The sequence below is a fragment of the Heloderma suspectum genome, chromosome 7, assembly GCF_057233095.1.
Source record: "Heloderma suspectum isolate Gila_16-S chromosome 7, 16-S_ref, whole genome shotgun sequence".
NCBI classification, from domain to species: Eukaryota; Metazoa; Chordata; class Lepidosauria; order Squamata; family Helodermatidae; genus Heloderma; species Heloderma suspectum.
In genome coordinates, this window is record NC_139464.1 from 108,647,747 (window position 1) to 108,791,925 (window position 144,179).

The window sequence follows — 144,179 nt, forward strand, 5'->3', positions numbered from 1 at the left end:
GTAAATTACATAAATTGTCGTAAACCCTCTTACAGAATTCTTTACATATTTTTCTGCATAATGGGAAAAATTTGCATCTGTCTGTGAGCAGACAATGGAACAAAAGGTGGCTGACAATCCACGAAACACAAATGGAGCAGATTTGACACAGACCGCACATCCCTAGTCCAAGACATGCCCACGAGAGGAGCATTGGAGAGTTGGGTGTATTCAGCACCAGAAACATAACATCAAAAATATTATGCTTAAAGGGCTGAGTTCTGCAAAGCACAAAAAGTCAAACTCTACAGCTTGCTGTAGACAAATTCTAAAGTCAAATTATGTGGCCTTAAGTACAATAGAATTATATTTATGTTTGGGTTGAGAACAACAACCCTCAGAACACCAAGTTTTGCATTTAGTTCAAAATCCTGTACTGTCCAGCAGTTCTTTGAAGACTAGGGGTGTACAAATTCCCTACTTGGGTCTGTTTCGGGGCATCTGTGGGGTGGGGGGAAGGCAATCCGTTCTGCCGCCTGGAATCCTCCGGGGGGGGGGGGTTGGCTCCCTGGAACTTTCATACATAATTCTGAAAATACCTGCGGGAAATCCTATTTTGGCGCCTGCCGTCTCTCTCTGTAATTCGTAGTCTGATTGCTGCATTTTATGGGAAAGTTTACAGTTCACTAAACATTTCTGTAAAGGCTTCTGGGTTTTCACATGGTGGGAATCCCCCACGTAACTTCCAGTCACCTCACCTCACCTGACCTCTGTGCACTTCGTGACTCAGCCCCCCCCCCAGCAGCAAAAAAAAGCCTCGAGGTCCCAGGGAAATGCCCATTGAAAAGGGGTAAAGCCCAACGCAGGGATTTTCCACATAACCTCACCTCACCTGACGTCCGTACACTTTGCGACTCAGCCGGGGGTTGGGGGTCTTTCCCCAGCAGCAAAAAATAAGCCTCGCGGTTCTGGGGAAATGCCTATTTAAAAAGGGTAAAGCCCATGGCAGCGCTCATGGATTCCCCTCCCCTCACCTGACCTCCGTGCACTTCCGACTCAGCCCCAGCAAAACAAAGCCGCATGGTCCTGGGGGAAAATGCTTATTTATTATTGGGTAAGTGGCTGTTCGCGTCCATCTTCGATTTCCAATCCGCGGATTTCTTTTCATGGTTGTTTTAAAAAAATCGGCCATTTGGGGGACAAAAAAAAAAAAATCCAGTCCGAGCAAGCTCTGGTCATGGTAGACCGGGCCGCCCTGATCTGAAGCGGATTTCATGGGATGGATTTGGCGTAATTCGATCCCGTTCGCGTTCATTGCGAAATTCTCTGACATCCTTATTGAAGACACTGAAGACACACTGGAGAGCCAGAGTGATGTAGTGGTGAGAGTGTTGGACTGGGAGCTAGGAGATCCAGGTTGTAGTCCCCACTCAGTCATGGAAGCTCACTGGGTGACTTTGGGCCAGGCACAGATTCTCAGCACAACCTACCTCACAGGGTTGTTTTTGTGAGGCTAAAATGGAGAGGAGGATTATGTATGCTGCCTTGGGTTCCTTAAGAAGGAAAAAAGGCAGGATATAAACGTAATGAATGAATGAATGAATGAGAGGAAAGCCAAGATATGAATAAAATAAATAAAATAACTACCTACTGCTGCCATGTCTTCTGTGTTTGTTTGTTCATATGCATGTATGTGCTTCATACAGCAGGAATCCAGTGAAGACTCCCTTACTTAAAATTTGGGATGTCAAAGAATTTTGCCACGAATCTTGGGGAGGCCGAATGCCAGCGCATTCGGCCCCCCGAAATCGGTGGAGAAAAGGTCTGCCTCCCCCGCCCCCCCCCCGGGATGGGACTTACCTTCGACGAATCTTCCTGGCGGCGGCGGCTCCGGCGGTGGCTCCACGGTGGCAGCGGCCAGTCTTCTGACCAGCTGCCACCGCCGCCATTTCCAGGTTTAAAAACAAAACAAAACATGATAGGCTACGTAAAGATTTACGTAGCCTATCATGGCTAAATTTTAAAAAACACTGTGATAGGCTACGTAAATGTTTACGTAGCCTATCATGGCTGAGTAAAAAAAAAAAAGCGCGTATGCAAATGGCGGCGCCCATGGGCGCCGCCATTTGCGTTCCTTATTTTGGCACGTCTGAGTCTACGTAAACATTTACGTAGACTAAGACGGCGAAAATAAGGGGAACGCAAATAGCGTAGATGCTACGCTATTTGCGTTCCCCTTATTTTCGCCGTCTTAGTCTACGTAAATGTTTATGTAGACTAAAACATGCCAAAATAAGGAATGCAAATGGCGGCGCCCATAGGTACCGCCATTTGCGTACGCGCTTTTTTCCCCCTTTTAAATCAGCTGAGATAGGCTATGTAAACATTTATGTAGCCTATCACGGCTGACTGCAGGGACGCAAACGGCGGCAGCTATGGCCGCCACCATTTGCGTCCCTGCTAGCCAGCGGCCAGATGTCCGGCTGCTGGAGAAGCCGGCCGGTGGCTCCACAGAATCCCTGCGGAGCGGAGCCGGCCGGCCAGGATTTGGGGGGGAGGGACGGAGCGCCTCCCCCCCCGGCCAGAATTTCAGGGGGAGGGGTGGAGCGCCTCCCCCCCCATGAATGTCACCCTTTGAAAAGGTAAGTGACTTTCGTACATCCCTACTTCCAACCCTACTATTCTATGATTCTATGATACTCCTAGAAACCTGTAGGTAAGATAAAAAGTGTTCTGCTGCCAGAGCAGTCAGGGATAAGGGCCAACTGAGGCTGAACTGGCTTTCCTCCAAATGGGAACATTTTATTACAGAGCCATCTTTACAGAATATTTTCTTTTGGTTGTACAGCCGCAACACAGACCATGGGTGTGATAAGATCAAATCTCAGAGTGGCTTTGGAATTCAGAGGTGGGAGGTGGGAATTAGGATGTCTCAAGAAACTGCCTAGGACTGCTCATAAATGTGAACCTCGCTCGATTTTTCCATGCAGAATCAGGCTGAGAAGCACAGCCTAGCTCGGGCAGGCCGCCTCCAGATTTGGCTCACAAAATCCCAGTGACTGCAGAGAAGGTCAATGGGGATATTGGTAGCACCATCCCTTCTCCGTCAGCACACTCTGGTCAGCGTGGGCACAGAGCTTCTTCCTCCCACACCCATGGGGACTCACGGCACGGCCGTGAGGAAAAAGAAGCTTTAGGTGCAAAATCAGAAGCTGAGGTCTGAAAGACACTTCCCCACCCCCCATGCCAGGAATGCCCTGTGGGGCTGTCTTTGAGCCCTCACCCTCCCATTTTGCCTTGAAGCCTCTTTTACCACCTGCATGGGAATGAATGAAGCCATTAATTCCTATAAGTGTGGGGGAAAGCCCCAGAGGGAGGCAAAACTGGAGAATGGTGGCTGACATGCACCCCCCCCCCATTGGGGGACAGAGCTCTGAGTGCTACACAACTTGCTGTGCATCCCATAACCTACCTCGCCAGCCTCAGGTGTGGTGGAGTATGGTGTCCCATCAGCAGTGTTGCAGTAAGGTTCAACTATCACTCTCAGGTTGTCTTCTCTATGTGGAAACCATTTGTAGATGACACAAAATTGGGTGGGATAGCTAATACCCTGGAAGAGAGAAACAAAATTCAAAGTGATCTTTAGAGGCTGGAGTGCAGGGCAGAAACCAACAGAATGACATTTAATAGGGATAAATGCCAGGTTCTTCACCTACGAAAAAGAAACCAAATGCACAGTTACAAGATGGGGGATATTTGGCTCAACAACACTACAAGCGAGAAGGATCTTGGAATTGCGATCACAAGCTGAATATGAGCCAACAATGTGATGTGGCTGCAAAAAAGGCAAATGCTCTTTTGGGCTGCATTAATAGAAGCATAGCTTCCAAATCCTGGGAAGTACTAGTTCCCCTCTACTCAGCACTGGTGAGACCTCATCTGGAGTACTGTGTCCAGTTCTGGGCACCGCACTTTAAGAAGGATGCAGACAAGCTGGAGAGGGTTCAGAGGAGGGCAACAAAGATGATCAGGGGACTGGAAACAAAGCCCCGTGAGGAGAGACTGAAAGAACTGGGCATGTTTAGCCTTGAGAAGAGAAGACTGAGGGGAGATATGATAGCGCTCTTCAAGTACTTGAAAGGTTGTCACAGAGAGGAAGGCCAGGATCTCTTCTTGATCATCCCAGAGTGCAGGACACGGAATAATGGGCTCAAGTTACAGGAAGCCAGATTCAGGCTGAACATCAGGAAAAACTTCCTGACTGTTAGAGCAATACAACAATGGAACCAATGACCTAGGGAGGTGTGGGCTCTCCCACACTGGAGGCATTCAAGACGAGGCTGGACAGCCATCTGTCAGGGATGCTCTGCCTTGGATTCCTGCATTGAGCAGGGGGTTGGACTCGATGGCCTTGTAGGCCCCTTCCAACCCTACTCTTCTATGATTCTGTGATGGGGGAGGGGCACCCATTTCTCCATCACCTCAAGCAGCAGAATGTCAGTGCCACCCATGTGTATCATCTGCTGGCAGTGAGGTTAAGCCCCCACCCTCAAATTTTGTCCCCAGAAAAGTGCCTTCCTGGTCAGTTAGCATAAAAACAGAACCAACCCCATTCAAACAGCGGACTGAACATTGAAACCTCCCCGTGAAGGGGTTTCAGTGTTGAAAGGTATCCAATCCTTTTCCACATCACGCAGCCTGCTACTTGTGGATCCCTAGTTGGAACAGGAAAGACATGCAAAAGGTTTCCTTGGGAAAGTATGAGAAAAGTAATAATCCAGTGCGGAACACACAAAAACAGGTTCCTAGACAGTCTGAAACTGGAGGCAAATCACAGGTAGGGATGATGGAGAATTCTGCCACGGACTCCAATGAGGATGGCTTCTAAGGAATCCAGCCCGCCGGAGTCCGTGCCAGAACAGACCACTCACCTATGCCTCCCTGCGGAATCTGTCTGGGTCGCATCCCTCTTGACAGCAATCCTGTGGAGCCGGCCGCCTGCTCCACATCACTGGCAAAAGTCTATACGGCCAGCAGCTATTGTCGTGCCTTATCTCTGTATAAGTAAGTCTCTGGATGCAAATGGGGTAGTTTACGGCTGCATGCATTTAGGCTAATCTACCAGCTTTATGACCACAAATGGTGCCCACTATGCCATTTGCGTCTGGAGACTTACTTATACAGAGATATGGCACGGCAATGGCTGCCGGCCGCCCATATCGATGAAATTCGCCAGCGAAGCAGAGCTGATGGCCAGCTCTGCAGGATCGATGTGGAGTGGAGCCGGTCTGGACGGATTCGGGGGGAGGGACAGATCGCCTCCCCCCGCGGGTGGATTCCCCTGTGGAACGTCAGGTAGGGAATCCGCCCATCCCTAATCACAGGTATTGTCATATGCACGTCAGCTAACACAATTTAGGAAGAGTGCTGGATTGTGATGCTAAGTTTAGGTGCATTTTCCATCTCTGCATAGAATCCTTTCCCTCTCACTCCTCTCTCCTCTGTCTCTCTTATTATTTCCCCTCATGAGCTGACTTTGTTTTGGTGTAGATGTGAGGAACTTACAGAGTATTGTCTAGATTATTATTATTTACTTAGGGATTCACCTGTGAACAAGATCCTCAATATGAGCTGGATCCTCTTAGCAGGATTGTAATCGGAAATGTTAGGCCCGCTCAGAGATGACATTTGCTTGTGCAACTCAAGATTTTAAAACAATAATATTTTTAAGTGCAAAATGCTGCACATAAATTATATTGTAAGGCTTACAACAACCCTATAAGGTAGATCAGTGTTATCCCTATATTGCAGATAGGGGGAGCCCAGGCTAAAAGAGACTCAGATAGGGGGAGCTGAGGTTGAGGCCACCTAGTGAATTCATGGCAAAGGCGAGATTCAAACCAGGAGCTTTTTGAGCCATAGTTCAAGGTTCTTACAGCACAATCTTGTGTGTGTCTACTCAAAAACGAGTCCTATTGTATTCAGTGGAGTTTCCTATATGTATTTGTATAGATTGCAACCTTGTAACACAATTCTATACATAAGTAGTGCTGTGCAGAAAATTTATCCCACATTTTTTTTGACCATTCTCATTCAATTTGATAGAAGAGAAATTGCTTCCAAAAAGAAATTCAATGGTGAAGAAATTTCAGGGACATTCTCAGGGGTGGGGTTGGTTTCTTGGGCTTACCTTACTCAGGAGGTGGCTGACGAGTGAGCAGAAGTGTCCTGCTTTTCATTGTTCAATGATCTCTCTGGTGGCCTGTGGCTTCCTCAGCTTCATACATGTCAACTAAAGCCCAGTTTAAGGCACTATGAGGTAAGTCCTCCCTTGGGGCTTTTTCAGATCAGGATGTGCAAGCTGCCTGGGAGGCTGGTTGTGATTAGGTGAGCTCAAAAACACCACACAAATACGTTTTAAAACCTCCTGAATGAGGCAGAAGAATGGAATTCTCTTTAATGGGGGGAGAAAACTTTTAGGAAATTGGAGGACAGATTTTGGCAGAGCACGAACTAGGGATGTACGAAAATCACTTGACTTTCGCGGATTATGCTGATGGTGGGGGGAGGAGGCATTCCGTCCCTCCCCCCGGAATCCTGGATGGGGGGAGGCGCTCCGTTCCTCCCCCCCGGAATCCTCCGCGGCCGGCTGTGCTCCGCAGCAGCTCTGCGGAGCAGCCGGCCAGGCCCAGCCAGGTCAGAGCTGTCCTTAGCTGGATTTCTGGCCGTGGAGGGCTCTGGGTAAAAAACAAACAAACAAAAAAATCCCCCGCGTATGCAAATGGCGGCAGCTATGGATGCTGCCATTTTTGTTCCTTCTTTTTGGCCATCTTAATCTACGTAAATATTTACGTAGACTATGACGGCGAAAATAAGGGGAACACAAATAGCGTAGTGGACGCTATTTGCATTCCCCTTATTTTCGCCGTCTTAGTCTACGCAATTATTTACATAGACTAAGACAGCCCAAAATAAGGACCGCAAATGGTGACGGCCATAGCCACCGCCATTTGCGTATGCCTTTTTTTTTTTTTTTTTACCCAGACGTTTTAGGCTATGTAAAAACGTACGTAGCCTATCACGTCTGTGTAAAAAAAAACCAACCCCCCCCGCAAATGGCGGTGGCAGCAGCGTGTCGGAAGACCAGCTGCCGTAGCTGCCGCCGGAGCTGCCACCACCCGGAAGATCCGCCCCAGGTAAGTCTCGTCCCAGGGGGATCCGCGGGGGGGGGGCGGGGGGCAGGCCATTCTGCCACAGATTTCAGGGGGCCGAATGCACTGGCATTCGGCCTCCCCGAGATCCATGGCGGAATTCTCTGCCATCCCTAGCACAAACTCCACCGCATCCCTGGAGCTGGACACAGCATTGGGGTGGATGCAAACTGGGGGCCAGCCTGCCAAGCCAGTTGATGCTGTTGCAGCACGAGGACCCGCAAAACCTTTAGGAAAAAAAGAAAGAAGCTGTGCTACAAGCCCTGCCACTGGGGAGCCCTACCTGGGAGAAACTGCTGAGAATTTCTCCTCCCCTGGAGATATTCGGCAAAATTGTCTCCCAAATTTCTCTGCCCACAAGTGAGGTGGAGAATTTCAAGAGGCCAGTTGTGCACAGCTCAGAGCCATAACTACTCAGATGCCAGTCCCACAAAGTTCAATGGAGCGTATCCAGAGAAGTGTCTATAGGATTGCAGCCCTACACATGCTTACCTGAGAGTAAGCCCTACTGAATACAGTGGGAGTTACTTCTGAGTAAACATGCATAGGATTGCACTACAGGACCTCAGTGGCTGTCAGCTATCCAATGCCTTGGCCAGAGCATGGAAGCAATTTCACCTCCATGCTCCAGCTGACCTGCATTTTTGGCTTTACCTAATTCTTTTTTCTCCCCTCCCCATTGCCTTTTCCTTGTGTGTCATGTCTTTTTTAGATTGTAAGCCTGTGGGCAAGGACTGTCTTTTGTTTATTGATTGTAAGCCGCTCCAGGAGCCTTTTTTTGGCCGAGGAGCAGGATAAAAATGCAATAAATAAATAAAATAAATAGACAGGCAATTTTGCCTGTCTAACTGGGGAGCTTTGGAGAGGGATGGGAGAGGCCTCATGGCACGTAGGAAGCTGCATAACAGGGTTTCCACCGTCTCCTCCCTGTCCCACCCCCGGGACTGCTCCCCTTTTCCCAGTCTCCGCACTCTGTTTCCAAGCACGGAGACATAGCCAGTGCAGAGAGAAGTGTGGCAGCTATGAGGGGACGGGGAGCGCAGTTTCTGGGAACCACATTTCAGGCCCTGGCTCCCACCTCGGTTCTCAGAAACCAAAAACTCTTATAGCCCTCTAGACAGTGTCTAGTGGACATAGGATTGCTCCCTCCAAGTGTAACTGAAAAAAAAAATCATGCTACTGTTTAAGTGTATGCAGCTTTGGGAGCAAAAGCTAGGAAGGATCCAGAATCCTAGAACTGGAGCCTATTCAACTATTCAAAAAAGGACAATGGGCTAGTCCTCAAGAACAGCCCTGAGGGACCAGACCAAAGGCCTATCTAGTCCAGCATTCTGTTCCTATAGGGGCCAAACAGCAGCCCCAACGGGAAGCCCACAAGCAGGGCACGAAGGCAACAGCAGCCTCCAACATGATTTATGTTCCCAGAAACTGAGAATAAGAGATACTCTAGGTAATATATAGCCATTGATCCTCCATGAATTTGTCAATCCCCTTTTAATGCCGTCCAAGCCGGCACCTATTGCTACACTATGCACTTGTGGATCTGCCTGTTCTTTGTCAGAATGAAAAGGAAAGATCTGCATCTGGTGGAATTCTCCCTTCTATGACACTCCAAGGTCTGGATCCGGCAACCCTATAATCACTGGGTTAGTAACTTCTCTTAAGCTGCAAAACAACCCAGCAAAATACAAAATCTGTGCTGGGCTGAATATTCCCCCTTACCCAAGCCACCTTGGCAGGGCCATTAATCTCCTGTGAGGACATCTGGTCATGTTTAGCAGAGCAAATATCACAATATTTTTAGGAGGAGGGAGGAGCTCACTTACTCTAGTTTGGAGGAAGTGGCCAAGGATTTCCTGGGCCAGAATACCATGGAAACAACTTTGCCTCATCATGCGCCATCATTTCCAGGGGCAGCCTTGGCTACAAGAGATGGCTACCTCCATAGCCTCTGTGACTGGGGGTGGGGGCAGCTGCAAAAGAGGACGGTGCTCCTGCATCTTTAATAGTTGTATAGACGGGAGAATTTCAGCAGGGCAAACTTTCAGGGCGAGTGCACTTGCTGAAATTCCTTTTACTACACAACTGTTAAAGGTGCAGGAGCCCTGTTCTCTTTTTCACCTGGCAACCCTAGCCGAAGCCCATATGGTGGAAAGTTGGCAGCTATTTATTATTTATTTGTTTGTGTATTTATTGTTATGCTGCTTGATTTGCTAAAAAGCCATCAAGGCAGATAACACCCAGGTCAAAACAGTAAAGCCAGCTAAGTTGCTGCAGTTAGATCTTTGTCCATATTCCTAGTGAATGCAGCTGAGCACCTAAGCTAAATGACTGAGCATTTTACCCAGATGGAGAAAGTTAGGTGCTTAGTATGCTAACTCTTAAGAAACTACCCTGGGAGAGCTGTATTATGAGGAAAGGGCAGACATGGTGTCTGAAAGAGTGGTGTGCCTTCTTTGTGCTAGAGACAGACCTGAGCAGAAAGGTAGGTGTAAGCAAAGATACAAGGCAGAAAGGAACATGCTACTATTCATCTAAAGCAGTATTAGTTATAGAATCCTTTGATTACTATCTTATTTAAGTTAGTAATATCTGATGCAGAGTTTTGAAGTTCCTTCACAGGTGATCCAAAGTAATAGCTTGCATTCTCTTTCTTCAGTTAATCTCTGAGAGAAAAAGAGTTTAGCGAATATTACCAATTGGACAGCATTGTGCAGCTCAGCTATTACATATGTGTGTTTTCTTCTAATGGATTTCCTATAGCAAGAAAAAGAAGGAAGAAACAGTGGGAACACTTGGGAGGGGTAAGAGTGGAAGAAGATATTGTTTGAACCCCCTGCAAGACTTGGTGAATGAGGCAGGATGATTGTGTGACGAAGGTCTCATCTGGAAGTATTCCTGGTAGTGTTCTAGGGTAGTAGACTACATTTTTAAAAAAAATGTAGCTGCCATTAGGAAGAAAGACTCTCCGTAATGTAAGGAGCTGATTAATACTCCTATGCAATCTTTCTGGCACAAGGGACTCATTAGACACACTGGTTGCTAGTATGGTTAGAAATGATATTCATATCGCATTCAGCCAATGGTTGGGTGTGTGACTTCTCATCTTGCTTTAACCTAGTGAGCAAATGCAAGATACTGTGTAACTACTAGACGAGGAACAAAAACATGTTTTTAAACAGCAGTGGTAAACAGAAAAGAGGACCTAGGTGGATGCAATTCAAGCTTTCAAGTTCATGAGCTAGAGTCACATGTCTCTTTGACTTCTAGGTTATGGGTGTGCTTCCCTCGGTTACCATTCAATGAACTCCAAAACTCTGGAACTATTCCTAGTAGTGTTCTAGGGCATTGGGGGAAGGGGAGTGCAAGCTACTAGGAAAAGAAATTGTGGGGAGCAACTGCCAAAATGGCCCTCTTTGGGGAGTGAGGGAGAATTCTCAATTGTCTTCTGATAGATGTTTGGCTCTTCTTTAGAAGTGGATGGAGGGCATCTTCATAGTTTGAAGGTGTTCCTCTGCGATGTGTTCCTGCTCCTTCAAGGGGAGTGAGACCAATCAAAAACAGAGAAGCTGCCAAGCTCCCAGAGCAGAGAACCACTCACCCACAGGGCTCTCATCTTACCAGGATTAAGTTTATTCAGAGGGCTGAGTCATAATTATCCAATCCTATTCTCTCAAATTGGCACTCTAGGTGGAAATAGAACCACACTAAAGGAACCATCCTATGCATATTTAGACAGAAAGCCTACAACTCCCAGCATGCCCCATCCAGCATGGCAACCTGGGAAATGCTGGGAATCATATGACTTTTTTCTGTTTAAACATGCATAAGATTGCACCCTAATACAATTTGTGCATAATGTTTGTACCTTAGGCATCCTGTTGAACCTTCCCTGGTAGAAGCTTGTAAGGCAATCATCCACAATGCTTGTGGGCAAAATCCTATGGGGATGACCATATGCCTTTGAACTTGGAGGCTTCCGGCCATCCAATACCAAGCGGGAGGAATGGTGGAGGCAATCTTTGCCTTTCTGCTCCTCCCACTCTGTATTTTAGCTAGACAGGCATTTCCTGCATAATGTAAGGAGCTGATTAACACTACTATGCAATCTTTCTGGCACAATAGATAACACTGGTTACAATATGGTTAGAAATTATATTCATATCTGCAGCTTGAAAATAAAACAGCCAAAAGCATACAGAAAACACTAGCAAAAGTGACTCCCACTATAAGCATGGGCTCACAGCAGCTGATAAAACTTGCTGATTAGATTCAACTGTTTACAACAACTCAATTAGGGGAATTAAAACTATTCAAACAAGCCATTAAAATAATGAAAAACTAAAACAGGCTGCAGAGCTCAAAAGAAAGCAAGCTGTTACATCATCATCTTTGAAGAAGTTTTTCTGTGTCCCTCTTCCATCTATTCATATTGCATTCAACCACATGGGAGGATGTCTCTTCCAAAGAGCTATTTACTGGTCCCACATTGCCTTAAGCTACTGACCAAATGCAAGATATTGCGTAACTAGAAGGCAAGAGGAGCGGAAAATATGATTTTAAAACAGCAGTGTTAAAAAAAAAAAAAAAACAGGACCGAAGCAGATGCGATTCAGGCTTTGAAACCTATGACTTAGAGTCAAACTCATTCTTCACATGATTCTTTGACTTCTAGATTATGTGTATGCTTCTCTTTGTTACCATTCAATGAACTCCGAACCTGGCCCCAAGTCAGGGATTTATTCACAGAGCATAGGCCACCACTGAGACGGCTCTAATTTTAGTGTCTATATAAACCTTACTGATTTTAATGGTGAGCTAGCAAGTAAGGCCTCAGAAGATTATCTTTAAGCACAGACAGGTTTATATGGGTATAGGTGGGCCACTCATACTTACAAGCTGTCTTTTAATGTTTGCGTCATTTATTTATTGCATTTGTATCCTACTCCCCCCCCCCGTAAAGAACCCAAGGCAGCTTACATTCTCCTCCTCTCCATTTTATCCTCACAACAACAACCCTGTGAGGTAGGTTGGGCTGAGGGTCTGTGACTGGCCCAAAGTCACCCAGTGAGCTTCCATGGCCGAGTGGGGGACTAGAACCCGGACCTCCCGGCTCCCAGTCCAACACTCTAGCCTCAGCACACTGGCAGTCATAAACAGATTAATGGGAATGTGTGACCCAAACTTAATGTGGGTGTCTTGTGTATACAAAGCTTTTATGAATGTAGTCAACACTAGCCCTAGTCAATGGCACTTGTGTTGTGCTACTTTTTCCAAACTGGTGAGTTGAACTTACTAGACCAACTCTGGCCTGCTTGCCCTGGCTGCCTATGTGCTTCCAAGCTTGATTCAAGGTGTTGGCTTTAACCTACAAAGCCTTACACAGCTCGGGAACGTAATACCTGGTGGAGCACCTCTCCTGATACAAACCTTCCCATACTCTATGTGTAGCATCCAAGGTCTTCCTCTGGGTGCCTCTCCAAAAGAGGCTCAGAAGGTGGCAACAAGGCCTTCTCAGTGGTGGCCCCCCAACTGTGGAATGATCTCCCCGATGAGGCCCGCCTGGTGCTAACGTCGTTATCTTTTCAGCACCAAGTTAAGATCTATCTCTTAGGCATTTGGCAGCATATGATGAATTTTCAATCAGTCCTGAATTTGTCTTACAGACAGTTATAGCTGATTGTTGATGTTGTTTTTAGATATATGTTGTCTTTTCATATACAGTTTGTGTGTGTTTTATGTAAATGTTTTTTTTAAAAACTTCTTATAATTTATTTTTTTTTACTGTAATTTAATGTTCTTAATCTTTGTAAACTGATCAGAGAGCCTTGGCAGTTGGGTGGTATAGAAATGTAATAAATAATAATGTATTATAATAATATTATAACTGAACTACAGAAGTGGTGATGAATCTGAAAGACAGTCCTATCATGAGTTCTAGTATGTTTCACCAAGGGAGATTCAGAAAGTTGTCCTCCCCCGCCCTGCAAATTTTGAAGAAATGAAACTTCCCCATTCTGAAGCAATAGAGTTATGTCTACTGACAATGAGTGTGTGTATATTGTGTGTGGGGGGCAGGGAGGGAGAGAATATGTTGTGGTGGTGAATGGGATGGACACCATTCATGGAAACAGCTTTGAAGGTAGTTGGTTCTCACCCACCAGTAATTTGAAAAACACATTGCAAGGTGTGGTGGTGGAAAATGCTTGGCTAAGTTATGCAGGTTTTAATGGAGAGAAATGATGTTCCAAGTCCTGCAATGAGCTTCCCTTTTTTCTTTTTTTTCTTTTTTTGAAATGCCTGTGGGCAGAAATGCCAGAGCAAGGCAAGCTTATGTGGGCATTTATACCACATGAGTTGGACTGGATGAAACTGTCAAGTCCGATTCTGCTCAGGTTTTTATTTTTCAAATGTTAAGTTTCTTCCATTCAGTTTCCGCAGCACTATGCAGTTTTGTTCTTAAAAGTCTGCATGAAAAATTCATACATTTTTGTGTGCATTTCTCCTAATGTACACATTTCTGCATGCACTTCTCTGAATAGGCACATTTTTTTCCAAATGATTTCCCATAATATAATGCTTTTCTTGCATTTTGTGTTCTTTTCCCTAACATACGCATTTTGTGTGCATTTTGAAAGTTTGTGAACTGCATCGCAAAATTTGGAGAAGTGCAAATATCACCATATAACTGTGCTCTGACTTATGTTCAGGCTGTGGAAATGTGAACCTAATGAATTTCCCTATGTGTGAGTCAAACAAACTCTCTTATGGCTGACTACAAAACTAGCATATTGGCCCATGTTAAGTGAGTGGGCACCAAATAGAATTCAAAGCCCTTGCTATCTTATGCACAATGTTGTTTCAAGGCTCCTTGCATATGAAATAGGCCTAATTGTCCCAATGCTTAAGAGCACTGCAAAAAACAAAACAGAACAAAAACATTGGTTTTAAGGCCTGTTTTTCCAAAGGCAACTTTGAAAGAAGCCACTTTGTCACAGAAAACTGTCCATTGCCTCCACAGGAGAGCACTCCACCCAGAACAGAAGGTTAAACTTAAATGTGAGATTTTGAAGGATGGCTACTGTTCCTGCTGGATGAAAGGAAGAGATAGATGTATCAGTTTGACTCTGGACCATGGCAGTTTCACATGTATTCATTCACAAGTCTGCCCCATCCTGTTTCCACACTACTGTGCATTTCCCTTTCTTTTACAATCCACATCAAACATATTACTTAAATATGAACTTTCAAGGCATTTTGCACAAAATGTGCATTTCTAAACCTATTTTCTCCAAGTATGGACATTTGAGATTGTACATTATCCCAAAACATGCATTTTGGTACACTTTTCGAGATGAGAACTGCATTGCACAACTTGAACTATGAAATCCAAAGGATAGCTGTATTCTGATCTGCATATCAGCCCAGAAGATATGGATCAGGTTGATTTGCTTTGGAACACAGACTGAAAAAAATCTGAGTGTCCCTAATGAGAGACGACGTAGAAAGAGATGCAGTAGATTAAAAACCACAACCCTAAGCTTTTAAGGGTGCAATCCTGTCGATTGCCCCCTCAGTGCTTGTAAACCTCTGACACCGGAGGCTCACCAGTATCGAATGCAGAGTGCCTCCCACGCTGCATGGTAGCTAGATGGCCTTTTTTTGCCCATCTAGCCAGGGCGTCTTGGAGGGAGAGCAAAAGAGGATGGAAGGCCTGGGGATATTGCACAAGCTGGCCTCTCCAGTCCTCTCTCCTCCCACAGGAATGTCCCCTTTAACCCCTCTCCAAAATTGCTTTTGCAACCTCGGAGAAGCAGCTAGTGCAGCTCTCCCCATGCCAGTCGGGAGGGGAGGCCGGATTCCTTGCTCCGAGGTCGGAGTGATGTTTCAACACTGGATCTGGGAATCCAAAAAATCCTATGCCCCCCTATATGCTGTCCTCGGGCCATAGGATTGCTCCCCAAGGGTACTTTTAAAACCGTGTGTTTAGGGTTGGTGATATCTATTCAGAAATATCCGTCAACTAGGGTTGTACAAGAATTTCATTTGGTTCCACTTGAACATGATATGTGATGTGATTGCTTATAGTACTCTGATTGGGTACTCTTTTGATTCCATCTCTCCATATTTGTTAATATTTGCTGATGTCTTGTTTTCACTTCTACCTACCATTCTGTAGAAATTTTCCAACTTGTTCTCTGTGGTTTAGACCTGTCTGGAGCATGAAACTTATTGAGCAAAAATTTAAAAAATTCTGTAATGTTTTCTTTTCCTCAGGTCAAGCTGCATGCCAGTAATAGGGTGGCTCTCAAACTTCAGTTCAGACTGCCTTTTTAGCTAGGCCTCTTTGATATGCCTGATACAGCCATTGCCTTAAAATTGCCTACAACTAGGGCTGATGGGAGTTGTAGTCCAACAACATCTGGAGGGCCACAAATTGCTCACCCCTGGTGTAGGAGAAGTAACCCTCCCCCCCGTACCATTTCCCTGTTGCAAATTGCCCCTGAAGCTACTTGTCCCAATATTCAAAAAACTACAAGCCACCTATTATGCAAAGGGCTTTTCAAAATGCGCAGTTTCTTCATGGAGATGGAATGGCCTTGCAAAAGAACTGCCCTTCTGAATCAGGTCAAAGTTCCATCTAGCCTACATTCTGTTTTTAATTGTTGCTGGCCAGATATTTAATTTGATTGACTTTGATTTGATTTGTGCCCTGCCTTTCTATCAAGAAAATGGGGCTCAAAGTGGCTTCCAATCATAGGTAAGTGAAACTTGATTAACACAGTAATAAAAAATACATTAAAACACAATTAAAAACATAATAACAGAACAAAAATAGCACTGAACCCAGCAGACCTGCTTATATGCTAAAGGCCTTCTTGATCTGTCTTTGTCTGCTTCAGGAAGCTCTCAAAGCATGAAAGCGTCTTTTACTGGAGAATCTGGTTTTCAGAGATATACTGCCTCTGGGTGTGCAGGCTCCATTTGGTTAGCAATGGCCCACTGCTGTATCTCCTTTCGCCATTCGGCTATTGGGCGGTATAGAAATGAAATAAGTAAGTAAGTAAATAAAAGCCTTCTATGAAAGTTTGTTGTTGTTCAGTCGTTCAGTCGTGTCCGACTCTTCGTGACCCCACGGACCATAGCATGCCGGGCCTTCCTGTCCTGCGCTCTCTCCCGGAGTGTGCTCAAGTTCATATTCGTTGCATCGGTGATGCTATCCAGCCATCTCATCCTCCGCCGTCCCCTTCTCCTTTTGCCTTCAACCTTTCCCAGCATCAGGGTCTTTTCCAGGGAGTTCTCTCTTCGCATTTGGTGGCCAAAATATTTGAGCTTCAGTTTAAGTAGCTGTCACCAAATCTAGTGTTTGTGAATTACATATTTAAACCACACATTGTTGTATAGTACTTCTGTCTGTTTCAAAACCTGTTACAAATCACCTACATTAGATGAGCCTAAATATGAAGGGGGGAGAGAGAGACTTTCTCTGTGTTTCATAGTTTAGTAACTATCTACCCCGTATCCTCTTCCATTTAGCTGTTGCACTTTTTAAAGTCCAAAATGACCTATCCTTTCCTCATGAAGTGCCCGTTCTAACCCTTGATAATTTTACAGGGCAACCCTATATGTGTCTACTCCAAAGTAACCCAATGGAGTTCAGTGGGACTTACTCCCAGGATTGTAGTTGGTGTTACCCTTTTCTCTGTTTTCCAAATAGCAATATCCTCTTGCAATTGGGTTACGCAGAACTGTAAGTACTCCTATGCAGATTTACTTGGAAGCAAGTCTGACTGTGTACAATGGGACGTGTTCCCAAGATTGTGGCCTAACGTTCTTCTTGGTTAAAGGACTGTGTGCACATACTTAGTATTAGAGTTTCCTGATGTACAATTATCCTCCAAATTTGCAGAGAAGAATTTTAGTCTAAATTCAGTTTTGATGCATGATGCTGAATCACGTGCATAATAGCCGAGCTAATCCGGTAGTCAAATTTGCAGTTCTGAAATAATACAGAATAGAAGTTACTGCTATTTAGTTTGGACACCCCTCACAGGAGACCAAACTTCTATAGCTAGTGAAGATTTATTTATTTATTTATTTATTTATTCATTCATTTCATTTCTATACCGCCCAATAACTGAAGCTCTCTGGGCAGTTCACAAAAATGAAAACCACAAAATGCAGCATAAAACAATACGAAACATGAAAGCCTAAAACCACAATATAACCATACAACCAGAATAAAACCTAGCAGGAATGCAGAGATTTTAAATACAGATTTAAAACACCCAAGCTAAAAGACTAGGAAGCTAAAATATTAGGAGAATAAAAAGGTCGTCACATGGCGCTGAAAAGAATACAACGTAGGCGTCAGGCGAACCTCTGTAGGGAGCTCATTCCGCATCTGGGGTGTTAGCTACAGCAGAAAAGGCCCACTTCCTGGTAGCTGTCCGCCTCACTTCCTTTGGCAGGGGCTTCCGGAATAATCCCTTCTTCAGAAGGGGGTGCAGTTTCCCCTCTTCCTGCCCTACCCAAACTTATTTCATCTGTATCACTAAAGTAGGAATCTCCAAATGTGCCGTGGACAAAATGAAGTGACAACTCTACTTACATCCGTTCCACTTTCTGAAGAAACTGTGCAAGATACAGCTTCAAAGATGCCTCTTTCTGCTGATTAAAGTGCTATAAGGGTAGGGATGTATGAGAAATTCATTTCAGTTCATTTTTTCTCAGGATTTTATCCAGTTTGCACCTTTCAGGCTGAACACAGACTCAGATGCAATCTGTGGCCAAAGTCTGTACATTTCTGAGCTTGGAATGTGAATTGGGGACCAAAAAAAATCCATTTGACAATATGCATATATTTGAAAAATACACATGGAAAAATGCGTGCTTTTGAAAATGCCCACAAACTTTATTCAATAGGAGAAGGATGCATACATTTAAAAAATGAAGCTCACAGTCTGATATGGACTTGAGTCGGAATGAGCTTGAGAGGGAATTCGGAGAACTTTGGCAAGTTTGAGTTTTGCTGATTCGCACATCCCTAAGTAGGGGACTTCCTTAAGCAGGGGTGGGGAACCTGTGGCCCTCCAGATTCCACAGCTCCCATCATCTTAGCCATACTGGCTGGGGCTGATGGGAATTGAAGTCCAACAACATCTGGAGGACCACAGGTTCTGCACCCCTGCGCTATGGCATTGTGTATTCTTGCTTGCCTTTACTGTATGGTTTCCCATAATCAAGGAAAATACAGTGTACATTTTGATACCTTGAGGGGTGGTTTGGTTGATTAGTTTATTCTATATGCACTGCCAAAGCAATCAAAACAACATTCCTCACTTCCATTAAGTCTTGTCATGTTATAAACCACTGGTATGCTGTTAAGAGTGCCAAATGAAGAAGCTGAGGCAACTCTTGGTGAGGGAGCTTGTTAAATGGGTTGAATCCGGTTGGCAGGAATCTATTCTATCTATTAGTAAAGACTAATAAGGCATGAAGAATGTAGAATATACCCTCTTGGTGATCTGTTTAGCTTGTGTGCCAGGGCAATTAAACTATCTAGTTAAGGAGCTACTCGGTATTATTCAAGTTAGTTATTATTCACAGATCACACTCTTGAGACTCAGCCTCTTGAACAAAAATGGCATTAGCTGCTAGTTGTTTAGCTTAGGGATGTCAGAGGGATCTGGCTGGGGGGGGGGAGCTCAACATTCAACTTCCCCCAGCTTGCCCATGTTGGTCCACAGTGAGTCAGGCTGGCTGGCAGATGTTTCATCTTTTTTTATATATTTATTTGCATAAATAGAAATTTGCACAAATGTTGGCCGCATGTTGCTCAAATTGTGGCCGCAATTTGCACAAATGTCTATTTGCACAAATAAAAACCCTGAAAAAGTTCCTGGGTTTCCAGAAAAAACGGTGGTTCACCTTAGAAATGCAAGCTGAGTCAGGGATGCTGCAGAAAGCCAGTGAGTTGAAAAATGGTCAGATTTCCTGGCAAGGGACAGCCCTACTCTAGCTCCATTGTTCTTGGTGTGTGAGGCAGCCCAAGAAAGGTGAGGTGTCCTATGTTCTTTGCATGGTACTGGTTTTATGCATACCATCAGTAATACCTGCATGTCTCCTTCATAGGGATGCCATGAGAGTCTGCAGGGAGGGGGGGAGTGAAGTCCAGTGGACTCCCTTTGCCTGCCCTCCTGGACCCCACTCGCCAAGCCAGGGGGTACTCGCAGACTCGCTCAACGATCAACCCCTGGCTTGGTGAGCACCTGGAACCTGCCCCTCCTCCCTAGGGAGCCACCATTATGCACAACAATGGCGGCTCAGGCGCTTCTGGGTTAGTAATGTTGCATGCTTGGTGGCCGTAAAGGCATGAATGGAACACCTTTACAGCCACCAAGTATGCACATTACCCACTTGGAAGTGGCCAAGCCACCATTCTTGGGCACAGTGGTGGCTTGCTAGGCAGGATGGGTGGCTCTGTGGCTTTGTCAAGTGCTCGCCAGGCCATGAAGATGTTCACGTGGCACTGCAGGTGGTGGCAGTGGCTTGGCGAGCACCCAGTGAAGCCAGGTGTGGGTGAGTCCATGCATCCCTATCCGAAGGAAGCCAATTAAGGAATGAGTTTCAGCTTAAGCCTGGCTGAAAGCCATTGTCAATGCCAGCACCCAACAAAGTGATGAGCTTGCCTGGGGCATGTGCATGTTCCAGCTCTCTATGGTAAAGGAATTTAGCCGACAAGCCAGAATGCTTCTGGTTACCTTGAAGGCATAGCATAAGTAAGCGTGGTTGCTAGAGATGGATTCATCTGTCAGCTTGTCTTCATTTCTCATTTTCCCATTAAGTTCAGCTCGTCTTCAGCTTTGAGAACTTCTCCAGTCATACATTTAGTTCATCCCAAACGTTGCGGATATTTGTTTTAACCTTGCATTAAAAGTCATAATCATTGGATATACCCTGGGCCGCATTCCCAATTCACATGGGGCAGTGGTGAAACCAACACGCCTGGCTATTGCCCTGTCTGAACAGAAACCTGGAACGTGGCCCTGAATCTTACACAAATATTCCTTGACTGGCCTGTAAAGGATCTCTTTTCAGAATCATCCATCATCTTGCCACACGACTGCTGTCTCTTCCATGAACGCTGACAGAGTAGGAGAGCAATTCTTGCTAATACGTTGTTTTTCAGTCTGTTTTGAAGGCATGACTGGAATCGTATCTGGTCCAAGTATTGTGAAAAATCTGACTGCTCGTTCTGCCTTAACAGTGCAACCATCTGTTGTTTGTTCTGCCTTACAGTGCAAACATCTGCTGTAAGGCAGAACAACATTTCTACAGGCTACCTATCTCCATTTCTGTCAGGGTTGTAGCTGAGCCCATAGAGTCCCAAAGCAGCTCTGATTCTGAGGAGGAGGTACAATTCATGGGGGAGGAACTCTCTCAGACTTCAGAGGCGCAGCTGGAGAGGGAGCCCCCTCCCTGCTCACATCCCTGGAAGCGACAGTGAACCAGGCGTGGAAAGGGAGGGACAACCTGAGCTTTTAGATGCGAGGCACAGGCACAAGTGGGAGATTGCAGGGGCTGAGCTTTGGCACTCAGCCCAATTGGCTTGACATCAACAGCTGCACCCAGAAGCATCACAGGCGAGCGGGAGATCTTCCCCTCCCACCCCTTAAGTTCAGAAGTTGCCACGTTTTTCCCAAATGGAGATCAACTGACGTCCTAACCCTTAGAAACCCCTAGATGGCTTTTCCTTTGTAGTTTGTCTGAGTCTCAAGGAATTAGCATCTGTATGCCTCATTAGGATAAATGGAATTAAAGCCTTGGAAAGCAGCCCTTTTGTCCGAGTGTTGATTCTGGCTATTGGACAAGTCAGTGGGCAACAGGGGCATCCTGACAATTTCTGTTTGGGCCCGTGCTACCATAAAGCTGGCATTGCAGCAGTCTTCGTCTCTAGACGATGCGCTTTAAGCACTCTTAAGGTGTACGATGCTAGTGGCTAGCTCTGCTTGTCTCCATCTTTCATATAATGTAGAAATAAACACGGTTTTAGTGGTACCCCCCTTTTTTGTTGCCTATATCTAGCCTAGGTTTGCCACCTCTCTGTTAGGGTTCTTTTGCTTTTAACAGCACTGTAGCAGATAAAAGCCTTATTTGAGTGTTACCCAAAAGGCTTGCCTTAACATGCAGGTGGGGCCATGCCATGTCGTCCTGCCCCTGATGTTGCATTACATAGCTCCCCACCCCTGGAACCCATGCAAATGTCTGAAGGGGGAGACATCAGTGCACATTCAGCTGTTCACGCTTAGGCATCCATGCAAGCTAGAATCCTCATAATGTGGGTTCCAGCTCATGCAGAGGCCTATGTGCGTACATCTAGTGGGGAGACCTATGAGTGTCTATTTGTGCTGTATATGGGGATGCCTGAGGGGAGGGGGGCTACGTAACTAAGGATGAGCAGATCTGTTGAGTTGAGCTCAGTCTCGTCACAGTTCTCATTTTCTTCCAACCCCACGCCTGGTCTGACTGTACGGGTATTTTTCCGCACAGAGGTTTGTACCTTTTTGTGCGCGTTTTTCAAATGTACATGTTTTTGTACACCTGCAGCCACTGACAAAAAGCGTGTTTGTGAACCGTTTAGAAAGGTACTCAGTTTTCTCTGTGCATTTTTCTCAAATGTGTTCTTCTCAATGAACGGGTTTTCTGTTTCACAGAATGCAACACAAGCTCTGAAATGTATGGCGTTTGTTTGTTTTACTGCAAACTGAGTTTGGGTCTGCCTTCAGTTCTCAGCAGTATGGATTGGGTGAATCCATAAAACTTTCCAGGGCACATTTCTCACCCATCTATATAACATATATGACTCCGGGGATGGAGCTGCTCTGCCCTACTCCTTGTTATGGTAAGCATTTTGGATCATGCCCAGATAGGGCTGCATACAGTGTTCCTTCTCAGTGTGATGATGCAGTGATAATGTACCTTTAGATACATGTTTATCGAGAAGCAAGTTCCTCTGAATTCAATATGACTTGCTCCTGAGTAAATGTGCATATGCTTATGCCCCGAAACATCTCGAGTGAATTCAAATTCCCCACATTTACTTTGGATAACAACACACTGCTGTTAATTCTCCTTTCCATGCCACTTGCTTCAGGTTCAAGATTAAGATCTATGCACTGTAGACACTAATACACCTATTATTTAAAATTAATAATCTAATTAATCTAATTAAAACACAAGCTGTTCCTCCCCTTGAACACAAGTGCCCTTCTGGTACATCTGGGCTCTCTTCCAAGCACTTCTTTTCATGTCTGCGACATGCCTAAGTGCATACTCTTGTAAGTACATAGGAACACTGCAGACCTGTGAACGTGTGTCCAGTGTGTGTGGGGTGGTGAACAGGAGAGCCCAGAACATACAAAAAGGGCTCAGCGCACCTTGGTAACATAAATTCCAGGTATATGATTTTGTAGCATAAGAGGTGAAGGAGTTTGGGGTTTTTCCTACAAGCCTTATGAGTCTAGATATTTGTAAGCCATCTTGGGGGCCTATTTGAGGGGGGGGAAAGGCAGGGTTAAAATCTTAAAAACTGCAAACCATAAAATCAAAAATACAGTCAAGCAATGCAGAGCTAAAACTGGACCCAACTAAAATAAAACTTGCCACAAGAGAGAACAAACCCTCAAATTTTCTTTCTTGTTCCATCATCTTAAATATGTAGGGACTAGCCAGCTCTGACGTTATAGTGGTGAGAGGGATTGCCAGTTTTTCTTTCTCTTTTTTTTTTTTTTACCGGCACTGTTCTTCTTATACTTTCAAGAGCAGCCTGATGTACAGAAAGCAGACAAAGCATTTTCTGGCGTGGAGGAGATGGATTGTGAAAAAAGCTTCTGTATGCTGTTACGCTAAGGAGCTGCACCAGAAAACTGTCAACCCCGTAAGGCAAAACCTCTGTGTGAGCTGAGCTCAAAGCCAGTTGTTCAGCCGGTTACCAGGAGTGGCACTGTGTGAAGCCCTGGGAGACCTCTGATAGGAGTACTGTAACTGAAAAAGAGCTCCAAGAGTCAGTAAGGCTTACTGAATAAGCCATGGCTCAAAATTGCAGTCCTAGTATTTCAGTGCATTTATGTTTGTTATTCCACTTCAAAAGGAGGATATTTCTACCAAACAAGTTTCTCTCTCTCTCTCTCTCTCTCCCCCTGCCTAGAAATCTCCTCTGGACACAGTCCAAGATGCTGTAGGTTTTTCCTGACAATATTCGGAGGCCTGCTAAAGCATATTCAATTTCTGTATAATTTAAAGATTTATGGAAACAAACCCAAAGCCTTAAAATACTACCCAGCCATTGCCATGAGGGATCTTCCCTTCTCTCTCTCTCTCTCTCTCTCTCTCTCTCTCTCGTCTAAACTGCTTGGCACTTTGCAAGAAGAGAGTGAAAGGGCAGATAATTTTGCTCCAAGGGTGTTGGGTAAGGCTTCTCACTACATGGGTGTGGAGGTATTTTACAAAATCTGTGCACTGACATGCTTTCTGTGTGGGAATGAAATATCAAACTTGTAAGTAGAATGCAGGAGACCGTATCCCGTCCTAGTGGAGGGGAAGGGGCTGTCCACTCTTCAAATTTTCGTAGTCCCAGCAGACTCGCTGGGCCAGACCAGGCTCTGAGGCTGCGCCCACTCTCTTGTGCCAGTATGTGCTGGCACTTGGGGGTGGAATTTTCCTAGACTGGTCTGGAGAGAAGATTTCTTCCATTCCACTCTGGGCCTGCATTGGGTCTTGGTCCTTGATGAATGTTCCTGCTCCATGTGTAATGGTTTCTTGGAGAGCATTTGAGAGGCCAGAAGGAATGTCGTTGGGGACACTGGTGGAATTCTTGCTTGTTTCCCTCAAACTCTGTCCCCTGTTTGGGGACTTTGTTTTGTGTAACTGGAATAGGGTTCTGCTGCAGCCCCCGAGGGAAGTCCAAGGACATCGGGCCACTCCTGTATGAGTCCTCTCTCCACTGCCTTTCTTCCCAAGCTTTCCCAGAATGTGGGCAGGGTGGGTGTTGTGTACAAGATCCTTTTACCAGCTAATTTGGGCAAATTAAGGCCTCTCCCTGCTGTTGCATAGCAAGCCATCTGGAAGTGTGGTTAATAAAATTGTGGCCTGTTCACTCACCCAGCTATATCTCGGCTCTCATTGCTTTCCCACTCCCACTGCGAGCACAACTGTAATCACACATGCTGAGAACAGGAATGGGCACTTTAATTCCTGTTCTGGTTGTCTCCTGTTCAGTTCATCTGGTCCCAATCCTGCATCAGTTTGCAAATTTAGTTTTTCAATGTCGGTGTGAAAACGTGCATATTTTGTACACATTTTTTTCCATACACATTCTTGTACACTCTTTTGAAGTGTATGCTTTCCCCCCATAATATACAGTGATTTTGTGCACACTTTCCCCTAATATATGTATTCTGTGTGCACTTTTTCCAAATGCACACATTCTTTGCGCACATTTTTTAATTGACAACCTGGATTGCAAAGTGTGGAAATGTGCAGATTTTGGAGCTAGGGATGGATGGACTCACCGGGCCTGGGTTCATCGGGTGCTTGCCGAGCTTCTGCTGCCCACCCCTGCTTGCGGCGCAATGCGAGCTTCTAGAAGGCCCAACAAGCACCCCATGGAGCCGCATGGCTGCCCGCCTTCATGGCAAGTTGCCATTGTGTGCAACAGTGGCGGCCAGCAGAGTCCCCGTCACCTTGCATGGAGGGAAGACTGTGCAATTACCAGGAGGCAACTGGCCGCCTGTCAAGCCTGCGTGGCCTCCTTCCTTACATGGAAGGAGACCATGCAGGCTTGATAGGACACAAGGACAGGAGTCTCCTGGCAACCACATGCTCTCCGCTCCTTGCAAGGATGGAAGAATTGTGATTGGCAGTTGCCTGTCAAGCCTACATGACCACCTTCCTTGCACAGAAGATGACCATGCAGGCTTGACAGGCTGTGAGGGCACGAGTCGCCTGGCAACCACATGTTCTCTGGTCCTTGCAAGGATGGAAGAATGTGTGACTGGTGGGATGTGACTGGGCCTCCTGCACCTGCTGCCTTTCAAGTCTGCACAGTTCCTTCTGTGCAACAAAGGAGACAGTGCAGGTTTAACAGGCAGTGGAGGCAGGAGTCACTCGCCAACCCCTCATTCTCTCCTCCTTGCAGGGGCGGAGAAAAAGGCATTGGCTCACTAAGGGACTGGGCGGGTCCGGGTGAGCATGGCGGCTCGGCAAGTGGGGCTGTGGGGCTGCGAACGGGGGGAGTCTACCGGACTCTACCCCTTTCCTGGACTCTTGTGATACCCTATTTGGAGCACAACTGCATTCTGGTTCATGTTTAAGTCTGGGGAATGCAAACGAGGTAAGTTGGCATCAAAATGTGAACGGAATAAAATGCATGGGAGTTCGAACGGGGCTCTTGTGGGAGTTCTTAGTGCTGCTTCTTTCAGCTGCACGCTGCGAGGGAAGGAGAGGGTGGCCGGCTGCTCTGGAAAGCCCCACCACCCTCTCTCTCACTGTGGCAAATGCCATGTTAGGAGAACAGCTGGAGGGGCTCTCCAGAGCTCCAGGTGGGCCGCCCTGGCAGGGGAGCAGCACGGCAGCGGTGTGGCACAATTCCCAGCTCCTCCTACTCTGCCGCCTGGTGTGGGCACCTCACTCTGCTTGGTGGGTGGGCCAGCCCTGGATGCCATGGCAATCCACCAGGCAGGCTCAGTTTCTGATGATGACACTGTAGCTTTGCTTCAATTAAATTTCTCTGTGGGCATATCTAGGAAGGAAGTGGTTCTGCTTTCACATGAGGCACAGTGTCTTTTTGGATGTGAACATTCTCGCTGTGTAGAGCAGAAGTACGAAGCTTGCCTGAGCTCTATATAGCTGCCCCACACCATGTGTGAGAACAGGCGTGTTTTGCCCTGAAACTGTAATACCACTGTCTGCGCTGATACAAGAGAAGGCCAAAGGCCTTAGTGACAGACGTTTCCTGAGGTAGCTGACTGGGTATAAGGAAGCAGGAATGGGGGAACACTGAATCCACGTTTTGATAAGAACTTGGCAAATCCGTACTTCCCAGATCAACATATGAGCCAGAATGCAGTTACTCTCCAGTATTCGCATGCCTCAGAATTTTGCAGTGTCATTCCCTGAGCAAACAATGCCTACAGAAATGCATGTACTAGGAGAAAGTTCACACAAAAATGTGTATTTGGGGGAAAGAGGCACGAAATGCCTTTATATAAAGAAAAACATACTGCAAAAAGCATGTACTAGCAAAAACTGCATGTATTAAAAATTGCATGGGAATGCTTACAAATTCTCATGCAGACTCCTTTTTATTTATTTACATGCTTGTTAATAATAATTTACATGTCAGGTCAGTTGATGAATTGACTGGGGCTTTTCAAATGTCCACTGGTGGTGCTATGGATCAATTTGCTCCTTTGGTCTGCCGTAAGGAGACTGAACGTCCTGCCCGCCCTTGGCTGACTCAGGAGCTCAAGGAGAAACGTTCTGCCCTCCATTGCTTAGAGTGAGAACAGAAGTGCGCTCCATCAGAGTATTCTTGTCATCTTTTGAAATCTTCATTAGGGAGATATTTTTCACATTTATATAAGTTGGCATATGGAGTGAGGAACTCTCAGTTTGTAACTGGGTTTCAAATTGGTTTGTTTTAATTGATTGGTTGAAAGTAGTTAACATTTTGATTAGTACTTTAATGTATCATTACTGACTTTATTTATATTATTGTGTTGTATGTTTTGGAGTAAATTGGAATCTACCCTGGTATAGACCGCCATATAGAGCGTCGTCGTCATCATCATTAATTATTTAAAGGAAGTCAGAAGCTATTGCAGAAATAGGATGGAATAAACTTAAGGTTGAATTCCTGCAACGCTCTCTATGTGGGGCTGCCCTTGAGGCTGGTCCAGAAGCTGGAGCTAGTGCAGAATGCAGCAGATCAGCTGTTGTTAGAAGCTGCCCCTTTTCAGCACGCAACTCCTTTGCTGCGGGAACTGCACTGGCTGCCTATTTGCTACCCGGCCAGGTTTAAGGTATTAGTATGAGTCTACAAAGCCCTAAACAATGTGAGACCATCATACTTGAGAGAGTGCTTTCTCCCTTACCAACCTGCCTGGTCACTGAGGTCATCAGAAGGCATGCTCCTGGTGGTTCCACATGGACCTATGGCCTGACTGGAGTCCATCTGGAGAAGAGCCTTCAGTGTGGTAGCCCCCTTTCTGTGGAACTCCCTGCCTCTGGAGGTGAAAACATCTTTATTTCAGGAAGCCTTCCTTGACTGACCAGCCACAGTTTTTACTGCTATTCTGTTTTTAAAAATAACTTCTTAATATGGTGTTCTGTTCTTTTATCTTTTGAATTTTTTATTGTTCACACTGCTCCAGAATCTGTTTAGATATTGTAAATAAATATGAGAAACTGAAACAGACAGATTCATTCATCCCTATAAGAGAGATCAGTTTGGGTAGGTAAAAATGCCTAGAATGTTGTCCAAACAAATGTGCTCTTACCAGGGAGCTGGGGGACTGAATGTTTGACCTGAAGGGTGAACCCAATTATCATGCTTCTGTAGATAAAGCCTGAGCCATCTGTACAATGTACCAGGCGTGCATACTATGTGCAAACATGTGTGGGAGAGATTAAAGTTCAGTGACAGAGTACAAGCCATAAAAGCAGAAAAGCCCAGGTCCATTTCTGCATACTTTCAATTTTAATGATGTTATTTAAAGTATTTATATACCACCCTTCATAACATTTATCTTGGGGTGGTTTACAATGTAACTTAAAGCAAAACAACAATACAATTCAATTGCCACATTATGCCATCAGCACACTGCACAATTACAGTGGCAATTAAAAGCATGAAGTAAGAGGTCTTGTAAAGTACAGTATCCTTCCAGTTAAAATGCCTGAAATAATGAAATGGTCTTAACCTTGTTCCTCAAAGATAATAAAGTGTGGGCCAGGGGAGGCTCCTTGGGGAGGGGAGTTCCATGACCAGAGTGCCACAGATGAGAAAGCCCTCTCCTTTGCCATCAGCTTAATCTCTGGTGGGGGTGACACTTGAAAGGACAAAACAGATGTTGCTTGAAACACATAGCTATACCTTCTCCCCATTTTTACTCTAGAATAGGTTCAGGGGGCCTGATCTGGATTGGGACACTAGTGTGTGTGTGTGTGTGTGTCGGGGGGTGAAGTGCTTTAACTCTTTCCTCCCACTATGCCTCTGAACACCAGTTGCTGGGAAACATGAGTGGGATGGTGATATTGCCCTCATGACCTGGATCACACTGGGGCAACAGGTTATCTACTGTAGGAACAGACTGGTGGATTTTGTGTATCTTATGTCCTGAGGGCCAACGCTGGCATCACTTTAAACATGTAACAAGTAGGTACATCTTTTGCTTTTTGTTACTCACTCTAGAGCAGGTACAGAGCCCCCAGTCTGGATCAGGACCCTAGTGTAGGGGCCTTTAACACTTCCCCCCACCTCTGCTGTGGCCCCAAGCCAAATTGGGGCCCGTGCCTGCAATTTATAGTGCCAAGTGGGGACCCCTTTGCTGTATGACTCTTTTGCAACAGAAATTGCCAACCTGGGATATTATCCAATGTTAGTCCAACTTGGAGTTGACCCATTGAAATGAATGGGACTTGTTAGGGCATCCCTACACCAGAGATGTAGTCTCCGGCAGAGATGCCGGAATCAGGCTTTCTGCTTCTGTTTTAAACGCAGGATCACAATGACTCCCTTTTTCATGTGTTTCCTTTCCCCCCACCCCCTTCCCCCTCCTTCTCCCCATATCCAAATCTTTCGTTATTTTTCATTGATCTCGCTCCTCTTCTTGCCACTTTTCCTCTTTTCATGGAGGGAACGCAAGCGGAACACAACAGGGTAATTTGATAGCTCATTTTCTGCGATCTACTTAAAAACAGAACAAAGGGTGTTTAGTGCAGGAGACGCCTTGAATGATCACGGCGTCATGTAAAGAGCCGGCAAACTTCCATGAAGGAGCCATCTCAATCGCGGATAAAAGTTCCATGTGAAGCAGGGTCAGCCCTGGTTAGTACTTGGATGGGAGACCGCCTCGGAATCAGGCTTCCTGCATTGAGCAGGGGGTTGGACTTGATGGTCTTGTAGGCCCCTTCCAACCCTATGATTCTAAGGAGCCCTTAGTCATGACTAACTTAAAATCCATTCATTTCAATGGGTCTGCAGTAGGACTAACATTGAATACCACCCCTGCCTCATCTGGATTGGGACTGTGGCAGGGGAGGAGTGTTAAAGCCCCCCCCCCACGCTAGAGTCCTGATGCATATTAGTCCCGCTGTGCCTACTCTAGAGAGTACCACATTTAAAAAGATGTAACTGCTAGCAATGTCTTTCAAGTAATGTCTGTTTTGGCACTGAGAAGTGCCTTAATCGAAGATCGTGGTGAATAGTGTCTGGAAACGGGGCTGGGAAGTATTTCAGCCTCGCAGGCCATAGAGCTACTACCAGTCTGTGGAGAGTAGATAAAACTGGCCTAGAGGGACAAAATTGTTTGACTCAGCGGAGGCTGGTGGCTGCGATGTCGGTGGTATGATGAATCTGCTCCGGGTTTCAGTCAGAATTCTAAAGGAGCTCTCCAAGGTGTGAAGCAAGCCAGCCTCCACTGGTTTGACCTGGTACGTTCAGAAGTAAGTACCACTGTCTGCCTAGTAAGGGTAGCTGGGGCTGCAGTCTTTCTCAGTCTTGTTAATGTGGTTTAAGCCACATGTACCTCATGATTAAAAATGAAAATGTGGTAGCCATCCCTGTTCTTCTTTCTCAGGTCAGCGCGTCTGCAATTTCCCTGTGGCTCCATCTTCTGCTCTGTAAGTGAGGTGTTCAGGAGGTTGTTCCTCCTACAGCCAAATAGTATGCAAGTCTTCTTCTTTTTTTCTTCAAAAAAAAAATTAAACAGGGTACTTAAAACGATTGGGGGGAGGAGGGAATCAAGATGCATCACAAAGGCTTTTTGCAGGATTGCCCCCTTCTTTTCAGGCAGGGCTTCTGTGGCTAGAACAGCTATCTGAAAGTTAGGTACACATTCAGCCGGTGAGGTCCTTCCTAGCACGGAGATACAGCGAAGGGGAGAACCTCATCCCCTGAATTGCCTGTTGTCTTGACTTTCCTTAAGGCACAGGAGCCCTGCAAAGAAAAAGAGGGGAAAAGTTGGCAACTCTTGTCCAGTAGGTTTTATCATGCAAACATGCAGGGCACTACAAGTCAACTTAATCTTTTCAGATTAAGCATGATATAAATTCAAGGTATGGGGTTGGCAGTTTTCCCCCTGGGCATATGCAGAGAGCAAATCTACAGAAAGAGAGAGAAGAAGTGTGTGCATGTATGTGTTTTCAATCTGTTGTGAAGGAACATTCCCTAAATATTACTACTGCAACCCCAAACTGCCAGAAGCATTTAAAATATGCCCAGGAAAGCTTATTCCACCCTTTTCAGGGGCAGGTGTCATTCTAACCTAATGCTGTAGCAGTTTTCAAAATGTTATTAATCACTCCCTCATTCTTGTGTGTCATAAAGTGGGTTGAGAGGAAAAGCTGTCAGGCCATTTGCTTAGGAGGAAACTTGAGTAGTTTCATGGTTGCTTTATACCAGCACAATTACTGCCACAGTGTAAATCTACAATACCAGTAACACCTCCATTGGTTCCAGAAATAAGCCACCACTAAGGTATTATAATGAACACATCGTACAAATGAAAAAGCTTTTTCTACCAGATATGGTTATTTTTTTTACCAATCCCACAAATTGACTTCCTCGTTTGCTCTGGCCTACCGGTGATTATGTTTGATCAGACTGGGCTATAGCTGCAATTATGCTGTCGGTTCTGTCTTAGGCTGGTGTTTGTTTTTGTTTTTTTTATTATCTGAATTTTATTATTTGCAGTTTATTGTTTTATACCACCTTGGGAGGACTCCTGCCTCGAAAAGCTGTTTATGAGCAGGAGGAGGGGGTATGGCTGAGAGATTGACAGATCCACCTTCTAATCCTAGGGTATATTTCATCAGGGGTTCAAATGGTTGTGCTTTTGGGGAGGGCAAGGATGGGAGACTGCGAGACTGCCATTCCAGTGCCCCTACATTTCACTCTGAAAATCCATAACTGAGATTTTAATCCACATAACTCCCTAGACGTTGCACCTATGCTTTTGAAACACAGGTTTCTTGCCCAGGGGCAGCTCTAGGACGTGTGCCATTTTTATCCAAACTGTCCAAAAAGCACAGAGGGGGAATTGAAAGCAAATCACTCCTCCCCAAATTTGAGGACTTCCCTTCCACATGAACCCCCGCATCTATACTCTAGTCTCTCTGTCATTTTAAGAACCGTAGTCCTCAAATAACATAGGGAGATAACTGTGACCACTTTTCAGGACCCTCAAAATGTCAAGGCTGCTTTGCACAAGCCCCCCCTCCTCCTGCCCACAACAATCAATCTGAAATATGGCAGGCTTGATTCCCTCAGAAGGGGAAACTATCTATGCAGTTTTCATTCAACTCCGCCAAGTAAAAGAAAAGTTACTGGCAGTTCATGGTGTATGTTTTTTAAAGATCAAAATATAAAGGAGCATAGCACAACACTCCCTTTACCCATTTTTTTCTGATATTGGGAAGGCATAATCCCTTAAGGGGCTTCTGTTCCCACCACTATCATACAATTCTGTGAAAGAAAGAAAAAAGTTATAGCTGTTTTTTGATTTCCCATTATAGTCAATAGGAAGCACAAAGCCTACGTTGTCCAAACCTCAACTCTGGTTTGGCACTGAGTTAAAATTGATGGACCCCACATTGATCTAAGCCAGGGTTCTCCAACATGGTGCCTGAGGACACCCAATTTTTTTTTTAAATGCCCATTTTTAAAATATACATACATGGATTTGTATGAAATGCATACAACTTTCTAGCAATTACACATGGGCCGCAACAAAAGTGGACCAAATATCCAAATAAGTCCCCATTTGAAGGTGATGTCTATATGCCACCCTTTCAAATATTGAAAGTGTTCCAAGGTCCTCAAATCTATTGCATTCTAAGAGGCGAGGGTTTATCCTTCTGTTGTAATGTCAGTCTTTTAGCTCTCAAAAGGGGGCAGAGAATCCATTTACGCTGACCATTTGTTAATCTCCACAAAGCAGGTAAGTAATTTAAAAGGGCCTGTACATCAGTGAATATAAAGACTGCTCCAGCACAAAATTTATCTGTATAATATCCTCCCCCCCCCCAAAGAAGCAGATACTGGACATGGCCAAAATATATGTTTAAAAGAAGCAGTAGCTGTATTGCACTGCCAGCAATTAGCGGAATTAGACATTCCCATATTAAAGAGACGTTGTGGTCTCCAATAGACAGGAAACAAACGTTTTTGCTGAATAAGACTCAGCCCAAGATCCTTAGATGTGAAAGGTAGATGCCAAAGCGGTGATCCACTGATGAGGCATTTTGTGGTGCTTCCCACAACAGTATCTCAAATTCTGGAATCAGGCTGTTTTCCAAAGCACTGAATCACAGTCCAAATCAAAGCTGGGTTCGGTGCACACCACTAAGCTGCTTGCTAAGACAGGGTGGAATGACCTCTTGTTCCTGGAAATGAGCATCATCAGCCTCCTATATCTCTTAGGGCAGGATGTAGGAGCTCTTGCCAAGGTTTTCTGTCAGGTTGTTGCAATGGAACGATCTGTCTCGGTTACTTCTACTGGGATGTTTGCAGAGACTGTCTGCTTCCTTTGATTAGAAAACAAGAAGTCAGTGGGTGGCTAGATCAATGTCTGTCTAAAAGCTGGAGATGCCAGCAGGGATACCTTTTGGGGTACCTCTCTAATAAGACTTCTGTCCCTTGGTAATACAACTTCTGAAATTGGCCAGTCCTGCTTCAGTCCCTGAAGCTCCCAAAATAGCGGAGTCTTCTGTTTTCACCAACCTGTGACCCACCAAGCTGATGTCAGCCTACCAGCCATATCTCATTGTCAGGTGTTGGGAAACTATACTTTGCTTGGTGGTTACTTCACAAACCCTTGATGGGTCATAATACATAGCTGAAGGGCTGCATTCTGTCTGGTGGGTCAAATTGTGCAGACACTACTAGATAATTGCATATAATGGGTTGTATCCAGTGATGTCATTTAATTAGCGCAAAGCTTCTACTGCTTACAGAAGCCCTGTTTTTATCCTTTGCCAGTGTCAGATCCAATACTTCGATTCTGCTTGTGCAAATCATTGCACAAGCCATTGTGCAAGCTGTTCTGCAAATTCTTGCCGAAGGCACTGCACAGCTCATTATAACGTCATTCGACTATGTGTTACTTGTGCTAGTTAGGATAGCAAAATAATGCCAACTCCACTTGTAAAATATTGGATATAGTTCAGAACCTAGCACAAGCAACACTTTAGTCTAATAGGTTGTGCATTACTGTGCAATGAGTTGCAGAATTGTACAACAGCTTGCACAAGAAAAATCAAAGAATTGGATTTAATACTTGTGCAAGGATGAAAACCATGTTTTTTCAAGCAGTAGAAGCTTTGTGTTAGCAGAATGACACCACTGGATGCAAGCTGCTGTTGCAATTTTGAAAAGTCTCAATTGTGAGAGAGCTGTTGAGATAGTGGTGTACATCTTCCAGTAAGACCCAAGCAGTGTTATATTGGATGTTATACAAGGGGGAAAAAACACTGTTTCCAAGAGCCTTAAATGACAGAAAGATGGGCCAAGCCCCCTTCTTTTCTTGCTCACCTTTTAACATGCAGTAGCATTATGCTAGCATTGTTAACATAGCATTAAGATCTCAAGCAAAACTAAGCATTGCTATGTTGGCACCTGCTATGTTTGCACCTGCTTTGACATGGTATGAAGGTGGTGGAAAGGCCAAAAGATACACCACACTGGCATGACATCACCTCCAGCAGGGCCAGTAAATTGTACTACTAGTTGTGCCCCGCCTCAACTTGAAGGGAGAGCTACAAATTGTAGCCTACAATGCAATTTGGATTCATTGGTGTAGTTGTGCAACTTTAGCACAGGTCTCCTATGGAAAGGTATTAGCACGGACATGCTCTAAAGAACAAGTGTGGCCCTTCCAATATAAATGAAACAAAATAAATGCATCAGCTGGTAATACAAGCAGCCAAAAGTGCTAAAAAGTACACAACTGATATAAGACTATACTCCAATATGCATGCAGAAAAATCATGTGTCCTCAAATATGTATGCAAAAACAAAAACATGTGTACATTTTATTACAGAGAATAGTATCACATGGGATCCAAACATACAGTGCCTGCAATGTTCAAAAGCTAATGGGCATTATACCCTCACAAGAGATCCAGCAACTAAACTGCAGAATTATGTTGTTGAACCCTTATATGGGGATATGGTTCATTTGTTTTTGCAGCAGTGGAGGAAGAATTTTAGTTATTTATTGGTAGTACTTGATGAAAATTCAGTAAAATATGATATTTCCAGATGCCCATAGAATTTGAATTTAGTTCCTTCTATTCTAAATAGCATAAGTGTGCAATTTAGTTTTTGGATACTTTATTGGGGCATATTGTCTACTAGCCTTTGAGCACTGCAAGTGTGTGCAATTTACTTGCTTGGTCTCTTGTGGGTGTATAACATTCATTAACTTTCAAGCACTGTATGTTAGGATCCTGTGTGTGATGCATATGATTGTACTTCATAATAAACTGAATGCACAGTGGGGATTTTAGCATACATGTTGGAGTGCAGTGGTGTGTAGTGTCAGTTGTGTGCTTTTTTGCACTGTTGGTTATTTGACCTTCCAATACAGTCTTAAATTAAAACAAAAGTAACCTTTTTTCAGAACATCATGCAGCAACTTGAATGAAGTATTAGAGCTTAAGGCCTAATATTTATGTTCACTGCTAATGTGGCAAACCCACAATGATGCAACAGTAACCCCAGTTTTTTTGGCATCGTGAACATTTGTCTCTGTGGTGGGTTCTGAGATACGGGTGTACAGAATACTCACCCTGTTCCGGTTCGGGCATCCGCGGGGCGGGGGAGAGGCGATCTGTCCGTCCCCCCCGGAATCCTGCCCGGCTGGCTCTGCTCCGCAGTGAGTCCACAGAGCCGTTGGCCGGGCCCACCTGCAGCTGGACTTCCATCCGCTGCCAGGCTGCGGCCGCAAATGGCGTCCGGCATAGGGGACACCATTTGCGTCCCTGCTGTTTTTGGTGATAGGCTATGTAAATATTTAACATCTGTCTCTTTACACTGGCTGTCCCTGAAGTGTGATCCGGCCAGCTAAAGTCTGTAGCACATAGTAGCATATGTCGTTTTACTGCTGATGAGCATTTATTTATTATCGTGCAATTTACTGTTACGTTTTACTGTTGTTTCAATGGTAATGGCATTGTGTGTTCACCGCTTTGATAACTCTGTGGAAAGCTGGATATGAATCTGAGTGAAATAAATAAAATAAACAAGAACCTCTATACAAAATCCCCGACACCTATTTTTCTGACATTGGGCAGGCCTAATCCCCTCCTAAGGGGCTACTTATGCCCACAGTTATTATCTAATTCTGACAAAGAGAAAAAAGTGATAGCTATTTTTTTATTTCTCATAGTAGTCAATGGGAAGCACGAACCGGGGTTGGTACCAAGTCAAAGTGGACTGACTGCGAATCAGCCTGAGGTAAAGCAGGTTAGTTTCTGAAATGCCAGCTCAGGGTCAGAGTTGAGCAGAGTCAAAACAGGGGGTCAGGGCACATGTCTACAATGATAACAATTTGAGTGGATTAGGAGTGGGGAGAAAAGAAGTAGTGGCGTATAATGCATAAAACATTGGATGAAAGATGTGTCACTTGAGGGGGAGAGGAACCCAAACACCCTGGAGCCATAGGGTGCTCAGGGCTTATAAAGCTTCTCTTGCAGTTTTGGCTAGAAATTGCTTCAGGACGCTGCCATGGCTTTTGAAAAGCCTGGCTCTGACCACTCTTTCCTGAGAAGGAGCATCATCTGTGTTTGGCATCAGAGACATAATTACAGGGTGTGGCTGACTTGTGATACCACAAGCAGGCCTCAGTTCCTCAAGGTCTGGAATAGCCAGTTCATTGTGCTTTCATCTCCTTTCCCTGATGTGATGTCTAAAATGCTCCACTTGGACAATAATAAAAAATCACTTTTCCAAAACGGTCCCCTTCAGTTGCATGTTGAACCGAATACTCCTAAAACAGAGGCGTTTGCCTGCCTGTGTGCTAGCCAGGCTGAAAGGGGATCATACAGTGTGCCTCATGGAAGTAATTTCCATATTTCTGTGCCTCCTGTTTCCTCATATCATGGATTCTAGTCATCCACGAGATCTTATCTCTGCTGGAACCTCTTCCTCTGGCAGCTGCTGAGTAGGTGAGTGGCTAGTGTTGCCTCACCCAGCTTATCGGGTCTAAGCAGATCTCTCTCCCTTGTTGCTACCCTGCCTTGCCACTTTTCGAGTGGCTTCAGTCAAGGCACAACCAGTCTCCTTGAAACAAGCAGCAGCGGATCTCCAGCTCTCTCTGTGTGGAATCAGAAAAAGGAAGAGGACTAGGAACAATCTTACTGGTGGGTTCTTAAGAAACCAGGGCAGGTTGGTGGGTGGGGGGACAGGGGAGGACAAATGTGCAGGAGAATATTTCAGAAGGGCTAAGTGAAGGAGCTGGGAAAGTCTGGGCAATGAAGTGAAAGCATGTGGTGGTGTCATTTTTGGGAAAGGGAAAAAAGTGACCTTAACAGCAACCACAAGTAGGGTGAGAAGATATTTACTAAGATGGGCTATAAAATGACAAAGGCTCTTGAATGGTAACTTGAGCACCTGGGAGGAACCAGCTAGCCATAAAAGAAAATCCAGAAGAACCCACTTGTCAGTGTGAAATAGGCCAGGTAAATTCTAGGGATGGCGGAGAATTTCTCCCCGAAACTTCGGGGGGCCGAGCGCCAACGTGTTCGGCCCCCCGAACAAGTTTCGGGGAGAAATCCTCCGAACCCCCCCCCGCCCCCCGCACCCCCCCCAGGACGGGACCTACCTTTACCGAATGTCCCTCCCGGTGGCAGGTCCGGCCGGCGGGTGTTCGAGCGGGGCGGGAGTGGCAGCCGGTCTTTCGACCGGCTGCCGCTGCCGCCATTGCAATAAAAGAAAAAAAAAACACGCCCCCTGATAGGCTACATGACGATTCACGTAGCCTATCACGGCTAGATTTGCAAAGTCAGCCGTGATAGGCTACGTCAATCGTCACGTAGCCTATCACGGGTGACTTTAAAAAAAAAAAAAAAAGCACGTACGGATAATGGCGGCCCCCATAGGGAGCTGCCATTCGCGTTCCTTATTTAGTCACTGTAGTCTACGTAAATGTTTACGCAGACTACGGCGAAAATAAGGGCAACGCAAATAGCGTTGCCCTTATTTTTGCCGTAGTCTACGTAAACATTTACGTAGACTACAGCGACCAAATAAGGAACGGGAATGGCGGCTCCCTATGGGGGCCGCCATTATCTGTATGCGCTTTTTTTTTTTTAAAGTCACCCATGATAGGTTACGTGACGATTGACGTAGCCTATCACGGCTGACTTTGCAAATCTAGCCGTGATAGGCTACGTGAATCGTCACGTAGCCTATCAGGGGGCTTTTTTTTTCCCTTTGATTGCAATGGCGGCGGCGGCAGCCGGTCGAAAGACCGGCTGCCGCTCCCGCCCCGCTCGAACACCCGCTGAACCGCCGGCCGGACCCGCCACCGGGAGGGACATTCAGTGAAGGTAAGTCCCGTCCCGGGGGGGGTGCGGGGGGCGGGGGGGTTCGGAGGATTTCTCCCCGAAACTTGTTCGGGGGGCCGAACACGTTGGCGCTCAGCCCCCCGAAGTTTCAGGGAGAAATTCTCCGCCAACCCTAGTGTTTTTTATGGAATTGGCTTTTAAAATCTGTATACTGTATTTTAAAATGTTTTAATCTTTGTTAACCACCCAGAGAGCTTTGGCTATTGGGTGGTATAGAAATGTAATAAATAAATAAATAGAGCGGGGGCAGGGGGAGTAGAGAAATTTCCTTAAATTCGTAATTTCTTTGACAATGAAGAAAAAGGGTGAGCTTTGCAGTTGTGAGCACGCTGTCATATTGTGTGTTTGCTGAAGTAGAGGATTATTCTCCTCTTTGTTCTTAAAACTACCTTTAACTCCTCCCACCCCTTCTAAGGAAAAAAAAGTAAGTTTTGGCCAAACCGGTTTTCATTTCAGTTTTATTGTTTATAGCTTTAGGTCATCACAATATCATAGAAATGTTCCGTATATTACAAAAGTAAAAATTGACAAATTAAACGCAGAGCAAAGACAATGACTAACAAATCAGAGAACTAACATAATGCTAATTTCCAACCTTTATAAAAGTGTCTGTTAACCAAACCAAGAATAAAACATCTGAGGCTAAAATTAAAATGTTTAAAGTTTGAAATGAAGAATTGCTTTTCTCACCCTCTGCCACTCCAGGCATCTCTAATAGGGTCTTGCTTTATTTAATTCCCATCTTTCACATTACCATTTTTGTTTAAATGGCTAAAGTTTTTGGAACTCATCTATTTGAGAGGGAAGACAAACCTCTTGACTTCCAGGATCATGATGGAACTACAAAACCTGGTTTATTTATATACCAGCTTTCAAATTTAATTTACAAAGTAGTTTACAATAAACACACAGCAAGCCAAAAAAAAATAGCAGCAAGTAATTACAAGAGCTGGGAAGTCATTAGTACAACACCTGCCCAGTGCAGGATGTAATGACAGCATCCCTGTCAGTTGGCCATCCAGGTCGGCTTAAATACCTTCCAGAAAGGGGAAGCCCCCACCTCCCAAGGCAGCCAGAACAGTTCCTAAATATAGGCAGTTTAGCTGAAATCTGCCATTTCCAGCCACTGGTTCTAATGTTGCCCACTGGAGCAACAGAGAACATGTCTTCTCCATCTTCTGTGTGATGCCCTTTCAGATATTATCAAATGGCCTTGAAGGCTAGACAAAGGCAAGCAACTAATGATGGGGCTGAGCATACCTCAGTACTGGTCCTCCAGTGGAAGAGGGAACCTGCTCCTAATCTGACATCACTAAAGGGTAGAACTCTTAAATCTGGATAGGATCTCCCTGGGATGTCGCAAAGCACAAGGGTTCAAATAGGAGAAGTCATCCCTTAAGCTACTTCAGATACTGGGCATCTTCACACATAGCTTTTATCCTGCTATTGAGATTGCTCAGTTTCGGAAGTTTTGCGGGTCCTTTTCAAGACGCCGACACGCCGTCAACCTCCAGGGCACATCCAGAGGTATTTCCTGGTTATTTCATCTCAAAAAGATCCAGAACTAATGAACTATCTTTTAAACCTGGAATGCTATGTGATTAAAACAGCCACTAGATGACGCTGTTTCATTGAGTTCTATGGAACCTCGAAAATTAAAAGCTCCTCCTCTCAGCAATCACGTGGTCACTGTCTGGGAGCCCACTGTAAATGCGGAAAGGCTCCAGAACGGGAGGACTTGGCAGGGGGTTTCTTAGTGTAAAGGCAGCCACAGACTGTCTAGGGCCTTATGAATCAAAACTAGGCCCTTGAATTGGGACCGGAAACACACTCGAAGCCAATCCAGTTGTTGGGGGAACTGGTGTAATATATTCTCGTAACAGTGCATTAGTCAAAAGATGGATGGCTGTATTTTGCACTAAACAGAGCTCCTGAAATCAATGTCTTCAAGGGCAGTTCCACACCGAGTGCATTACAGCAGTCTAATCTGCAGGTTATCAAAGCATGAATGACAGTGGCCAAGTCTGACAGTAGTAGGCATTGCTGTCAAGCTGGTGAGCTAAAAAACAGAAGACAAAAGAAGCAGCATTCTGGCCCAGAAGCTGCACTGAGTACAGAAGCATCATTTCACCAATCCAAATTCAGAGCAGGTATTTCCTCCTCCCAGTAGTACACTCAGGGCCTGTGCCAGACTCTGGTGTGCCCTCGCGTAGTGCTGCCGATGGGCCTTGCTGCCCTTTGCCACTGCTGCCAAAGCCCCTTTGCCTCCACCCCTGCCACTCCTGCTGCCGCTTCTGAAGCCGCCTGCCCTCCAAAGCTGCCCACCAGCCAAGACCCCTCCCTGCTGCCCAAAGCCCCACCCAAGCGCCTTTCCCCTCCCTCATCGAAGTCCCCCACCACCACCTGTCCAAGCAGCCAGCCAGCAAAGCTGCCCAACTCCCCTCCTGTTCTCTCCCTTTTTTACCTGGTATGGTGGCTGTGGCTGGCTCATCCTCACCTGGCTGCCCCCTGGCAAAGTGCCACAGCAGCACCCAGCCAGCCAAGTGCAGGCCCCATGGTTTTAACACTCCCTTTGCAGGCAGCCGGTTTTGAGTTGTTGGGAGGTGACCAGCACCCCAGCAGTCCATCCACCCACGTTTTTATGGTCAAGTCATAGCACTGTGAATGTCGCATGCTCCTGGCATCTCTTAGGGTAATGATGGAATATACCGAGATGCACAGGGAGGTAATCATCATGAGATTATATATCCCACTGAAAATGGAGAAAATAAAAAACAAAACAGAAATCAACAAAATAAATACTCGCATCCGGTCACCTTCCACCATCACTTGTCTCTCTCAAATGACCATGATATTATATCGGGTCTGATCGGGGCCCACAAGATGTACATTCTCCGATCTCAGTCCAACTTATAGCGTTAAGTCATTTCCGAACTGTCCTACCCATTTCTGGGAGGACAATTTCCCCCACTCTTCCAAGTGGGGGCAGTTCCCCATTACTCACTTTGCCGAGTCTCCAAAGAGACTCGTTGCCCGGCGGGGCCACGAGGAGGCATGGGATCATTATTGGCACCACCCTGTAACCAAGAGAGTCATAGTTACTCCCGCTAAAAGGATTTTTTTAACTTACATTTTGGGTAGCAGTGATCTGAACCAATCAGACACTGCCTTTGGGGGGACTCAACCCCTGAGGTCCTCCTTGGTGCCTCAGTGGCTGTGTCCCCCTCCAAAAGCAGCATCTGGTTGGGTCAGATTGCTGCTACTCAAAATGTAAGTAAAAACAAAAAGGCCTCTGAAAATGGGGGGAGGGGGCTGAAGAGCCTGGAGACTTTGCTAGGGATGTGTGAACCCACCCTCATCTGGGTTCTCTGGGCACCCGCCCAGCCCTTGTCCCCCACTTGCCAGTCCCCAGACCATGCTTGAGCCACTCCTATGCTCGGTGAGCAGCCTGCACTCATCCCGGAGGCCTCGTCAAGCTCTGAGGTCATCATTTTTGGAAAACAAAATGGCGATTGCAGAAACGCGCATATTGCAACATTCCTGCGATCCCCATTTTTTTTTTTAATGGTGACCATGGAGCTCAACGAGGCTGCCGGGGTGAGTAAGGGCCACTTGCTGAGTGGGGGCAGAGGGTGGGTAGGGGCAGGGGCTCAGCAAGCTGGACTCAGTGGTATGGGTGGGGGAGTTCCACTGGATTCCTGGACGGAATTGGCCGCCCACGCCATCCCTAGGCTCAGCCATGGCACTTCCCAAGTAGGCGAGGGGGAGAGGATGGTGGTCACAGTGCTTGGCAGAGGCATGGCTGTGGCCCTTTTGAGCTCCTGGGCCCTCAGCAGCTGCCCACCCATGCCGCCCCCTGATGCTGAGCCTGGGTACACTGAATCCACCTGCTGCACTCCACTATCTGGACTGAGCCTCAGTTTATTCACCCTTATCCGTAGATTCTTGGCACCTGTTCAGCAACCTTGCTGCTCTGCCTGCATCCAATGGAAATGAGAAATAAAAGTTGACTCTGTTTCTGAGTGTGCTGGTGACATGGCGGCATACCAAAAGGCCACTTGCAAAAATGTGGATTTCAGAATGCAACGCTGTCTTGGCTCACTTATAGAATCATAGAATAGTAGGGTTGGAAGGGGCCTACAAGGCCATCGAGTCCAACCCCCTGCTCAATGCAGGAATCCAGGTCAGAGCATCCCTGACAGATGGCTGTCCAGCCTCATCTTCAATGCCTCCAGTGTGGGAGAGCCCACCACCTCCCCAGGTAATTGGTTCCATTGTCATATTGCTCTAACAGTCAGGAAGTTTTTCCTGATGTTCAGCTGGAATCTGGCTTCCTGTAACTTGAGCCCATTACTCCATGTCCTGCATTCTGGGATGATCAAGAAGAGATCCTGGCCTTCCTCTCTGTGGCAACCTTTCCAAGGACTTGAAGAGCGCTATCCTATCTCCCCTCAGTCTTCTCTTCTCAAGGCTAGATATGCCCAGTTCTTTCAGTCTCTCTTCATAGGGCTTTGTTTCCAGTGCCCTGATCATCTTTGTTCCCCTCCTCTGAACACTCTCCAGCTTGTCTGCATCCTTCTTAAAGTGTGGTGCCCAGAACTGGACACAGTACTTCAGATGAGGCCTAACCAGTGCTGAGTAGAGGGGGACTAGTACTTCCCGGGATTTGGAAGCTATGCTTCTATTAATGCAGCCCAAAAGAGCATTTGCCTTTTTTGCAGCCACATCACGTTGTTGGCTCATATTGAAAGGCTTGAAAGGTGCCAGTTGGGTAAATCCATAAAATCCAACTTGACTGAGTACATTTCACACCCATGCCTAGCTGGGAAGAGGGGAGCTTGGAAGAGGAAGAGGAGGTAATGGTGTTGCTAGCAGTTCCAGCTGTGTATGTGTGTGTGTGTGTGTGTGTGTGTGTGGTAGGGATGATAGGGATTGTAGACTAACATGAAGGAAGTCTAGACAAGAAAAAGCCTTGACCTGGGTGGTGATAGGCCCTGAGAGAACTCAGAAAATGGAAGCATGTCAGCTCTATGAATTTTGTGCATGGTTCTTAAACATCAAAACATTGCCCAGTCCGCCTTTTGGTATACGGCTAGTGCTTTCCTCTGCACTTTTTGCCTTTTGGTCTTCTACTCCCAGGTGTTAACCTGACCCAGTTGCTTTATTGTTCTCAGTGTGGAAACCAATACCATAATCTCTGTCTTTGTTTACCTCCCATGTCAGATGATGGTGGGGATTAATTAAGTATTGGGGTTAGTTAATATTTGCTTTGTAGACCAAAATGCCACATAATTATTAAGTGTGATTAGTTACGTTTCTTTACCTGTTCAAACCTATTCTCTTGGATTGTCCAAACCATACTTGATACCTTGCCTACTAGACCAGAACTATTGAAGTGGAGTGTGAGAACTGGATGCAGTTTTTGTCCGTCCCCCCGCCCCCAGCTGGGGCTGCTTGCAAAAATAGGGGAAAGGCTTGGCTGGCTGTCCTGAGTTGTGTTAGTTTTTCCCAATCTCCTGAGACACTTTAGTCACTGAGGCATTTTTAAGTCACTGCATCTTCTCTCTTTTGTCCCTACTGAGGCTGATGAAAGATCAACGGACTCTTGGAGAACCGGGCAGTCTGTGGTGCCCTAGGTTGCTATAGGGTCGCTACAGCAACCTATTTTCTCTGTGAATAAGGACTCAACTTAGCAAGCTTTTCTCCAACTCTACAAGTCCTTTTGGCAGGGCTATTGAGGGTCGTTCGTCCATCCATCCAGGTTTGTTGGCATCTTCAGGCAATAATTGGGGTTGGCCTTGTGCTAGTGGATCAGGCTTTGTTTCTGTTTTGTTTTTTGGTGGTGATCTTATGCCGGTGGGCTATGTTGATTTGGGACATCGATGTTTTAAAAATTGATCTTTAATGCCAGATATCTAATAAGAGGGCATTTGTCTTGTGGGAACTCCATGAGAAGATTCGATTTAGTTCACTTGGGTTGCTTAGTAAATTGCACACCATTTTCAGCCCACATACTGGTATTTGTGGGTGGGGCATTTTTACATCTGAATATACGTGGATAAATCTACATGCCTTGTTGTATGCTTTAGAAATGCATGGGGGTAGTTTTTAATGAAATCCTATAGCAAAGAGGGCAAGAAATGGAGACTGTTTCACATGTGAATGCTATATTTTAATTAACTCACAGGATTTCTCATTGTATTTGCATAGCAAGAGAATACATTGTCATCAAACTCTCTTTTTTAGAAATGTTTTTCATCTGACTAGCTTGCAAAGCTAATAGGTGCTCAATACATTTGGCACAATTTGTTTCTGTTTTCATGCATATCTTGGGCTGCAGCCCTAAACATCTTTGCTAGGGACTGAATCACACAGAGATCTATGGGACTCTTTTCTGAGTTAAACATGCATTGGATTGTACAGCACAAGGTTTTCTCCCTTGTTTCTAGCCTTATTCTTGGGGCCCTTTCTTCATTATACATGCTACATAGTAAATTAAAGCATGAATAATAACCCCGTAGTTTATTTGCAAAGATGCAGCTGGATTATCAGTGAAAATAGTATTTACATTTGTAAATTTTCTTTCACTTTATACCGCTTGAACAACTAGACTGTTACAAAAGCAAGAAAAGGAATCACCAGTAATATAGACTTCAAATCTCTTTGCCAGGAAATCACATCACAAAAAGGGAATGAATGGGGAAAGAAGGGGAAAGTTATTTTAAGCATATTGTAGTGAGAAATTGTAAAAGTATCCTGAATATGGTAAAACCTGGATCAGAAAGTAAAGACTTGTGCCTTGTGCAAATGGAGATGCTTTCTGGCAAGACAAAGCCACCATAGGAGAATGTTGTTCAACTTCTCTCTTGTCGTATTATTTTCTGTCATAGCAAATTTCTTCTCAAGTAAGTGAATAAATAAAACTGCACCTGCCTACTTTTAATTATGATTAAAAGTGGGGGGAATAAGGCTGAGCTGGAAACACATTCTGGGGCTGGGAGGGGGCAGGTGGAATCAACGAAATACTCTAAATCACATCCTCACAACTGGACTGCAAACAATTGCTAGAGGTTCAGTGTGGAAGTAGATACTTTGCTATTCCTAGTAAATTCTTTAAGGCATGTCAGCAGGGGTGTAAAACTCCAGGTGTCCAGTAACCACTGGCATTTTGAGTTGCTAGGTTAAGAAGCTGGTTTTCTTTTACCTCTTCTCTCCCACCCACTCTCCGGGTTTCATCCACCCCCAAAATGTTTGCATCTCTGCTTGAGGGTAACTAGGGATATCGGAGAAATCTGCAATGGATTCAAATGGGTTCAGTTTTCTAAGATTCCAACCTGTGGATTCCGCAGTGGACTGACTTTTTCCAAGTCATGCAGATCCCATGGACTTATGGACTGATTTTTCACGGGGGGGGGGGAATTGTGTTAATGTGCACTAGCACTAATGTGCACTTATGCTAATGTGCTATCTGCATTAATTGATGTGCATTAGCACTCAGTCACATTAACTAATGTGGATTAGCACATTTGCACAAGTACGAATTAGTGCCAATTAGGGATGGACGGATTGCTTATTGTCTGATCCGCAGCATTGTCCGCTGGGGAGGGGGAGGCAATCCATTCCTCCCCCACGGAATCCTCCAGAGCGGCTTCACTCTGTGACAATTCCGCGGAGCTCCACGCCAGCTCCGTACCGCTTCCGATACAGTAATGGCAGTCGCCATTACTGTATCAGAAGCGGTATGGAGCTGGCATGCTGTTCCAGAAGGGATCCTCGGGAGGCGGAGGTAAGTGATCTGTTCTGCTGAGGATCCTGGAGGCTGGATCCAAAAGAATCCAGCCTCATTTGGGTCCACGGCAGAATTCTCCGCCATCCCTAGCGCCAATGCACACTTGCGCTAATGCAAATTAGCATTAATGCAAATTAGCTCAAGCAGAACAAAATTCTGCTTGAGCTAATTTGTAAATAAAATCAGTTTCTGTCAATGAATGGACGATAGAACAAAAGATGCCTGACAGTGTGTGACACACAGATGGAACAGACTGAACAAAAGCTGTACATCCCTACTGGTAACCTTTATTTTGGCCACAACTTTAACCCATAAAGCTGAGAAATTCCTCTTTGTCTCCATAAGGGAATCCTATGTTCTCAGGTTTAAGCTTGAACAACAACACAAATGCACACTGGAAAAACAATAGCCTTCTTCCTTTCTGGCACTTCTAGAGACAAATTTTGATTGCATTTGGATGACAAGGCAAGGACTTGAGATTCAACTGTTTGTGCTAGAACAATGGCCTTGCATGAATGTTTATCAATAGCCTGTTATCTGAATGGAACACAAAATTAGGAATTTATTTGTGTGTGTGTGTGTGTGTGTGTGTGTGTGTGTGTGTATAGAGTACTAGGCTTAGGTGTGACTGAGGGACAACTGAGGGCAGGAGTTTCCCTCTGTTTCTATGGCCCATGCCTGCCTTGGATCAATTAAGCCCCTCCTCTCAAAAAGCAACTGTGGAAGTAGGTAAAAGGTTTTTTCAGGGTGGTATAAATAGCCATGCAATATAAGTTCACAGCATTTTCTGGCAATAAATGGAGAAGTGGAATATATAAAGCCAGCCGGTCACACACCACATGACTTAAGGATTTGTTTTGTCAGTAGAAGGATGCATGTGTTCATTCCAGTGGCAGCATTAGATAATTTTTATCAATCCATCCCATTTTACAAGAAGCAAAGAACTATCTCTAGAGGTAAGGCTTTTAATTTTGTATTTAGATGTTGTCCACAAATACTCCATGATAGGAGAGTAGAACCTTCTGAGATCTTTGATGTATAGAGTCAATTTCTTCATCATCATTAGGAAGTTATCTGACTACTCAAGGAACATTAGTACACTTGCAGTCTGTGTTACGCTTCATTCCATTTTGAATTCAGATACAGGGGAAACACAGTTTGAAAAGATTTCTAAAATTTCTCCTCTGGTGGTGGTGGTGGTGATGGTTGTTGTTGTTATCTAAACAGTGGAATATTTTGCCAAGAATTACTTTTACTTACTATCCTCTGATATTTGGGTCCAGTGTTGGGATAGCTTATGTGCCATGATATTTTGGCATTTTGGTAACCGAGAGGTGTCATATTTGCTTAAGCATGAGATGCCAACAAGTCTGTGGTACTTGAATTTTGAATCCAAGGCATCATCATTTCTATGGCAGGGTTGGAAACATCTTCTTTTTTTTGGCAGAACTAAATTTTGAATACTCACTTTTATGCTGATGTCATTTTACATGTAGTAATTACATGGCCTTAACTCATTAATGTTTGTATATTTATGAGGGGGGAAGCAATAACCCCAAGGTATGCACAGGTATCATTTTACCCCTTTGTTTCTCTATGATGCAATTCTGAGATGCAAAGAAGGACGTGCTTCCTGCTCCCTTTTAACTGTGTACAGTAGAAGAACAGGGTACTGGTGGATGCAGCTTGTCACCTCTTCTAAAACAGTACAGGATCTGTCATCAGGTTGCATGCTGCAAGGTTAAGTTTCTTTAAATAGAGGTTATTAAGAGCAAAGCTGCATGTTATGCTAATCACAGAGCATGTTGCTGAAGCTTTTTTCCCTCTAGTGTAAGTGTTTATGGCCCTAATTCAGATGTCTTAACCCCAGTGGAAACTGTTTCCTCCCCCCTTTTTTAATGTTCTCCCATGAAGCACGGGGGGGGGGGGTTGCAGTGGGATTTTGGGAAGCAAATGGTGGTGGGAGGTTTAATCCTCCTCTTCCTGCAGCATGGTGGTCCTGGGCCACCTGCATGCACTTACATTAGAGTAAAATAATAATAATAATAATAATAATAATAATAATAATAATAATAATAATAATAATAATAATAGATAAGCCTCAGTTACATGCTCTGCAGTTCACATAATCTGTAGTTTGGTTCTGATGTAGTAGATGTCAGTGAGATTCTATCTAGGATGTCCACAGCATGCCAATAAAGGGTGGGGAGAGATTACAGCTATCTCTTGGGTAAAGCTAATGTAGCCCATGATAAATACTGCAAAACCGGGGTGGTTGTACAAGCCCCCCCTCCCCATCTCAGATTTGGAATTGTGGTAGATCACAAGCTGCCTGAATATGAGCCAACAATGTGATGTGGCTGTAACAAAGGCAAATGCTATTTGGGGCTGCATTAATAGAAGCATAGCTTCCAAATCCCGGGAAGTACTAGTTCCCCTCTACTCAGCACTGGTTAGGCCTCATCTGGAGTACTGTGTCCAGTTCTGGGCATCACACTTTAAGAAGGATGCAGACAAGCCAGAAAGGGTTCAGAGGAGGGCAACAAGGATGATCAGGGGACTGGAAACAAAGCCCTATGAAGAGAGACTGAAAGAACTGGGCATGTTTAACCTTGAGAAGAGATATCCTATCTCCTCTCAGTCTTTAGGACATCGCTCTTCAAGTCCTTGAAAGGTTGTCACAGAGAGGAAGGCCAGGATCTCTTCTCGATCATCCCAGAGTGCAGGACATGGAATCATGGGCTCAAGTTACAGGAAGCCAGATTCTGGCTGAACATCAGGAGAAACTGAATGTTAGAGCAATACGATAATGGAACCAATGACCTAGGGAGGCGGTGGGCTCTCCCACACTCTCCCTCATTCAAGATGAGGCTGGAGGATAGCCATCTGTCAGGGATGCTGTGACCTGGATTCCTGCAGTGAGCAGGGAGTTGGACTCTATGGTCTTAATAGGCCCCTTCCAACCCTACTATTCTATGATTCTATGATCTGTGAGAACTCAGTGGTGTAGCATTGTGGAAGCTAAGTGAATATGGACCTGGTAATTGACTGGATCAGGGGGAAAACCCTAGGAACCCATGGAAGCTGTTTTGTGCTTACTCAAGTTACATGTAAATATAGTTAATATACATAATAATGTAACTTTTATGAAAAGTCTATATAATAATCCAAGGGGAGGCAAAGTGGTGCCCTTGGGCACCCATGCACCGGAAATACCTTTCTTAGCACCCACTAAGGTGCCCTGCCCCACCCACTTTTCCAAAAAAGTAGCGCATTTACTTTCCAGAAGCTGAGATTGCTGTGAAATAGGTTTCTGTTGGTGCTTAAAGCTGGTTTCAAAGGAGTTGTCTAATGTATTGGGGCTCAGACCCCACCTCTGCTTTGCACTCCATCTTTTGGGCAGGTTACTTTTCCTTTGCCACCCACACTATCCATGGCAGCCATTTTGCAGTGGTGCCCGGGACTGTTTCTCAAATGGCTAAATGTACCCATGGCTAAAAAGGCTGCTTTCCCCTGTACTAATCTATTGAAAATGGATCACTCATGGAACGATATCCCCATTGAGATCAGGTGAGCTCCTAGTGTGGAGTAGTTCCACCGACAGCTTTAAAAAAAATCTGTTTGCCCAGACAGTTCCCTGGCTGTTAGCATTGTCAGCTCTCCCTTGGGATGGCATGGGTGCCCAATTCAGACCCGGAATCTGGTAGACCTGCTCCTGCCTGTACCCCTGACACCCGCTCGCCAAGCCCCTGCCCCTGCCCGCTCCCTGTCTGCGGTCGGCGAATGGCCTGCACTCACCTCGGCAGCCTTGTCAAGCTTCGCAGTTGCCATTTACTGAGAAATAAAATGGCGATCACAAAAATGCTCAAATTTGCACACACGCGAAAATGCGCATTTTGTGAATGCGCATATTTGTGTATGCACGAAAATGTGCGTTTTATGAAAAATGCACATTTTTGTACACACGCTAATGTGTGCCTTCACAGAAATGTGCATTTCACACATGAGAATATGCACATTCACAAAAATGTGCATTTTCGCACATACAAAAACATGCCCATTTTTGCAATCGCCATTTCATTTCATTTTTTTTTAGAGATGGTGACCGTGGAGCTCGATGAGATGGCTGGGGTGAGTGCAGGCTGCTTGCTGAGAGTGGAAGGGGCTCGGGCAGAGTCTGGGGACCGGCGGGCAGAGGCAGGGGCTGAGCAGGAGTCCAGAGAACCTGGACAGGGGTGATTTCGCACATCCCTAGCTCTCCCTGGTTATTTTAATGAGATTCTATTGTTTTATCACTGGTTTATTGTGTGAATTATTGGTTTTATTGTATGTTTATCAGGATTTTATCTTGTAAAGTGCTTTGGGGTTGCTTAAAAAATGAAAAGTGAAAAATCATCTGAAATAAACTCCTGGAAGACATTTTTGAGAGCTTCTGAGGTGCACTCTTGCGGGGGGTTACCCTGAGCAATGTCGATTTTTGAATTGTTTCTCTTATCTCTATGTGACAGTAATCCACTCTCATAAAATACAATCATGAATAGTCTCTTATTGACCTTCAGCTGTAGTTATCAATAACCTTGTTGCTATCTGAAGGAATACATTGAACTCTTGCACAAATGGCAATCTTATATTGCAGAACTTGAAGATAAGTCTAGACTGACTCTGCTTTTACAGTTACAAAAGCAGGGAATAGGGATTTTAAATAGCTGGAGGAAATTGCTGTGATTTGTCACAAGAGTTCAATGGTAAGGTGGACTTTGTCCTGCATTGCGTTTGTACAGTAGCTAAAAAGTTCTTGTTCTCTTCAGACGGCATTCCAGAAATGGGAAGTTGGCAAGCTTATTTAGAGTGGAACTTAAGAAGAAAGGATTCAGTTTTACCAGCCTATAGTAAGGTTGTTTTGGCTCATATCTTGGAAGAGGACCACTAAAACTCAAAGGATCTTTCTGCATATAGAAGCAGGATTTTGAACGGTGTTCTACGAAACAAAAGCTTCTTCGGTGAGAAGATAAGGTCTAGCAGGTCTGTGGGAAAGGTGCATGGAGCTCTCCACTGGAAAGATGTAGAGCTTTTCTTCTCCTTCTCCTCCTCCTCCTCCTCTCCAGCAGTGCATTCAAGCTGCTGTTAAAGGCACAGCCTGAGAGGCTGGCTCAAAATCTGACAACTCGATTTGGAATGAAGCTAGCATGCTTTTTAGGGCCAAAGCAGACATTACTTTAATGCTAGCTTTGTCTCTCTCCCCACTCCTATTTTTACCCAAGAGTAGGGGTGTGTGCGCGTGTGCATAGTGTAGTGGGGGGGGGCCTCAACCGGAACCCTAGTGTGGGGATAGAGAGGCTTTAACCATTTCTCCCCCTCACTATGGGCCTGGTCCAGATTGGGAGGCCCATGCCTGCTATTTCTATTATGAAATAAGGATCCATTAAGCAAATGGATCACTATTTTGCCATAGAAATTGGACGCATACTACAAGGGGTGCGTGTATTGTAATCTGAGGGTTTTCTGTCTCATGTGTTCAGATTCAGAAATAACCTGGCTTGCCTAAGGACTTGACTTGTCTCTTGACTTGTGGGGGGTGAGTGGGAGGGTGCAATTTGTTATCCACCTCAGGCAGCAAAATGTCCTGGGGTGGACCTGCTCTGAGGTTTGGCCTAGAATTAGTATCCAAGCCCATATACTAGCACAACCTTGTCCAACTGGGCACGCTCCGGAAACACAGGTACACACAACTCCCATCCAACCCTACACACCGGGAATGGTGGGAGTTGTAGTTCGACATATATGGAGGGTGCCCAGTTGAAGAAGGTTGTGCTAGCAGATGGGTATGCGAGCCAAGTGATTTTTCTCTTCTGTAATGAATATGCAGGCATGTATTTTTGAGGACAAAATTGTGCTTGAGCTAATTTTACTATGTTAAAAGTTGCTGTTCCCCATTTTAGTCAGAGCATGCTGTGTAAATCCGCTATGTGCCCACCACACCTCTGGCTAAAGGGTGCCCTTAGACCCACTTTAATCTTTACACATATATGTGTGCAAGTGATGTAAACAAGGACATGTGGGACACTGAGGGTGCAGAAAAGGTCAACTAACATGACCAAGGGGCTGGAGCATCTCTGCTATGAGGGGACATTACAACAGTTGGGATTGTTTAGGTTGGAAAAAAAGAGGGTAAGGCGAGACTCTACAACATTATGCATGGTGTGGACAATGTGGATAGGGACATGTTTTTCTCCCTCTCTCAAAATACTAGAACCCGGGGTCATCCCATGAAGCTCATTGGTGGGAGATTCAGGACAGATAAAAGGAAGTCCTTCTTCAGATGGTGCAAACTATGGAATTTGCCACCACCAACATGTTGGATGGCTTTAAAAGGGGGTTACATTCCTGCAGGAGAAGGCTATCAGTGGCTACTAGTACTGATGGCTACCTCCAGTATCAGAGGCAGTATGAGTATGCTGATGCACACCAGTTGCGGCGGGGGAACATAGGTGGGAGGATGCTGTTGTGCTTGTGTCCTGCTTGTGGGTTTCCTCTGGGGAGCTGGTTTGCCAATTGCCACTGCGTGAACAGAATGCTGGACTGGATGGAGCCTTGATCTGATCCAGCAGGGCTCTTCTTATGTTCTTAATCCTATCGATTGTGTCCTCGATGATTGGAAGCCACTGAAGATAGAGGCTTCCAGTCATCCAATGCAGGGCAGGAAGAGCAGCAGAGGAGATCTTCACCTCACTATCCTCCCACCCTGCATATTTTGCTAGATGGGCTTTTTAGCCCATCTAGTGACGGCGCTTCAGAGGGTGAGGGAAGGAGGCTGGAAGATGCTCAAGATACCTCATAACCTCTCCTCCCCTCCCCACTGACTGGAATGCCCTGCCCTGTTTCCCCTCCCCAAGGTCACTTTTCCAACCTCAGAAGGCAGCTGGCATGGTTCTTTGTGTGCCAGCTGCAAGGGGGTGGATCTCTAACTCCCCCTTCCAAGGTCAGAGCACTGACTCTGACCTCAAAGGGAAGAAGCTTCAGTGTCCTATGGCCCTTCAGACAATGTTTAGGGGCCAATAGGATTGCGCTTTGAGTTGATGGTCATGGAACTTCTTTTCATTATATCCTTATTGAGGTTAAACCAGTGCCCTACAAACTCAGCCCTTGTAGTTGGCCGGTACCAAAGATCCAGCACAGGAATAGCGTATTAGTGAATGCATAAAAGGCACCTGCTGATGACTGCAGCAACAGCTGATGAACTGCCTGTGCAAACAGGCGATGGTAGGTCAAATTCACAGAGGCAGGACCTCGATTCGTTCCTTCAAGCATAGTGCTTTTCAGTGGAGCAGATCCTCGCAGTTTGCCTGTGAACCAAGTGTTGAGCGACCAAGTGAGGTGCTGTATCTGCCTGTGTGATCCTCCCCCTCCCTGCAGGTGAATGTTCAGATCCATTTTCTCTTTGATGCTTTTTGACCCTTGTGATGAGGGGGACGGCTCAGTCCTAAATAGTCAACAATCAGGCTTTGATTTCTGGAAATGCTATGCCTGACTAGTGCTACACAGAAGTACTTACTTTGGTATGATGAAATGGAATAGAAATATTCTGTTCCTTGCGACTCAACCAGAGCTTAGTTATGTACATATGCACAGAGGATGTATGTGTGTGTGCTTAATATAATCATTGTTTTCCAAAAATAAAAAGATAAAGTTGCAAGTTTATGTGATCTTCTGTGCTCAATCTGTACTTTGATCTCTTTTGAAAGTGTTTAGGTCACCGCTGTATTAGAGACTCCTGCCAGTGAGAGTGTCACGCATGCGTGCTGGGACAGAAAAAGCAATAAAGAGGTCCTAGAGCTGGAAGAAACTGCAAAGCTTCCCTGGCCTGCACCTTTATAAAGAGGAAGAATGGGCTGTAACCTAAACTGTGGCCTGCTGACCGGTGCAATCATAGGAGCGCTGCTGGCCATCTTTGGAGGTGCCCTGATTCCACTTGGAAACCATTTTGTTGAAAAGACAGTGAAAAAGGTAACTGACTCCTATCAATCTTGTGCCTTTGGATATTTTAATAACCAGTTTGGTCTCTTAAGGCACAATCCTAAGCATCTTTAGACAGAAGAAAGTCCTACAGCTCCCACCTGCTGGGAAGTGTAAGACTTTTTTCCCATCTAAACATGCATAGGATTGTACCCTTCATGTGATTTATGATGTGACCCCAAAATGCATTTCACCCTCTTACGATTGTAAAAAAAATCCCACTTAACTAATGGGAAATGAGGCTAGGGGTGTACGAAATCCACTTACCATTCTGGTCTGGGTCATCCACGGGGCGGGGGGGGGAGGTGATCCATCCCTCCCCTGGAATCCTCCCTGGCTGGATCTGCTCCGCGGCAACTCCACAGAGCCACCAGCTGGGCCCATCTGCAGCCGGACTTCCATCCACTGCCGCTCTGCAGCCACAAATGGTGTCCAGCATAGCGGACACCATTTGTGTCTCTGCTTTAGCTGTGATAGGCTACATAAATCTTTATGTAGCCTATCACGGCAAAGAGCAGGGATGCAAATGGTGTCCGCTACGCCATTTGTGTCCCTGCTCTTTGCCGTGATAGGCTACGTAAAGGTTTACGTAGCCTGTCACGGCTAAAGCAGGGACGCAAATGATATCTGCTACACTGGATGCCATTTTTGGCCACAGACCGGGGCAGCAGATGGCAGCGGACAGACTGGACTGGCCAGCGGCAGGTAGGGTCCGTCCAGGGCGAATTTCGTGGGGTGGCAGAGGGGAGTGCTCCGCTCTGCCACGGAGTCCGTAGGGCTGGATTTTAAAGAATCCGGCCTCATTGGAGTCCATGGTGGAATTCTCCACCATCCCTAGACGAGGTTCAAACAGATCTCAGTGTAGGCATAATCATTTCCTGAAAGAAGGGATACACTGATTAACTTGAACTTAATAAAATTGCATACATTTTTAGATTAAGGGTAGGGACAGCTATACAGTGATGGTATTCGGGGGCAAGTTCTGTAATGACACCCAATACCAGTTTCCTGTAAGATGTGTCAGACTCCTGATACATGAATAAAATAACTTTTCCCCCAACTTAAAAGTCTGCACATGAATGCGGGGGTGGGGGGGAGGGGGGAGATAGTGAATTCACTGCATTGGGATCAATGAGATCCAATTCCAGCAGTTTAACTTTCGTTTATTCCCCTTAACTGGGCTGTGCAACTTACCTCAGAACTCCAACTCCACCACCACCACCGCCAAGAACAACAATGATGATAATGATAGTTGAAACACAAAAGACCAATACATCCTTTTACTGTAGGAAGATACGTGTAAGATTAACTGACTGTGTGTGAGAGGCAAATTTTTATGCCCTTTGGGGGATTGTATATAATCCCTGAAGCATAGGAAGGTAAACACATTCTCAAGTAGTAATATTGCCACTTTATCATCATCATCATGGCTGCTGCCAGGTGACAGTTGAGGGAGGGTGAAAGGCAGCTGATTTCCCAGCAGAGGTGATGGAATAGATGTCTCCCTCACTCTCCACACTGATCCATAGTCATTCATGCGATCATCTGGGATTGTTGGCATTCATGGGTGAATTTCAATGTTCACTAAGTTCTTGATATTAGTTGTACATAAGGATGTCGTGAGCACCCAACTTAGTCTGGGAGGCCAGCAAAATCCCCCACGCCCAGCCCCCCAGAAGCCGAACTCCAGGGCACTGGTGGGCCCAGCTGACGAGTGCCCTGCAGCTCGGCAAGCGGCTGGGAACAGCTCGGACTTGGCCTCGGCCGCTAGCCATCTCCTGCTCATGAGCAAGAGATGGCTAGCAGCTGGGGCGTGCACCGCACCTGTGAATGCCCAGTCAGCTCTCCTTGACAGCCAGCCAGGCAGGAGGAGCAGGATCCCTGGCCACTAGCCATCCCTTGCTCATGAGCAAGAGATGGCTAGCAGCTGGGGCAATCCCTGGCCCCTAGCCATCCCTTGCTCATGAGCAAGAGATGGCTAGCAGCTGGGGCAATCCCTGGCCCCTAGCCATCCCTTGCTCATGAGCAAGAGATGGCTAGCAGCTGGGGCAATCCCTGGCCCCTAGCCATCCCTTGCTCATGAGTAAGAGATGGCTAGCAGCTGGGGCGATCCCTGGCCACTAGCCATCCCTTGCTCATGAGCAAGAGATGGCTAGCGGCTGAGGCGTACACCGCGCCTGCGAATGCCCAGTCAGCTCTCCTTGACAGCCAGGCAGCCAGCCAGCCAGCCAGGCAGCAGAAGGAGGATCCCGGCCACTAGCCGTCCTTTGCTCATGAGCAAGAGATTGCTAGCGGCTGGGGTGTGCGCTGCGCCTCCTCCTGCTAACGCCCATTCGGCTGTCCTGCTCTAGATCGAGTCTGGGCTGTTTGCAAGCAAGGACAGGGAGTGATGCAATAGAGTAGTCAAGTTGGCAAGCAAATGGTCAAGCACACAGGTTTCAGTCCAAGGAGGTTTAAGCTAAGGCAGGAGAGGTCAAAATCCAGGCAGAGGTCAGAACGCAGGCAGGCAGGCAATGAGGATCAGGCAGCAGCAGCAGTAGTCAAGATAACAAGCAAGAGGTCAAACACAGTAAAGCAGTCAGCAGAAGCAAGGTCGTTGAGCAGTCCAAATGGTCAGGAAACAGAGCATCAGACACAGGGCACGATTCAGGAGGCAAGGTGCACAGAACAGGCTAGAGGGACCAAGTGGTTCCAACGCTGGCTGGGTTTCCCGGGAAGGCGTTTAAGGCCAAAGCTGGCCAGACCCCACCCAGAGCTCAGCTGCAGCAAGCAGAGCTCCCTTTCCAGAGCCTACTCCGGAGGAGTCCCTTTCTGGAGGTGAGCACTCCTTTGCACAAGAGCCCTGCTAGCCTGTCACTTGAGGCGACGATGCTCCCGGGGATTGGGGGGTGGCGCAGCCTCTGCCCTTTCTCCTGACAGGGATGGCCCTGCAGCCAAGGGCTCAGGCTCCTGTGGGTCTGATGGCAGTCCCAGGTCTGACTCTGGAGTGCCCTGGGCTTCTGGGGCCTCTGGCTCCTCCTCTGGGGAGGACTCCTCCAGTCGGGGCATGACATCAGCTGTCCTTGACAGCCAACCAGGTAGGAGGAAGAGGGGGTGACTAGGCGTCGCTAGGCGTCTCTCGCTCGGGATCAAGAGCCGGCTAGTGGCTGGGCCAGGCGCCGTGCCTCCTCCTCCTCCTGGCTGGTGCTAGGGATGTTGTGGGCACCCTTCTGGATGCTCCCCACACTCACCCAGGCCCCGTCTGGCAAGCACCACCAGCCATTTTGCCTATTTGGGTATTTTTGCACAGCTAAAAAACCCTGTGCATATTTAAATGTGTGCATTTTTTAAGCTCCCTTTTTTCGCTAAAAAAAAAAAAAAAAAGCGGAAAATGGTGGGCGCTCTCCAGACGGTCCCGGGGCGAGTGTGGGTGACTCGCCAAGCTCCTGGGGGCTCTAGCGCAGGTCTGGTGGGGGGAGCAGGGGCATCGCTTCAGCAGGCACCCGGAGAACCCGGGCCAGGGTGGGTTCACACATCCCTAGTTGTACACAGTATACCAGCTTTGGCTATTGAACTGTATGTTCCAAGAGTGTGTTGCAGAGAACCTACCTTGACAATACAATTTTTTTTTTCTGGTGAGAATATGTGAATTTAAACCTTTAAGCATACGACTGCACGCTCTGAACACTTAATACTTAGTATTTATACTAGCAGCAGTGAAATGCTTTCTCGGTCATTTCTTTACAATAACCTCATAAGGCAGAAGATGCTGAGAGCGAACCTAGAGCTTCCTGGATCACACTCTTCTCTCTGTTACAACACCTAATGAAGCAGTGACTTTCTTCTGGGCATTTTGTGTTGGTTACTTATCAATAGGCTCTGAAGGTGATTTTGAAAAGTGGTTTGCTTAAAATTCTTTGAATTTGCCCTGTTAATATCTATATGTTGAAAGGCGGGGGTATAAATCCCTAAAATACCTTCTTAAATGTAAAACTCTAAAACATGGGTGTTGAACCTTAGGCCCATGGGCCAGATCTGGCCCACCTGGGGTCCCAATCCAGACCTCCAGGGGGGCCCAGATGACCACACACCCTTTTCCGCAACTGCCAATCATTGAGTGCTTGACCGGCTTTTATTCTCATTCTAAAGGGTCAAAATGCCTCCCCTAAGACTTAATTACTAATGCTGTCCTGAAAATTTCTCTCATGCTTTTTCCAACCATCCTCATTCAATTTGATAGAAAAGAAATTGCTTTCGAAAAGCAATTCAGTGGTGAAGAAAATTTCAGAGAAATTCTTATGACTTGCGTTTGGGTTCTTGACTTCTTGCGCTGAGCAGTGTGCCCAAGTGTCCTGTTTTTCATTGTACAATCACCTTTCCAGCAGCCTGTAGCCTCCTTGACTCCCCACATTTCAATTAAAGCCCAGGGAAAGACATTGTGAGGTAATTCCTCCCATATGGCTAGGGGAGTATGAAATCAATTTACCTTTCTGATCCAGGGCATCTGTGGGGGGGGGGAGGCAACCCATCCCTCCCCCCAGAATTCTCTCCGGCTGGTTCCGCTCCATGGCGAGTCTGTGGAGCCACTGGCCAGGCCCGTCTGCAGCCGGACTTCCGTCCGCTGCCGGGCTGCAGCCGCAAATGGCGTCCAGAGTAGGGGACGCCATTTGCGTCCCTGCTTTAGCTGTGATAGGTTACGTAAATATTTACGTAGCCTATCATGAAAAGAGTAGCAATGCAAATGGCGTAGAGGGTGCCATTTGTGTCCCTGCTCTTTGCCGTGATTTACATAGCCTATCTCAGCTAAAGCAGGGATGCAAATGGCGTCCGCTATGCCAAACGCCATTTGCAGCCACAGACCGGAGCAGCAGCTGGCAGTGGACAGACCGGACCGGCCGGCGGCAAGTCGGGTCCATCCAGGAGGAATTTAGCGGGGTGGAGGAGGGGAGTAGTCCATTCCGCCACAGACTCCGGGGGGGGGGCAGATTCTAAAGAATCCAACCTCATTGGGGTCCGTGGCGGAATTCTCTGCCACCTCTACATATGGCTGCTTTTTTGGATCAGGATACGCAGGCAGCCTGGGAGGCTGTAGAGCAAAGGGGTAATGTGCAAAAGAAAGAAAACACACACACAACATCCTCAGCCATTTTGCAGTGATTAGGTAAGCTCAAAAATGAATTATAGGACACCCTGAGAATGAAGCAGAACAATGGAAGCCTTTTCCATGGGGGAAGAAAACTTTCAGGAAATTGGAGGGCATATTTTCGCTCAGCACTAGCTTCAACTCTTCTCTGGAGCAAGGCACAGCACCCCCTGCCCTGATACCTGCATTGTGGTGGATGCAGAATGGGGGCCAGCCTCACAACACAGCTGGTGCTGGTGCTACTTCCAGTGGCAGCATAACCAACCAACCCCCAAACCCCTTACCAAAAAAGAAGCTGTGCTACAATGGGGAGCCCTACCTGTTGAGAATAGGGATGTACGAAAGTCACTTACCTTTTCGCAGGGGTGCTTCATGGTGGGGGGGAGGCGCTTCGCTTCTCCCCCCGAAGTTCAGGCGGGGGGGGAGGCGTCCCGCCTCGCCCGGCCGAAATTCAGGCTGGGGAGAAGCGCCCCGTCTCCCCGGCCGCGAAACAAAAAGTAAAAAACAAACAAACAAAACCCCCGTGATAGGCTACGTAACAATTAATGTAGCCCATCACGGCTAGATTTCCAAAGGCAGCTGTGATAGGCTACGTAAATCGTTATGTAGCCTATCACGGGTGACTTTGAAAAAAAAAAGCGCATATGCAAATGGTGGCACCCTATTTTCGCCGCCATTTGCGTTCCTTATTTGGTCCCGGTAGTCTACGTAAAGCTTGACGTAGATTACGGTGTAGTAGGGCCGTAGCCCCATAGGGCACCGCCATTTGCATACACGCTTTTTTTTTTTCCCAAAGTCACCCGTGATAGGCTACGTAACGATTTACGTAGCCTATCACGGCTGACTTTGGAAATCTAGCCGTGATAGGCTACGTAACAATTAACATAGCCTATCATGGGTTTTTTTTTTTTTACACTTTACTTTGTAATGGCGGTGGCAGCAGCCGGTCGGAAGACCAGCTGCCGCCCCCGCCCCCGATGAAAGGCCGACGAACCGCCGCCGGGACTCGCCGCCAGGAGGGACATTCGCCAAAGGTAAGTCCCATCCGGGGGGGCGGGGGGGCAGAGAATTTCACCGCCGATTTCGGGGGGCCGAGTGCGTTGGCGCTCGGCCCCCCGAAGATTCGGGGAGAAATTCTCTGCCATCCCTAGTTGAGAATTTCTTCTCCCCCTGGAGACATGTGGTGAATTTTCCCTGCCAATTTCTCTGCCCACAAAAAGGGTGAAGGATTTTTGAGAGGCCATTTGCACACAGCTCTATTAATTACTGGCAGTACTAACCTGAAGCGAAAATATGCTGGCATTGTTGGCCATGGCCCTTTTGCCTTTCCCCTCTGCCCACTGCTGGAATGTGGTTCAGGAGCCTCCCCAAAATGAAATTGGCCTTCAGGCTGAAAGAGGTTCAGCATCCTGCTCTAAAACAATGGCCTGCATTTTTACACACCGCAGATTCCTTTGAATTTCTCTGGTACCTTGGCCAAGATCCAACCCTGGATAACACAATAACTTTATCAGTAGCTGATCTTTAGGATGCAATAATCTGTGTTATTGATCTAATACAAATTGGATAGAATCATAGAATAGTAGGGTTGGAAGGGGCCTACAAGACCATTGACTCCAACCCCCTGCTCAGTGCAGGAATCCTGGTCAGAGCATCCCCGACAGATGGCCATCCAAGTACACAGCTTGATCTAAATACAAATTAAATAGATTAATTTTGTGTGGGACACTCCTTAACTTGCCTTGAGTCAGAAGACAAATTTGTCGCTCTAATGCTGTGTCAAAATAGGGTTTAGCTAAATATTTGCTGGGGCAGAATTATTACTAATGTGTGTTTCTTTCTGATGAAGCACCTATGACTTCTCAAGGACCTTTCACTAGTACAAGACCTTTAGAACATTTAGATCTAGGAGCGTTCATGTACTAAAGCAGTGAATTTTGAAATGATTTGAGTAGGGATGTCAGAGAATTCCGCCACGGATCTCGGTGAGGCCGAATGCCAGTGCATTCAGCCCCCCAAAATCTGTGACGGAACAGCCTGCCATCCCCCCCGCCCCCCAGCGGATCCCCCCCAGGACGAGACTTACCTGGGGCGGATGTTCCAGGCGGCAGCTGCGGCGGCTGGTCTTCCATTTGCAGTCTGGTTGCCTGGTTTTGTTTTTTTTACAAAGACATGATAAAGACTTACGTAGCCTATCATATCCCGGTTAAAAACAAAAAACGACATACGCAAATAGCAGTGGCTATTGCCACCACCATTTGCATTCCTTATTTTTCGCCGTCTTAGTCTACGTAAATATTTATGTAGACTAAGACGGCGAAAATAAGGGGAACGCAAATAGCGTAGCGGGCGCTATTTGCGTCCCTTTTTAATTCGCCGTTTTTGCCTACATAAATAAGATGACGAAAAATAAGGAATGCAAATGGCGGCGGCCATAGCCACTGCCATTTGCGTATGCGTTTTTGTTTTTTTTTACCCAGAGCCCTCCGCAGCCGGAAATCCGGCTGTGGACGGCCCTGGCCTGAGCCTGGCCGGCTGCTCCGCGGAGCCGCCGCAGAGCACAGCTGACCATTGAGGATTGCAGGGGGGAGGACCGGATCGCCTCCCCCCCCATCGAGGATTCCAGGGGGAGGGACGGAATGCCTCCCCCATGAACATAATCCGCGGAAAGGTAAGTGACTTTCGTACATCCCTAGATTTGAGGAGATTTTAAATTTCAAATAGCTAAAGTCAGACTGGAGGCTAGAATGTTTAAGATCTCTGCTTTCCTTCCACGTTGTCTTTCTGATGATAAATACATTCTTTGGGGCAGTAGTTTCCAAACTGTGTTCCAGGAAACGATTGCGTTTCCTCAACACTTACGCTGTTTACATAACCAAAGGAGCGTGCCTGCCCTTGCCACTTTTTCTGTGAGGTGCCTTCTTGCTTCCTGCAGAGTGCTGGGCGATTTACTCTGAACTGGCTGCATTTGGAGGTCATTGGGGATACATGATGTCATGGCCATCCAGCATCCACCCCAGAGCTTATCAGGGAAAAATGGATTTCCTGAGATGGCTTGCTGACCTATTCTTTTCCTTAAGTCGGGTTCTCCCCAGTATAGTTGTTGTGTGCCCCACCCCCTTATATCACTCCTGCAGTGGGTATTGAACTCTTAGGTTAGAAGTTCCAAGATCGTGATAAATCAGACTCAAAGGTTTTCTTACAAGGAGTATTTTATTGGGTAACTTCCAATAAATTTTATTGGGTAACTTCCAGTCCAGCACACAGGCGTACCCAATGGCTGGATCAGACAGCTTCTCTGAACCCCAAGCCACGGGGTATAATGGGTCTTAGTTATACTCTACATGTTGGCAGTAAGGCAGCATAACAGCAGCAAGTGGCCCTAGCATTTATTCCCAGCATAGGCTAGAATATGGCCAATCCAATCCGCAGCAGGGCCTCCATCCACTGCCGGGCTGCTGCGGATGCAAATGGCGTGCTGCATAGGGGATGCCAGTTGTGTTCCTATGCTAGCCCGTGATAGGCTACGTAAATATTTACGTAGCCTATCACGGCTAAAGCAGGGACGCAAATGGCATTGTTGTTGTTCTTGTGCAGTCGTTAAGTCATGTCCAGCTCTTCATGACCTCATGGACCATAGCACGCCAGGCCTTCCTGTCCTCCACTCTCTCCCGGAGGGTGCTCAAGTTCATATTAATTGCATCAGTGATGCTATCTAGCCATCTCATCCTCTGCCGTCCCCTTCTCCTTTTGCCTTCAATCTGCATTTGCGTCCCTGCTTTAGTGTAAATATTTATGTAGCCTCTCACAGGCTAGCGTAGGGATGCAAGTGGCATCCCCTACATAGGACGCCATTTGCGTCTGCAGCAGTCCGGCAGCGGATGGAGGCCCCACTGTGGATCGGCCTGGATGATGGCTCCACAGACTGGTGGTGGAGCAGAGCCGGCTGGGCAGGATTCCAGGGGGGAGGAACAGATCACCTCCCCCCCCGTCAAGGATTCTGGGGGGAGGAGTGGATCACCTCCCCCCACCCGCGGACCTCAGCAGAGCCAGGTAAGTGGGGTTTCATACACCCCTACCAAAGGCAGAGAGCATTATGGATCTAAGCCAGTCTAAAACTACTAATAGCTTGGTTCAGGACTGGGGCCTTACACCCCCACATTTATCTCGGGTATGCTAGCCCTGCCCAGGGGTGTGCCTTTCACTATCACCCTGGTCAAGGGGTATTTCCTGTCTCTGTGTCTCCCAGCAGAAACCAATTAGTGTCTACTCAGAAGTAACTCCCATTGTGGTCCATGAGGCTTGTCCCCTGAATGCACACTTTAAAATTTACAGAGATCCCCCTCAATCGAAATAGCACATTTTAAAGCACCAATTCCCTAAAGGGTGTAAAGCGCTTTCCTCGAGCTGCAGTTCTCTGTTGTTTGGTTTATTGCCTTCGGAAGTACTTAATTCAGACATTCATTCCTGCGCAGCATCAGGTTAAAAAGGGGGCTGGTTTCCCGTCCTTTTGTTTCCCCTCCTTTCCCAGGACAAACGTATGTGTGTTTACTTGGAAGTAACCCCCATTGTGGTCAATGAGGCTTGTTCCCAAAATGGGCACTCCCGAAGTTACTGAGATCCCCCCATGAACTGAAATAATGCATTTAGAGAGCCTTAATGTCAAAGCTTCAAAGCTTCAGTTCATTGCAGCAGGGGGGCGAGAACACTGTATTCCTATAATGATTGTTTCAGTAAAGAAGTAGGGGAGAGAGACAGGAAGAGAGTGATTTCTGTGGATATAGAAGAGGAAACTTCCCAGGATTTTATCAAAGGAGAAATGGGGGGAGAGAGCCTGGAGGGGGGAGCCTGTCTTATTGGTTGAGCAGCCCCTGCCCATCAGATGATGTTCACTCCAACCTCTCCCACCCTACCTGGAAATATGTTCTGTGAAGCAACTTTTACTGGTGCAATACACTTGCTTACGGAGCCCTGCATGGAGCAAAGCCCACTTCTTGAAAAATCCGGGTAAGCCACAATTGGTGTCTCCTTCCGTTTCCTTCCGTTGTCATGGAGAAACCCCCCTGGTAAAGGCTCAACAAACCTGGCCGGTTCTTCAGGTGAACTGTGTGCTACCTAGCCCAGAAACATCTGCAAGATATAGGAGTTCCTTAGCAGGCATGTTTGTTTGTAGAAAGAGTTCCTGAAAGATAGAAGGCAACGCACGTCTCGAGCAAGATTGAACTGGGCTGACCTGCATCTGTACCTCGACATCACTAGTCTTGATGTGAACAAGATGTAAGGGTAAATTTATGGAGTATGCACAGGGCTTGTGTCAGAGGTAGGCATCACTGGGCACCTGCCGAGGCCCAGGCCGCCAATCAAAAAATACCCATGGCCCTCCTCTCCTCCTCCTCCTCCCTGTCACTGCCTCTTCACCTGCTCTCTCAGACCACCACGCAGAGACCAGAGTGAGGAGATAGAGCATCTTCTTTCACTTGCCTTGCCCCTTCCCTCTGGATGGTGGCACAAATTGGGTCCAGATGGAAAGGGCATGTGAATAGGCAGTGAGGACAACTAAGCAGGAGGGGAATCCAATCAGGAAGGGGGCCTACTGAGGGCATCTTGCCATGCCGCCTCCAAATCCAGGTGTGGCATGGTGACGATGCGTTTATCAATAGCCATAGCCACTAGTCATGATTGCCGTTCAGAGCGTTCCTCTGAATACCTAGTGAACATGAGGGGGGGAGGATACTGTTGTGCTCATGTCCTGCTTGTGCGCTTCCTATAGGCATCTGGTTGGCCGCTGTGAGAACAGAATGCTGGACTAGGGAGAACTTTTGGTCATATCCAGCACGGTTCGTCTTATGTTCTTATGAACTGCAAGCCGTTCTAGGCATATCTGCTGTTGGAAGCCTGTGAAAGAGCCAACAGCGAGAAAGCTACTATTGCTCCCGGAGAGCCCTCCATTCCCTGTGGCTAGTCAGCATTCTTATTGCTTGGTGCTATGTTGCCATAATACAGGGGCGGCCAAAGAGTCAGCCCCTCTGAGCCACAGACCACAACCGTTTTTCGAAAAGAATGTACATCTTGCAGCTTTTGACATATATGACCTTTCTGTATGCATTAACTGTCTCCCTATCCAAAGTGAGGCCCTGCAGCACATGGGTGGTGAAAGTTAATTCTTTTCCTCCTGGGAGGAGGAAAGGCCTTGGAGGAATAGATGAATCCCCCCCTTCGTAGGTGATGCCTGCAGAGCAGGGGTGGAGGAGAGAGAAGGAGAAGGCCCCATCGTCTGGGTGTACCTCCTTGCAAGATAGCAACGGGGACCCAAACTGATTGCCCATTTCCAGGCCTAAGTTTTCTCTCTGCCCCGGGTTTGTATAGTCTGCTCTCTTCTGACTGAGTCTGCTCTCTCTTTCTCTCCTTCACACTATTCAGTTGTTTGGCAGCCAGTCACGTCCTTCCTTTCAGTGCTGCCCTTATCTCTGAAGAAGCTGCTTCTTCAGCAGCGTCCTCTGTTACTTCTCTTTTCTGCATGCTGGATGCTTCCCCTTTGTCCTAGACTCGAGACCAGGGCACAGCTTCCGCCCAAGTGGATGTGGAGAACAGCAAAATTGGACACCTTGTCGCTGAGCAAGTTGCATCCAAGCACACTTAAGACAGAATGATGGAAAGCTTTTAACGGGACCTTTTACTTAATGTTGTCAGCCATTTTCCTGTTACAACTAAAGCAGGCAAAAGTGAAACCCAAACCAGCATAGAGTAGGCTACACAAAAAGAGGGGGGGAAACACATCCCACCTCCCTGTTCCTACATGCATTAACTGTTTAGTGGCTTTTCAACCAATTATTCTATATAAGTATAGTGGGGTTTAACTAAGGGCTGCTGCTTATTCCAGCACCCCTTTGTTGGCTCAAGAGCTTCCATTGAAGAGTCAAAGAGCCATATGTCACTCCTGAGGTACAGTTTGGCAATCCCTGCTATACTACTACAACTACTACAAGACCAGGAGTTGTCCACTTAGGATGGGTGTGTGTGTTGTGGCCCTCCAGATGTTTTGTCCTACAACTCCCATAATCTCTCACCATTGGCTATGCTGGCTAGGGTAGATGGGAGTTGTAGGCCAACACTTCTGGACAACCACAGTTGCCTAGTGCTGATCTAGGATTTGTTACATTGCTAGATCAAGAATTTCTGAACATCTATTCCACAACTAGATATGGGATTCCAATACAATATAATATGTTAAGTTCTGTTTGTGGCAAATGGACAACCCAATTGCCATGAGCCGAAAGACTTAAAGGGAGCTACACAAGGAGTAGAAAAAGCTGCCCTTTTCACTGAACACATCCAAAATGGAGGAATACACGGGAACGGTATCAGAGGCAAGCTCTATCTATCCCAACCTTCATGCTCTGTCGCCATTCAACAGATCCTGCACATGCGTAAAAATGTGTGGGTGTAACCTCTGTACATGCAACTAGGAACCTTGCCAATTTTTTTTTTTAAAAACTGGGCAGCTCAATCTCACAGGCAAGATTATTGTACAAGCAGAATCTGTTTGCACAGGCTATCAAACACATGTAGGTCATACGTGGGGCCTCATCTTGCAATCCTGCATCCCTTCCTTCCAGGTGCACTCTGTGTTGTATGAAGGGGGTGAATGCCAACATAGTAAAGGTGATCAGCTACAACTCCCTAAAACTCCAGTTCAGCTCAACTTTGTCCACTGATCTGAAAATTTGAGTAATCTGAGCGCTAGAGAATTAGGAACATAGGAAGGTTCCTTACACTTAGTCAGACCATGGGTCCATCTAGCCCAGTATTGTCAATGCTGATTGGCAGTGGCTCTCCAGGGTTTCAGGCAGAAATATTTCCAGCCATACTTGGAGACGCTGGGACCTTCTGCCTGCAAAGCAGGGGCTCACAGCCCCTCCCCACAATTAAAGGGAGGCTCCAATTTTGAGAAGGTGCCTCTATATTAGATCCTGCAGTAGACAAAGTTTCAAAATCATGTAATTGAAAGATCATAATCTTGAAGGTTGGTCCAATTCCTTAGCTTTTAAAATATTTACTGTGGCCCACATGATGAGCATTCTTTCAACATCGGGGTGTTTTTCTTCTTAAAAGTGAATTGCTGCATTGTACAGATCTTTGCTGATTATTTTGATGTTCTTGAACAGTCACTTGGAAAATGCTTTTGATGTGTTGCTAAATACTGACGTAAGTAAGTGTCACAAGGAGTGTCTTGGTATCCTTTGTAACTGTGCTGACTGCTTGCTTGAAGCCCTCTCTCTTCAGTATTTGTGGGATAGAGTATATGAAACCAATTTGTATTGCATGGTTCACTTATTTGAAGATGTATCCCAAGAGTAGGCAACTTCAGTGGGTCCAGGGGCCAATGCTTGCCCCAAGAACCCACGAGGTCTGCACCCCTCCCTGTGTATGCCAGAACTGCTGCCACCATGCTGCTGGTTTTGCTGCCGAGGTTCTGTGGTGCAGCAGCAAAACAGCAGTGATTTCCCTAATTAGGGATGGACGAAAGTCCCTTACCTGGTCCTGCAGCTTGCTTCACGGTGGGGGGGAGGTGCTCCGTCCCTCCCCCTGAAATTCTGGGTGGGGTGGGAGGCGCCCCATCCCTCCCCACCAAAATTCTGGCCGGGGGGAGGCGCCCCGTCCCTCCGGCCGAAATTCTGGCCAGGGGGGAGGCGCCCCGTCCCTCCGGCCGCGAATCTCGTCTCCTGCCGGGATGCAAATGGCGGCGGCCGTAGCCACCGCCGTTTGCGTCCCTGCAGTCAGCCGTGATAGGCTGCGTAAACATTTACATAGCCTGTCACGGTGTTTTTTGAAAATCTAGCCGTGATAGGCTACATAAATCTTTACGTAGCTATCACGTTTGTTGTTGTTGTTGTTTTACTTGGAAATGGCGGTGGCGGCAGCCGGTCGGAAGACTGCCGCCGCACCGCCACTGGGAGCCGCCGCCGCCAGGGACATTCGACAAAGGCCCCATCCCGGGGGGTGGCGGGGGGGGTGGCGGACCATTTCTCCACCAATTTTGGGGGGCCAAATGCGTTGGCATTCGGCCTCCCGGAGATTCGTGGAGAAATTCTCCTACATCCCTATTTCCCTTTAAAACAAGATGCATGGCTGTGCACACCTTTTTTGGGAAGCAGAATCACACTCCTGGAAGTCTCCCCAGAACATGATTCTCCTTGCCAACAAGCTGCATGCTCCCTGCATGCCTTAGTTTAAAGGAAAATTGTAGCTTTGTTGTTGTTGTTGTTGGCTGTCATGACAAATTTGGCAGTGGAGGGGCAGGGGGAGGACGAGGACATAAAAATGGCCAAGGGCTTCACATGCTGCCCATCCTCTGATGTATCCAATGGAAGCTGTGCTCTATTCAGCATGTGTGAATGTGGGAAGGAGGCCAGGGTTTTGAGCAGGTTATTTATTACTTATTTATTTACAGTACTTTTAAACTGCCCAATAAAGAAGGTTCTCTGGTTAGTGTACAATACATTAAAAACATAAAATGGAAACATTAAAACAAGGGCGGCGGGGTGGGGGGGCGTTACAGCTCAGAATAAAACCAAAACCAAACCAGCAGCAAACAATAAAACCATTCAATCACATAAAACCAAATTAAAACTAGTAGCAGAATAAAAGCACTAGAAAAGAAGTCATTAAAATGCCTGGGAGAATAAAAAGATCTTCACCTATCCTTTTAGAGTTAAGACCTAGAGTATTAGGGCCAAATACCGTAACTGCTGTTACTTCAGTTTTCTTTTGGGGACCTCCTACTCTGCCTTACCCTTCTCAATTGAGCTTCCTTCATGGTCTGTTTGGTCCACTGATCTATTTCTCTCCCGACTTTGTTCCTGAGTGATCTCATTGAATCCTATGACTCTGTATTTCCCTGGCCGTAGGCTTCAAACTCTTAATTTAGAGGTGCCAAGATAGTGATAAATCAGATCCAGGCTTGCTTACAAGGAGTACTTTATTGAGTAACTTACAGCACACAGGCATACCCAATGGTTGGATCAGACAGCTTCTCTGAACCCAGAGCCATGGGGTGCAATGGGTTTTATACCATACATGTTAGCAGTAAGGCAGCATTACAGCAGCAAGCATTTCCCCTAGCGTTCATTCCCAGCATAGACTCACAGTGCTTGGTTCTCAGCACCTGAAGCTTTAAGGTAAACAAACTTCACTTCTCAGGCACATCTTGATTAGATAATCTACTCATTAGTATGGAATGTGCTAGGCTGCGCTATCAGCCTTTTGACTAATCTTCACATGCTCAGAGGCTTACTAGCAAGGGAATTGCACTGACAATGAACTTAAGCAAGGCATTATGGATCCCTAAGCCCTTCTAACACCACAGGTGATTTGGTTACTCTCCTGGGGCCAATACGGACTCTGAGTGCCTCTAGGATTCTGATGAAACCCAGCTTGACTGATGTGCCAGACCTTCTTCCCCTATTTCATTTAGTTCTCCATATTCAACTAGCTTTCTGATATATCTGCTTAGATACCTCATTGCCTCTTTAACTGTCTACATAGAGATTGTAAGATACTTGGGGCAGGGACTCTTTGCTGATGTTGCTCCATAAAGCACCATGATCAAATTAAAGTTCTCCGCTTTCATCCTTACTTTGAGAATCCTAACTGGATTCTTGTTGGCCAAATCTAGATCCTCTCACACCCTGGCAATCGTCTCACACCCTGGAGAGTCTATCTTCTGAGACAGCACATGACTCTGCCCCCCAAAATTTAATAGAGCAACCTAGACACTTTGCTTCAAAACAAAGGATCTTTTGCCAATGAGTGTAAGTACCCCTGAATGTCCAGACCAATGTTACGAAGATACAGGACAAGCCAAGGAAGTGAGGCGTTCTTATGTCTCCATTATTTCAGAGGAGTGAACTGCAATTAAGCATTTATTGACTGTTTTGCAGCTGAGTTAATTGACCCAATATGTGATGGTTCTCATCCACAAGAGTGGTGTAGCGGTTAGAGTGTTGGACTGGGACTTGGGAGATCCAGATTCCAGTCTGCACTTGGCCATGAGGCTCACTGGGTCACTTTGGGCCAGTCACTGACTCTCATCCTAACCTACCTCACAGGGTTGTTGTGAGGATAAAATGGAGAGGAGGAGGATCATGCAAGCCATCCTGTGTTTCTTGGAGGAAAAAGGGTGGGATGTAAATGTAAATGTAAAAATAAATACTAAAATAGAAAACCAGATTTTGAGGGGCTGGTGATGAGAGAATTTTTTCGATCTGGAATAAGCTTCTATTTTTTTTTTTTAGAAGCAGGGAAGGAAAAATCTGGGTAGAAAGGGGCATGAAGGTGGCTGAGCTGAACAGATCCTGGGTTCTCTTTTTGAAACTGTTTGGCAGAAGGAGACCTTTTAATTTGGGATTTCTGCCATGTTTTTTGAATGGCGAATTCCGGAATGCCTGTCCGGTGCCCAAGCACCAAATGTGAACCTCAGTCTCTGAATCCAAACAGACCTGGATGCATGCTGAAAGTATTCCTCCATCTTTCACAATTGTGGCAAAGGTGCGAGGAGCTATTTGTATCAGCAGTAGCCCTCCCATCTCAATTCTGATAAAATCGTAGCTTGCCTAAGACGATCTAGCTCGACCTTCCCTAGCCTGTTGCCCTCCAGATGTGTTGGACTACAAGCCCCACAATCCTCAGTCAGCAGCCAACACATCTGGAGGGCACCAGGTGAGTGACCTAGCTTGCTTGTGACTGACCAGAGTTGATTATCACTATAGTGACTATACCAATACCATTAGAGTGGGACACTCAAAGATTAAACAAGACTCAATGGGAAGTACTACTGAGATCTCTCTCGAGTCAGCTTCTCAATTTGCAAATCTGATAGGCATGGTCTGGCCTAGAATGAAAGCATCTCTTTAGAGCAGTTTCCTCCTCACACTGCTATCTACTGCTTAGAAGTGTGGCCTGACTTTGTCCTTGGCTAGAATAAATAAAATGATTGCATGCTGTTCTGAAACTGGGACTCGTACTGTGTAATCACATGAGCTGGCAGGCTAAGATGGAGGGGGTAGGGAATCCTTTGCAGCTGACACAACCCTGGCATGACTTGTCATGGTCACTCATGTTTGTTCTAAAATATGAGCACAGCTGGTGACTGCGGCTAATATGGATCCTAGCTTACTTCCACGGCCTCGGTTGTATTCTCTCTGCATGTGCATGGGAATTGAAATCATGACATCTTTGTTATTTTATTTGTATTTGTTTTTTTAATTTGTTTTTTTCCCCCTTGAATTGGTTGCTCCACTTAACTTGGTGCCCTACGGAACCACCTAGTTCACCTTTGTTGATGGGTCGCCTGCCCCTGACAAAGAATTGCTATTGGTGATCACTTTCCCAAGCCATCCTTGCCTGAGTTGAACTGGCAGGACTGTGTTTCATATCCTCCACTCCTATCTTTAAATCAAAACTAGGTATTTAGGGAAATCTCCACCACTAGTACAACCTCTGAACAAATGTTCCCTTAAATCCCGAGTTTTGCCCACAGTTGATGCTGCTTTCTCATTCCTGAATTAATCTCTGGGGTAATTCTATCCAATCAGATCATATAGTGGATGGGAAGGTATGCCACTGCTACAAAGAGCCATCTGATTTGGCTACATGCTGATGCTAAAGGCAACTGGGGACAAATGAATGCATTAAAACTAGGCATGTTGGAGGAATCTGGTTGGGGATGGAGCTCAACAAGCTTTTGTCAGCTCTCCCCCCACCCCTGGACTCCATTCCGTCTTCTGCCAGCTGGCCCAACTTGGTGTGCAATGAGTTGGGCCAGCTAGCAGAACTTCTGTATTTTTATGTTTTTTGCGTGAATATATATTTGCGCAAATTTCAGCTGCAAATTGTGCAAATTTCAGGCATAATTTTTTTGCACAAATTTCAGCCAAGACAAAAAAAAGGAAATGCATTAAAAGTCCCCAGAACTTGGGGAAACCATGTAGCTTGGCTCACAAAAGTCAGCCGGGTCAGGCGCGCCACGGATGTCCGGCCAGCCCCAAAAGGATATGGCTTAGTACTGAAGTGGATCATGATGTTCATTGTTCAGTGTGGATCAAGAAGAGCCCAGAGATGCTGCTTATCACCTGCTTTTCAAAGTCCCTGCCCCCTGCTCTCCTTGGTGTGTGTGTGTGTGTGTTTTAAATCAATGCTTTTATTGTAAGTTTCAACAAAACAAACAAAAAGCAAGAATAACTAAAAAAGAAAAAAATATCTGGTACAATTACATGCTTTAAAGGTCTCAGTTTCAGTACTACAACGTTCTAAAAAAAGAGAAAGATTATATATAAACTTAAAAAAAAGCAGACCAAATATCCCTATATAGGTCCATTCATGAGTGGCGGCTGCATACCACTCTTTCATATGTTACTAGCATTGTTAGGTCTTCAGTCTATTGCATTATAGGAGGTGAGCATTTATCATTCCAATATTGTATTATCCAACTCCCTGTGTAAACTGTAAACCCTTCATCACTTCCCTAGAAACCTGCACATGCCTGTTTCCTGGGTCTAGCCCCACCAAGCTTGCTGGACGATGTGCACCCAAAGGAAAAGAGCAGTGCTGTTGTGATGGGTTTTTTCCCTTGGATGTCTGAGCAGAAAGGGCTCTCATCTGTGGTTGCTTTTTGCCTAAGCCAACTTTCCCCAACCTGGTGCCTTCCAAATGTTTTGGACTACAGCTTCCATCACCCCCACCATTAGTCTTGTTGACAGGAGCTGATGGGAGTTGTAGTCCCAAGCATGCGGTGGGCACCAGGTTGGTGGAAGGCTGGCCTATGCTAATGTGGCATCATAACTGCCTCGCAACAAGGCTGGAAAGTATGATTCTGTACTAAAAGGTTAACTAATTTCAGTGTTCAGAGTTGTGTGTTGGTGTGAGATTTGTGTGTGTGTGTTTTGCAACCCAGCCGCCCTGCTGTAGAATTAATCTCCTTAAGTGAAAGATAGTTATGTAAGGTGTGTCATTAGTGACAGGAGTTTGGGTGCACTCCTGGATCCAGTCCTGCACAGGTGGTGGTCGTGTGGGGTTGCATTTTATCAGTTTGATAGGCCATTTTTACTTCTATTCTGTCATGCCTTGTTTCCCCATCATCTTGACTGCAGCAATGCACTTTATGTGGGGCTTTCCTTGAAGATCGTTCAGGAGCATCTGCTTGTACAATTTGCATGACATCAAACAGAGGCATAATCAAACAGAGTGGCTTCTGACTGGTGGTGCTATGTAAATGAGAAACTGACCCAAAGTGTTCACCTCAACTGATTTTTTAAATGAACCCCAGTCCCTGGCTTTGAGTACCATTTCAGCCTAACAACAGCAGCAGGAAATATGCACCCAGTTTTCTTTCTCTTGGAGAATTCCACCGCCTTTAAAGCACTCATAGATGTGCGAGAATGTCAACATTTAGAGGCAAGCCCCTCCATGTTTGTTTGAAACAGTAGCAATGATTACTGGTGCTATTTTAGTGATGCATAAGGAACTGTCAGGCAAGTGACTTCCAGGTGGAGAAAAATAACCTTCTCTTGGCTGTTCTTTCTCTCCCATATGGAAATAGTTGATCCCGCAGAACGTGAAAAGCCTCTTTGCCAGGAATTGCAATGACTGTATAGTCCTTTTCCTTTCCAGTCTTATTCTTGCAACAGTTGGACTGTGGCAGGTTAATGGTGCTGGCGACAGGGGTGGGGATGGGAGGGGTGCTTAGGAATCATCTGTGTGTGCTCATGAGAGAACCATGAGAGGTGCTGTAGTCGAAGCACAAATTTGCCACATCTCCTGAGTGACTGCCCCTTCGCCTTCCTGCAAATTGTTAAAGAAATCCCTGCACAGAGGCAATGATGGGAAGACAGCTTTTCTCCCCGTGATGCTTATTTCTCATGTGTCAGAATCTTTTCTTTCTGAAGAGACTGCTTAGTCACCAGAGCTAAACCTGTGTGTCAACTATAACCACTGGCAGAATTTCTAAATAAATAGTCTGATGAAGGCTGCTCGAATTTCCTGTTCAGCCTTAAAGCATGGTGAGACTTAAATTTTGGTGGCTTGTTTTGATGTGTGTTTCGGATACAATCTGGGTGGCAAATGTTGACATGAACACCACAGCTTCCTCTGCTGTATGGTCAAGCTGTCAACATCCTTCTAGCTGCTTACCAAGGTTGGAGTTCTGAATATGGTACTTCCTTCTCAGTTGGCCAAGTGACTTGGCTAAACGTGCACACAAAAGCCTCACTTCCTATTAGGGAAGTATGGACTGTGTAAAATCCACTCCATCTGTGTTTCATGGATTGTCAGGTGCCTTTTGTTCCATCGTCCACCCACAGATGGATGCAAATATTTTTTTTCGACATGCAGAAAAATACGTAAATAATTACGTAATTACAGAATTTACTTTAGTACGTAGCATTTCTCCCCCATTCCATTCAACATTTCCTCAGCAGAAACGTATGTAGTTTCCTACAAAATTATATGCATAAATTTCAGGAAAGTAAAAATCATCCGAAAATCCACGGACTCTGTGCGGCCTGAGGGGGTCGCTCCGCAGCGGATTCCACAGGCTGGATTCTTAGAAATCCAAGCTCATTTTAGCCCATCTTGAATTTTTACAGCATCCCTATTTTCTCCTCAAGGAATTGCTTCATCCTGTTAATGCGCAACAGAAGGAAAGAAGTTGGCAGTTGTGTCATGATTACGGTGGTTTTCTGCCGATATCCCTGTGAGTCATAAGTCATGTGGGGAAGGCTTTGTCAATACCAAAAGAAACTTTCTCCTACTTTTGAAAACAAAGGCAGTCTCCAACGCCTCTCCCAAAAGTACACTGTTCTTTTCCCTGTAGTGCCTGCTTTTCTCAGGCTGCAGATAACTGACTGAGGCAAAGCCTTTGCTGCAAGAGAGTAGGGGAGTACGAAACCCACTCACCACTCCACTGGGGGGTCTGCGGGGGGGAGAGGCAATCCGTCCCTCCTCCCGGAATCCTCCCCGGCCAGCTCCACTCCACGGAAAGTCCACGGAGCCACCAGCTGGGTCCATTTGCCGCTGGACTTCTGCCTGCTGCTGGTCCACAGATGCAAATGGCATCCGTTGTAGTGGACACCATTTGCGCCCCTTCTCTTTGCCGTGATAGGCTTCGTAAAGATTTACATAGCCTATCACAGCAAAGATAAGGGACGTAAATGGCGTCCGCTATGCCGGGTGCCATTTGCTTCTGCGGACGGCAGCAGATGGACTGGACCTGGCTGGTGGCAGGTAGGATCCATTCCGGGGAAACTTTGTGGGGTGGCAGAGGTGGGTGGTCCATTCCACCACGGACTCTGAGGGACTGAATTCTTTAGAATCCAGCCTCATTGGAGTCTGTGGCGGAATTCCCCGCCATCCCTATAAGAGAGTAAATTGATGGACAAGCAAATCCATTGCTGACATTGTGGCCGGACACTTGTGCGAATCCCCCCTGTAATTTTAAAAAATACCAGTCTGCAAGTCTATGTGACTCAGAAGAAGCTGGTCCACTGTGGAATCCACAGTTTGGACCCAAAGAAATACATTTGACTCCATTGCAGATTTTTCTGACATCCTCACAATTCTTAGCAAGTTTACGTCAGAGCTGTGCCACAATTCTGGAAGTGTTTGGTCAACAATTCATCTTTTGAAGTGATGTCAAGAAGGCGAGTCTGTAGTAGGCTTTGCAATCACATGACATGATTTCCCAGAGAAGCCTCAAAGACAGTCTTGTGGAAAACTTTGAAAGGCAAGAAAAACATTTGCTTTTTAATTCTGAACAAAGAATGTAGATTTTCTGTACCAGCTGATACGTCTGCAACTGAATGGGAGATTCTGAACTTCTATTTTCTATTAGTTTATGATTTATAATTGCAAACTGCTGAACTCACCAACAAGGAGCTGAAGTCTAACTGCAAAGGTCTTACATCTGACTTATCTGGTTGACTAGTTTGCAGAAACAACTTAACACAAATGAAATCTTGTAAGGAGCTCTGTGCATTAGTATTTTAGATTTTTTCACGACTCAATTTCAATTGGCTTGCAAGTTGTCTTGAAGAATGCTTTTCCTCTCAGTTTGTTTAAAACCCCATTCTAGAATACCTTATCTTAATATACCCTAGCACTATTTAGGAAATTTCAGTGCAGCTGAACCAGACTAGAACCACCCCAATATCCGAAGGTGACATTTCTTAATAGGATGGAGGAGATTTTTGTGCAAGATGCTTTGTTTTACAACTAAGAGTTAGGAAGTTAACAAGTTGGATTTTCATTTTTCAGCCTTTTTGATCCCACTGAAAACAATGGGGCTTAAGTTAAACATGCCTAACTTAATCCATTGATTTCAATGAGACCAAAGTGTGACTAACTTATTCTGGACCCAGCCATTGGGCTGTGTTTGTGTCAGAAGGTGATGCATTTGTTTGCCCCATACGGGTATACCTGTCATGCCCCAACTGGAGGAGTCCTCCTCAGAGGAGGAGCCAGAGGCCCCAGAAGCCCAGCATACCCCAGACCCGGGACAGCCACCAGACCCACAGGAGCCTGAACCCTTGGGGGAAGTGGCTGCAGGGCCATCCCTGTCAGGAGAAGTGGCAGAGGCTGAGCCACCCTTGGGTCCCTGGGAGCATCATCACCTCAAGAGACAGGCTAGCAGGGATCCTGTGAAAATGAGTGCTTGCCTCCAGAAAAGGTCTCCTCAGGAGAAAGGGACTCCTTGGGAGTATGCTCTGGAAAGGGGGCTCTGATTACTGCAGCTGAGCTCTGGGTGAGGTCTGGCTGGCTTTGGGCTTAAATGCCTGCACTGGAAACCCAGCCAGGGTTGGAACAACTTGGTCCTTCCAGCCTCCGCTGTGTATCTTGCCTCCTGAATTGTGCCCTGCGTCTGATGCTCTGTTTCCTGACCATTTGGGTCACTCAACAACCCTGCTTCAGGACTGCGTAACTAAGGTACCTGACCGATTTACTATGTTTGACCTCTTCCTTGTCATCTTGACTGCTGCCGCCTGATCTTTGTTGCCGACTAACTGCCCGTGTTCTGACCTCTGCCTGGATTTTGACCACTCCTGCCTTAGCTTAAACCTGCATGCTTGACCGTTTGCTTGCCAACTTGACTACTCTACTGTAGTGCTCCCTGTACTTGCTTGCAAACAGCCAAGACTTGATCTAGAGCAGGACAATACCTGGACCCATTCCCAATGTAAAATTCAGCACACGTCATGCTGTGGGCAATTCCAAATTCATTGCATCACAGGGCTGAATACTGTGTCTGCCTTTAACTTGGCTGCATACTCTGAAGAACTATGTCCAGTGCAGTGCATGTCAGATCCAATATTCTCAATGGTGTTATTTATTATTGGAGTACATGGAATGTTTTTGGTTGACTTCACTAGATGTTTATTTGGATTCTTAAAAAATCCCCCCCCCCTTTGTCCCCTTTGCACACTTACATATTACAGTGAAATGAAATGGTGCCCAGTTAAAACTTCACCAATAAATGCAACACTTTGCCTAATGCTGTTTTTCAGGAAATGTTATTTTGTCTAGGATCACTCTGAGAAACTGAGAATGGGGTTCTAAAAATAGAATGCAATCCTTAGGTCTTTGTAGTTGTTTTCTGTTGCTGTTGTTTTAAAAAGGAGAACATTTGTCTAAAGCTTATTTATTTATATGTGCAAAAGTTCACGCTATTCACTTTATTTTGAGAAGACACTGGAAAACATTCCCCCTCTCTCTCTTTTTTTTTTTTTTTACAGGAATCAGTAATTGAAGATGGTACAATTGCATATAAGAACTGGGTTGTGCCTGGGAGCCCAATTTATAGGCAATTTTGGTTCTTTGATGTGCAAAATCCAGAGGCTGTAATGGAAAATGGATCACAACCAATACTCAAGCAGAAAGGTCCTTATACTTACAGGTAAGCAAGATCGTGTGGATTAACCTTGTCCTGTTGATTTGTGGATGGATTGGTGGGCAGACAAACACAAGAACTTAACTGTGACTCTTTCCCCCTGTTTAGATCTCAGCTACACTTTAGTTCAGCCTTTCTCAACCTGGTACCCTCCAGATGTTTTGGGCTTCAATTCCCAGCTGTCCCACCCAGCATGGGCAAAGGTCAGGAATGCTGGGAGTTGTCGTTCAAAATATCTGGAATGCAGTAGGTTGAGGAAGGCTGCTTTGAGTTTCTTTGAACCTTTATATCAGAGGTTGGGAACCTCTTTTAGCCCAAGAGCTAAATTCCATTTCAGAGAAGCTTTTGGGGGCTGCATTCCAGGGGTGGGTGGGGCCAAAGGCAAAGGGGGCAGCACAAAAGGGGGGTAGGCCCCCGAAATACAAAAATACCACCATATTAGCTTCAAGCACTTACTGTCAGTAACTAAGCCTTAGGAGAGGCATTCCAACCTCTTAGATGGGAGTGGATGGGAGTGGGCTGCACAAAAGTCCAGAAACCACCAAGTGATCAGTGGTTTGGGGGGGGGAAGGGGGTGGGACCACGGCAAGGAGGCGGGGCCATCTGGGGGACCCCAGAGGACCACATATGGGAACCCAGGTGGGCTGCATTTGGCCCATGGGCATGAGGTTCCTCAACCTGCTTAATACATTTGCCAGTAGCCTGATTCAGTTTTGGAATGGACTAGCATTGCTCACCACCCCATGTTTTTTCCCTTCAGTATCAATTCTCCAACAATAACAAGATCTTTTTCAAAATGCTGATCTACGAATGTTGCCTTTGAGACTGGGCTAGCCACATAGTCCTGCAAAGGATTGCCTGTTAGAAATTGCGGGTGGAGCCATTCTCAAAATCTCTTCCTCACCTTCAGAACACATGTTGCATCTATTCCCAGCATGGAAGACAAATACATGGATACATCACGATGGCTAAAACCAAGGATGCAGAGCCTCTTTCAGCCTGAGGGCCAAATTCCATGTTGAAGAAGCATTTGGGAGCTGCATTCCACTGGTGGGCAGGACTGAAGGCAAAAGGAGGAAGGGTCAAAGGCAAAAGGGGAGGGACCAAATGACCAAAAGCACCCGCATCTTTCAGTTTAAAGCTGTTGCTTCCAGTAACTGTAACCTCTAAAATCCTTTCATACAAATTTCGTTTTGGTACTTTGAAGGTGGCTCCCATCTAATACTTTTCCCGTACTGGGGAAACATGTGGGGCTAGTTTGTCCAGCCCTTGCTAAGCACGTCTGCTTCTCAATGGTTTCAATGGGAGTGTTAAGCATGTGTCTTGCGTTCTTTCATTGAAATCAATGGAAACTCGGTCAAAAGTACATACCTTAGGCTGGGTTGTGCACAGTCCATTAAAAACTCAGTGTGGGGTCAAATGTTCAGCTCTTTCTCACTACCTGCTGTTCCTTGCTATTACCAAAGGTGCTTTCAGTACCAGCAACAACAGCAAAAACAAACAAACAAACCACAGCTGTTGGGCCACTTCTTGCTGGTGATCTGTGCAGCCATTCTTTTTATTCATACTCCTGTCTGTACATCAATGATGCACTTTGGGGATAATCCAAAACCACATGTAGAAAGACCCTAAATATTTCTGTGTGCAGTGATATAGTGGAGCCAGGGCTCACAGGGGCTAGGGATGTTGGAGGAATCTGTCTGGGAGGTGGGGCTCACCCAGCCTTCATCAGTTCAGCCCCCCAGGCTTTGGCTCATTTCTCCATAAGCTGGCCTAACTTAATTTGCATCAAGTTGGACCAGCTCACGGATTTTTCCAGATTTCTAAAATGTACATAAATAGTAATGTGCACAAATTGTGGGACACAGTTTGCATAATTTGTGCACATTGCACTCACTATTTGTGTAAACTATACAAATTGTGGCTGAAATTTACGTAAATTGTGCAATTTGTGGCCACAATTTGCACGAGTCGTGCAAATTGTGCTCCTGCAATTTGTACACGTTTCTCTCTACGAAAAAAGAAACAGAAGAAGTTCCTGGATATCAGGAAAAGCCCTGTAGATTGGCCTGCAAATGTGGCCCATTTGGGTGCCCCACAGGAGTCTGATGAGCCCCCAAAGGACTGGGTTCCACTTTGATGGATATCCCTAACAGGGGCAAAGTGCCAGAACTTTTTGATTAGCAGGGATAATAAAGTCATCTCCCCCTCACCCAGGCCTCCCTGTTTCCTTTGAGTCCTCTCAGTATCTGAAGGGGAGAGGGGAGTATGGATTTTCCCAGCAATACAATGTTGCTGTGAGCTATTTCACTTGTAATGCCAAGTCTTGAATGGTCTTGCATGGGTAAGGAAAACCCATTAGCTTTACAAAAGGCCTGCTCCTGGTGGAGATGAAACAGCTAGAACTGGTTGGTTGATATGGATCAACATCTGCTTGTATTTTTGGATTATATTTTGAGGCATGGCTATGCCATGCCCCCCCCCCCGCCCCGAGGAATCCAAGAGAAGAGAAGACTGAGGGGACATATGATAGTGCTGTTCAAGTACTTGAAAGGTTGTCACAGGGAGGAAGGCCAGGATCTCTTCTCGATCATCCCAGAGTGCAGGACACGGAATCATGGGCTCAAGTTACAGGAAGCCAGATTCCGGCTGAACATCAGGAAAAATGTCCTGACTGTGACATTGTCATACGACAATGAACCAATGGTGGGCTCTCCCACACTGGAGGCATTCAAGATGAGGCTGGACAGCCATCTGTCGGGGATGCTTTGACTTGGATTCCTGCACTGAGCAGGGGGTTGGACTCGATGGTCTTATAGGCCCCTTCCAACCCTACTATTCCATGATTCCATAGGCATGACAGGCTATGGGCATTGTCAGGATGAACACCTGCCCTTCAAAATGTACCACTAAGCACTGGGGAGGGGGAAGCTCCAATGCACCTATCGAATATCAGTTTAGCTGGCTGTGGAGGTGCTGGTGTTAAGGTGCTAATGATCATGCCCTTGCTTCACCTTTGGAAATTGACATGGATTTTTTTCCTTTTTCAAAGGATGCGATATTTGCCCAAAGAAAACATCACCCAACACCCTGACTCCACAGTGTCTTTCTTCCAGCCAAATATTGCTCGCTTTGAGCCGGATCTGTCAGTTGGGCCAGAAGATGACAGAATCACATTGGTCAACCTTGCTGTTGTGGTAAGTAAGCCTGGTGATTTAAGAAAAGAAAAGAAAAAAAAGATGCGCTAAAGATTACAAAGTTATAACGTTCTCAGGGTCATGGAATGATGCTCTCTCTCACGTGCTTGTCTTCCAAAACACACAGGATGAGTAATGGGGATGCTATGCCAAGTTTCCAGCTGGAAAGAACTCGACCATTAATCAGTTTGGCCATAGGATACTTGTCATTTCTTTTTCCTGTGGTCCATGAAAAACACTGTGGAGTCTGCATTGAACTGGCCATGCATTTGCTCTTTCAGTCTCTCTTGCCTTAGTCTATGGGGACGAAGAAGCTTTCTTAAATCCCTTGTCCATCCTATACTTGGCTTCCCTGACAAGGCTACTAACAATGGTGCCAATTAGTGCCAGTGTGGTAGCATCCCCAGAGTCCTCCTGTCCTCCTGAGACTGTGGGTCTTAAGAAAAGCACATTGCCCAGCCCTCTTGGGACCTGGTCCGTAGAATAATACAGCACTTGTTTGCATCACCATGGATGATGACGATTGTTTTCTTTTTTGTATGAGAGGAATGCTTCACTCTGTCCACAGGTGTGAAATGTTTGTTCTCTTGTTCCTTAAACACTCTGACGGTGCCACGTTAATACCGATACCTTTAGATGCTAAGAAAGAGAGAACGAGAGAAAGGGTCTGGTTCTGTGTTTCCCTAAAGAGAATTTGGGATTAGCAACCTGATGAATCTAATGAGAACTATTTTTCCTGTGTTGCTGAATTACAACAATCTCACTACCAGTAAGTGCATTAACTGAATGCACACGAAAGCCTTTGCATGCTCAGAAACAGATTATCTCCAGAATCCTGATCATCCTTTTAATAGCCTGCCCCATCTTCTCAGCTGAGAGTATAGAGGCTTGTGGCAGAGCGGAGATTTCAGCCATCAGCTCTGGTTTACCCTCTTGGCCACTATTCTCTGGCTGGCTTGGGGATACGAAGAGTTGTAGTCCAACACAACTGGAGGGCACCAGCTTGGGTTACGCTGTTGTGTACCATTGCCCTATTGTGGGAAACTGGAGAGCAGAGATAGGCGAGGCGGGCGTCTGCAGCATGAGGCGCGTTTGCTGCTCTTGGAATGAAGCTCCTTCAGCAAGCAGGAGCCTGGTCATGCTGTTGCCCTGCTACTACCTGTACACCTGTGGTGCTGGGGAAGGGCTGTAGCTCAGTGGCAGAGCAGCTGCTTGGCATGCATAAGGTCCCAGGTTCGATCCCTGGCATCTCCAGGTAGGACTGGAAGAATTCTTGCCTGAAACCCTGGAGAGCCCCTGCTAGTCAGTGTCCACAACACTGGGCTAGGTGGACCCAGGGTCTGACTCAATATAAGGCAGCTTCCAGTGTACCTATGGATAAACTTGAGGGCAGTTTAATTACTCCTGTGTTTAATTACTGACCTCCTGTCCTGTCCTGAGCTTTGTCCATGTGACTGGAAACTGAATAGACAGGGTAGGCACAGCACGGGCAGCTACTGTTTCCACTCTCAGAAGGACGTTGTGTGGGAGTCAGTTGTACCTAGGGGTGTACGAAACACACTCACCAGTCCACTGGGGGGGTCTACGGGGTGGGGGGAGATGATCCGTCCCTCCCCCCCCCCGAATCTTCCCTGGCCAGCTCCGCTCTGCGGCAAGTTCGCAGAGCCACCTGCTGGGCCCGTCCACAGCCGGACTTTCGGCCGCTGCCACACAAATGGTGTCTGGCGTAGCAGATGCCATTTGCGTCCCTGGTCTTTGAATCCAGCCTCATTGGAGTCCGTGGCAGAATTCTCCGCCATCCCTAGTTGCCCCTTTTTGCCCCTTTGAGCAGGCACCCGTGCTATCCTACCTCCTCTCTTTCCCCAAAATGCTGTTCCAAAAATTCCCCAAAATGCTGTTTACATGTCGATTTGCTTCATGGTTGACTGTTTTCCCTTCCCCGAATACTTAATCTGAAATATTCCCTCCGGAATGTTAAAGTTCATTCTCTGTGTTTATTTAGAGGCGGAAATGAATAGGGCTGTGTGTCTCATTGTGCATATTTCCTGTGGACAGCTTTCTACTACGAACACACAGTTTGTATTGGTTTAACCAGCCTCCGCCAAGGTGCTTTGGACTATAACTCCCAGCAGCTCCAGCTGTTATAGCCAATGGTCAGGGATAATGAGAGTTGTAGTTCAAAAAAGCTGAAGGGCATCCTGTTGGGGAAGTCTGGGTTTAAGTGCCTGAATCCTGGAAACTGTAGTTTCATAAGGTCCCAAATATTCTCTCTTTAGAGATATCTGTTGCACAACTTCCATCTTTGTTGCTTCACTGAGGGAAGAAATGACTTGGTAAGCCTTGGATTTATGATACTATCCCTTGAAAGAGAAGTACATCTCCCATAATACAGCCCTCAAAATGGTGAAACTACGCACAACAGAGTTTGGCCATTTGAGATATGAACCTCATTCTTCTCTCTTGCCCAGATAACCAAAAAGTAGGCTGACAGGACATCCTGTTGTACCTAAAGGAATTAAATGTCAAGTTAAGCAATTAATTCTTTATCCATTTAGTTGTCTCTCACACCAGTCCTTGCTACGTGTTGCATCATTTTGTTGTTGTTGTTCAGTCGTTCAGTCGTGTCCGACTCTTTGTGACCCCATGGACCATAGCACACCAGGCCTTCCTGTCCTGCGCTCTCTCCCGGAGCATGCTCAAGTTCATATTCATTGCATCCGTGATGCTATCTAGCCATCTCATCCTCTGCCGTCCCCTTCTCCTTTGGCCTTCAGTCTTTCCCAGCATCAGGGTCTTTTCCAGGGAGTTTTCTCTTCGCATTAGGTGGCCAAAATATTGGAGCTTCAGCTTCATTATCTGTCCTTCCAATGAGCACTCAGGGTTGATTTCCTTTAGGATGGACTGATTTGACCTCCTTGCAGTCCAGGGGACTCGTAAGAGTCTTCTCCAGCACCACAGTTCGAAAGCATCAATTCTTCGGCGCTCAGCCTTCCTTATAGTCCAGCTCTCACAGCCATACATTACTACTGGGAAAACCATAGCTTTGATTAGACGGACCTTTGTCGGCAAGGTGATGTCTCTGCTTCTTACTATGCTGTCTAGGTTGGCCATAGCTTTCCTCCCAAGGAGCAAGCGTCTTTTAATTTCATGGCTACAGTCACCGTCTGCGGTGATCTTGGAGCCCAAGAAAGTAAAATCTGTCACTGCTTCCATTTCTTCCCCTTCTATATGCCAGGAAGTGATGGGGCCAGATGCCATGATCTTCGTTTTTTTAATGTTGAGTTTCAAACCAGCTTTTGCACTCTCCTCTTTCACCCTCAACAAGAGGCTCTTGAGATCCTCTTCGCTTTCTGCCATTAGGGTGGTATCGTCTGCATATCAGAGGTTGTTGATAATTCTCCCAGCAATCTTAATTCCAACCTCTGATTCATCCAACCCGGCGTTTCTCATGATGTACTCTGCATATAAGTTAAATAAGCAGGGTGACAATATGCAGCCTTGTCGTACTCCTTTCCCAATTTTGAACCAATCGGTTGTTCCATGTCTGGTTCTTACTGTTGCTTCTTGACCCTCGTACAGGTTTCTCAGGAGACAGGTAAGGTGGTCTGGTACTCCCATCACTTTAAGAATTTGCCACAGTTTGTTGTGATCCACACAATCAAAGGCTTTAGCATAGTCAATGAAGCAGAAATAGACGTTTTTCTGGAATTCTCTTGCTTTCTCCATGATGCAGCGAATGTTGGCGATTTGATCTCTAGTTCCTCTGCCTCTTCGAAACCCAGCTTGTACTTCTGGTAGTTCTCGGTTCACATGCTGCTGAAGCCTAGCTTGTAGGATTTTGAGCATCACCTTGCTGGCATGTGAAATGAGCGCAATGGTGCGGTAGTTTGAACACTCTTTGGCGTTGCCCTTCTTTGGAATTGGAATGTCAACTGACCTTTTCCAGTCTTGTGGCCACTGTTGAGTGTTCCAGATTTGTTGGCATATTGAATGCAGCACTTTAACAGCATCATCTTTTAGGATTTTAAATAGCTCGGCTGGAATATTGTCATCTCCGCTAGCTTTGTTGTTACTAATGCTTCCTAAGGCCCACTTGACTTCACTCTCGAGGATGTCCGGCTCAAGTTCAGTGACCGCACTATCATGGCTATCAGGGACATTCAGATCTTTCCTGTATAGTTCTTCTGTGTATTCTTGCCACCTCTTCTTAATCTCATCTGCTTCTGTTAGGTCCCTGCCTTCTTTGTCCTTTATCATGCCCGTCTTTGCACAAAACGTTCCCTTGAGATCTCCAATTTTCTTGAAGAGATCTCTAGTCTTTCCCATTCTTTTGTTTTCCTCGATTTCTTTGCATTGTTCATTTAAGAAGGCCTTCTTGTCTCTCCTTGCTATTCTCTGGAACTCTGCATTCAGTTGGGTATATCTTCCCCTTTCTCCCTTGCTTTTCGCTTCCCTTCTTTCCTCAGCTACTTGTAAAGCCTCATCAGACAGCCACTTGGCTTTCTTGCATTTCTTTTTCTTTGGGATGGATTTCGTTGCTGCCTCCTGAACAATGTTACGGACCTCCGTCCATAGTTCCTCAGGCACTCTGTCTATCAGGTCTAATCCCTGAAATCTATTCCTCACCTCCACTGTATATTCATCAGGGATATGATTTAGGTCATACCTGAACGGTTTAGTGGTTTTCCCTACGTTCTTCAATTTAAGCCGAAATTTTGCAAGAAGCAGCTCATGATCTGAGCCACAGTCAGTTCCAGGTCTTGTTTTTACTGACTGTATGGAGCTTCTCCATCTTTGGCTGCAAAGGACATAATCAATCTGATTTCGATATTGACCATCTGGTGACGTCCATGTGTAGAGTCGCCTCTTGTGCTGTTGGAAAAGAGTGTTTGCTATGATCAGCATGTTCTCTTGGCAAAACTCTATTAGCTTTTGTCCTGCTTCATTTTGTACACCAAGGCCATGCCTGCCTGTTATCCCGGTGATTTCTTGACTTCCTACTTTAGCATTCCAATCCCCTATGATGAAGAGGACATCTTTTTTTGGTGTTAGTTCTAGAAGGTGTTGCAGGTCTTCATAGAACCCATCAACCTCAGCTTCTTCGGCCTCAGTGGTTGGGGCATAGACTTGAATTACTGTGATGTTGAATGGTTTGCCTTGGATTCGTACTGAGATCATTCTATCATTTTTAAGATTGTACCCCAGTACTGCTTTTCCCACCCTTTTGTTGACTATGAGTGCTACTCCATTTCTTCTAAGGGATTCTTGCCCACAATAGTAGATATGATGGTCACCTGAATTAAATTCGCCCATGCCTGTCCATTTTAGTTCGCTGATTCCCAAGATGTCGATGTTCAATCTTGCCATCTCCTGTTTGACCACCTCCAGCTTACCTTGATTCATTGATCTGACATTCCAGGTTCCTAAACAATACTGTTCTTTACAGCATTGGATTTTCTTTTCACCACCAGACACATCCACAGCTGAGTGTCCTTTCGGGTTTGGCCCAGCCACTTCACTCTTTCTGGCGCTACTTGGAAATACCCTCTGCTCTTCCCCAGTAGCATATTGGACACCTTCCGACCTGAGGGGCTCATCTTCCGGCGTCATATCTTTTAGCCTTGTGATACGTTCCATGGGGTTTTCTTGGCAAGAATACTGGAGTGGGTTGCCATTTCCTTCTCCAGTGGACCACATTTTGTCAGAACTCTCTGCCATGACCTGTTATTTTCCAAGGTTTTATTAGCAAAATGTCTCAAGCAAGTATGTGCACCGACCACAATATTCACTTTGGAACCCGATTTGGTGATTCAGAGAACAGCCCAGACTGATTCAACTCGGGGCTAGGAATGTACGAAAGTCACTTACCTGGTCTCGCAGCTTGCTTCGCGGTGGGGGGGAGGTGCTTCGCTGCTCCCCCTGAAGTTCAGGCTGGGGGGGGAGGCTTCCCTCCTCACCCGGCCGAAATTCAGGCTGGGGGGGAGGCTTCCCGCCTCGCCCGGCCGAAATTCAGGCCGGGGAGAAGCGCCCCGTCTCCCCGGCCACGAACTTCAAAAGAAAAAAACAACAACAACACCCCTGTGATAGGCTACGTAACGATTAACGTAGCCTATCATGGCTAGATCTGCAAAGTCAGCCGTGATAGGCTACGTTAATCGTCACGTAGCCTATCACGGGTGACTTTGAAAAAAAAAAAAAGCGCGTACGCAAATGGCGGCCCCCATAGGGAGCCGCCATTCGCGTTCCTTATTTGGTCCCTGTAGTCTATGTAAAGATTTACGTAGACTACGGCGAAAATAAGGGCAATGCTTATACAAATAATATACAAGGTTATACAACGCTTATACAAATAATAGCGTTGCCCTTATTTTCACCGTAGTCTACGTAATCTTTATGTAGACTACAGCAACCAAATAAGGAACGCGAATGGCGGCTCCCTATGGGGGCCGCCATTAGCCGTACGCGCTTTTTTTTTTTTTTTTAAGTCACCCGTGATAGGTTACGTGACGATTTACGTAGCCTATCATGGCTGACTTTGCAAATCTAGCTGTGATAGGCTACGTTAATCGTCACGTAGCCTATCATGGGGGCGTTTTTTTTTTTTTACTTTTCTTGGAATGGCGGCGGCGGCAGCCGGTCAAAAGACCGGCTGCCGCCCCTGTCGAAGCCCTGCCGAACCGCCGCTGCTACCCACCACCGGGAGCGACATTCGGGAAAGGTAAGTCCCATCCCGGGGGGGGGGGGCGGGGGGGTGGAGAATTTCTCCCTGAAACTACTTTGGGGGACTGAATACATTGACACTTGGCCCCCCGAAGTTTCGGGGAGAAATTCTCCCCCATCCCTAACTTGGAGCCATAGTAGCCATTTATGAGGGAATGAAGCCTGCCAGCATTTAGACAAATACATGCTCAGACACCTTGTATTTTGATTCAAAAACAAACAAGCAACTGATGCCTCTTTTATTTCCAGGCAGAACTGGATGAAATTTTCAGGGAGAGTTGCCCCTTCTGATGAGAACAAGTCTGCTCAGTTTCAGATGGATAGGTTTTGTGAGGGTTGTTCAAGAGAAGCCGGGTATCCAAAAAGCATATGCTTATCCTGCTTCATAGTTGTGGGCAATTGTTATGGAAAAGACATATACCCTAGAGTAGCTATGAACCCTGCGCAAACGAGAGGTGCAGCAGGTGTTGTGCAAAGGGAGTCTTACAGAGGGGGAGGGGGAACAACTTTTCCTATTGGTGGACCCCCCTTTTCCCCCAAGGGTTTCCCACTTTCTGATAAGCTGCCACCAGTCAGGATGAATCTCCTGACACACCATAGTCTGTACAGATGCTTGTGGAGTTCTAAGCCCTTTTGCCAAGGACCCCTCTCTCCAGCCCAACCAGCCCTAGGAAATAATAGAAGTGCTTTGTCTTTAGGGGGTTGCCCAGAGCCCAGAAATACAGGAAAATCTTGTGAAAATCCTAAGAACAGGATTTGTAACCATGCGGTCCTTCACAAGGGGAACAGTTTTTAGTGAAAATGTCCACATAGAAAAGGACTTTATTGCGGGTGGGGGGAAGGGAAGGCAGGCAGGCAACAATCACACACAGCATTGCAAATAAAATCAATACTTACTTGGGTCTTGGGTTCTAGAGCCTACACAGAGTTCATAGCGAAGAGGATGGTCTGACAGAGAGCATCTTGACCTCCAGCTCGATTTTATATGGGAGGCTCTCCAGGAGTGAGCAACTCTTACTTTTATAGGAATTTGAGTTCAGTAAAATCTACATCCTTAGAGGGGACTGATAATTGTTTTGTCCAATCAAGCAATACCCTCCATTTCTGATGTCAGTAGTTAGTTAACAAATCAGAAAATTGTTTAGTGGCTGGGCCCACCTTCCTAGCAATTGAACACTTGAATTAAGAGCTGGCCAGTTTGAACAAGTTAGGCTATTCTAAAACAGAGCTTACCTTTTTTGGATACATATTAGAGAAGAAGAAGGTAGGATAAGCCTATTCAGGTATTGCAGCATGGTGCCAACTTACCAGATGGTCTAGGGGGCACAGTTGAGCTACATCAGATTATAGGGGTTTGTCACATACCTTCAAATTTGTTGTGGGGGCGCGGGTGATTTGTTTCCTTTTCCCTTCTCCGTGGTGTGTGTGTTTGTATGAAAATGGTACACATCATAGAAATGTCACTAGGCTAGAAACCTGTGAAATTTCAGGAGGATAGATACAATGGCTAGTAAATATCCAGCATTTTTCAAAAACCACCCAGTGCTACATCCTTCCAGGTCCCATCAACTCCACCAAAACTCTTCTTAATCTTTCTGCTTCTGGGAAAGAGAACCAGCAAAGATCACTGAACACTGAAACAGTGTGGTGATACATTATTATAGCATTCCTGTGCCCAAAGCACTGGGAGTGGAGAGCCCTGGTAAACCATCCACTGTGATTAGAAGCTAGGGCCATCATTCAAAAAACTACATCTCCCGCCGCCCCACCCAATCCCACCCCACCTCACCTCAGTGTTTTCATATGAAAAGCTTGGACAAAACACTATCAATTTTTGCAGCCACGTTGTCTGGTTCTCCATGTCCTTCCACAGATCTAGGTTCAGATTAGCTCTGCTTCTATTTGGACATCTCCCAACTCTTTCTGAATCAGCCTGATTCAGTTTGGAATTCTCCCAAATCCAAAGCATATCCCTAGTCTCAAGCTCAAACATGCTTATCATTCATCTCTTGCTGAGCTGTACAATTTCAGATTGCAGAATTCAGGCAGGAAAAGTGCCTACTTTTGTGCTTAACCAACTTCTTTGTACACCAGAAATTAGCATGTTGGGACATCCTAGTTTGTCAGCAACATTGTAGTTGTTTAACTACTTCCAGGTATTGTAAAGAAAGATTTCCTCTCACAAACAGAAATGGTATAGTGCCCTGCACTAGGGATGTCAGAGAATTTCTCCATGAATCTCGGGCGGGCCGAATGCCAGCGCATTTGGCCCCCCGAAATTTGTGGAGAAACGGTCTCCCACCCCCCCGGGACAGGACTTACCTTGGTCGAATGTCCCTGGCGGTGGCTCCGGCGGCAGTTCAGCGGTGGTTCGGCGGTGGCGGCCAGTCTTCCGACCAGCTGCCACCGCTGCCATTTCCAAGTTAAAAAAAAAAAAAGTGATAGGCTACATAAAGCTTTACGTAGCCTATCACGGCTAGATTTTCAAAAAACACCATGATAGGCTACGTATCATGGCTGACTTTGAAGAAAAAAAAAAGCGCATACGCAAATGGCGGTGCCCATGGGCGCCGCCATTTGCGTTCGTTATTTTGGCACATGTAGTCTACATAAACATTTTCGTAGACTACGGCGAAAATAAGGGGAACGCAAATAGCGTTGCCCTTATTTTCTCCGTAGTCTACATAAATGTTTACGTAGACTACGCGTGCCATGGGCGCCGCCATTTGCGTACGCGCTTTTTTTTTTTTTAAGTCAGCCATGATAGGCTACGTAAACATTTACGTAGCCAATCATGGCTGACTGCAGGGACGCAAACGGCGGCGGCTATGGCCGCCGCCATTTGCGTCCCGGCAGGACTAGAGGATTCGAGGCTGGAGGGACAGGGCACCTCCCCCCCAGCCAGAATTTTGGCGGGGAGGGACAGGGCGCCTCCCCCACGGCCAGAATTTCAGCGGGGAGGGATGGGGCGCCTCCCCCCCACCAGAATTTGGGGGGGAGGGACGGAGCGCCTCCCCCCCACCGCGAAGCAAGCTTCGGGATCAGGTAAGTGACTTTCGTCCATCCCTACCCTGCACCCTATGACTGCTCTTATATGTATGTTTAATCGGGATGTCGGAGGAATCTGTCCAAGGGGTGAAGTTCACTGAGCTTTCATCAGCTCGGCCACACTGGACTTCGGCTCACTTACCTAGGAGCTGGCCCAACTTGATGCAGATCGAGTCGGGCCACCTTGTGGATTTTTCTTTTTTTTTCTGTTCTTATATCAACATTTACGCAGGTGCAATTTGAGCAAATCTAGCATATTACAGGTACAATTTGTACAAAGGAAGCATATTACAGGGGCAATTTGCACAAATGAAGCATATTACGGGGGCAATTTGCACAAATGAAGCATGTTACAGGCACAATTTGCGCAAATGAAGCATATTACAGGCACAGTTTGCTCAAATGAAGTGTATTTCAGGTGCAATTTGTGCAAATGAAGCGTACTGTATGTGCAATTTGCACAAATGAAGCGTAGTACAGGCGCAAGTTGCATAAATATTGATTGAGGGGGCTCAAGAAGAGTTCCCAGATTTCAGGGGGAAAGCCCATGGCTCAGCTCACAAATGCAAGCTGAGCCAGGGGCTCTGGGGAAATCCAAAGAGACTAAAACGGGCTGGATTCCCCCGCCACGGCCATCCCTAATGTTTAGCTATATTGATTTCAATCATCCATATAAGTCATTGCTGATATTCAAAAAAATTTCATTATGCTTCGACAAAATCATGAATGGAATGATTGTAGTCTGTTTAAAAAAAGTAAAGTGGAGTCTTCTTGGTCAAGTCATGAGTGATGTGCATTTTGTGTTTGTCACAGGCTGCGCCTGCTTTGTATCAAACTGGATTAATACAAGCCATGATGAACTACTGGATCAAGGCATCAAACTCAAAATTCCTTCAAACCAGAAATGTGAACGAAATACTCTGGGGCTATGAAGATCCTTTCTTGAAGCTAATCCCAATGGCAAGTGTGGAAAAAAAAGTTGGAGTATTCTTGCCGGTATGTATGCATCCAATGGAGAGCTTGAATCACTTGTGATGGTGTCAGGTAGAAAAGAGAAGGTGCTGATACTGCAAACACATCCATCATAAAGGCCCTTAGAATTTAAAAAGTACATGGGCTTAGTGACTGAAACCCCTGTACACTAATAGTAGGGCCAAAACAAACATTACTTTAAGTGCCTATCTATCAGTTATGTGTCTTTTCTATCTTTGTTTTTTCCTCTAAAGTAAGCACAGGGTCCTGATCAAGACTGTTAAAGCTCCCACTCCTATGCTAGGGTCCGGATGCCCCTGTCCCTAAAAATGAAAGAAGACATCACTGCCAAATACAGAAAGTAATGTCTGTATTAGCCATAAGCCATGTGTGTACCAGGTTTATATAAGTAAAGAACAACTAGGGGTGAACGGACTCACCTCCGTCTGGGGTGTGAGGGAGTTCAGTGAGCCACCCTCCCCACTTGTGAGGCCCAGGCCTGCTCGCCCAGCCTCCCTGCTCGCCTCGTCCACTGAGCCACCTGAGTGTACCCTCCTCCGTGCCCTGAGGACTCCAGCAGTCAAGCCCATCTGCTTTATGCACACAAGGGCCTGACTGCAGGAGTCTCGGTGCTGCGTGCGTCCCAAGCACTCTGGCCCTCCTGCTCCTCTCAAGGAGGAGATATTGGGAGTAGATGGGGATGGGGGAAGCACAGCTATGATAATTCCGGGCTGCTCCCAGCTGCTCGCAAAGCTCCTGGGTTCTCAGCAGCCGGGTCCATCAGCACCCCACAGCTTGTGAGCGGGGCCTGGGGGCCAGGCGTGGGGGAGTCCACCAGCCTCCCAGACCAACCTGAGTGCTTGCAACATCCCTACAAAAAAGCTCTACATGAACCAAACTTCATCCTGTTTCAAAAGAATATGCCTTTCAGATGGCAGGTTACTCCATCGGATGCCAGATGGAGCTGTGAGGGCAAATGAGTTAAATCAGATATCATAGTGGAGGCTCTTTATTGGTTATGGTGTAGAGGAGGGGTGTAGAACTTTTTAAAGGTGGGGGGCAGAATTACCTTCCCCACCAGTCCCACTGTTAATGTCACATCCTTCCCGTTGTGCTGGGAGAATCATGGGGAAAGGGATTGCACCAGCTGAGTTTGTGCTTCCTGCGGTGCCCCCATGGATGCCACGCACTGTATTAAGTGACTTGGCCCATGCCGGGAAGAACAGCTGCCCTCTGACCATGGGCTAAGTCTCTGGCTTCACATGACATCCCTGTGGATGTTGCAAGAAGCTAACCTGCCATTCTTCCCACCACTGGTAGAGTCTCTGCAGCCTGTATCCCCGCTATAGCGTGACTGCTTCATCCTACTCCAGTTGGGTAGCATTTCTCTCTCACCTACACATGTGTAAGCATGGGAGTCCACGTTATGTGATGCTGTACAGCTCCAGTATGAGCAGAAACACATCAGGGCCATTTGTACCTCCTGGCTACCCAATCGCTGCCTGAATTGATGGGCAAAGAAACCATGCCATTGACTGTGAGCTCTCACACGCATATTCCATCTGCATGGGACTGTGCCATGGGGTAAATTCCCATGCTGCTTTGGGTGTACTGAAAGTGACCCCTGGGCACAGATCGTGGTTTCTTAAATGTTTTTTTAATGGATTTCAGAAATCCCCCTCCAACTTAAAGGATGCTTAAGTAACCCTACTCCCAGTTCTCCTCTTGGAATTCTGAATTATGTGGTATTGTTTCAGAAGCAAAACGAAATGTATTGGGAATCTTCCATTGTTCTGTGTCTTATTTCCATATGTTGTACAAATTGTTGTACACAAGTTTTCCCCGCAGCTTTCAGATAATTTCTCCCGTCCTCCCCCACCGGGTCCTGATGCACATGGAAATGCAGTAAAGAGCATTCTTGATGTCATTGTGTTTATAATTGCATCAGTTTGGGGATGGGTGGGTGGGGATAGCTTAATATCTTTTGCTCTTTTGCTCTTAGATATTGATGTGGGGAAGAGTGCAGATGAATGGTAGTAAGTGAAAGTTGTGGCAAACTATGCATGGTCAGATTCCAGAATTTAATTTTAGAAATTCTAGGTGTTCTGGAATTTATGAAGAGTAGAATATGGGGAAGACAGTCCAATGAAACAAGAAAGAAACAGAAAGAACAGGATTATTCCAGTCTCTTCCTGCCCCCCTCCCAAAAAACCATTCAAAGTTCAAGCAGCTGCCATCCATTTGCAAACAGAATTGGCTACTTATTTAGCAAGACCTACCCCTATGATAGCTGTAATTATCTGTTTTAGCTGGATTCATGGGGGATTTATGCTGCTGGACTGAACTGCAGCTGTGTAGATCTGGGGTAGGGAACATGCAGCCCTCCAGTTGTTGTTGTACTTCGATTCCCATCAGCCCTCACTACTGACTGCTGACTAAAGCTAATGGGAGTTGCAGTCCAACATCTCGGGGCCCACATGTTCTCCACCCCAGATGTAGAGCCTAATTGCAGTGATGGGACTCTTTTTGGGGGGGGTAACCCTCCCCTCCCCAACACTGACCTGTGCTTGACAAATTGCCCCTCCCTCTTTGCAATCAGGCTTTGAATCAGGCTTATATTGGTGCCAATGGGAGCTTTCTAAAAGCCAGATTGCAGTGTGTGTGTGTTTTTCAGGGGAGGATTTGCGATTGTTACAGTGTGTGTGTCACAGTGTATGAATGGGATCTGGGCAATCATGGGCAGGGGGGTGCATGCCAGCAGTGGGATGGCCCCACCCACTTTGGGACATGGCCCCACCTACTGCTGGCATGCAGCTCCCCACATATTCCCTGCCCCGAATGTAGAGGAGCAGATGACACTGTTACCTCTCCTGCTACTGCCTCTCTCACCCTGGCTTACTTCTATGCATCCACGTTGATGTGACTAGGACTTTAAACTAAGCATTAATTCTTAGAATCTCAGCATGGGCAATTCTGTTCTTAAAAAATGCAAATCCTTGGTGTAGGACCAATGCCATTTTACTGAACGTAGCCAGTTTCCATGCCTCTAGTCTTGGCAAATCCACATTTCAGATAGTAAGAGCTCCATGCCCAACATATAAGAAAAATAAATCCATACAGCTAAACGGCATAGGATGAAGGATGCTGTGCATTTCCTTGAAGATAAACTTAGGTTTACAGCCCAGCCTCCCAAATCATTGTTTCTATGTATTGTTAAAGGGAATGGGTTTTTCCGTTTTCACCTTGGTTATTCAACTTGTTAGTACTGAAAAGTAATTGCGCTCTCTCTCTCTCTCTCTCTCTCTCTCGCTCTCTCTTTCTCCTGCCCCCCAAAAGTACAATAATACACTTGATGGGCTTTACAGAATCTACACTGGGAAAGAAGACATAAGCAAGACAGCAATAATCCAGAGTTACAAAAACAAAAGGTACCATATATTTGAGAATGTGTGCTCACTGGGTGACTTTGTGGGGATGTTGCTATTTCCCAGCTTAGAGTAGAATAGGTGAAGTCATATAGCCTATATGTGGTTTCCTGAGTTCTTGGGTGGGTGGGGAATAGAGGTGAGACGGATCTTGTATTAGCAGCATATTGCATCTGGGCTACTTCGGTTCTTGCAGAAGAGGGCTCTAGCCTCTTCCTAGCTGTGGTAACAGCAGAGTGCCACTTTGCCCCTCCAAACCCATACCGGTGCTAGTCAAGGACTCCTAGTATTACTCCTATCAATGTGATCTTCCTTTGACCTGTAGAGGAAGGTCCTTGGAATAAGGCCATGCATTTCTTAATATAACACCATCTGTGCTCTGCCAAGACATAGACTTTGACAGCTGTCTGTTTCTGCTCACATTTCTCTCAAGTTGAGCTTCCAGTTTTCTTAGAGCAGGGGTGAGGAGGAACCTCTTCCAGCCTGAGGGGCAAATTCAGTTTTGGAGAAGCTCTTGGGGCCACATTCAAGTGGCAGGCAGGGCAAAAGGGCTGGGGCAAAGGGGACAAAAATAACAAAGATCAGTATAATGGTAGCCTAAAGCTCTTTAGCTAGTCTAAAGGTAGGTAGCCTATAGGTAGCCTCTTTAAGTAGCCTAAAGGTAGCCTCTTTGAGTAGCCTCTTAGGTAGGTAACCACATAGGCTTAGGTAGCTTCTTAGCTACCTAAGAGGTAGGTAGCCTCTTAGGCTTAGGTAGCCTCTTTAGGTAGCGTCTTTAGGTAACCTAAAGGTGGCCTAAAGGTAGCACATAGCTCTTAGATAGGCACTATTACTGGCTCTTCCTGCCAGTAGGGATGTCAGAGAATTTCACCACGAATCTCAGGGAGGCCGAATGCCAGCGCATTCGGCCCCCCGAAATCGGTGGCGGAACGGTCTGCCATCCCCCCGCCCCCCCCAGGACGGGACTTACCTTGGGCGGATCTTCCTGGCAGCAGCGGCTCCGGCGGCGGTGCGGCAGTGGCGGCTGGTCTTCCGACCGGCTGCCACTGCCGCCATTTCCAGTTTTTTTTTTAAAAAAGTGATAGGCTACGTAAAGATTTACATAGCCTATCACAGCTAGATTTTTAAAAAACACCATGATAGGCTACGTAAATGTTTACGTAGCCTATCACGGCTGATTTAAAAGAAAAACACACACACGTATGCAAATGGCGGCGCCCGTGGGCGCCGCCATTTGTGTTCCTTATTTTGGCACGTCTTAGTCTATGTAAACATTTACGTAGACTAAGATGGCGAAAATAAGGAGAACGCAAATAGCGTTGCCCTTATTTTCGCCGTAGCCTACGTAATCTTTACGTAGACTACAGCGACCAAATAAGGAACGCAAATGGCGGCTCCCTATGGGGGCCGCCATTAGCCGTACGTGTTTTTTTTTTTTCAAAGTCACCCGTGATAGGCTACATGATGATTAACGTTGCCTATCACGGCTGACTTTGCAGATCTAGCCGTGATACGCTACATAAATCGTCACGTAGCCTATCACGGGGGCGTTTTATTTTTTTTTTACTTTGCTTGTAATGGCGGCGGCAGCAGCTGGTCAAAAGACCGGCTGCCGCCCCCGCCCCTGACGAAGACCTGCCGAACCGCCGCCAGGACCCGCCGCCGGGAGGGACATTCGGGAAAGGCAAGTCCCATCCCGGGGGGGGGGCGGGGGTGGAGAATTTCTCCCGAAACTACTTCGGGGGGCCGAATATGTTGGCACTTGGCCCCCCGAAGTTTCGGGGAGAAATTCTCCTCCATCCCTATCATTGTGGAATCTTCTCTCTGGCCTCCTGTTGCCTCCTCAGCTTTCCACACTTCAATTAAAGCCCAGTTTAAGGCACCATGAGGTAATTCCCTTGGTGATATTTCAGATCAGGACATGCAGGCAGCCTGCGAGGCTAGCTGTGACTAGGTAAACTCAAAACAGCACAAACATAAATTATAAAACATCCTGAATGAGGCAGAAAACGGAAGCCTATTTCATGGGGGGGGGGAGAGAAACCTCCCAAAATGCTTAGGAAAAAAGAAAGAAGCTGTGCTACAAGCCCTGCCAATGGGGAGCCCTACCTGGGAGAAACTGTTGACAATACTGCTCCCCCCTGGAGAAATTCTGTGAAATTGTCTCCCAAATTTCTCTGCCCACAAGTAAGCTGGAGAATCTCAGGAGGCCACCTGAGCACAGCTCTTGTAATTAAGCCTTAGGAGAGACATCTCAGCCTTTTAGAATGGCAGGGGGAGGGACATAGAAACCACCAAACAATCAGCAGTTTGGGAAAGAGGGTGGAGCCAGGGGAAGAGGGCGTGGCTGTCTGGGAAACCCAAGAGGGCCAGATTTGGCCTGTGGGCCTGAGGTTCAGCGCCCTTGTCTTAGAGGAAGAAGCAATGACCAATGAAGCTTCAGGTGTATTTGTATCAGCATTAAACTATTGCTGCTTTGTGCATATTCTAGAAAAGGCAATGGGCTCTTTTTAAGTCTGCTGTCTGAGCAGACAGTTTAGGAAGCACATTAATGCCCAAGCACCCCTTCTACACTGATCTTGTAACAGCTTGACGTATATCCTTCATACCTTTTTGAAGACCTTATGGCTGGGTGTTGCCAGATCTGTTTTACAACTTGACTAACCTGAAAAGGAGCAAATTGCTCCTGGATTGGTGTCAGAAGAATATCTTTCAACACTAGCAGATGGCTGGTGGATTCTGGGATGTGTAGTCTAACACATCTCGAGAGTGCCAGGTTGGGAAAGGGTGGGTTACCTTGTTCGTGGTAACCCATTTGCTGCCATTTAACTGGTTAAGACAGCAATCATGTGGTTCCTGGGCCTCAAAGGTTGAAAAAGGGGGTGTTCCTGTGGGCAGGGAGGGTAGTAGACTGTAGAGGCCAGGATATGATTTATCCTGAGCCTCCTCCAGCATTCTTCCCTTCCCTTCTGAAGTACTTTTGCTAGATGGGCTGAAAAGCCTGTCTAGCAAAAAAGCAAACAGCAGAGGACAGGGAGGCAAAGATTGATTGTCTCCACTGTTCCTCCTGGCTTCACCCTGGCAGGGCACAGGAATCTCGGAAGCCTCTGAGTACAGGGACTTCTGAACAGTGAGGGCACAGTAGGATTGTGCTCTAAGGGGCTTTAACTTTGTTCTGTCCTCTCTTTGAACTAAAAGAATGAATAAATTGCTGGTGTCTGAACAGGTGACTGACTACGTGAGAGTTCATTCAGAAAAAAATCTTTTTTTATTACAGAGAATGGTGAGAAATATCACCACAAGGTGGCTTTTCCTCTTTCAAAATGATTATGGAATGTCACCCTATGAGGAGATTAAAGGAGCAAGGAGTGAAAATGAATATACAGCATGAACGCTGTATTGATGATATAGTAAAATATTTAGCTAAACAGACCTTAATGTGAAAAACTCTGTATGGCCTGGCCTGACCTAGATTATCTTTCTTTTTTTTCCCCTTTTCTTTTTTTTAAGCACCCTTCCATACTGGGGAGAGTATTGTAATATGGTCAATGGGACAGGTAAGTGTATATATATAATTGCTCATCATTGCTGATGTTCTAATACTGTGTACAGGAACATTACTGGTGTGTGTGTGTGTGTACACTAGGGATCTACGAATTTTGTAATTTTGTAAAATCTGTTCTGTCTGTGTTTCGCAGATTGTCAGGTGCCTTTTGTTCTGTTGTCAGCTCATTAGTAGAATCAGATTTTTCCCAATTCCTGAATTTGCAGAAATTTACATTTGCACAAATTTGCACTTGCACGAATGTGCAAATCCCCCCTCCCATTTTTGTGCTTTAGCCTATGGGGAAATGCACATTTTCAGCTGGTGTTTTTTATTTTTTTAGTTTTATGTTTTTTTCTATGACTAAATTTGTGTACAATTCCAGAAAGTAAAAAAAATTCATGCAATTTGGGAAAAGCTTGTCCATTGCAGAATCCGTAGGTCATATTCATAGAAATACAAACTCATTTGCTTCTGTTGCAGATTTCTCCAATATCCCTACTGTACACACACCATATCTCCTCTCTCTCTCTCTCTCTCTCTCTCTCTCTCTCTCTCAACCCAAAGAAACTAGCATACAAGTAGCATTCTATTTAATTACTTACCTTTATAGTACTTTTGATACATTACGATGCATATTACCATTTGGTGGAGATTGAGCACTGAGCACATTTCTACATGATGCAACTTGCACATGAAGACTCTGATCTTTAAATATGTTCTCATCAACATGTGGGCTCTTCTGTTCCTTGGCCATTATGGGATCTTCTGTAGGTCTCTGCAGGTGGAAGATGGAGCAGTGAATTTGTAGAAGGATCATTTTCCCATAGTATTGGGGTGCTGTACTCTGCATGCAAAATTGATCCATACATGAAAGAGGAGCACCTGAAAGTTTGCAGCCCTCAAAATGAGTTCTACTTGTCTTCAAGGGTTGGAGCATCCATACCAACCTCTGAACTATCAAACAGAACAGAAATGTCTGTTGTGATCCATCTTGATCTATCTTCCGATTCTGGCTTCTGCTCTTTCCCTATTGCATTGAGGGCCATCTCAAGACATGTTGCTGCCTGAAATGGAGCAGCAAATGCAAACACCAAGTCAAGGTGCATAGTACCCAAGGGCAAGCCAAGTTCCCCCTTGGGCTGTATGTACTGGCAGTGCTTTCCTGTAGTAGGCCATATGCCTGTGACTTGTTGTTAGTCAATACAGAGTGCTCCGATTCCCACAGGGCATGCAGCCAGGAACTTTGTTATAGAATGACTGAGATTATTCACATATTCAGATGGTCAGGAAAGGCTGTCCTACCTCATGATGCACATGAATAAATAGAGCACAGTTAATCTTTTGGAACTGAAACAGGTAAAGGAACAGTAAATCTAGGCGTTAATAATTGTTCCTGGTGTTGCGCATATTTATGGGCTGAGCACACTCCAGGCAAACAAGTAACCACAACTCCAGTTCAACTGAAGTTATGAAACTTCTCCCTATCTCAGTTTCTTCCTATGCTTTTGGTTTCTAATCACCTGATCTTGTTTGAGGAGTAGGACCAATGAGTCAGTGGTCTACCATCCTCTGGTCCTTCTGTTCCCCCTTATCACCAGATTTCCCCCCTCTGGTGCTTGTGCATGTGCTTATGGGTCATGCCAATGGCCTATTCCTCTGGATTCAGGGGTATAGGTTTAGATCTTCCTCCTCCCTAGTTTGACTTAATTTATCCTCTGAATACTACATGCAAGCATAGTGCAATTGCTGTTGCTTTCTCCCCCTGCCCCTGCCCCAGTCCACAAATAAAAGGGTGGGCTGGGAAGTACCTAATTTGTGCCATACTTTAATTTCATGTGCAGATGGGGCGTCATTCCCACCTTTTGTCCGCAAGGATGAAGTGCTGCGTTTCTTTTCTGCTGATATCTGCAGGTAAAAGGCATCAGGACATGTTTTTGTATATTTGATTTATCTAGCAAGGCTTCTGGATTGTGGAGACCAAACCGGACATGGTATGAGAGATGAATGATCAGAATAATTTGCATTGTGAAATTTAACACCAGCAGCCTCAGGGTGTGTCCCAGCCCCAATCATGACTCCGTACTGTTTCTCAATTAAAACTATCCCCCCAAAGTGCTTTTTATGTGCAAGGCAAACATTCAGGGGCCTAAACCACCCCAATATTATTTCCCTTCACCAGATTTTGTAGGTAACCCATAACATTTTTGGCCCACTGCACTAGGAGCTGCTGAGATACTCAATAATATCACTGGGATAGTATTTCCACTACATCTCAAGAAGGAAGTTATACTCCAGGATCCCAAGTAAAAACTAAAAGGCGTTTAGGTGAGGCAAGTGATCGCTTCTGAGGGAGGGCAAGTTTCTATTGGGAGAGGGCTTTCTTAGTGGTAGCACCCCCAGTTATGGAATACTCAGAGTGGTCTGACTGGTAGCAACTTTGTCCTATCAGAGCTATGCAAAAACCTCCTATATTCTGAGGCCTTTCAGGTATAATATCAGTACCAATTGTTTTTATCTGGCTTTTAAGATCTTGCTGCATGGGTGGGTTGTATTATAGTATTATCATCATCAATAACAACAATTGGATTAGCATTATTGTATTCACTGTTTTTTGTATTTTCTTATATAAGCTGCCATGGGAATCTTTATTGAAGGGTGGTATAAAAGTCTATCATATGCAGAATAGAACATTAAGTAATGCCTTTAGGTTTGTTGCAGACACACCATGCTTGGAGGGATGTGACTGATTGCCACTTAAAGACATGGGCATACCCTAAATCTGGTCCATATTAAGATCCTACCCATTTTCCCATTAACATCCAGGTCAATCTATGGCAACTTTGACAGTGAGCAGCTTGTGAAGGACATCCCACTCTATCGCTTCATAGTCCCTCCTGAAGCTTTTGCATCACCTTCTGTGATCCCTGAAAACATTTGCTTCTGCACAGATGAAGTGATATCCCACAACTGCACATCAGCTGGGGCTCTGGACATCAGTTCCTGCAAAAAAGGTACCAGACTGAAATTGGAAACACTTGTAAGAGTGTTATAAAAATTGAGGTTACACATCACACATTCTAATCTCTGCTGTACATTTTAATAACTTTGATACATCGAATGCACAGTTCAGCATTTTAGCATTGTGTATTTGCCCAAATATATGACACAGGGTTTGTAAGTGTACACAGCAACCCATACCAACCTGCCCACACATTAAGGTAATCCAAATAGCACCATCATTGGAGGTGAGGTTTTGTTACAGCAAGGCAAAGTACTGTTTTGGTAGAGGCATCCCAGTCAGGGGACACCCTCAGCATTTTCCTCTTAGGTGCCAGGCAAAAACGTCTTTATTTACTCATCCAAGCATTTTAAAAATGGGGTGCTACGCCCCATTCCCTTGGCCTCACCCCTTCCCCAACCACTGATCATTTCATAGAATCATAGAATAGTAGGGTTGGAAGGGGCCTACAAGGCCATCGAGTCCAACCCCCTGCTCAGTGCAGGAATCCAAGTCAGAGCATCCCTGACAGATGGCTGTCCAGCCTCGTCTTGAAGGCCTCCAATGTGGGAGAGCCCACCACCTCCCCAGGTAATTGGTTCCATTGTCGTATTGCTCTTACAGTCAGGAAGTTTTTCCTGATGTTCAGCCGGAATCTGGCTTCCTGCAACTTGAGCCCATGATTCCGTGTCCTGCACTCTGGGATGATCGAGAAGAGATCCTGGCCTTCCTCTCTGTGACAACCTTTCAAGTACTTGAAGAGTGCTATCGTATCTCCCCTCAGTCTTCTCTTCTCAAGGCTAAACATGCCCAGTTATGGTTCCCAGGCTTTTGTGCAGTGTTTTCCCCATTCTGAAAGGCCAAGATGCCTCCCTTAGGCTTAGTTACTGTGGCAGCAAGAGGTCTCAGCTAAAATGTGCTGGTATTTTTGGCCCCACCTCTGTTGCCTTCAGACCCACCCACCTCTGGAATGTGGCCCTCGAGAGCTGCTTTGAAATGGAGTTTGGCCCTTGGGCTGAAAGGGGTTCCCCACCCCTGCTCTACAGTTTCCCAATGAGCTGTAAAACGTTATGATCTTTTTTTGCTCTCATGGTAACACCAAATATGATGAACTGATGTGGTACGTCTCTGTGTGTCTCTGCTACAGGTCAGTGTGTGTGTGTGTGTGTGTGTGTGTGTGTATATATGAGAGAGAGAGAGAGAGAGAGAGAGAGAGAGAGAGAGAGAGAGACTGTAGTCTTCCCCAACCTGAATTCTCATTCAGCTCAACTGTGCAGAGCATAAACTTCAAATTCGATATCATGGACTATTTTTCCCTTCTTCCAAAGGAAAGCCAGTGTATATTACTCTGCCTCACTTCTTGTATGCAAGTCAAGATGTTTTTCAAGGCGTTGAAGGGATGCACCCAAATGCACAGGAGCATATGACCTATTTAGATGTGGAACCAGTAAGTAATCACACACGGCCTGTCACCCCCACCGCTACAGCAGAGGTTCAGTTATATTGTTCAGAGTAACTAGAAGTCTGGCAGCAGAGCTCGGACTGTGCTTCGGCTTGCTTTACATCAGGGGTGCACAACCTTCTCAGCCCAGAGGGCCACATCTGGTACCAGACAAATACACACACACACACACACACACACACACCCCTACCTTTCCACACACATCTGCCCCCCCTGACCACTGAGATCTAGGGATCATTGGGGATGGGGTGGAAGGTGGAGGCAAAAGCCTGTCCCATCCCCCAGGGATTACCATTGAGAAAGCTGTTTCTCTGCTGCTACCAGCAGTGGGAAAACAGTGATCTTGGAAGCCATGGAACAGTGTTGGTGCTGCACCAGCTTCAGGGGCCACCCAGGGAGTGGTCAAGGGCCGCAGGTTGTGCCCCCTTGCTTTACATGCACACCTCAGCTGATTAATACTTGTTTTCTCGACTGCTTCAAGCTACGTGCTTGTCCAAAGTGTCAGCACTGCAGCAACAGGTGAGCTTTGGAATCACCTCTTCACACCAGGGAATGCCCTGCAGAGTACAGGCTGTCGAGGCCACCTCTCTTCAGTGGCAGCCTCTTGACATTGCAGGCGATCTTGGGGTAGAAGACCTCTTGGGTTCGTAACCCAGCGGGGTGCATCTTGCCTTGAAAAAAGACCCCATGACCCTTTGTATTCTGATTCTGGTACAGTCAGGCTGGACCTGTTTTCTTTTGGATGGGTGTAATTTAAACTGAGTTTCTGAATTTAGCAGCAAACCATGTGAGAGAAGGGGGAATTACTAGGAACAGAGGAAGCTGCCTTATACTGAGTCCAACCACTGGTCTGTCTAGCCCAGTATTGCCGACACTGCCTGGCAGCAGCTCTCCAGGGTTTCAGGCAGGATTCTTCCCTTGCCCTACCTGAAGAAGCCGCAAAGCATGTCCTCTATCACACTGAACTATTACTCTCCACTCCTGTAGAGAAATCTGAACCAAAGAGAGCCAAGCCAGAGATTTCCTGAGCATTTATTTTTTCTCACTCCCCTTGAAAAATGAGGCCGCTTCACAGAATTTTCACTGAATATCTCCACCATTTTTTGTGGCAGCTGCTATTTTTCTCCCACAATGCCCCCCAAATGATGCTAGGGCTGGGGCACCATGCAGTATGCAAAATGGTGGCCAGGCTACCAACAATTGCTGCTGTCACTCACACACACACACACACACTAAGCCTTAGGGGGAAAACAAGAAAAGAATGAAGCTGTGGTCCTGTTAATAGTGAGTCCCACACTTGAGAAACTGTTGGAGAATTTATCTCTCTGGAGAAATGGTCGTCTTCCTCTCCCCTCAATTTCTCTGGCCACATATAGGATGGAGAATTTCAAGAAGCCATTTCTGCACAGCTCTAGTCCTATTATTATATATATTACAAAAGCACAACACAAACTTAACAGGGAACAACCTTAAAATTGGCTGCTATAGTGCCAGTCAAACAGTTCCAACAGATCTTGCATTGTGATTCTACTACCCAGTCAAAGGTGAATTAATTTAAGTCATGCGACTTTCATCGTAACTGGCCCAATACGGAGTGCTGCAGCTAAGGTAGCTACCATCAAACCATACGAACTATGTAACTTGGCCTCATTTTGCTGTTCATACTCTACAGCTGCCTCCATTTTGATGGAAATGGTTTCAACCCAAGATCTGAACAAATCATTTTCTCTCTCCCCAATGCTGTTGATCATTAGCGTTAATTCTCATCCCAGCCATTTCCCCCATTACAACTTCTTTGTTTTGTGTTTTTAAGACAACAGGATTTACGCTACAGTTTGCCAAAAGGCTGCAAGTGAATTTACTGGTGAAGCCGAATAAAAGAATTACGTAAGTCTTTGGAGTCGCTGTTTTTCCTGAGATGGGGTGAAAACGCTGCATATGTGCTGTGTTGTTGTAAATTCAAGTTTAAATAATTAATATTGGCTTTATAGACTTAAACTGATCCGCTTCAGGTTGGGTTTATCGGACACGTGGGTGCGTTTTTTCCTCAGCATCTTAGCAATCGGATTGGACAGAACAGCCTTTCCCAACCTGGTGCCGTCCAGATGTATTGGACAATAACTGCCTGGGGGATTATGGGAGTTGTGTCAAGCACACCTGGAGGGTCCAATGTTGGGGGAGGCTGGGACAGAAATGATAATCTCCTGTACATGTACAATAGAGATACACAACATGCTGCCTGCGGCCCCCCTGGACTTAAGTGTGGCCCCTGCTGCCCTCCACTCTCTTTGCCACCACTGAATTTGCCGCTGTGGCAGTGGCAAAACAATGGATGGTTTGCCACCAGATGTCGGCGGCAAACTGCAACAGTGGCCTAAAAAAGCCAAATTTAACTTTAAAACTAAATTTGGCCTTTTGAGGCCACCACTGCAGTTTGCTACTGAAAGTCAACAGGAAACAGCTGATTGTTCTGCTGTTGCCAAAATTCAGCAGTGGGAATGTGGCCCCGGGGATTCCGGTGTGCAGTGGGGAGCATCTACCATTGAACCACTTCTGAGTAGATGTGTGGGATTGCAGTGTAAGTGAATTTCGAGATTTCTCCTCCAGAAAGAAATATATGTGAGGAATAGGGATGTACGAAAGTTCCACCACGGATCTCGGGGAGGCGGCAGCGGCGGCTCCGGCGGCGGTTCGGCAGCGGCGGCTGCAGCAGCCAGTCTTCTGACCAGCTGGCACCACCGCCATTTCCAAGCTTAAAAAAAAAAAAAAAGTGATAGGCTACGTAAAGATTTACGTAGCCTATCATGGCTAAATTTTAAAAAACACCGTGATAGGCTACGTAAATGTTTATGTAGCCTATCACGGCTGATTAAAACACACACACGTGCGTACGCAAATGGCGGTGCCCATGGGCGCCGCCATTTGCGTTCCTTATTTTGGCACGTCTTAGTCTACATAAACATTTACGTAGACTACAGCGAAAATAAGGGGAATTTGCGTTCCCCTTATTTTCGCCATAGTCTACGTAAATGTTTACGTAGACTAAGACGTGCCAAAATAAGGAACGCAAATGGCGGCGCCCATGGGCACTGCCATTTGCGTACGCGTGTTTTTGTTTTTTAATCAGCCGTGATAGGCTACATAAACATTTACGTAGCCTATCACAGCTGACTGCAGGGACGCAAATGGCGACTACGGCTGCCGCCATTTGCGTCCCTGCTAGCCAGCGGCTGGATGTCCGGCTGCTGGCGGAGCCGGCCAGCGGCTCCGCAGAATCCCTGCGGAGCGGAGCCGTCTGGCTAGGGTTTGGGGGGGGGAAGGATGGAGTGCCTCCCCCCCAGCCAGAATTTCGGGGGGAGGGACGGAGCACCTCCCCCCCAGCATCAGCATAATCCGCGAACAGGTAAGTGACTTTCGTACATCCCTAGCTGAGGAATTTTTTTACCGAGTCTCATCAAAACTCTTTTTTTCAGAGCAGTCTGTACATTCCTACAGTCTTCCTGTGTTGTTTTGAAGGTATATTTATGTTCACTGATAGGGCAGCAAACATGTTCTTCTGGGGCACATTTGGTCATATTGACAGTCATCATGGAGATCAACCTCTTTAGCCTCCCATTTTTATATTTATGTTTAAATCTATGTAGACATGAACAGACCTAATGAAGCTTGTATTTCTCTTGTAGGCTAATTCCTGGTGGACTTGGAGAAAACTGCTACACAAATATTTAAAGTGGTATCCAGTGTTGTTCTATGTAGAGCAGACCTATTGAAATGCATGAGAGTCAGGTTAGTCCCAACTAACTAAAGTCCTATTTATTTTAATGGATCTACTCTATGTAGGACTGACACTGGATACTACCCTTTAGTGTTGTTGTCACTAAACATGCATTGAAGCCAGCTAATGGAATTTTGCTCAGCTGTGTATAGTTGTTGTTCTTAACCCAGCATTTCATCTGGCCAGAATAGAATCATTCTAATTTTATTTTTACATTTTATTACAGGCCTTTAAAACAAATTAAGATGCCTTTCATTTTTCCTATCCTGTGGCTAAATGAGGTTAGTTTTTTTTTTCTCCCTCATCTGTCATTTCACTTATTGTTAGTTAGAGAACTTTAGGTTATAAGGTTTGGTAGTGAATTTTTTTTTTAAATGCCAATGGTTTTGCCTCTGTCTGATCAACGGTGCTTTTTAACAAAGTTAATATAGGGCTTGTGCGTAATATTGCTATGTTCTTGCTCCACTTCTCCGAGCAGCGATGTTCCAGGGGTGTAGTGCTTACTTGGGTTTGGTTTCCTCTGGAAGGAGGTCACTAGAGGCTTCTCTAGTATTCTGTAATGTTTAGGTTTATTTTTAAATCTGATTGTTGATCATAGGTGGAGGAACAAACTTAAACGCTCCAGCAGAGAGTCCCACTGCCTGACGTTAGCTCTCCAGAGAAAAGCAGCCTTCTCCATCGTGGTGCCATCCAGAGGCTTCGGACTAGCTCCCATCAGCCCCTGCTAGCACGGCCAATAGTCAGAAATGCTGGGAGCTGTTGCCCAAAACATCTGGAGGGCACCAAGCTAGGGAAGGCTGTTCTAGGGCTCTCTTTTCCTTTCTTCCCCTCTCAAACTGCACTCCATCTTCCCAACAGCTTCACTTGTGTTTTACTGTCTCCTACCTTCCAGTTCCCTCTAGCTGAACGCAGGGGGCATGGGTGAGAATTAGGGATGTAGGGACTGTGTAAAATCTGCTCCGTCTGTGTTTTGCGGATTGTCAGGTGCCTTTCGTTCCATCATCCGCCCACAGACGGATGCAAATATTTTTTTTGTCATGCGGAAAAATACGGAAATAATTACGCAAGTATTTACATCATTTATCTCAGAACATAACATTTAGTGTATTGTCCCCTATTCCATTCTACGTTCCCTCAGCAGAAACTTACATATTTTTCTACAGATGTATTTGCGTACATTTTGGGAAAGTAAAAAAAAAATAATCCGAGAGTCCAGGGACACCAGAGGGGGTCGCTCTGCAGCGGATTCTGCAGGTCAGATTCTTAGAAATCTGAGCTCATTTTAATCCATCTCAAATTTCTCCAGCATCCCTAGTGAGAATACAGATGAGTCATATTCCCCGTCTCTGTCTTAGGCCATTTACCAGTAATTTCCCTAACAGAAGATGCACCTACCAACTTTGCCACTGACTATTAAGAAACATCTGGAGTCATTCTTGCCTCGTTCATCCTCTCCTGTCCAACCCCCCCCCCAAATCACATAGCATAGTTATGCGGAATGAGGTGACAGAATTGTGGACTTGTACCCTTTCAGAATGCATGTGGGGAATTGTGCTAGTTTACTCCATTCAAGGAGCATTCAAACATCAGAGAGGTTTAGCAATTCTCTTTCTCTCCTTTCCATTCAAATCCAAGGAAGCTGTTCTAGTTCTGAAGTGGTGTCTGCTGTCAGTAATGGACTGGATGAAGCCTGACAAGACAGAGGTGCTCCTGATCAGTCCAAAGGCAGATCAGGGAATAGGGAGTCAGCTTGTGCTGGATGGGGTTACACGCCCCCTGAAGACTCAGGCTTGCAGTTTCGGTGTACCCCGGGACTCGGCCTTGAACCTGGATGCCCAGGTTTCAGCAGTGGCCTAGAGTGTGTTTGCACATTTGAGGCTAGTGTGCCAACTGCACCCTTTCCTAGAGATGTCGGATCTGGCTATGGTCACACATGCCTTGGTTGCATCTTGTTGGACTGCTGTAATATGCTCTGCATGGGACTGCCTTTGAAAACTATTCAGAGGCTTCAGCTGCTCCAGAATTAGGGATGTACGAAAGTTACTTACCATTTCGCGGATCTGCTTTGTGGTGTGTGGGGGGAGGTGCTCTGTCCCTCCCCCTGGAATCCTTGGCGGGGGGGAGGCACTCCGTCCCTCCCCCCAGAGTCTTGCCCGGCCGGCTCCGCTCCGTGGGAATTCCACAGAGCCGCTGGCCACTCCGCCAGCAGCCGGACATCCGGCTGCTGGGCAGCAGGGATGCAAATGGTGGCTGCCATAGCTGCCACCAATTGCATCCCTGTATTCAACCATGATAGGCTACGTAAAGACTTACGTAGCCTATCACGTCTGGCTTAGGAAAATATTTTTCGCCGTCTTAGTCTATGTAAATATTTACGTAGGCTAAAACAGCGAATCAAAAAGGAATGCAAATAGCGCCCACTACACTATTTGTGTTCCCCTTTATTTTCGCTGTAATAGGCTACGTAAATATTTACGTAGACTAAAACGGTGAAAAATAAGGAACGCAAATGGCGGCTGCCATAGCCACCGCCATTTGCGTACGCGTTGTTTTTTTTTTAACCCAGACGTGATAGGCTACGTAAGTCTTTAGTCTTTACATAGCCTATCACGTCTGGGTAAAAAAAGAAGACCAGACTGCAAATGGTGGTGGCGGCACCGCTGGAGCCGCCGCCGCTGGAGCAGCTGCCATCCGAAACATCCGCCCCAGGTAAGTCTCATCCCGAGGGGGATCCGTGGGGTGGCGGGGGGGTGGCAGGCCGTTCTGCCACAGATTTGGGGGGGCCGAATGCCAGTGCATTTGGCCTCACTGAAATCCGTGGCGGAATTCTCCACCATCTCTATCCAGAATGCTGTGACCAGACTGTTGACAGGGGGCAGTTACAGGGATCACGTGACTCCCTTGTTACAACAGCTTCACTAGCTACTGTTTCTGGGCAGAATTCAAATTGCTGGATATGACCTATAATTAAAGCCCAATGCAGCCTGTAACTAGGCTACCTGAAAGGCTGGCTCCTCCATGTGAGCCTGCCCAGGCCTTAAGATTTTCGGGAGAGGCCCTTCTTTCAAGACTGCTGCCTTCAGAGATGCTTCTAGTGGTGATGCAAGAGGGGGCATTCTCATAAACTCCCTGCTGAGGGGGGCTGGGTTTTTTCCCTCTCTGCTGTCCTTCCACCACCTGGCAAAGATCATTTTATTCAACCAGGCCTTTGGTGTATAAGCCAGTCTGTTGGGTTAGATGTTGTTTTTATTGTGTTATTGTTGTGTCTTTAATTGTGTTTTAATGCATTGTTTTATTTTTGTTTTATTCAAATTTCATTTATGATTGTAAGTAAATTTATTTATGATTTATTTATGATTGAGTGCCATTTTTTCTGGATAGAAAATGCAGGGTTCAAATCAAATCAATCTATCAATAGCACAGCTTTCTTCTTGATGGTTTAGTTTGCTTTATGTAGTGAGGTTTTTTTTAATCTGGGGTAGCACTGGAAAATATGACCGTCCCCCCACACTGTTATTTGTGCGCTCTCCAGAATTCTACCACCACTGTGTAACTGCATCAGCTGTAAATGTCCTCTCCACTGCCATCAGCTTATCCCCTTACCGTTTATCCAAGTCTCTTTTTTTGCTCCATCTCCACATTGTCACCAGTCCATTCTATTGTTTGTGATGGAGCTAGGTGGAACCAACTATGTATACAGATCAGGGATGCTGGAGAAATCTGCTATGGGCCCAAATGAGGCTGAGGTTCCAGGAATCTGACCTCCGGAGCCCCCCTTCAGCTGTGCATCCTTGGATTTCACGTGGGGCAGCTTGCCATCTTTCTGAAAGCCATGCTAAGCTAATGGCATCTGCCATTAGCCAATCATGGGAAAAATATGGCCGTCATTGGCATATTTTATGCCATTTGTGGCCATACAGCACTTATTTCTGCCTAAATTGTGGCATAAACGGCCGCAATTTAGGAAGAAGTGAGTATTTTAAGGCCGCAAATATGCCAATCATGGCCATAATTTCCCCTAATACACTAGCGGCAGCCGCCATTAGCTTATTGTGGCTTTTTGAAAGATGGAGAGCCACCCTGTGAACTCCGGTGGACAACCCAGGGCTCAGGGAAAATCTGTGGGGGCCCAAGTGGCCTAGTTTTTCCTGCAGTGAAGCTGCCCTGCTGGGTTGTTTTATACAGGTTGTTTTATATTACCAAGGTAAAGTCTAAGATGAGTATTATTTTTGTAAAGGGGGATTGCCATGTCAAATAATATACTGAGAAACTGGCTTGTATACTTCTGCTTGAAATGACGTTGCTCTCTTGGGCTTGCTGTCCCTTCCTTTCTCCTGTCTCCAGACGGCTGTGATCGATGATAAAAAAGCAGCGTTTTTCCGATCCAAAGTGACAAATAAGATCAAGCTGCTACACCTGGTGCAAGCAGTGCTCATCATCGTTGGCTCTGTGATGTTCCTGGCATTCCTGGCTGCTTTTTTAATATGCAGAGCACAGAAATCAAAATAAGTAAGCAGCTGGTGCAGCAGCTCTTGATGACTATTTATGATGTGGTTCTTTTGGCGTACAAAGTGGGTTTGACAGTGGCTCCACCGATCTGTGAGTTCATGTGCTTTGTCCCGCCTTTGGATTTCTAAAATCTCAAGTTCTTTCTCCCCCGAATTCTGAAGTTTTGCAAATTTTTGTTAATTCTTATGAAAAATGAACTGAAATGCAGATCTCACCAATCTGCACCAGCCAAATGCAAGAGGAATAGCAATCCCCAGTATGGAGAGGAGCATACCTGTCTGCCATATAGGGATGGACGGACTCCCTCTGTCCACGCTGCTGGGCGCTCACCAAGCCACTGCCATCCATCCAGGCCTGTTGGGCTCCCTGGACGAGATGCTGCACAGTCTGCAGGCGCCTGGTGAGCACCCAACCCCTCAACGAGTTGCCATTTTGTGAAAAAAACGGTGGCTCGGGTTTTTCCGTAAATGTAATGTTGCGTAAATGATGGCCATAAAGGGGACATTAATGCAGCATTACAGGCCAGACTCCACCCCCCTCTCAGACTCCTGCAACATCCCTATGGCCATATTGCTGTTAAAGATGAGAAGCCTGTCAGAAAAAGAGGTGATGATCCTAATTCAGCACTAATATGGTTGAATACACAGGAATTCAAACCCAGACTTTTATGAGCTCAGTGCCCAAACATCCTGGGCCTGGATGGACAAATCTGTCCGTTTTGCTTTCTTCCACATTTGAATTTTTTTTAGTCTCATGTTCTTTTTCTCCGAAATATGGAAAACTTGTGAATTTTGGTAAATTCTTATCAAAACCAAACTGGAACCATCACCCATCCTTATCTATGAGGTAGAGCAGCACTGCAAACTCTTTTACCATGTTGAGCTTGAGGCCAGGGAAAGAATCTACCCAGTAACTCTTTGCCTCAGTTCAGCCTTCCTCAGCCTGGCACTCTCCAGATTCTTTGGAATACAACTCCCAGCATTCCTGACCATTGGCCATGGTGATAGGGGCTTCTGGAAGTTGACGTTCAAAACTTCTGGAGGGCACTGGGTTGTGGAAGGCTACCTTAGCTGAATGCAGTCACCTCTGATCCCAACCACCCATTTGTGTGTACAATGGCATCTAATTGTCCCTCAACTGCAAATAGCCATTACAGCTCTTTAGAAGAAGAGTTCTAAGCAAAGGAAATACAAAGAAATGAAGTGCTCACTGGCACTCCCCTGCAAGGTGGGTTAAAGTTGATTTGCTGAAAGCTACCTAGTGACCTTAGAGTAGGGATAGGAACCTGCGCCTCTTCACATTAGAGATGGGGGAGAAATCTGTTCAGTTCACATTTTTAGGCCAACTTGCCAAATTTCCATTACCCAAACCTGGATGTGAATTCGAATATAGTTAAACGTCGATATCGGCATGTTTTTGCAATTGGAGCTTGCACATGAAAAAATGCATACAATATGCATATAGTACAGAAAACCTGGCACACACAAAAATGTGTATATTGCATAGAAGTGCACAAAAGAATGCTTTACCTTAGGGGAAATTACCTGCAAAAATTATTGCAATTTGAAAAAATGAGTACAAAAATGTGTACAATGAACACAAGCTTTTTTAAAAAAGTGCACATATTAAAATTGCAAACTGATGCAGAAACAGGATGATACAAACGTTAAATGTGGAAAAACAAGAAAGTGAGCAAAAGAGAATATGAGAGATTCATCCCTGCTTGATAAATGTCTTAGAAATACACATAAAATGTAAGTGTCCATTTAGATGTGTGAATGCAAGAAATTAGTGTGTTGCAAGGCACTGCAGGGGTAATTCATCAGGGAATCCTAATCTTCTGGTGTTTCCTGTTGAGTGTGCAATTAGTGACAAACTGAGTTTTTGTTTACACGTAATATATGTGGTAGCCCCAAGCTCAACACTATATGTGATGAATTTAGAGGACCACCTCCAATACTCCAAACTAGTCCATACTAGTCCATTCTAGGGATGTCAGAGAATTCTGCCACGGATCTTGGGGAGGCCGAATGCCAGCGCATTCGGCCCCCCGAAATTGGTGGCAGAACGGTCTGCCCCCCCCGCCCCCCAGGGACGAGACTTACCTGGGGCAGATCTTCCTGGCGGCTCTGGTGGCGGCTCCGGCGGCGGTGCGGCGGCTGCAGCAGCTGCAGCTGTGGCGGCTGGTCTTCTGACCAGCTGCCGCCACCACCATTTCCAGTTAAAAAAACAAAAAAACAAAAAAAGCGATAGGCTACGTAAAGATTTACGTAGCCTATCACAGCTAGATTTTAAAAAAACACCGTGATAGGCTACGTAAAGATTTACGTAAATCTTTACGTAGCCTATCACGGCTGACTTAAAAACAAACAAACAAAAAAAATTGCGTTCCTTATTTTGGCACGTCTTAGTCTACGTAAACATTTACGTAGACTAAGACGGCGAAAATAAGGGGAACGCAAATAGCGTAGCATCTATGCCATTTGCGTTCCCCTTATTTTCGCCGTTTTAGTCTACGTAAATGTTTACGTTGACTAAGACATGCCAAAATAAGGAACGCAAATGGTGGTGGCCATGGTCACCGCCATTTGTGTACATGCGTTGTTGTTGTTTTTAAATCAGCCGTGATAGGCTACGTAAACATTTATGTAGCCTATCACGGCTGACTACAGGGACGCAAACGGCGGTGGCTACGGCCACCGCCATTTGTGTCCCTGCTAGCCAGCGGCTGGATGTCCGGCTGCTGGCGGAGCCAGCCCGCGGCTCTGCAGAATCCCTGCGGAGCACAGCCGGCTGGCCAGGATTCCAGGGGGAGGTACGGAGTGCCTCCCCCCCCGGCCAGGATTCCGGGGGGAGAGACAGAACGCCTCCCCCCCAGCATCAGCATAATCTGCGGAAAGGTAAGTCACTTTCGTACATCCCTAGTCCATTCACAGTTTTGTGTCCTCATCAGAAGAGCTGATCTAAAAAAAAGCCTATCTAGTCCAGCATTCTGTTCACTCAGTGGCTAATAAGATGCCTATGAGAAGTTGACAAGCAGGACATGAACATAATTAAAGCATAGTCCTGCTTGTGCTAAGAACACAAACATAAGAACACAACAGCCCTGCTGGATCAGACCAAGGTCCATCTAGTTCAGCATTCTGTTCACACAGTAGCCCATGGGAAACCCCAATCAGGATATGTGTGCAACAGCACCCTCCTGCCCATGTTCCCCAGCAACTAGTGTACATAGGCATACCACCTCTGATACTGGAGGTAGCATATAATCATCAGGACTAGTAGCCATTTATGGCCTTGTCCTCCAGGAATTTGTCAAATCCCCTTTTAAATCCATCCAAATTGGTGGCCGTCACTAATTCCATAGCTTGACTAGCAAGGTGTGAAGAAGTGCTTCCTCATGAGTTATAACCATGCCTCACAGAATTTAATCACATTCGCATTGAGTTTTAAGGATCTGTAGTACACATAAGCTTCAAAAATTCTGAAAACTAGCCCTTCCCCCCCCCAAATGCTTATGTCTGACTGCATAGATTCAACTTGTAAAACACATTTGAGATTATGCTGTACTTCATTGTTTTAACTTTTGTGAACCACCCAGAGAGCTTTGGCTATTGGGCAGTATAACAATGTAATAAATAAGAAATAAATGAGCTATTTTGATTGATAAGTCAATTGCTGTTTGATTACATCTTTCCCAGCCCAATGAAAATACAGTACGTATTTGGTGGTTCTGATAAATGGACATGGGATTCCAGGTTCTATGGAACCTGGAGTCAGCAACTAGCTCTTCTAGAAGATGATGTGGTAAGAGTGATCACTGATGAGCTAATGAGCCCACCCCTTCAAGGGGACTGCCAGGATCCTATGTCTTAAGGTAGGGGTGGAAAGAAGGTAGATCTCCAGATATTTGGGACTTCAACTTCCAGAAGCCCCTACCACCATGGTCAATGGTCAGGAATGCTGTGTTGTTGAACTCCAAAACACCCTGATGTCCATTTTCTTCCCATCCCTGTTTTAATGTACTACTTTTATCCAAAGCTCCCTTGCCTCTAGGTTAGGAACTAGGCAGCCAACTGTTGGCCCGCCAACATGCATTCAACATAAATTGAGCCACAGTTAACCATTCAAATGTTCTGGATGGATCTAGCTAACTTGTTATGCTTTCTGTTCTCAGTTACCAAGCTACAGCAGATGGAGGCAATAGACACTTCAGGTTTCAAGCAAGGGAAGGGTGATGCACCTTCCTGATGAGTTTCCTGATGGTATTGCTGGACTATACTTTTGTGGGTGTAAATAAGCTGTGGAAGAAAACCTGCCTCGGCATGGCAAGAGAAGTATGTGCCTCTTGGCTACTGGAAGCCCATGGCTGTTCAGAAGAGCCACTTAACAGAAAGACTAGCATGAAATCTGAATTTCTGAAGTCGTCTGAGCCTCTCAGTAACATAACACTTTCATCCACTTAAAATGGAAGTGTGATTTGGAATCAAGCCTGCGCTGCCGCTTATGCAACTTGCTGTCAGCTCTCCGTTATTTTCCATCTTGGGAATTTAAGAATGGGAATAGAAGTCATTGACCGAAACCGCTGAATAAATGCCAAGGTTTTAGGCCCAGCAATATCCTGCTTTCAAAAATATGTGCAATCCTTTTTCTCCTTCCACCCCTTGGAGGAAAAGAAGCCAAGCTTCTTCCAGAGATGTGAATTGTTAAAAAAATATATGATTGATGTCAGGAGCTATCGTAGCATTTGAGAGTCAGTAAATGTGTTCTCCAAGGTCTCCTGTGTTCGCTTGTGTTTGTACCCAAATCATTGCAAGTACACACTCATACATGCTACGCTTGCTGCCACAGACATGAAAAACAGTAATCTGAGGCCGCACCCAGTAAGTACTCTTCAAAACACCTCAGGTGCAAAAATGTAGAATTTGACTCTGAAATGTTTTTCAGACATTTTCCCTGCCTTGGACAAATATGAACAATACAAGTACTCACCTGTAATGGCACATATGTCTGTATATCAGGGATACAGAACCTCGGGTCCAGTGGCAAAATCAAGCCCATGTGGGGTCCCATTCCTGCTATCCAGGTTTTCCAAGAAGGCCATGTCTAGGGGTGGGCAAACAAGCACTTTTCACATTCACCCAGATTCTCCAAAAACTACCTTGGTGTTCAGCTCACCATTTGCTCAATTTGTCTCCCACCTTCATAAGAACGTAACAAGAGCCATGCTGGATCAGACTAAGGGTCCATCTAGTCCAGCGTTCTGTTCACACAGTGGCCAACCAGCTGTCGACTGGGAACCCACAAGCAGGGCATGAGTGCAACAGCACCCTCCCACCCATGTTCCCCAGGAACTGGTGTACATAGGCTCAGTGCTACCTGGAGGTAGCACATAGCTATCAGGACTGGTAGCCATTGGTAGCCTTTTCCTCCAGGAATTTGTCCAACCCCCTTTTAAAGCATCCAAACTGGTGGCCATCACTACTTCCTGTGGTAGCGAATTCCATAGTTTGACTATGCGCTGTGTGAAGAAATACTTCCTTCTACCTGTCCTGAATCTCCCACCAATCAGCTTTATAGGATGACCCCGGGTTCTAGTATTTTGAGAGAGGGAGAAAAATTTTTCCCTATCCACATTCTCCACACCACACATAATTCTGTACGCCTCTATCATGTCTCCCCTTAGCCTCCTTTTTTCTAGGCTAAACAAGCCCTGCTGTTGTAACCTCTCATAGGGGAGATGCTCCAGCCCCTTGATCATTTTCGTTGCCCTTCTCTGCACTTTCTCCATCTCTACAATATCCCTTTTTAGATGTGGTGACCAGAACTGGACACAGTATTCCAAGTGTGGCTGCACCATAGGTTTGTATCGGGGCAGAATGATATTGGCAGTTTTATTCTCCATTCTTTTTTCTAATTATGCCTAACATGGAGTTGTCTTCTCTACAGCAGCCGCACACTGGGTTGACATCTTCACTGAGCTGTCCACCACAACCCCAAGATTTCTTTCCTTGTCAGTCACCACTAGTCCAGATCCCATCAGACTGTCAGGGATGCTCTGACTTGGATTCCTGCATTGAGCAGGGGGTTGGACTTGATGGTCTTGTAGGCCCCTTCAACCCTACTATTCTATGATTCTATACTTGAAGTTGGGATTTTTCATCCCTCACTCTAGTTTTGTCTTGTTCAAACGGGGAAAGGGTACATTTCAAACAGGAAAAATGTGATTTTTTCTTTAAAAGCACATTGAAAATGTACACCCACCCCCCCGCAAACACACCCCCATTAAGTAAAGTGTGAAAATCTGCATTTTTTCAAGTCCTAACACAAGTCCAAGAATCTGCAGGGACTTTTGGAGAACATGTTCTCTTGCTCACATTCTGGGTTGGGGTTACAAGCAGGACAAGTTCACATAATTTGAAAATATAAATGATGTTCTCATGCACCCCGAGCCCAACCACTGACCGGTTGGTGGTTTCCTGGCATTTGTGCACTTTTTTCCCCCCATTCCAAAAAGTTGAAATACTTCTCCAAAGGCTTCGTGTTTGGCAGGAAGACCTTTCTCCTGCAACAAGCTTGTGATTTTTGTATTTTGGCCCCTCTCTCATTCCTTCAGCTGTGCCCACCACTGGGGTGTGCCCCCTGAGAGCTTCTCCAAAATAGAATTTGGCGCTTGGGCTGAAAAAGGTTTTGCACCCTTGGTGTATATGGTGGGGCAAGGGGCTCAGCTCAAGCGCGAGTGGTAGAGGTGCAAAGTCCTTCCCTTGTCATGGACCCCTGCGTGTGTAGGTGGACCTTGGGGCCAAAGTCTAGGGCCTAGCAACTGAGAGGGCTCCCCACTAACCTCCCAGAGAGGGGCAGGTGTTGGAGGCAGCCAGCGGCAAACAGGTTCAGCAGCTGCGCCTGGTAGTGCTGTGCCGAAAACTTCTCCCACATTTCCCCCCAACCATTCTCATTCAATTTGATAGAAGAGAAATTGCTGAAAAGAAATTCAGTAGTGAAGAAATTTCGGAGAAATTCTCCGGGGTTTGGGGTTGGGTTTCTTGAGCTTACCTTACTTGGGAGGTGGCTGAGGAGTGAGCACAAGCATCCTGTTTTTCATTGTAGAATCTTCTCTCTGGCCTCCTGTTGCCTCCTCAGCTTCCCACACTTCAATTAAAGCCCAGTTTAAGGCACCATGAGGTAATTCCTCCCTTGGTGATATTTCAGATCAGGACATGCAGGCAGCCTGGGAGGCTAGCTGTGATTAGGTAAACTCAAAACAGCGCAAACATAAATTATAAAACATCCTGAATGAGGCAGAAAAATGGAAGCCTATTTCATGGGGGGGAGAAACCTCCCAAAATGCTTAGGAAAAAAGAAAGAAGCCGTGCTACAAGCCCTGCCAATGGGGAGCCCTACCTGGGAGAAACTGTTGACAATACTCCTCCCCCTGGAGAAAGTCTGTGAAATTGTCTCCCAAATTTCTCTGCCCACAGGTAAGCTGGAGAATCTCAAGAGGCCATTGGCACACAGCTCCAACACCCGGCCCAGCATAAGCATAACAGGGCTGCCGATGGTTGCTGCAGCATCCTTTCTTCTTTTGTATTTTTTGTAACATTTTGCAGCCTGGAGGTGGCCATCTCTGCATGTAGATGGTTACAGTTCCTTATTATTTGTGGTGGTCAGCTCCATAAAGATGTCAACCCAGTGTGCGGCTGGCTGCTGTAAAAAAAAGGGCAAACTCCATGTTAGGCAGAATTAGGAAAGGGATTGAGAATAAAACTGCCAACATCATACTGCCTTTATACAAATCTATGGTGTGACCACACTTGGAACACTACGTCTAGTTCTGGCCACTGCACCTACACAAAGATATCAAAGAGCTGGAAAAGGGGTAGAAAGGGGCAACTAAAATGATCAAGGGCCTGGAGAGAAGGTTACAACAGCTAGGACTATTTAGCTAGGAAAAAGGCAAGTAAGGGGGGACATGATAGAGGTGTACAACATTACGCATGGTGTGGAGAAAGTAGATGGGGAGGCATTTTTCTCCCTCTCATAATACGAGAACCCAGGTTCATCCTATGAAGCTGACTGATGGAAGATTCAGGACAGATAAAAGGAAGTCCTTCACACAGCGTATAGTTAAACTATGGAATTCATTACCACAAGATGTAGTGATGGCCACCAATTTGGATGGCTATATTAATTATATATATATTAATAACAACAACGTTTCTATTCCATCCCACACCCAAAGCTCTCTGGGTAGCTTACAAAGGTTAAAACATTAAAAATGGAATATAAACAAATTAAAAATATAAGAAACACTCAAATGGACAATATACACAAAGACAATATATATCTAAAAACAACTTTGAGCAATCAGCCAAACCACAGAACAAATCCAGGATCAATTAAAACTCATCACATGCTGCCAAATGCCTGGGGAAAGTCTGCCGAAAAGATAACAATGTTGGCCCCAGGTGGGCTTCATCTGGGAGTTCATTCCATAACTGGGAGGCCACCACCAAGAAGGCCCTTTCCCTTGTCTCTGTCTTTTGAGCCTCCCTTGGAGTAAGCACCTGGAGGAGGACCTTAGATGTTGAGCGTAGTGTACGGGTATGTTTGAGCTGGGAGAGGTACTCTGACAGGTATTGCTGTCCCGAGCCATGTAAGGTTTTATAGGTTGAAACCAGCACCTTGGATTGGGCTTGAAAACATATAGGCAGCCAGTACAAGTGGGCTAGAGCTGGTCTTATATGTTCAGAACTTCTTGTCCCTGTTATCAATCTGGCCACTGCATTTTGTACAAGCTGCAGCTTCTGAGCCATCTTCTAAGGCAGCCACACATACAGTGCATTGCTATAATCTAACTTGGAGACAACCAGAGGATAGACAACTGAAGCCAGGTTATCCCTGTCCAGATAAGGGCAGAGCTGGGCCACCAACCGAAGTTGGTAAAGGCACTCTGTGCCATTGAGGAGACCTAAGCCACAAATGACAAGGGTGGTTCTAGGAGAACCCCCAAGCTACAGACCTACTCTTTCATGGGGAGAGCAAGCCCATGGTTGAGCACCCTCCATCAGGTCAGCAGAACCACCCACCAACAGCATCCCAGTCTTGTCTGGACTGAGCTTCAGTTTCTTTGCCCTCATCCGGTCCATTGTCGCAGCCAGGCACTGATTCAGCACATCCACACCCTCACCTAAAGAAGATGGAAAAGAGAAATAGAGCTGCGTGTCATCAGCATACTGATGACAACCCACTCCAATCTCTGGATGACCGCACTCAATGGTTTCATGTAGATCTTGAACAGCATGGGGGACAAAACTGACCCCAGTGGAACCCCATATTGGAGAATCCACGAGGCCAAGCAGCGTTCCCCAAGCATCACCTTCTGGAGCTGACCCTCCAAGTAGGAGCGAAACCACCTCCCACTCCCAGCTCAGAGAGCCGTCCCAGAAGGATACCATGGTCGCTGGTATCGAAAGCCGCCAAGAGATCAAGGAGAATCAACAGGGTCACACTCCCCCTGTCTTTCTCCCGACATATGTCATCATACAGGGCAACCAAGGCTGTTTCTGTTCCAAAACCTGGCCTGAAGGGGGTCAGACAAATTCCTGGAGGAGAAGGCTATCAATGGCTACTATCTTGATGGTGATATGCTACCTCCAGTATCAGAGGTGATTTGCCTATATATACCAGTTGCTGGGGAACATGGGCAGGAGGGTGCTCTTGCACTCACGTCCTGTTAGTGGGTTTCCTGTGGGCAGCTGGTTGGCCACTGTGTGAACAGAATGCTGGACTAGATGGACCCTTGGTCTGATCCAGCATGGCTCTTCTTATGTTCTTATTTTTACATTTAAAATATATATTCCTCTTCTACAACAAAAATTGCTGCTGATTTTCAAGAAAAATGTATTTAGCATCAGGGTAGCAGGAGCAAACTCCATTGTATTCCTCTAGCAATGTAGTAATGGTTTAAGTGAATTTTTTGAATGTGTAACTGCTCAAAGTACTTGGGGGGGTATTGTTTTTTTCTGTTTAAATAGGATTGGCAAATAAGTTTTTTGTTGTTGCTCTGATCTCTCAGGAATATAGGAGCAGTTTTAAAGCATGATGGAGTGCTGGTGGTGGTGGGGTGTGTGAGTGTGTGGGAGACGTTATTCCTCAAGAGCACTTATATTTTCACTTACTATGAGGTTTAAAAAGTAATTGCAATAAATGCCCTTAAAATGCACTGCTTTTTTTTTGTTTTGTGTTCCCAATTAAATCTCAGAATATATTCAAAAATAAGCTCTCATCAATGAATACTGCCAAGAGATGTGAAATTTCCAGAAATGTTGAGGCCGGGGGGGGGGGGGGGACATTTTTTGGGGGGGAGGGGGATGGACATTTTGTGGAAAATTGAAAAATAAGCAATACTTAATTTTTTAGCACTCTTTACAGATCTAAAATCACTTTGTTGCTTTAAGACAGCCTTCCCCAACCTGGTGCCCTCCAGATCTTTTGAACCAGCTCCCATTAGCTTAAGGAAGCATGGCCATTGGTCAGGAATGTTGGGCATTGTAGTCCAAAACGTCTGGAGGGCACCAGGTTGGGGAGGACTGCTTTAGGAACATAAAGCAGCCTTTCTGTTCCTAAAGTTATTTTATGTATAACTTAGTTTGCTCATAAAAATTATCATTATATTATAAAACTTTTAAAAGTAAACTCAGTAAATTTGTAATAATTGTCTGAATAGATTAGAACTACATGAATTGACTGTTACAGCATCAGAAACACAGGACTCTATAGAACAAAACCCAAACTGCCAAGAATGTATATTTACTGTCAAGAATGCACATAACAAACTGAGCATAAATGCCCATAAGTAAAAGATACTTTAGAGCAATCATTTTGACAAGGAATGAGAGAAATAACTATGATGGGAATCTTACAGAGGGGATTAAAAAAGCATTTTTCCCCATGGCTTCATTATTTCCAGACATTTACATCTCTAATCTTTCCATAATTAATATGTTTTTGTTACATAGCTTTTAGGAATCATTTTGGGGGGAGTAAAGGCTGGGTAATCATTAGGGATGGCGTGGGTGCCCGTTTGGGTCCGCAAATCTGTTGGACCACTGGCACCCCCTGAGCTGCACCCGCCGAGCTACCGCACCCCCTTGCCAGACCGCTCTCGTGTGTTTGGTAAGCAGCCCGCAACTTATCCGGGCTCGTCCATCTCTGGTGGCTTCGAGGGATGTACAAAAGTCACTTACCTGTGACGAAATTTGATTCGCGGTGGGGGGGGAGGTGCTCCGTCCCTCCCCCTGAAATTCTGGCCGGGGGGGAGGCGTCCCATCCCTCCCCCCCGAAATTCTGGCCGGGGGGGAGGCGCCCCATCCCTCCCCCCGAAATTCTGGCCGAGGGGGAGGCGCCCCGTCCCTCCCGCCGTGAATCCTGCCGACCGGGTCTGCAAATGGCGGCGGCCGTAGCCACCGCCGTTTGCGTCCCTGCAGTCAGCCGTGATAGGTTACATAAATGTTTCTAGGGATGTCAGAGAATTTCTCCACGAATCTCCTGGAGGCCGAATGCCAACGCATTTGGCCCCCGAAATTGGTGGGGAAATTCTCTGACACCCCCCTGCCCCCCCCCCCGGGATGGGACTCACCTCGTGTGAATGTCTCTCTCGGCGGCGGGTCCCGGCGGTGTTGCGGCGGCATTGCGGTGGCGGCGGCAGCAGGGGCCGGTCTGCCACCGCCGCCATTTCCCAGTAAAGTAAAAAAAAAAAAAGCGTTATTTTCGCCGTAGTCTACATAAATCTTTACATAGATTACCCGTGCCCAAATAAGGAACGCAAATGGCTGTGCCCATGGGCGCCGCCATTTGCGTATGCCCTTTTTTTTTTTCAAAGTCAGCCGTGATAGGCTACGTAAAGATTTACGTAGCCTATCATGGCTGACTTTGAAAATCTAGCCGTGATAGGCTACGTAAATTGTTACGTAGCCTATCACATTTTTTTTTTTTACATAACTTTTTTCTTTCATGGCCGGAGAGGCGGGACACTCCCCTGCGGCCAGAATTTCGGCGGGGAGGGATGGGGTGCCACCCCCCGGCCTGAATTTCGGCCAGGAGGTGCGGGGCACCTCCCCACCCACCAAGAATTTGGGGGGAGAAACGGAGCGCCTCCCCCCCCCCACCGAAAACAGCTGTGGGACCAGGTAAGGGACTTTCATCCATCCTTAATGTTTACGTAGCCTATCACGGCTGAGTGAAAAAAAAAAAAAACAACCGCGCGTACGCAAATGGTGGAGCCCATGGGTGCCGCCATTTGCGTTCCTTATTTTGGCACGTGTAGTCTACGTAAACATTTACATAGACTACGGTGAAAATAAGGGGAACGCTATTTGCGTACGCGCGGTGTTTTTTTTTTTAACTCAGCCATGATAGGCTACGTAAACTTTTACGTAGCCTATCACGGTATTTTTTATAAAATCTAGCCGTGATAGGCTACGTAAATCTTTACATAGACTACCACTTTTTTTTTTTTTAACTTGGAAATGGCGGTGGTGGCGTTAGCCTGTGATAGGCTATGTATATATTTACGTAGCCTATCACGGCTAAAGCAGGGATACAAACGGTGTCCCCTATGCCATTTGCGTTCCCGCTTTAGCCGTTATAGGCTATGTAAATATTTACATAGCCTATCATGGGTTAGTGTAGGGATGCAAATGGCGTCCCCTATGCAGGACGCCATTTGCGTCCGCAGCAGCCCGGCAGTGGCTGGAGGCCCTGCTGCGGGTCGGCCTGGCCGGGGGCTCTGCAGACTGGCTGTGGAGCATAGCTAGCCGGGCAGGATTCCGGGAGGGAAGACCGGATCGCCTCCCCTGTGTTGAAGATTCCGAGGGGAGGAACGGAACGCCTCCCCCCACCTGCGGACCCCAGCGGAGCCAGGTAAGTGGGGTTTCGTACACTCCTACTCTGTGGTTCCATGATGTCATGGCCATTCAGCCCCAGTGTCGTATTTTATCGCTAAAAAAATGCTTCTTCTGAGACTGCTTATAGTCCAACTTTTCCAGCTTACAACAGCTCCATTACTGACCTGTTTCCACAATCGCACTGGGTTCGCTGTCCTAGCCCTGCCTATGGGGAGTGTAGCCCAGCCTTTGTGTGTGTGTCACTCTGATCTCAGTGACCCAGCCCTTTCTCTCCCTGTTTTCCAGAAGTTTCATTGCCGTTTTGGAGCAGGATGACGAGGGACCCACTTTTAAAACATCATTGAAAATAAGCACTAGAAGATAGCCCATGACCCCAGTCAAGGGGTGTTTCCTCCCATTGTGCTGAATGAGGCTTGCCCTCTCAATGACCACAGAAATAACAGAGAAGCCCCTCAGTTGACATGGCACATATCAAAGCCCTCGGTTCTTGAAATGTGATTAAGCGGGATCTCGAGGCTTCAGTCCATTGCCTTAAGACGTAACTCCTTCACAGCTTCCAAACAGAGATCCTGTGCATTAAAATGGGGGCTGGTTTCAGTCTCTTTCCCACAACTAACCCATTAGTGTCTCCTCAGAAGTAACCCCCATTGCGGTGGATGAGGCTGAGATTCCCCCTCAATTGAAATGGCACACATTAAAGCCCAGTTGCTTAAATGCGTTTAAGTGACCAAGCGAGGCTCCAATGCATTGCCTGAGGGCGAAAGGACTTAGCAGCTGCATTCTAGCTACCCTGTGAGTTACAATGGGGGCTGAATTCTGTCTTTGTCTTTACTACTCTTTTTCTCACAACAAACCCATTAGTGTCTCCTCAGAAGTAACTCCTACTGTGCTAAATGAGGCTTGCCTTTGAATACCTACATGAGAACATACAGAGATTCCCTCTCAATTGAAATGGCACACTTTTAAGCCCAATTCCTTAAATGCAATTAAGTGTGATCTCGAGGCTTCGGTCCATTGCCTTAGGACGTAACTCCTTCACAGCTTCCAAACAGAGATCCTGTGCATTGAAATGGGGGCTGGTTTCACTCTCTTTCCCACAACAAACCCATTACTGTCCTGTCAGAAGTAACTCCGATTGTGGTCGATGAGGTCCTCTGGGTTAAAATGGGGGTTAGTTTCCCTATTTGTGTTGTCTCCCCACGCCCCTTTCCCAGTACAAGCATATGTGTGTCTACTCAGAAGTAGGGATGTCAGAGAATTCCGCGACGGATCTTGGTGAGGCCGAATGCCCGTGCATTCGCCCCCCCCCCAAATCCATGGTGGAACGGCCTGCCACCCCCCCGCCCCCCGCGGATCCCCCCCCGGGATGAGACTTACCTGGGGCGGATGTTCTGGATGGCGGCAGCTCCAGCAGCTGCGGTGGCGGCGGCTGGTCTTCCGAACGGCTGCCGCCACCACCATTTGCAGTCTGTGTCTTTTTTTTCCCCCATAGACGTGATAGGTTACGTAAACACTTACGTAGCCTATCACGTCTCGGTTTAAAAAAAAAAACGCATACGCAAATGGCGGCAGCTATGGCCGCCGCCATTTGCATTCCTTATTTTTCGCCGTCTTAGTCTACGTCAATATTTACGTAGACTAAGACAAAGAAAAGAAAGGGGAACGCAAATAGCGTAGTGGGAGCTATTTGCGTTCCCCTTTCTTTTCTTTGTCTTAGTCTACGTAAATATTGACGTAGACTAAGATGGCAAAAAATAAGGAACGCAAATGGCGGCGGCCGTAGCCGCCGCCATTTGCATACGTGTTTTTTTGTTTGTTTGTTACCCAGAGTCCTCCGTGGCTGGAAACCCAGCTGTGGATGGCCCTGGCCTGGGCCTGGCCGGCTGCTCTGCAGAGCCGCTGCGGAGCACAGCCAGCCGTCGAGGATTCCGGGGGGGAGGACCGGATCGCCTCCTCCCCAGTCGAGGATTCCGGGGGGAGGGACGGAACACCTCCCCCCCCACCATGAACAGAATCCGCAAAAAGGTAAGTCACTTTTGTACATCCCTACTCGGAAGTAACTCCCATTGTGCTCAATGAGGCTTGCTCCTGAAATGCAGGTGCATCTGGACTTTCAGGGGAAAGGAAAAAGGTGGGGGGGAGAAGGGGAAAGCCTTTTTAAAAATCCCATACTCCTCCATTAGCTTCTCCTTCTGGTGTCCTGGAAACATGGTGAGGAGGCGGGAACTCTGAAGTTGTGTGAAGGAGAGGGGGAGATGATCCTGGAGGGAGCAGTCAAGCAGAGATGAAAAGATGCACACATAAGCACCCATTTTAGGGCCAAGAAAGAAAGTTTAAAGGGGTGTGGGATGCTCCAGACACAGCGCTTTGATTTTTCGCCGCTTCATTAATGCACAATTGCACTTTAAATCCTCATTTCAGGGGCAACAAGGAAGGTTTAAAGGGGTGTGGGATGCTCCAGACACAGCGCTTTGATTTTTCACCACTTCATTAATGCACAGTTGCACTTTAAATCCCCGTTTCAGGGGCAACAAGGAAGGTTTAAAGGGGTGTGGGATGCTCCAGACACAGCGCTTTGATTTTTCGCCACTTCATTAATGCACAATTGCACTTTAAATCCCCGTTTCAAGGGCAACAAGGAAGGTTTAAAGGGGTGTGGGATGCTCCAGACACAACGCTTTGATTTTTCGCCGCTTCATTAATGCACAATTGCACTTTAAATCCCCGTTTCAGGGGCAACAAGGAAGGTTTAAAGGGGTGTGGGATGCTCCAGACACAGTGCTTTGATTTTTCGCCACTTCATTAATGTACAGTTGCACTTTAAATCCCCGTTTCAGGGGCAACAAGGAAGGTTTAATGGGGTGTGGGATGCTCCAGACACAGCGCTTTGATTTTTTGCCACTTCATTAATGCACAGTTGCACTTTAAATCCCCATTTCAGGGGCAACAAGGAAGGTTTAAAGGGGTGTGGGATGCTCCAGACACAGCACTTTGATTTTTTGCTCCTTCTCTACAGCAAAACAAAAGGGCTGGGAAGGCAAGGAGGAGACTAGCCAGAGTGGGAAGCTTCAGCGGGGCAGAGGGGGCGAGGGAGGGGGGGATTGGAAACAGGAGGAGGTGGAAAAACAGACAGGGTAAGCAGACCCAACCCACTCCAAAAAGGCTCCACCCAGCCATTAAGAGAAGAACGTGATTAGGGCTCCATGGAAACAGCACAGTCTGTAGGGATGGGGGAGAATTTCTCCCCGAAACTTTGGGGGGCCGAGCGCCAACGCATTTGGTCCTCCGAAGGTTGTTCAGGGAGAAATTCTCTGCACCCCCCCGCCCCCTGCCCCCCCACAGGATGGGACTTACGTTTCACGAATGTCCCTCCCAGCAGCGGGTCCCGGCAACAGTTCGTCAGGTCTTCGTCAGGGGCGGGGGCGGCAGCCGGTCTTTTGACCGGCTGCCGCCACCGCCACCATTACAAGAAAAGTAAAAAAAAACAAACACGCCCCTGTGATAGTCTATGTGACGATTAACGTAGCCTATCATGGCTAGATTTGCAAAGTCAGCCGTGATAGGCTACGTTAATCGTCACGTAGCCTATCACGGGTGACTTTGAAAAAAAAAAAGCGCGTACACAAATGGCGGCCCCCATAGGGAGCTGCCATTCCCGTTCCTTATTTGGTCGCTGTAGTCTACGTAAAGTTTACGTAGACTACGGCGAAAATAAGGGCAGCACTATCTTTACGTAGACTACAGGGACCAAATAAGGAACGCGAATGGCGGCTCCCTATGGGGGCCGCCATTTGTGTACGCGCTTTTTTTTTTTTTTTCAAAGTCACCCGTGATAGGCTACGTGACGATTAATGTAGCCTATCACGGCTGACTTTGCAGATCTAGCCGTGATAGGCTACGTTAATCGTTACGTAGCCTATCACAGGGGCGTTTTCTTTTTCTTTTGAAGTTCGCGGCCGGGGTGACGGGGCGCTTCTCCCCGGCCTGAATTTTGGCTGGGCGAGGCGGGAAGCCTCCACCCCGGCCTGAATTTCGGCCAGGCGAGGCATGAAGCCTCCCCTCCCGGCCTGAACTTCAGGGGGAGCAGTGAAGCGCCTCCCCCCCACCGCGAAGCAAGCTGCGAGACCAGGTAAGTGACTTTCGTGCATCCCTAACAGTCTGCCAGGGTACAATGATGATAGACCGCGTCCTTTTGGGACATGGAAACACACGCGAGAGAAAATGTGCTTGGGGAAACAGCGTGACAAAGCTGGAAAAGAAGTGAAGGTGATAGTGTGGAAACACACCCCTGGAGAACCGCAAAAACACGCCCCCACCACCCCAAGAGCTCTCAAGCCTTTAGGCTGCAGGCTTTGCTTTCCAAGATCAGTTGCCGGCCTGGGAAGTGTAGAGCCTTGAATCAACTAGGTTGGCCACTGTCCAGTCGCTTTAGCTTATCTTTTGGGAGGTACAAGAACATATGAACAGCAGGAAACCTGAGAATCTGACCATCACCCCAGGCATGAGCAATTAGGCTGCTCTTCAAACCTGCATGTAGCAACAGCAGAACTCAGGTAGCGAAGTCACCAGAGACGTGCCCACAGGGAGCTTTGATGCAGACCTGGACCGCGGAGGTGCTGCGGGTCGGCCATTGGACTAGGGACTCTCCGCTGCCATTCACCTGGGGTCCCTGACAACAGAAAGGAGAAGTCAGCTATCTCGATCAGTTAGGGGTGTACGAACCCCACTCACCAGTCTGCCTGGGGGTCCGCGGGGGGGAGGCGATCCGTTCCTCCCCCCAGAATCCTCTCCAGCTGGCTCTGCTCCGCAGCGAGTCCGTGGAGCCACCAGCCGAGTCCATCTTCAGCCAGACTTCCACCCGCTGCCGGTCTGCAGATGCAAATGGCTTCCTGTGTAGCAGATGCCATTTGCGTCCCTGCTCTTTTCATGATAGGCTACGTAAATCTTTACATAGCCTATCACGAAAAGAGCAGGGATGCAAATGGCGTCCACTACGGCGGACGCCATTTGCATCTGCAGACCGGCTTCGGACTCAGTGGATGGACCCGGACCCAGCCGGTGGCAGGTAGGATCCATCCGGCGAACTTCGCAGTGTGGTGGATGGGGGTTGGTCCGTTCTGCCATGGGAGGGGGCGGATTCTAAATAATCCGGCCTCATTGGAGTCCATGGCAGAATTCTCCACCATCCCTATGATCAGTACTGGTATCGTATGTGATTCTGCATCATTTTGCCTGATCTTTAATAAAATCCTCGGCTTCTATCCACTTGCGTGCTTGTTGCTTCTGCATCCCCAAAGAACCTTTGCCTCTTCGCGAAACAGAATTGGGGTCACGAAAAGGATTCAGAGGTAACATCCTTGTGGGGAGAACTCTGCTGAGCAAGATGTTGGCCAGAACCACATCCCGTGTGGGCCAGGCCCAAATGCTGTGTGTCGGTGGTGCAGGCTTTGAATCGACTGACCCTGTCAATACAGAAGAATCCAAGATGGCTGAATAGATGCTCCCCCCAATGTGGTGCTTAAATGCATGCTGATAGTGGGGGAGACACCATCCTACATAAAACACCACCCCACAGAAAAATTGCACTGAACATCCCAGAACCCACTCCTTTTCCCATGGGTGATTTCTTTTTGCCTCTCCCCCACATGAATGTTGCGCCTTCCCCCTCAAAACACAAAAGCAAAAAACAAAGACTAAAATGTCAGCACCACCCTATTTTTAACCCCCCTGTAGTGGTTGCAAGAAATGTACACTAACGTGTCTGTGGGCATTTTACCAGCCCAACCCATTTTCCAATGTATTTTGGGGTGGTAAAATGCCCCCATTAACAACGATATGTCAGAAGAAGTAGGTTATACACTCAAAATACTCAAAACTCAAAAAGGTAAAACATTATTATTACTAAGAACTAATGATGCTGGGAAAGACTGAAGGCAAAAGGAGAAGGGGACGGCAGAGGATGAGATGGCTAGATAGCATCACGGATGCAATGAATATGGACTTGAGCACGCTCCGGGAGAGAGCGCAGGACAGGGAGGCCTGGTGTGCCGTGGTCCATGGGGTCACGAAGAGTCGGACACAACTGAACGACTGAACAACAACAACAAAGAGTATTGTCTAACCCCATAAGAAACCAGTCTCTGGTGAGATAAATGTTCCCCAATGAAACCCCATGGTTTCTGCTGACCTACTGACACCAGAGTACTTAAGCCTGCTTCCCTAGAACTAGTTTTCTTTGGAAAAACCTATCAGTCATGTTCCTATCCTTAGTACATTGCCTGGTTTGGGGGACATAATGACATCCGAAATTCAAAATCAATAGATTCTGAGGATATTTTATGCCCCACATCATGGTTTCCCCAAAAAATAAAATTACAAGTAGTAAGAGGCAGAAAGTTGGGAACATTATGCAAGTGAGAGAAAACAACACTGTCGTGGGAGGACTATATTGGTCTACTTCAGTGAAAATCCTGCAGTGAAAAATGCCTTGGGGGCAGCATTTTGGGCTGCCTTGTTGTAGCAGACACTTTAAAAATCTTTCCCTTAGAATACTAGTGTTTTGTTGTCGTTTTTAAGGAGGTGGGTTGGCAGCTTTGTTTCATTCTGGTATGATATTCTCTTTGTTATTCTGTCTGCTCTGTGATAGGTAAATGGCACCAAAAGTGAAAAAGACATGAACTGGAAACCTGAAAAGTATTTTCTTTAACACAGTGGCTGGAACTTATTTACAAATGTCAAAAGAACCCCTAACCAAAAGGAGCAGCAAATACATTTCACAAAGTCCACCTCAAAAGTACTCTGCATGCATTCTGGCTTATATGCATCTCATGGGCCCAATATGGCATGTTTTAGATGCCTGTTAAAGACACATCTCTTTTCCCCAGCCTTCCAGTGTAGGGCACAATCCTATGGGGATAGTGGACCACCTCCGATCTCGGAGGCAACCAACTATCCAATGAAGGGTGGGCAGAGCACAGAGGGGATCCTCTCCTCCACACTCCGGCCACCCTGCATTTGCGGAGCACATCGGAGCAAGGAGGGAGGCCACACGGTGCATAGGAAGTGCTGTAACAGCGCTTCTGCGATCTCCTCCTCTCTCTGATCCTGGGAATGCCCCCTTTTCCCCACTTCACACTGCTCTTATGAGTGCGGAGCCAGGGACAAACCACGCCACCTCTGAGGCAGCCGGGGAGGCTCAGGGACTCGGGTTTCTGGCAACCCAAGCTTGGAGCCGTGGAACTGAAAAATCCTGTGGCCATCTAGATGCTGCCTAGCAGCCATAGGAGTGTGCCCTAAGTTTGCTTAGTACTTTTCAGTTTTGGCTTTAATTATTTTAAAAATTGTAGCTGGTGCTTTTATATTTATTATGATGTATTTCAATGTTTGAGTTTATAAACTGCATAGATAGGTAGGTAGATGATTGATAGATAGATAGATAGATAGATAGATAGATAGATAGATAGATGAAAGATAGATAGATAGATAGATAGATAGATGGATAGATGGATAGATGGATAGATGGATAGATAGATAGATAGATAGATAGATAGAGGTATGGTAAGTGGTATATAAATTAATTACATAATAACATTAGGGATGTATGAAAGTCACTTACCTGAACCAAAATTTGCTTCGCGGTGGGGGGAAGGCGCCCCATCCCTCCCCCCGAAATTCTGGCCGGGGGGAGGCGCCCCGTCCCTCCCGCCACGAATCCCGGCCGGCTGGGAACACAAATGGCAGCGGCCGTAGCCACCGCCATTTGTGTCCCTGCAGTCAGCCGTGATAGGCTATGTAAATGTTTACATAGCCTATCACGACTGACTGAAAAACAAACAAAAACGTGCGTACGCAAATGGCGGCTGCCATTTGCGTTCCTTATTTTGGCATGTGTAGTCTACGTAAACATTTACGTAGACTACGGTGAAAATAAGGGGAATGCAAATAGCGTAGGAAATCTTTTTTTGAAAATCTAGCCGTGATTTTCTGAAATTTTTTTGAAAATCTAGCCGTGATTGGCTATGTAAATCTTTATGTAGCCTATCATGTTTTTGTGTGTGTGTGTTTTTTTACTGGAAATGGCGGCGGCGGCAGCCGGTCGGAAGACCAGCCGCCGCAGCCACCGCTGCCGAACCGCCGCCGAACTGCCGCTGGAGCCGCCGCTGCCAGGGAGGTTCGCCAAAGGTAAGTCCCGTCCCGGGGGTGGGGTGGGGGGGCAGACCGTTTCACCACCGATTTCGGGGGGCCGAATGAGCTGGCATTCAGCCTCCCCAGATTCGTGGCAAAATTCTCTGACATCCCTAAATAAAATACATAAAGTTGCTGCACTAAGGGCACAATCCTATGGCCGCTAATCAGCAGCTAGATGGTCATAGGATAGGTTGGTTCCCAGGAACCGAGCTCAGAGCCCGTGCTCCAAGGTTAGTCCCCAGAGAACCGACCTCCACCCCCTCCTGCACTGCCTCGTAGGCAGCATGGATTAGCCCTGCGCTCCGCACTCAGAAGAGCAGCGTGGACCAGGCGAAATGGTGCATTCCCGAGGGGCAGGGTGGTCGGAAGTGCTGGTACAACACATCCTATGTGTCGTCTGGCTGCCCGTTCCTGTGCTCCAAGGTCCTGCAGCTAGACAGCAGGAGCGGGAGGAAAATCCGCTCCTCACCCCTCCTCCCACCCTGCACTGGATAGGCGGTGGCCCCCGGACTCAGAGGCGACCGTCGATCTGCATAGGATTGCTCCCTAAATAATTCTTTGGATGAATCTAGCAGGGCTCTGTGCCCTGTGAGGTACAGTATTGCTATTGCTACCTTGCAACATGAGGGGGCCGAAGGATAAACAACAGTGCCTCGTCCCTACGGTAAAAATGTTTACTGGCCCCACCCAGTTCTGCTCTTCCACACCTAGAATTCACTTCTGTGGAGGAAACTGCCTGGCATTCCTGGAGCTGTGGTTACGCTCTCAACCACCTGAACTGAATCTTAGCTTCAATGAAGTAATTAGGAACATTGCCATGAAGCAGACATGAGATACTGCCAAAACATCACTAAGGGCACACTCCTATGCCTGTTTAGACTGAGAAAAGGCCTATAACTCCCAGCATTCCCCAGCCAGCAAAGCTGGCTGGGGAATGCTGGGAGTTGTAGGTCTTTTCTCAGTCTAAACAGGCATAGGAGTGCACCCATAATTCAATTAATGCTCATTGGCACGCCATCCAAACGTGAAAATGTAGATGAGTAATTTAGGCAATGGCCACCAGATGGCACTGCTACATTTCAAAGCCAACTGTTTTGCACCTTAGTAAAAGTGGGATCTATTTTAGGAAGTCCGTAGCATCACCCCAGTAAAGTGATGAGGTTAGAAAAAGTGCGTGCCAATGAGCAGTTTCAGATGAAATCAAAGCAACATGATTATAACTGAGAGCTACTGTAGTGTGTGCTATAAACCCAAGCCACAGATCGATACGTCCGTGGTTCAGATTTTACATCTGCCATGAGCTCACTAGTTAGCCTTAGGGAAGCCGTTCTTTCTCTCCTCATCTGCAGTATGAGGAATAATAATAATAATACTGACTGATGTAACAGACTTGTAAGTATTTTATTATTGTTGTTACTGAGAGGTTGTATTAACTTTACCCTGTTATCTGCAAAGTTTTATATTCATTTATTCCATTTGGATTTCTATACCACCCAATAGCCGAAACTCTCTGGGCGGTTAACTAGGGATGGCCAGAATGCTTACCTGCCGTTCCGGAGGCGGGGGTCCGCAAGGGGGGAGGTGATCCATTCCTCCCCCCCGGAATCCTCTTTGGCTGGCTCTGCTCTGTGGCAATTCCGTGGAGCTGCTGGCTGGCTCCGAAGCCCCAGCGATACGGCTGCCATGGCCTTGGTCGTATTGCTGGGGTAGGTAGGCTGAGTCTCCAGATGCAAATGGTGTCCCGGATGCCATTTGTAGCCATAAAGACCTTAGTTTAAGGCAAATGCAGCCATTTACAGCTGCATTTGCCTTAAACTAAGGCCTTTATGGCCGCAAATGGCGTCCCAGATGCCATTTGCGTCCTCAGTCAATCCGCACAGCCAGCAATACGGCCATGGCTGCTGTATCGCATGGGCTTTGGAGACAGTGGCAGGGAGGATCTGCCGGCAAGGATTTCGCCCTGCAGGAGAAGGTAGGAGATCCGATCCTCCACGGACTTTGGGGGGCCGGATTCAACAGAATCCAGCCTCATCGGGGTCTGTGGAGGATGTCTCCAACATCCCTACGGTTAAAAAAGATTATTTTCAGGTCATGCTTCATGAACCAGCTCGGTGTATTTCTCCTGTAAGGTGGATTGTAGTTTTAGCTTGCTCTGGGCAGGAATTGTTGTGATGCCTGTGAAAAATCCAGCATGTCCGATAGTGATCTGGTTTGTGCGAACACTGCAGCTAGGGATGTCAGAGAATTCCGCCACGGATCTCGGTGAGGCCGAATGCCAGTGCATTTGCCCACCGGAACTCTGTGGTGGAACGGCCTGCCACCCCCCCACCACCCCGCCATGGATCCCCCCCAGGACGAGACTTACCTGGGGCGGATCCGCCGCCATTCCAATAAAAGTAAAAAAAAAACAATGCCCCCGTGATAGGCTATGTGACGATTAACATAGCCTATCACAGCTAGATTTGCAAAGTCAGCCGTGATAGGCTATGTAAATCATCACGTAGCCTATCACGGGTGACTTAAAAAAAAAAAAAGTGCGTACGGATAATGGCGGCCCCCATAGGGAGCCGCCATTCGCGTTCCTTATTTGGTCGCTGTAGTCTACGTAAAGATTACGTAGACTACGGCGAAAATAAGGGCAACGCTATTTGCGTTGCCCTTATTTTCTTCGTAGTCTACGTAAACAGCGACCAAATAAGGAACGCGAATGGCGGCTCCCTATGGGGGCCGCCATTAGCCGTACGCGCTTTTTTTTTTTTTTTTTAAGTCACCCGTGATCGGCTACGTGACGATTTACATAGCCTATCACGGCTGACTTTGCAGATCTAGCCGTGATAGGCTACGTTAATCGTCACATAGCCTATCACGGGGGCGTTTTTTTTTTTTAACTTTTAATTTCGCGGCCGGGCGAGGCGAGGCGCCTCCTCCCCGGCCTGAATTTCGGGCGGGCGAGGAGGGAAGCCCCCCCCTGGCCTGAACTTCAGGGGGAGCAGCGAAGCGCCTCCCCCCCACCGCGAAGCAAGCTGCGAGACCAGGTAAGTGGCTTTCGTGCACCCCTATAGGATGGTGAGTGGAGGAATTAAATAAGAAAACTATGCATAGCCTCCCAATTGGGTTGGGAGTAGTCTAAATCAGACTACTCATTCCCTTGCTGGAAATAAGTATGTGGCAATATGATGGCAAGAAGCAAGTGGGTTCAGTTCAGCGAATCCCTTGTTGTGTTGTCTGCAAAATGTATACGATATTTGAATACGTATAGAGGACACCGATATAAATGAATCCATAGCTTGCATCTAAAAGATTTTTTTTTTCAGCATGAGGACCAAATATCATTTTGGAAAAGGTTTCAAGGGGTGCATCCCAGCCGAAGGCAAAAGGGGGCAGGGCAAAAGGGGAAAGGGGGCGGGGTCAAAATAACAGCATGTTTTAGCGTCAAGCCCTTCCTGCCAGTCACTAAGCCTTATGAGGGGCATTCCAACCTTTTAGGATGGGGGGGATCTGAAAAAGCTGGGAAACCACTGAATGACCGGCAGACACGGGAAAGGGGGTGTGGACAGGGGAAAGATCATGGCTACCTGGGAAGGCCAGGAGGGTAGGATTTGCTCACCAGGCCTGAGATTCTGCACTCCAACATATAAATTAGATCAGGTTCATCCCAATAATACGGACCTTAATGTCAGTGTTGTGGGCTTGTGTTGAAACATTTAGGCAAATGCCTACATTTAGGCAAATGTAGCTGGGCTCACAGAAGGTGCCTCCACCTGATCATGGAGGACTTGCCCTGGCTTCTGCCATACCACTGCTTGTCCCATTCAGCAGGGTCCTCCAACTATCTGTGTCACATTTTCAGGGGGCCGGAGGTGCTACTGTGGGGAAGTGGGGGCCGGAGGTCCCTGTCCACCAGCCCAGTTGCACACGCCTCTACCTGGCTTTGGACATGCTGTGCCTGTGGAATCAACACACTCAGTGGCAATGCAGAGATGGGGAAATGCCTTGGGAAATTTCAGGAAGCAAAAAACTTAGATGATCTGCTACAGATGTTTTGCCTGTGCAGGGCCTGGGGAAAGGGAGGGCTGCTTGAGCAGTCTGCCCTCCTCCTGATTCCTGTCTTAACCAAAGTGTTGTCTAGCATCCTATTGCTTCTCCTGGCCTTCCAATAAAGGCCCCATCCTGCCCTGTTTTGGCATGGAAGCTACTGCATCTTGGTAAGAGTGGATGACTCAGCCAGCTTTGCTTTCCCCTGCATCTCAAGTTTGTTCCATCCCATTATGAAGACATTTGCAAATTCTGGTAAATTCCTAACAACCAAATTGAACTGAACCCACCTGTACTAGCCAAATGCAAGAGGTACAGCTATGCCCAGCATGGAGATGACCATTAAGTCCCTGCCTGTCATGGAGCTGTTAAAGGTGAGGAGTCTGCAAGAGAAAAGAGGTGGCAACACCAGTTTAGCACTGGCATGTTTCAGTACACAGAGATTCAATTCTGGTGTTTAAGAACTAAGCACGCAAAGCCCTGGGCCTGCCCTGGATGGATGAATCTGTCGGCTTCAGTTTCTCCCACTTTCAGGTTTTGTTTTTTGTAAAATCTCAAATTCTTTCCATTTGTGCATTCTTATAAAAAATGAACTGAAACAAAATTCTCTCATTCTACACAATGGCTCGTTGCTACACTGTGAAGGTCATCCCAGGAGCCTTGGCCATGTGGGAGAAGAAACCGATAGCATAGCTCCCCAGCCCATTCCATGCAGCATGACACCCATTTCTGGAAAAGGCTTTGCTGGCGTCAGGGGAAGCTGCTGCATTTTTCCCCTCTATGCCTTAGGGAAGGGGTGGAGGCTAGGGATGTACGAAAGCCACTTACCTTTTTGAAGGGTGACATTCGTGGTGGGGGGGAGGCGCTCCGTACCTCCCCCTGAAATTCTGGCTGGGGGGGGAGGCGCTCCGTCCCTCCCCCCTGAAATTCTGGCCGGCCGGCTCCGCTCCACAGGGATTCTGCGGAGCCGCCGGCCGGCTCCGCCAGCGGCCGGACATCCGGCTGCTGGCTAGCAGGGACGCAAATGGCAGCAGCTGTAGCCGCTGCTGTTTGCATCCCTGCAGTCAGCCGTGATAGGCTACGTAAATGTTTACGTAGCCTATCACGGCTGATTTAAAAGGAAAAAAAACACGCGCATATGCAAATGGCGGCGCCCATGGGCGCCGCCATTTGCGTTCCTTATTTTGGCACGTCTTAGTCTACGTAAACATTTATGTAGACTAAGACGGCGAAAATAAGGGGAACGCAAATAAGCGCCTGCCCCCCCATGAATGACGCTACGCTATTTGTGTTCCCCTTATTTTCGCTGTCTTAGTCTACGTACATGTTTACGCAGACTAAGACGTGCCAAAATAAGGAACGCAAATGGCGGCGCCCATGGGCGCCGCCATTTGCGTACGTGCGTTTTTTTTCTTCTTTTAAATCAGCTGTGATAGGCTACGTAAACATTTACGTAGCCTATCACGGTGTTTTTTAAAAATCTAGCTGTGATAGGCTGCGTAAATCTTTACGTAGCCTATCACGTTTTTTAGTTTTTTGTTTTTTTTAACTGGAAATGGCGGTGGCGGCAGCCGGAGGGACATTCGTGAAAGGTAAGTCCCATCCCGGGGGGGGGCGGGGGGGCGGAGAATTTCTCCCTGAACAACCTTTGGAGGACCGAATGCGTTGGCACTCGGTCCCACCGAAGTTTCGGGGAGAAATTCTCCCCCATCCCTAATGACATGAGCCAAAATAAAAGTTGAAGATGGGGCCCCAATCTTTGCACATTGCAAAACCGAGCATGAAAATTAACTTAACAGTCAAACTCAAGCTAGATATTATTGCTGAATGCTCCCTGCTTCCCTAAGCGGTGAAGTGCCTCCAGGGGCATTACTACCTGAGCTTGACTTCCTTCTTGGAGAGCTGTGGTAATATTTGATTTATTTACCAAATGAGCATAGGTGGAATCAAGCAGCATCAGCATTCCTACATGGCAATAGATTGACTGCCCCACACTGGATTCTCACAGAGGTTTATCTGCATCCTATGGTGCCTTCTGTGCTCACAGATGGCTGCCAGTGCTATCCCTCTCTCTCAAATTGCACGTGGTGGTGGTAGGGATGGCGGAGAATTTCTCCCTGAATCTTCGGGGGGCCGAGCGCCAACGCATTCGGCCCCCCAAAATTGGCGGTGAAATTCTCCGCCCCCCCACCCCCCCGGCACGGGACTTACCTTTGGCGAATGTCCCTCCCGACAGCGGGTCCCGGCGGTGGTTTGGCGGCGGTTCATTGCGGGCGGGGGCGGCGGCCGGTCTCCTGACCGGCTGCTGCTGCCACCATTGCAAAAAAAACCCCTAAAGTAAAAAAAAAAAAAAAAAAAAAAACACCCGTGATAGGCTATGTAACTAATACGTAACTACGTGATAGGCCACGTGACGATTTACGTTGCCTATCACGGCTGACTTTGGAAATCTAGCCGTGATAGGCTACGTAAATCGTTATGTAGCCTATCACGAGTGTTTTTTTTTTTGTTTTTTTACTTTTTGTTTTGCGGCTGGAGAGACGGGGTGCTTCTCCCCGGCCTGAATTTCGGCCAGGCGAGGCGGGAAGCCTCCCTCCTTTCGCCTGAACTTCGGGGGGAAAAGCGAAGTGCCTCCCCCCCACCGCGAAGCCAAGCTGCGAAAAGGTAAGTGACTTTCGTACATCCCTAGGTGGTGGTAGTATTTTTCTTGCACACAGACCTTAGCACACCCCCTTAGTTCGGAGGCAGGGGTAATGAGTCACCTTCTCCATGTCATTCTTGGATTCCAGGGACCCTTCTCCATCTAAATCCTTTCTAGACTTTTAGCTTTGCTGTTTTAAATCTGTATTTCAAATTCCTGCAGTGCTGCGAGGTTTTATTGTGGTTGTATTGTCGTTTTAATGTTCTATATATTTTATATTGTTTTATTGTGTACCGTTTTGTTCTGATTTTTGTGAACCGCCCAGAGAGCTTCAGCTATTGGGCAGTATAGAATGAAATGAAATAATAAATAAATAAATAAATAAATCAGGGTGCATGATTTTTTTGGTCCCAAGTAGAGATGGCGCGGATGCCCGACTGGGTCCAGGAGTCTGTCAGGCTCCCCCCCACCCATGCTCCCAGACGGTGCTCACCAAGCCTCTGGCTGCGCTTGCCCCACTCGAGCCCTCCCGGACATTCCCCGCACTCACCCTAGATCCATCCACAAGTGCCCACCATTTTGCCAAGCTTATTTTTTACAGAAAAACGGGAGGTAATTAGATTGTGCATATTTAAATATGCTCAAATTCAGGCTGGGAAAGGCTGACCTATACAATACTGGAGGCATAAATGGCCCATTTATGTTTCTGACATTGGGTATATCAAGCTTTCCAAGCCTGAATTTGTGCATATTTAAATACGCACATTTCTAATGAACTCCTTTCGCCCCGCAAAAATACGCTTGGCAAAATGGCGGGCGCTCGCAGGCAGGTCCGGGTGAGTGTGGGTGGCTCGATGAGCTCGTGGGGGATCGAGTGCAGGTCTGGGGGGCTCATTCTCTCTCTCTTGCCCTCTCTCTCTCTCACACACGCACACTTACTTTCTCACACGCACGCTGCTCACACTCACTCCAGCCAGGAGCAGCAACAGATCTTGCTGTTGCAGCAACAGCATCTTCACAGCATCAAGGCGTCGACGCCCTCTCCCCACCCTGAACTCCAAAGAGAGAGAGAGGAAGTATCCTTTCTTGCAACAGGCACTATGGTTCCTGCCATAGAAGCCGCATTCCTGGAATGTCCCCAGAACATCCTAGGAAGCTGGCAGGAACACTCTAGGAATGAGCCTTTTATGGCAGGAACCATAGAGTCTGTTCCTAGAGGAGGTCCCCCCTTCCCCTTCCCCACCTTTTTCCCACAGTGGCAGAAGCTGGAGGTCTGGGGGCCACCAGACAAGGCTTCAGGCTGGATGTTTTGCACGCCTGATGTAATCCATCTCCTAGCAATCAGTTTCCACAAAGACACCCACTGGAATTCAGGAATATGTGGCCCATGAACACTTCCCTCAGTCCTTCACAGCAATAATTGTACATGTAGCTAATTTTTATTCACTGCAGTTAGCTTTCCCAGCTGTGTGGGCTTAAGAGCATACGAAGAGCCACGCTGGATCAGACCAAAGCCTATCTTGTCCAGCATTGTGTATGCCAGCCAGCTGCCTATGGGGGGACAACTACAGACAGGACATGAGCACAACAGCACCTTCCCACTCGTGTTCCCCAGCAACTGGTATACAGAGGCCTAGGGAAGGTGCGAGTGTCCGGGTGGGGCTCAAAGCCCGGAGAGAAGTTGCCAGTTCGGCGCGCCGGATTCCAGTTTGCAGACCTGAGCTCTTGCCAGACTCACGGTGTGCTGAATCGGGCGCACGCTTGGGTGCACGCTCCCTCAGCAAGGAGCGGAGGAGAAGGCGGCACCTCTCCTCCTTCCCCACCCTTGCTACAGCGGCAGTGGCGTGGGACAGGCTGGTCATTTTCCGTAAGTTTTCCTGTCCTTACAGAAAACGACCAGCTTGTCTCTTGCTGCCGCCGCTGTAGCAGGTGGGGATGGAGGGAAGGAGGAAGCACCTATCCTCTTCTCTCCCCCCTTCACCTGCTGGAGGCCAGGGTGAGAGGCTGCGCGGTGGTTGCGGAGGCTCTTTTTCCCCATCCCGGCCCTTGACAGCCAGTGTGAGGAAGAGGGGCGGCTCGTGCAGCTCGTGGGCAGGCAGAGTGAGCAAGGAAGCTCGCCGAGCAGGCCTGGGCTGCGCGAGCTGTGGGGGCCAGTTCGTCGTGCTCCCCCCGCCCTGGACAGAGATGGGCTTGTCCATCCCTGCAGAGGCTTACTGCCTATGATTCTGGAGATGGTAGGTTGCCATCATGACTAGTAGCTGTTGTTAGCCTTATCGTCCCTGAATTTGTCGAACTGCCTTCTAAAGTTATCCAAGTTGTTGGCCGTGACTGCACCTTGTGGTAGCAAATTCTGTACTTAAACTCTGCACTTGGGTGACTCATCCCAGGCAAACAGATCTCTCCCTGCAGCGCACCTGCTGTCTGTGGCAGATGGTGTGGTTTGGATCAGGGCTGCTGGGTGGCTGTGCTACTCTACAACCAGTGGTTAGATGGCTTTTAAGTACCTTCCAGCCCTGTTTCTTTGAAACGATAGATAGATAGTAGCTAAACAGATGCCAGTTGATTTCATGGGAAAGAAAGTAGTACAGCCTGTTTTGGTTCTGCTTTATCTGCTGATAGTTAAAAATGCCCAGGATTGAGGCTTAAATAAGATCTTTTTTGTTGGCATTTGCTAAAATTCAAAACAACAGTCTGGGAGAAAACCTTTCCCTCTGGAGAGCAGTGTGCACTTTTTGTTTAGCTGGGGATTTATTAAACACCAGCTTTTAGCATCTGGAGTAGCAGGAGTCCAAAACAAATTGTACGCTTCACATTAGCTCTGGTGTGGTCATTTGATTCCTGAGAAATGAACACATTCGGCATGTGCAGAACAAACTTGTAACCCCAAAGAACTGCTGTCTAGCAAGCACCAGCTGCGGAGTGTGTTAGCCAACTGAGCCAGGAAAAAAAAAACCAATACCTCCGTTCACAGCTGTGTTCACACTCAGGAACAGGAATGCCTTTTAAAGGCAGACCAAACCAGCTGACAGGAATGTGAGGCTTTGGGTCTTCAAACAAGAGAACATGACCTGGTTTTGAGACAAGCACGGTCGGGCTCAGAGCTGCCTGTTCCTACAGCTGTGCTTCTGTCCCAAATGGATGCTCAGTCCAACTTCCTTTTGGGTTTTGCTTTTTGCTTTTAACAGACTGGCTCATGCTGTACTTGCCAGTGAACAACATCAGGTGAGGCGGAATGATCTTGCTATATACCTGCCACAACAAACTACATGGCAGACGACAACCTGCCTGGCCATGCAGCTCTCATTATTTAGCTATGAAGAGTAAGGACTGGGTTGAAGAATCACTCTGGATCCAGTCGGTGTCAGTTCTGCATGTATGTAGTCATAAACCCAGTCTGCATCTACATGGCGCCGATTTCATTGCTCGTTACATTGGATCTGTGCAGTATTAGGGATGTATGAATCCCCTACCTGCCAGTCGGGGGGGGGGGTCTGCAGGCGGGGAGGCAATCTGTTCCTCCCCCTGGAATCCTTGCCAGTCGGCTCCGCTCCACGGCGACTCCGCGGAGCTGCCGGCCGGCTCCGTACAGCAAGTGATATGGACGCCATTGCTGCGCCGTAGCACTCGCTGCAGGAAGGGATCTAACGAAAAAGGTGTCTGCTACACCATTCACATCCCTGTGTTTTCACGCAATGGGCTACGCATTTGTATTTACGTAGATATTTGTGTAGCCTATCGCGTGAAAAAACAAGGATGCAAATGGTGTAGTGGATGCCATTTGCAGCCATAAAGCTGTTAGACTGACCTAAATGGAGCCATTTATGGCTACATTTGCCTTAATCTAAGACTTTTATGGCCGCAACTGGCATAGTGGACACCATTTGCATCCAGATCCCTTCCTGCAGTGAGTGCTCAGTGATACAGCATGGCAATGGCAGCCATATTGCTTGCTGTACAGAGCTGGCTGGTGAGGAGGATCCGGCTTTGCACGGGTCTGGTGGGAGGTGGACCTTTTCGCCGTTCTAGCCTACATAAATATTTACGTAGGCTAAAACAGCGAATAAAAAAGGAACGCAAATAACGCCCATTACGCTATTTGCATTCCCCCTTTTTTCTGCCGTAATAGTCTATGTAAATATTTACATAGACTAAAACGGCAAAAAATAAGGAACGCAAATGGCGGCCGCTGTAGCTGCTGCCATTTGTGTATGCCTTTATTTATTTATTTATTTTACCCAGACGAGATAGGCTACATAAGTCTTTAAGTAGCCTATCATGTCTAGGTAAAAAAAAAAACAGACTGCAAATGGCGGCCGCGGCAGCTGGTTGAAAGACCAGCCGCTGCCGAAGCCGCCGCTGGAGCTGCAGCAGTCCGGAACATCCGCCCCAGGTAAGTCTCGTCCCGGGGGGAATCTGTGGGGTGGTGGGGGGCAGGCCGTTCCACCACAGATTTTGGGGGGCTGAATGCCAGTGCATTTCAGTGAGAGCATTCGGCCTCACTGAAATCTGTGGCGGAATTCTCCGCCATCCCTACTGAGAACTGCATCACAAAACACAGAGAATTGCAGGATCCAAAGCATAACAGGGATGTCATTGTCAATGTTTTAGTCTGGGCTGTGTGAATTAGCTCAGTTCACTTAAGAATATGGACCATGGAGACAGAGTTATAGAAAATGTTATTATTTACTCTCTCGCTTTAATTGCCAAGTGTAGACCACGTTACTTATGGCAATTTCACCATTGAAGTGGATGTAATGAGACCACTTTGGACTAGGGATGTACGGATTCCCCACCATCCATTCCAGTGGGGAATCTGCAGGGTCGGGGAGGCGATCCATTCCTCCCCCCTGGAATC

At 46.7% G+C, this 144,179-nt stretch overlaps 1 protein-coding gene and 1 long non-coding RNA gene across 9 annotated transcripts; one reads left to right on the forward strand and one right to left on the reverse strand.

Annotated features, from left to right (window-relative positions):
- Nucleotides 1-29,784: 29,784 nt before the first annotated feature.
- On the forward strand, nt 29,785-116,333 carry CD36 (CD36 molecule (CD36 blood group)). 8 transcript variants are annotated; one of them, XM_084811078.1, is made up of 15 exons: nt 36,736-36,836; nt 43,625-43,803; nt 53,574-53,835; nt 77,749-77,909; nt 80,956-81,100; nt 91,682-91,864; nt 95,177-95,268; nt 98,776-98,822; nt 100,654-100,723; nt 101,636-101,823; nt 103,139-103,257; nt 105,086-105,159; nt 107,274-107,328; nt 111,392-111,556; nt 115,734-116,333. In XM_084811078.1, the coding sequence occupies exons 3-14, from the start codon at nt 53,716-53,718 to the stop codon at nt 111,554-111,556; spliced, it is 1,419 nt and encodes a 472-aa protein (XP_084667204.1). In that variant the 5' UTR covers nt 36,736-36,836; nt 43,625-43,803; nt 53,574-53,715; the 3' UTR covers nt 115,734-116,333. The 8 variants fall into 8 exon arrangements, with proteins under 8 accessions (XP_084667208.1, XP_084667204.1, XP_084667209.1 ...); XM_084811083.1 differs by having other exon boundaries at nt 53,581-53,835; XM_084811082.1 differs by lacking the exons at nt 36,736-36,836; nt 43,625-43,803 and adding an exon at nt 29,785-29,918.
- LOC146340173 (uncharacterized) lies at nt 74,598-99,884 on the reverse strand. The gene is made up of 5 exons (XR_014784485.1): nt 99,695-99,884; nt 99,415-99,587; nt 89,186-89,296; nt 78,808-78,963; nt 74,598-74,641 (listed from the first exon to the last, which is right to left on the reverse strand). It is a non-coding gene; the product is annotated as an uncharacterized LOC146340173 (long non-coding RNA).
- Nucleotides 116,334-144,179: the final 27,846 nt, after the last annotated feature.

Coding starts and splice junctions, on each gene's coding strand:
- CD36 (XM_084811082.1), top strand. CDS start 53,716: ATGGGCTGTAACCTAAACTGTGGCCTGCTGACCGGTGCAATCATAGGA. Junction 95,269..98,775: donor CAGAGTTACAAAAACAAAAG/GTACCATATATT, acceptor CTTTTTTTTAAG/CACCCTTCCATACTGGGGAG. Junction 105,160..107,273: donor AAGCCGAATAAAAGAATTAC/GTAAGTCTTTGG, acceptor ATTTTATTACAG/GCCTTTAAAACAAATTAAGA.